We start from the raw sequence: 144,179 nt of genomic DNA on the forward strand, positions 1-144,179 counted from the left end.
ACGCTTAACGTTGAATATTGGGATACCTGTATATGTATAGAATGTTATGGAGGAGTGGGTAACAGGTCAGCTTTTTATATATATAACATACTAGTTTTCGCTCGCGGTTTCGCTCGCGTCCTAAGAGGGGCTGTTTAAAAAACTTTGAAATTCAAGCTTACTTCATATCAAATTTCATCAAATTGGTTCGATGGCTTAGACGTGAAAGTGTAATACACAGACAAAGTTTCGCATTTATAACATTATATGTTATAATAAACATCTAAATATCAAATTTAATTCTAAACGTTATAGCATAAATTAATTATGCGTCGGATGAAATTAATTTAAAGGTTATAGCGATTTTTCTTTTCAAGATATACCAAGAAAGTAACACAACAAACATACAAGCAAGCACGTACATTCAAACATACATGTCGATACAAGCAATTAAAGCGGCTTTGCAATGTACAGTAGCCACTAGCTTAGCTAAATTAAAACAAAAAATAATAATATCACAAATATTTCATTATTGAGCAAAATTTTTAATAAAGTTAAAATAAGTTCGAAAGTTTTCATGTGAAATATATTCAGTTAAAAATATAATCCAAAATATATATGATGTGTGTCAGGTTCTAGATTAGGGTGCCGTATCCATAACCGGTACGGAAAGGTCCGGCGCCGTAGCCGAGACCATAAGTTCCGTGTGCTCCGTAAGGGCCAGCGAGACCAAATGGTTCACCGATACCATAAGGTCCAGCGAATCCGAAAGGTTCAGCGAGACCCAACGGTCCTGCGAGACCAAAAGGTTCAGCGAGACCAATGGGACCAACGCCGAAGGGAGCGCCAGCCAATCCAGCTCCAATGCATGCTCCAGCAATGGACTGAAACGAAAACAATAAAATTACTATAATTTATCATTAATGTCAAAAGTTATCAATGATTGCAATAAAATTAAAAGTTATTTTGTAATTAAATTAAGCTTGATTAATGTTTCTCTTTACCTGGATCATGAGCGCCAGAGCGCATACCAAAAGCACAGCCTTGTACATGTTTATTGTTTGTGTACACACTTGACAATGTTTGTAACATAAGAACGCACGTTATTTATACGTAAACTGTAAACACTGAGACGTTATCAGCGTCATGACGTGTTCTGTTAAGTTATCTCTATCTAAAGAAGACGTGACAGTTTTGCAGGCAGTAACTAGGTCATCAAATAAACCAGTTACATACTCTTCATATTAACTATAAAAAAATTGTTCATTGTTTCCGATAGAAATAATATACTGTTTATTAGAAAATATTTTAATCAGAAATTATTATCAAGTGTACAATTCGGTCTAACGAATAAAACAATAATGAATATTTAAATATCTCAAGCTAGTCGGCAGACGAGATGGACTAGAAAGGAATATAACTAAAAAAATATATATAATTCTTAAATTTTGTTCTTAATTTAAGTAAAGAAACTGGAAATATTCAACTGTTAGTCTTAGCTGAGCTTAGTGCACCGAGCTGGTCGAATGCGGCAATTGTTTTACCGGCAAACACATGTGGTAGATTTTTTCGAGACATGCATGTGATTTATAATTACTGGCGGTAGGGCTTTGTGCAAGCTCGTCGGGGTAGGTACCACCCACTCTTCAGATATTCTACCTCAGATTAGCAGTACTTGGTATTGTTGTGTTCCGGTTTGAAGAGTGAGTGAGCCAGTGTAATTATAGGCACAATGAATACAACATCTTAGTTCCCAAAGTTGGTGGCGCATTGGCAATGTAAGCGATAGTTCACATTTCTTACATGGCCAATATCTATGGGCGTTGGTGACCAATTACCATCACGTGGCTCATATGCTCGTCCGCCTACCTATAATATATAAAAAGTAAAAATGACTGATAATAAGCCTGATGTTAAAGTTACTACTCCAACTCCATTACACACAATATTATAGCCCAAGCCCACATTGGCTATAATGTTAAAACATAGGTTATACATATATATTATTCTTACAATGATGATGACATTCAGACCGATATCCGTCACGGCGAATATTCTCAAACCCAGCATTTTACAATCGATGGCAGCAAAGTAGATACGGACATCTGCATTTTTGTGAAAATGCTTTTTTTACAAAAATAAGCTTATTAACCTTATCTATAAGTCTGTATTAATTTTTTTTAATATTTCTAAGTAATTAAAATTATCTGGTACGTAAATGAATACATCTACATTTGAATTTTAAAAAACACCAAAGTAGAAACGGACATTTGAATTTGTCCGCCTTTACATCGGAGAATCCACAGATGATTGAAATGTAAACAAAGACATCAGTCACTTGTCACACACTTGCGCGTACGCGGTTGTAGGTACGCGGTTAAGTTATCGCACTTTTTGTTAAAATTATAGCAATCTACATTTATGTATCTTTAAAATATTAGTTTTTATCAATTTACCTACTATAATTTTTACAACAAAATCAAACACAGTAGCGTAGGCATATCAACAGCTGTTGTTGTAGTTTATTCGTACCTCATCGTTAACGTTCCTATCTCTTTTTTTCCTATTAGAAGTAATTTGAAAGTGATTATAATTATTGAGTAATGAAATAGGCTCATACTATGGTGCAAACACAATGGAATGCACTTAAACTCTAAAAAGTGCCATCATATTGAATTCTCGAGGAAACAAAATTTGAATGCTTTTGATTACTACATTAATAATGATAAATTAAAGGAAGCAGATAAAATTCGCGACCTCAGTGTCATATACAATAAAAAAATATAGTTTTTATACCTCATATGGACACTAATAAAAAAAGTTTTTGCATATTAGGGTTTCTCCTAAGAAATTATAAGGTATTCACGACAAAAACTAAAATAATAATTTATAACGGCTTGATTCGTAGTTTCTTGGAATATTGTAGTGTGGTGGAGGCCTCGTTATGCTACACACTCTCTGCGACTTGATTATATTCAAAAACGATTTGTATGGCACTTTGCGTTTCATAATGGCATAGCTAAAAAAATACGCTCATACAAATGTCGCCTTAAACACTTTAACCTGAAGTCCCTAGACAATAACAGGCATATACTGGATGTTATGTTTGCGGGTACAGTTTTTTGCTACAAAATAACATAGTAAAAAAAATACATCTAAATTATTTCAGAAAAACAACGACATAGCGATGAAACCCGTTATACAATAAATAAAATATGTTATTTTAAAACATCATGGAAAATTTCAAGTTAATTGATACATAAATCTCGAATTAGTTACTATTTTTTACTTAATGTGCTCTCCTGAAAAATTGCTATTATGTAGATGTCTGTATCTACTTTGCTGCCATCGCAATGTACATGTGCGCGCAAACATAGATGCATTATTGACGAGCCGGTTGGCATGGTTGGTAGATATGTGCCTTTCACGCCGAAGGTTGTGGGTTCGATTCCCACCCAGGACAGACATTTGTGTGCATGAACATGTCTGTTTGTCCTGAGTCTGGGTGTAATTATTTATATAAGTATGTATTTATAAAAGAAAAGTAGTATATGTAGTATATCAATTGTCTGGTTTCCATAGCACAAGCTTTGTACAAGCTTAATTTGGGATCAGATGGCCGTGTGTAAAAAAAAATATCCCAGGATATTATTATTATTATTATTATTCTTGATTCCTCCACTCTCATACATTGACAAATTGCAATTAAATTCTTAAAATTAAACGTGCTCGATGGTTCTTTAAACTGGAACACAGTGTTTATGCTTACGTTGAAATAGTTCATGAATGACATGATGACTCAGATACGGTAAAATAGCAAATTTTGCAATAAAATCTAGACTTTATGTCGTGTAAACAAGTTTAAAATAATCAGTAGGTAAAAAACAAATACGAAACACACCGCAGAAAAAATAATTTCAATTTTATTATATTGTTAGGAATGTCTTCCGACGGGGCGTGGCCTAGCGGCGCGACTTGATCACGTGATGATCATCATAGTGGGGACTGGCCTTGCCGAGCTCATCTGTCGGCCAGGCTGGCTTTAAGACACTTCTGCTTGGACTCTCGGTTGTGGTGGATATCTCATAAATAATATTTCGGTTGCTCAGTTTTGATTCCCTTGTTCTATTTGTGTGTGTAAATTGTACGTGTCGATCTACGTTTACTTTATTGTTGTATAGCTATTTTGATTTATCTCTTTTAAAAAACCGATTTCTATCTTGATTTCTAATAATATATTATTCTTTAAATGTACCTCCAGTTATAGGAGAACACAACATGCACTTGTTGGTACTCACAACATAGGAATTAATTTACACATAAAATTAATGATTATTAATTATTAACTGAAGCCGAGATGGCCTCAAACCCGGGCAAGTGCCACTGAATTTTCATGTGCTAAATTTTGTTTATAATTCATCTTGTGTTTGATGGTGAAGGAATACATCGTGAGGAAACCTGCATGAGTCTAATTTCACTAAAATTCTGCCACATGTGTATTTCACAATACTGTCACATGTGTGCAATCATTTAAAAAGTCATTGGTTGTGTAAAATCCTTTAGCACACAAGCGTTCCTTACCGATTCTTTTAAATTTCACAATTGAATATTTTTGAACGCTTTCTGGGATCCTGTTGTAAAAGCGTATACATTGTCCCATAAAAGACTTACTAACCCTGTGTAATAATGTTTGTAAGTTTATATTTTACGCAAACACGGATACCCTACATTTATCTTTAAAATATTGTTTCATAATAACTAATAATTAACATTGAAGTATATTTTTATAATGTTATAATAATATTCAAAGAACCATATATTACACAGGATTTTGGTCAGTGAAATAAAGTTCAAGAAAATTATATCGTTCATATTTTATTATTAAAGATATATATATGTTTGACGATATTACTATATCATATTGCGATATTGACACCATTTTCTTAATGTGTATATGTTTTGTCGAAATATAATCCAAAACATATATTTAATTTAAATTATAAGAAAAAAAGAGTGTCCGTTTTTAGATGAAGGCTCCGTAACCATAACCAGCACGGAAAGGTCCAGCGTAGGGGCCGTCGCCATAGCCGAAACCGTAAGCACCGTATGGTCCGTAAGGAGCGCCAAAACCAAACGGTTCAGCGAGACCCAGTGGTCCGGCAAAACCAAAGGGTTCAGTGAGACCAAGAGGACCAGCCACACCAAAGGGAGCGCCGGCCAATCCAGCTCCAATGCATGCTCCAGTAATAGACTGAAAAGAAAATAGTTATTATTATAATTTATGTGAAAAATCTTAACTTAAATAAAATTAAAAACAATATTTTTATAATTCACTTAAGTTGCTTAATAATTATATTTACCTGGATCATGAGCGCCAGAGCGCAAAGGAGAAGCAAAGCCTTGTACATGTTTAGTGTTTGTGTACACACTTGACAATGTTTGTAACGTAAGAGCACGCGTTATTTATACGTAAACTGTAAACACTGAGAAACGTTATCAGCGTTATGACGTGTTCTGTAAAGTGATCTATCTAAAGACGTGACAGTTTTAAAATATTATGTAGGTTAGTAAGTTTTATCAATAACTAGTATCGTTCATTGTTACGGGAGAGTTATTCATGTTTATTAGATAGTTACATAGGTTGTGCTTAGGTCAGTAATTATTGACCTTAAAACTGTCACGTCTTCTTCAGATAGAGATAACGTTACAGAACACGTCATGATGCTGATAACGTCTGTGTTAACAGCTTACGTATAAATAACGCGCGTTCTTACGTTACAAACATTGTCAAGTGTGTACACAAACAGTAAACATGTACAAGGCTGTGCTTTTGGTCTGCGCTCTGGCGCTCATGATACAGGTAAATAAAAGTTTGTAAAAAAATTAACAAACTTATTAACGTTAAAAATGTTTTAAAATGTAATAAGACCACTGTTTACATTTTTTATAATAATAAGATCCTGAGACATTATTCACACACGACCATTTGATCCCAAACTAAGCAGAACTTGTATTATGAAAACCAGACAACTGATATACTACATATACTACTTTTCTTTTGTTAATACATACTTATATAGATAATTACACCCAGACTCAGGACAAACAGACCTGTTCATGCACACAAATATCTGTCCTGGGTGGGAATCGAACCCACAACCTTCGGCGTGAAAGGCAAGTATGTACCAACCATGCCAGCCGACCCGTCATTATAATATCAACAATTGTTTTCAGTCCATTGCTGGAGCTTGCATTGGAGCTGGATTGGCTGGCGCTCCCTTCGGTGTTGCTGGTCCTCTGGGTCTCGCTGAACCCTTTGGTGTCGCAGGACCGTTGGGTATTGCTGAGCCGTTTGGTCTGGCCGAACCTTTCGGTCCAGGTCCACTAGGCGCCCCTTACGGAGCATACGGTGCTTACGGTCTCGGCTACGGCATCGGCCCCTACGCTGGACCTTTCCGTGCTGGCTATGGATACGGAGCCCTCATCTAATCTTAAATCTGATATTTCTGTATTTTTTTTGTTTTTTCTATATTTATTTTAGATTATATTTTCAACTACATATTTATGGTAATTTATTTAATAAAATGATTATTATATGATAATTTGCTTAAATATTATTTTACTAAACAAAAACCGTTATGGTTGTTTACGTCAATGACGTTTTGTAATTGTTAGTGCGCTTTAAGTAAAAATATTATAATTGATTATCAGTTTGAAGAAACAGATGTGGTGGTCATTGATATTATTGGACAGTGTTAAGCGATTTGTAGGGGGTGCTTATTATGCTTAAGAATGCGCCTTAAGCCAATAAAAGTTCAGATTCACCGCGCGTCCATTTACACGCCCCTCCCGGTATGCGATCTCGTTGCTATCTACAACGACCGGTACAAATTCTCGTACAAATTCATTACCAATATTGATTTGTCTCCCCTCTTAAGCATCTGTAAGGCTTCTCTGTAAAAACAAACTCAAAACTCAAACGATTGTGAAATGTCAGAAAGTGACATGCGACATTGACCATAATAATTATGACATGTCAAGAATACACGCATCAAAATAGTATATCACTAAAAGTCGGTTGTTAACATTTCAAGGGTGAGTTATGAAGTGAGTTCTTGCGGAATCACAATACTAGTGCTAGAGCATACTAGATCAGTTAAAACCCTTTTAAATCTCGATTATTTCTTATTTATTTATTATATAAACTATAATATTCCGTAGTATAATAGACTTATAGCCAAGCTCATTGCAACAATGAGACTTGCTAGCAAGAAAAGTGTTCAGTTTAATTTAAAAGATGGCAAAATTTGAGTAATTTACTAGTTACCCTTTTATAAAAAACTTTTATAAAAGTAAAGTAACAGCCTGTGAATGTCCCCCTGCTAGACTAAGGCCTCCTCTCCCTTTAAGAAGATGCACATTCCATTTAAACGGTTATATTGAAGGACAAACATACATACGTTCATTTTTATTAATGTTGAAGTATATTGTATAAATATAAGACAACCATTTTACAATATCAAAAAAAAAATGTACTTCATTTCGGCCATTGCGGCCAATCTCAAGTGAGATTAGCCAATTGCGCAGGACATATTATAGTGCACAAGTGTGCAAGATGCACTCTCTATTTCCTATGTCTCAAAATCCGATGGGATGGCAATCCGACACAACCGGAAAGAGTTCAGACACAAGACGGGAGTGTATACATTTCCAACTTCCAGACTATTGAGAACTTTCAGGCTGCTATTGAGAATTTTCGACAGAAAAACTTAATAACTTTTTATTGACAATATATATCCCGACTTTGGATTTGAACCCAGGAACTCTAGGTCTCTGTCTCACATGTATTTTTTTTTTTTTTATATTCGCCGGGAGGGCAAATGACTACTCCATCTGATGGTAAGTAGTAGTAGAGTCCAAACGCGACGACGGCCAGTACAGACGGGAAAAACGTTCTGCACTAGCCGCCTTCGCCTTGCCGGCCCGCAAGATGCCTCTTCACGCCTCGTTTGAAGGAACCCGGGTTGTAAGAGGAGGGGAACACGTGAGCTGGTAAGGAATTCCATTTTTTGGAAGTGCGACAAAGAAAGGAGTTGCCAAATTTCTTTGTTCGCGATGGAATTGATGTAGCCACTAGACCAACGAGGCAGTTTATATAAATTGCTTTATATTTACACAAAGTTAAGCAAGTACACTTTTTTATCGAAATCAGTTTCTTAGTTATTAGTTATATTGACAAAAACCCATAAGACTTGAGTCTCTCCATCTAGGAGTGCAGGGGGCCAGATGGCCCCACGAGGAGACATTAATATTTTTTTTTATATAGAATAGAAGGCGGACTAGCATATGGGTCACCTGAGTGTAAGTGGTCACCAGCGCCCATAGACATTGGCATTGTAAGAAATGTTAACCATCGCTTACATCGCCAATGCGCCACCAACTTTGGGAACTAAGATGTTATGTCCCTTGTGCCTGTGATTACGGTACGTATCTTTAATAGATTGTACCGTAACCACTGTAGTTATTCTTAGTGTTAATAGAAAGGGAAAAATACAGCTGCTATTTAGTTTGTCACAAAGTATAAATCCTTATTAAAATAATTACCTTACATATTATGTTTAAACGCTTCGTGTAAATATTGCTGTAGACTATAGAGCGTCAATGTTCCATACATATGGCTTGATGTATCTTGATGATGATTGCGTTAATTTGTACGTAGAAATAAAACTCTTTTGACGTAACAAACTTATATGTATTTAAATACTATTACATTTGAATCGTGATTACCGAACAATATAGAAAATAAAATGCAGTAATAAAAATTAAGAAAAATTGTGTGCGTTGACAGCGGACGGCGATGCAGAAGTGTCAATTTAAGTTTTTTCTTAAACATAATGGCGTGAGCTCCGTGACATTACATACTCCTTTGTAACTGTCATTCTAGTAACTCGTTAATAAACTAACATTCTTAACAATTGCTGATACTTGCAAATCGAACAAATAATCTTACAAATATTACGAGATATTTAAATAAAGGATTAAAAAATACGCATAGCGTGTTGTACTGTAATAATAATAATAATATTTTATTTATTCAAGTAACAAGACTCATATAAAATTACAAAAAAATAAAATAAATTACTATCTACTACTTATATAATTAACTGGTCCAGCTGAAACTTTACAACAGCCGTTTATAAATATGCAGACTAGTATGTTGGCAATCATGTTTAGAATTTTGTTGAAGCTGGCCCGCACCAAAGATGCACATCTTTTCCGCCTTAATGCATAAAAACAGTCTATATTCACTTCAGCAAACATCCCTGAAGCACTACATAAGCGAGGCAACCCCATCAGCAATCTAAAGGCGTTATTGTACTGGACACGAAGAGCATTGTATGATTTTAATGTATAATTAGCCCACAAACTACATGTATAAAAAGCTTATATGTATAAAAAATGCTTTAAGCATATATATTATTACAAGCCCTTCGCACTGTATAGTACAGATTGATCTACGTATGCTTATATTTCATTTGACTGTAACAGCCTGTGAATATCCCACTGTTGGGCTAAAGGCCTCTTCTCATCTTTTTAATTAGAAGGTTTGCAGCTTATTCCAACACGCTGCTCCAATGCGGGATGGTGGAATACACATGTGGCAGAATTTCAGTGAAATTAGACACATGCAGGTTTCCTCACGATTTTTTCCTTCACCGTAAAGCACGAGATGAATTATAATCATAAATTAAGCAAATGAAAATTCAGTAGTGCTTGCCCGGGTTTGAACCCACGATCATCGGTTAAGATTCACACGTTCTTACCACTGGGCCATCTCGGCTCTTATTTCATTTATCATTTTATAAATCACTGGACATGTTCTCGTGATTCTATTTATGTTATGTACACTTATAATTGAGATACATATCAGATATTATTTGTATGTGTGTGCTATGTGTGTTATTGGGTAATATGTTATTGTTATTATATAAATATTAAATAAATAAATTAAAATATGAACGGGATATAATCCTTATTTATTCTATACGAAATCGGGATGGACAGTATAAATGTGAAACTCAATTCTCTCTGTTCGTACTTTCATATCCGTGCGATGGACCGAGCAAATAAAAACAACGGTTGCCGGTCCTTTGCATGAGAGGCGAATAACATCCGCGCCGAACAATGCGTTATACTACAAGGCGTCCACGATCGCTCTGATAAGATTGTCAAGACGAAGAAGAAGAAAAAGAAACTCAATTTGTTTATTCGGTTTTTTTTCTATGTTGCTCTATCCTATCGTCACCTCTATCTTTTCAAGGAGCTTTGGCGCACCTTGGGAGAGGCCTATGTTCAGCAGTGGACAACGATTGGCTGTTGATTGATTGATTGACCAAATGGGCCACCTTATAGTAAGTGGTTACCACTGCTCATAGACATTGATGAGGTAAGAAATACTACTACTTTCACACGAAGGTGAAGTCTGGGGCGGAAACTAGTTAAATAATATTAATTATCAAGTGGCCATACATTTACATAATTTTAATTGAGAATTTGAATTACAATTCGACAGGTTTTTGGGTAAGAAATCATATGAAAGTAATTGATATCATAAATATTTTATTAAAGAAGATATATCTGAGGTATGATGACATATGGTGTTTTTGCACTCGTCTTAATTATTTCAATATTGTACATATATATATATATATATATATATATATATATATATATATATGTTGGTGTATGTTGTTTTGATATTCTTCCAAATATAGTTTGAAAAGTGTATTTCTAATTGAAAATATAATTCAAAAGAAATAAGCCAGAGGTATCTTTAGATGAGTGCGCCGTATCCATAGCCAGCACGGAAAGGACCAGCGTAGGGGCCGATACCGTAGCCGAGACCGTAAGCACCATATGCTCCGTAAGGAGCGCCTAGTGGACCTGGACCGAAAGGTTCGGCGAGACCAAACGGCTCAGCAAGACCAAATGGTCCGGCGAAACCAAAGGGCTCAGCGAGACCGAAGGGAGCGCCAGCCAATCCAGCTCCAATGCATGCTCCAGCAATGGACTGAAACGAAAAAAAATGAAATTATTATTATTATAATTAAGTTCAAAATTTGTTCGGAATATATATTTTTTTAATTAATATACATAGTTTGACTGACTAGCAACTGGGCCACTTGATGGTAAGTGGTCACCATCGCCTATAGACTGTAAACTGTGAAATATAAAACATATTTAATTTAAATTAAATTATTCTATTTATATTTATCTGGATCATCACCGCCAGAGCGCAGACGAGAAGCACAGCCTTGTACATGTTTAGTGTTTGTGTACACACTTGACAATGTTTGTAACGTAAGAACGCGCGTTATTTATACGTAAACTGTAAACACTGAGAAACGTTATCAGCGTCATGACGTGTTCTGTAAAGTTATCTATCTAAAGACGTGACAGTTTTGCGGTTAATAAGTAGGTCATTAAATAAATCTTCAGTATTAGAGAACTATCAATGACTTGTATTATCCATTGTTACTGATTGGAATTTATTTATTTATTTTAGACAAACAACAGTAGATACATTAGATAGGCACTTAAATAGAGGTTTAAAAAAGTTTTTTTTGACAAATTTTCTTATAATTATAGGTTATCACATTATTCATAAAAGCATCACATTATACATAGTTTTTAACTAAAGTTTTTAGTCAAAAATTACATGTCCATAAGAATACAAATACATTAACATCATAAAAATTATTAAAAGTATTTTGAAATTATTATCAAATTTACGATTGAATATTTAATATTTATATAAACTTACATATTAATTTAGAGAAAAAAAACTTAAGAAAAAAAGAAAAACAAAAAACTATTTTAGATATTTTTAAACAAAAAAAAGGCATAATTCTATATAAGTTAGTAAATAATAAGTCAAACTGAGTCGATTGAAAGATAGTTCAACGGGGGCAACTGTTTAGGTAATTCAAAATATTGCGTTTCAACTGAGACAGGCTATTATGGAAAATATCCAAATCAGCTACTAGTTTTGAAACGCTATTGTATTGCTACGAGGTAAATTAAACGTCAATGTGGCCAATAACTCGGGAATATCAATATTATTATTTAACATATTATATAAAAAAGTAAGAAATAAAAGTGACCTCCGGGATTCGAGACTTGTTCTGTCATAATGTTTAAGCCTCTCACTATATGAATGTTGACTAGTTTTAAATCTGAACGATATATGCTTCAGAAGCCGCTTTTGAACTCGCTCAATTCTGTCAACGTGTATCCTATAATAAGGTGCCCAGATTATACAACAGTATTCAAGTCTTCAACGAACATAGCTGTCAAAAAGTTTTATTATAGTCGAAGGTCTTTTAAAATCTTTGGAGCACCTTAGTACAAATCCTAGAGATTTATTGGCCTGTTCCACGGTTTTGTCAATATGTGAGATAAAACTAAGCCTACTGTCAAGCATAACACCCAAGTCACGTAGTTCATTTACTTCAGTCAATTCTATGTCATTTATATAATATTTTGATGAAATTACTTTTTTTACGGGTGAATTTTATGTGGTAGCATTTATCGATATTTAAAGTCATTTTATTGACTCTACACCATTCAACCAGCCTAACTAGGTCATCTTGTAATAATTGTACATCGGAAATCTGTTTAACAGTGCGGGTCAATTTCAGATCATTTGCGAATAAACTAACAGTGGAGTGGACCCAAATTTGACCCCTGGTGGACTCCAGAGTACGCTATGAATTTATTGGACTCATTACCATTTATAACTACTTTTGAGTGTCTGCATTTAAGATATGAACTGCACCATTCCTGCACCGTAATTCCGTATACCGATAATTTCTTTTGGAGCAAAGTATGATTTACTCTGTGAAAAGCTTTGCAATAATCTGTATAAATGGCGTCCACTTGATAACCAGCATCAAAAAAATCTGCAAGCTTTGAGACGTGCAGAGCTAAATTAGTATGTGATGATTTCTTAGTCATAAATCCAAGCTGATAGTCGCTAAGATATTTTTAACGTGATTATATAGAAACGGATAAACTATTGATTCGAAGACATTTGCTATTGTGAATATTATTGACATTAGACGATAATTTTTTATTTCATTTCGTTTGCCAGATTTATAAATAGGTACTTCTTTCCATACATCTGGAAATTGACCCGTTAACAAAGATCTGTTAAAAATCTTCGTAAGCGGTAAAGATAATGGTGCTGCACACTTAGTCAAAAATATTGGTGGTATCCTATCAGGTCCAGGCCTCTTAGATACATCAAGTCTCTTTAATTTTTGGTAAACTGCATCGCGATTAAGTATAAAATGGTCGATTTCATCACAATTGGTTAATTTACAGATATTTAACTCAACCAACATAATATTATTATACTCCTATACCGACGAAAAAAGAATTGCGAAGAGATTACAAATATTATTGACATCAGATGCTTTCACATTATTTAGAAACATAACATGCAGGTATGAACAACTACTTTTTCGAGTATTTTTTAAGTGCGTCCAGAAATATTTTGGATGTTTTCCTATTTCATTTTCTATGGGATTTATATAATTGTTATAGCAATTTAGGATCAATTTATCACAATCTCTACGCAAATATCGAAACTCTAATTTGTCTAATGGTTGCTGTACTTTCCTACTTTTACATGGTATTTGTATTTTAATTTAAGTTTTTTTTTATATGCACCGGGATGGCAAATGATTCTACTCCACCTGATGGTAAGTGGTAGTAGAGTCCAAACGCGACGACGGCCAGTTCAGTCGGGAAGAATGTTCTGTACAAGTCATCCCCGCCTTGCCGGCCCGCAAGATGCCTCTTCACGCCTCGTTTGAAGGAACCCGGGTTGTAAGAGGAGGGGAACACGTGAACTAGTAAGGAATTCCATTTTTCCGAGGTGCGACAAAGAAAGGAATTGCCAAATTTCTTTGTGCGCGATGGAATTGATGTCACAGTTAGGCGGTGTCATCGAGAACCACGTGAGCTAGTAAGGAATTCCATTTTTCCGAGGTGCGACAAAGAAAGGAATTGCCAAATTTCTTTGTGCGCGATGGAATTGATGTCACAGTTAGGCGGTGTCATCGAGAACCAGCTCGCGTGGACTTAAGAAGGAAAGGGGAAGCAGGAATTAGAGAGAATAATTCCTCAGAGCACTCGCCGTGATACAGTCGATAGAAAGCGCTCAGTGCTGCTATCTCACGACGCAATTGTAAAGGTTCAAGGGTGTTTGTGACCTTTACGTCGCCAATAATGCGTACTGCACGTCGCTGCAACCGGTCCAAGGCCTCCAGTAGGTACTTAGCGGAGCCATCCCAAAGGTGCGAGCAATATTCAACGCAAGACCGTACCTGTGTTTTGTATAACAGGCACAGTTGTTGTGGCGTGAAAAAACGCCGCACCTTGTTCAGAACTCCGAGTTTCCGTGAAGCTGTTTTTATAATAGTCTCGATGTAATCCCTTGGACTAAGGTCGCAGGCGATTTGGCGATTTTTCTTTGTATCATCAGCGGTGTGCCACAGAGGAAAGGAAGAGGAGAAAATGGTGACTTTTTCGCTGTGAGAGCGTATTCCTGTGTTTTCTTGGCATTAAACTCAACAAGATTATCAGAACCCCATTTGGCGATGAGCTCTAACGTCCTATCGAGTTCAATGACAAGATTCTCCCGCCTCTCCTCAGTTTCCACTCGCCCAGCCACTGCGCGTCCGTGGTATCCACTATGCACTGTACTATCGTCTGCATAGCAATGTATGTTCCCAAGAGAGAGCATATCATTGATATGCAAAAGAAAGAGTGTGGGAGATAGCACAGATCCCTGTTGGACCCCAGCATTCACTACATAGAATTGTGAAGCGCAACTATCAACTAAAACACGAAGGCTACGCTTGTGTAGGAAGCTGGCAATCCAGGTAGCTGAGCAGGCAGACCATATGCTGGTAGCTTGGAGAGAAGACTTCTGTGCCAGACCCTGAGATATCGAGATTGACAGCCAACGATTCTCCAAGCTTGTAGATAGTACTGACGATCATTAATTAGACAGCGATCTTCTAGGTAATGGATCAGTTGGTTGTTTGGAAAAGAGACGTGAAGCGAGCGACGTATTGCCACGATAGGAATGGGCAAAGTGTGGAGGCGTGTTTCCCCAAGTGGTTGCCAAAAGGAAAAATACACTGACCCGCCGGACGGAAGGGCCCCCGAACTCCACCGGAAGTGGCCACCGGGACGCCACCTTTCGGTCACCAACCGGCACGACGGTCCACCCCGAGATTATGCGTGGCCTGGGGCAGCCTCGCGAGCTGGTTAGGCACACTCGGGCCCCTGTACTATGCCACGGGCGGCCAGCGGAACAGCCGTTTCTTCAGGTCTCCCTGTCCGACAGGTCAATACAGTTTAACCCGGCCTTGGTTAAGCAGCCGTCTCCACTGGACCAACACCCATCGCTGCAATACTCGCTCGGGCACTGGCTGTACGCTGGCTGACCTCGAAACGCGGCTGCAAGCCACTTCACTAGTCTTTCACCATGCGTACGGTGGTAACAAGCCAAGCGGATGTTAGCATCCTACCACCAGATGAGCAGATGGTCGCTCAGATATCCCTTAGTCGCCTCTTACGATACCCATGGGAAAGAGAGGGGCAGTGAAATGTATTCTTTCTCCGTCACTGCAGGGATAAAATGAGTTGACGTGTAAACCAAATTGGGTAAGATCGACGTTTGTGAATATTAATTGGAACGTGCCTACAAATCATTAATCATTCGAACGATTTTATAAAATTTATTTACAAAATCATTAATATTACAACAATCACTAAATTCATTTACCCAAAACATAGTATTAAGATGAGAAATTATTTTTTCATAGTCAGCTTTATAAAAGTTATATTTATTTTGTGATTCATTACTCTTTTTGGCTGACATTAACTGTGGTATGGATATCTCTATAAGGGGATGAAATTAATCAACTTTTCTTAGTGGCTTATGACATTCAGTAACGGTAATTTCACTATTACTCAATATCAAATCAAGTATTTTATTTTTGAAATTGTGTATTAAATTATATTGTTTCAGACTATTCAAAGACATAAAATCAATAAGGGCACTCTTTAGTATACAATTGCTATAGATGGATGGACGAGCTTCAAATGTATCTTTAGAAGGACCATACTATACCGCTTAAGTTAAAATCATCAACAATTAAAGTGCTACTGTTTGTTCTACTCAATGCGTTATTTGCATTTTAAAATAAAATTCCCCAACAGCTCTATATTAATCGGAGGAGGTAAATATACGGCACAAAAATGTATAAAAATACGTTTACGGAAAAGTTTTAGACCTACTTTTTATTAATATTATTAAGATCAGTGTTTAAGATAGTACCACACATGTTTGCTCTATTGATAAATATCATCCTCCACTGGAAATTAATTTTGAGATAGATGGTTCATCGGAAACTCTATTTTTACCTAGGTATATAATAAATTTATGTATATTAAAGCAGATTACGATGTGATAAACAAAAAAATTGAAGAAATAAATTGGAAAGAACTATTTAATGCGTGTACAGATGTTGATAATATGGTTTATTTGTTTTATATAGAAATAGGATCATAGAAAATTATGTAACAAAAAAGTCTATTAAACACCAAATAAAATATCCAGTATGGTATTCGTGCCAGCTCAAAAAAAGGTTAAAAGAAAAAAGCAAGTACAGGATATTATTGAAAAAATATGGTAACCCACTAGATGGATATGAATTCAAAATACTTAGGGATAGGTGTAGAGATCTCATTAACTTAGACTATTTGAAATATATTGAAAACATAGAAAATAATATTAAAAGAAATCCAAAGTTTTTTTACTCTTATATAAAGAATCTTCGTAATGAAAAATGTGATTATCCGGCATTAATGACAATAGATAACCGTAATTTTACTAACGGGTAAGACATATGCGACCAATTTGCTAAATATTTCTCAAGTATATACAATGTTTCTGATTCAACACCTATCAATACTTCACTATCTACTTATAATTATAATAAATACCAATGTAACTCTCAGATAAGTAATGTAATTATAACTGACAAGGAAATACTGTCGCAACTAAAGACATTAAGTATTGATAAAGGTGCAGGTCCTGACAATATACCGCCAATATTCGTTAAGCGGTGTGCTACTTTAGTGAAACCACTTTCAATAATTTATCATGAATTAAATTTAGCTATCGGAAAGTTTCCAAGTCTCTGGAAGAACGCACGAGTAGTTCCTATATTTAAGAGTGGTGACAAAAAGGATATAAGAAACTATAGACCAATTTCCATTTTGTCGATGTTCTCAAAGACTTTCGAAACATTAATATGCCCTTTTCTCACTTGGAAAGTTAAATCACATATATCGAAAAATCAGCATGGTTTCATTAAAAATAGGTCTACAATGTCAAACTTAGCAGTTTTTGTTAATGACATTTCGAATTCATTGGACAATAATACACAAGTGGACTGTATTTATACCGATCTAGCAAAAGCATTTGACCTTGTTGATCATAAGGTTCTAATGAGTAAACTTTTTAACTATGGGTTTAATGGATATTTTCTTAGAGAAAGAAATGTTGTTATGGGGGGATTTGAGTCAGAGACATTTTTGGCAACATCTGAAGTTCCGCAGGGCTCTTGTTTGGGTCCTGTATTGTTTGTTATTTTCATTAACGACGCTGCTAATTGTTTTAAATATAGTAAATTTAGTTTTTATACGGATGACTTGAAAATTTATATGAATATAAATACAATCCAAGATTCTAAATGTTTACAAAGTGATCTAAATGAATTTACGAAATGGTGTCTTGAAAATCGCATGAAACTAATGTTCATGCATATAAATATCTGTCCTGGGTGGGAATCGAACCCACAACCTTCGGCGTGAAAGGCAAGCAACCATCAACCACGCCAATGGGCTCATCAAACGATATATATACGATAATTAGTATTAGGATTCTGTTTATGAGCCGAGGATTATTAGGATTCTGTTTAAAAGCTAGATGGCCTAGTGGTTAGAACGCGTGAATCTTAACCGATGATCGTGGGTTCAAACCCGGTAAAGCACCACTGAATTTTCATGTGCTTAATTTGTGTTTAAAATTCATTTCGGACTTGACGGTGAAGGAAAACATCATGAGGAATCTTGCATGTGTCTTATTTCATTGAAATTCTGCCATTGTGTATTCTACCAAGCCACATTGAAGCAGCATGGTGGAATAAGCTCCAAACCTTCTAAAAAAAGGACAAGGCCCAGCAGTGGGACATTAACAGACTGTTACTGTTATGATTAAACTGCAGCTTTTACAGCGTTTTGAAAATTCATCATCCAAGTGGGTGAAATTTCGGATGAAAGTTTGTTTAAAAGTTTTGTTTAAAATCCGGTGGGATTACCCATCGAGTACAAGGCTTTTAGATGTATAACTTTATTATCATAAAGCCTGTTTCCATTAGTCACAATGAACAATAATAGTCATTGGTAGTTAAGAAGAATTTAAAAGGTCTACTTGATGACCTAGTTTAAAGTTGTCACGTTTTCTTCAGATATCGATAAGTTTTCATAGAAAATGACGCAGATAACGTTTCTCAGTGTTTACAGTTTACATATAAATAACGCGCGTTCTTACGCTACAAACATTGTCAAGTGTGTACACAAACAGCAAACATGTACAAGGCTGTGCTTTTGGTCTGCGCTCTGGCGCTCATGATCCAGGTGAATTAAAAAACCAGTTAAAAAACGTTAGATTTTTCACTTAGTGATAATTTTTGAAATTCAATTATTTTTCGTTTCAGTCCATTGCTGGAGCATGCATTGGAGCTGGATTGGCTGGTGCTCCCTTCGGTGTAGCTGAACCGTTTGGTTTCGCCAGACCATTCGGTCCTGCTGAGCCGTTTGGTCTCGCTGAGCCCTTTGGTCTCGCCGAACCTTGCGGTCCAGGTCCACTAGGCGCTCCTTACGGAGCATACGGTGCTTACGGTCTCGGCTACGGCATCGGCCCATACGCCGGACCTTTCCGTGCCGGTTATGGATACGGCGCACTCATCTAATATTGAATAAGCTTCTAATTCTTTCCATTCAACATCTTATTTGAATGATATTTGGAACAACGCAATATATATTTGAAAAGAAAATTATTCTGTGTTAAACCACGTGAAATAATAATAAAATATTTATGATATTCGTTTGTTTTCTGTTTTCGTTGCCAACAAAGAAAGCCTTAGATTTACTTATAACTAAAATAAAATTAAAAACTACACCCGACACACTTAAAAGTTAAAAAATAACGGTGAATGTTAGTAAGTCCTTTTTATCAAATGTGGAAATGAGCTGCTGATCTTCAAACAACTAATCAGATCTTCATTTTTTATATCTAAGAAGCCATTTCGATCACATTAGGTTTCAAACAAAAAAACCGCAACGAAATCGGTCCATTCGTTTGGGAACTACAATGCTACAGACAGACACATATAGACAAGTTAACCTTTTAACACCCTTATTACACCGGGGGTTAAAAAACTAAAATTCCTGGCCCAGTAACCCATCCATCTTCACTAATCCCGGCGCTAGCTGATGTACTTGCCACGATACAAAGTAAATGATACAATTGCAAAGCTATTGAATATAAGGTATGTGAGCACAAAACATGATTTTGAAAATTTATCTCTTAGGGTATGTACGCACTATGCGGATAGCCGGAATGCGGTCAACTGTCCGGTTAGCCGCATTCCGGCTATCCGCGGTTGCAACTGCGGTTAACCGGGTAGCGGCTAGCCGTAACCGCAACCGGAAAGTGCGGATAGGATAACGTTGCGGTTTCATCGAACCATTTCGAAGATGGACGCTGAAGAAGTCGCAGCTATTTATTATATTTACTTGCGCTATATAAAGAAAAAGAAACAAAGAAAAAGGTACTGGGTTCATCCTTATTTGCAAACTCGAGATGAGACTAAACATTTTGAAATATTTTTCGGAGAGCTCAAAAAGTATGAAGACAAGTTTTTTCGATACACTAGAATGAGTCTAAAATCATTTGAAGAACTTTTAAGCATTCTGAGAACCTGTATAACAAAGCAAGATACACAGTTTCGGAATAGCATTAAGCCGGAATTAAAGTTAACGATAGTGCTAAGGTAAGTGAAATAAAATAATTTATATTTAATTTGTTATTTATTTATTCATCAAAAGAAAGGCTATTGTCAAATATTTAAATCATCCTCAGTATCATTAATAGAATTAAAAAGTTCAATATAAGACGAGTGTTCACTGTTCTGAGACTGGTGACTGAGTTGATAATGGCGATTGTACCTCAAAATTTTGAGAAGGTGGTCGTCCAACGTCCAATGATTGCATAAGCTCAGTGTGAGGATTATTTCTTGAATAATGTGCCGTTTGATATCCACGATAGGTATTATTAGCCCTTGAAAAACTCCATGACGCGTTTGAATAATCACAGAACTGCTGTGCATCCTTTATTACTTTTAAAATATCTAACTTTGTCTGCATTTGCATGTGCTCAGGTATTTTCTTAAATTCCCTTACCAATGACAAGAAAAAAAGGCGATCGTCGTCATCATCCATATTCTTTCTTTCTAAATTTTTACTCAACACTCCAACTAACTGTGCACCGACTTCATTATCATCGTTGTTTTTCTTACGTCTTTTTGGCGGCAATGAAGACATTGACGGAACATTGACTTCTGTCTGTATACTCGTGTTTTCATCGTCATTTCCTGTAGCATTACCATCTGTGCGGTTAACCGTTACTGTATCTTTTATAAATAAAAGATTATCATAGAATACATATGGGACCTTCTTTTTTGCTGCAGACCCACTCTTGCTTTCTTTTGCTTTATGGGCCTTTACAAAAGCGTCGCGAATGTTTCTCCACCTTTTTTGAAGATCCAGACCTGTAATAAAACATTTTTTTTCAGATATTTGGCAACAGGATGCTCATTCGCCGAATTGCATTATGTATTTAGAGTTGCAGTGAGCACTGTCGCCGAAATAGTTCGAGAAGTATGTGCCGCTATATGGATTTGTTTGAAAGAGATGTGCCTACCAAAACCGACAAAAGAAAAGTGGCTTCAAATTGAAAATGATTTTTCGAAGAGAGCTTATTTTCCCCACTGTATCGGTGCTTGCGATGGTAAACATATTAGAGTTGTAGCACCTAACAATAGTGGATCAATGTGTTTCAACTACAAGGGCTTTTCTTCCCTAGTTTTAATGGCAATTTGTGACAGCAGCTTCAAGTTCGTATTGATTGACGTTGGAGCCTACGGTAGATTCGGTGACTCGGCAGTATTTCAAAATTCTAACTTTTATAAAAAGATACAACAGAATCGCATGAACATTCCTGAACCAGCGCCAATTTCAGAATCCAACAGCACTGCTTTTCCCTATGTCTTTGTAGGAGATGAAGCTTTTGCCTTAAGTGCAACTATGATGCGCCCATATCCAAGACGTGATTTAATTGTGACCAGAAAAACGTTTAACTATAGACTTTGTGTGGCTAGACGTTACATTGAATGTACTTTTGGGATACTTGCGAATAAGTGGCGCATTTTCCATAGACCCATTAATGTTAACATCGAATTAATTAATGATATTATTAAGTCGGCGCGCATTTTACACAACTTCGTTAGAGATAGAGATGGGTATTCTTTTGAAGACTCGCTAAATAATCCACTGACTGAAACAATTGCACGAGATAGTGTACACAGAAACAATACAACTGCATTGAGATATCGAGAATTATTTGCTGATTATTTCATGAAGGAAGGGAGGGTAAGCTGGCAGGATAATTACATTTAAACAAGCTCATATGCTTAAAACATGAACATGAAACATCATTGTTAATATAATATATGTTTAAATAAATAAATAAATAGTTCCATAGATTTCCACCAATTCTTCCCAAGCTTTTTGCCGTAAGTTTCTCTCAGAGGTTTCCGTAGATTTTGTATTCCATATTGCCGGCCTATTCTGTATTTCAATTATAAACTTTTCTGTATCGAAATTCATTGCGTCCGTTTTTAGCGCGTCAGTAGGTAGGTACACACGTGCGTCGTCAGTGGCGGGCGGTCGACCGCAAACTACTAACCGCGTAGTGGGTATAGCAACCGTCCGGATGACCGTCAGTCGGGCCGCAGTGCTGCGAGCGACCGCAACGGTTGAGCGGCAGCCGCATGACAGTCCGTATAAATACTAATTTTTCATACATTTTTTTGATTGCGGTTAACCGGACGGTTAACCGCACTCCGGCTATCCGCATAGTGCGTACATACCCTTAGACTGTTATATAAGAACAGGATTTTATCGTTCAAATATGTCGTTGATATATGAGCTAAGTGGTTAAGTTGTAGTTGTATATATATATATTATAGAATAGGCAGGCGGACGAGCACATGGGCCACCTGATTGTAAGTGGTCACCAACGCCCATAGACATTGGAATTGTAAGAAATTCATTCAAAATTTAACCATCGCTTGCATCACCAATGCGCCACCAACCTATGGAACTAAGATGTTTGTCCCTTGTGGTTGTAATTACACTGGCTCACTCACCATTCAAACCGGAACACAACAATACCAAGTACTGCTGTTTTGCGGTAGAATATCTGATGAGTGGGTGGTACCTACCCAGACGAGCTTGCACAAAGCCCTCCCACCAGTGTACATATAGAACTGATAAGTTTTGAGAATGATAGTACAGATTAGTACAGAGGAAACTTAAAGTAAGAACATGGACTACTTTTTTATGCATAACACCGGAATGATATTTTTATATAAATGTATTCAATCTGGTACACATACAATAAAGTCCTCCGAACCGGTTTCGGCCACGGCAACCATTCTCAAAAGAGATTAGCCAACTGTGTGGAACATATTATAGTGCACAAGTATGTGCGCAAACAAAGGTGCGCTCTCTATTTCTTATCTCTCATAAGCCGCCAATTCAACACGACCGGAAAAAGTTCAGGCGTAGAACCTACGGCTTTACGTGATTTGCGAGGCACGGAAGTGTACACACTTCCAACTTCCACACACCGGGAGACTGAGAATTTTCGGTCAAAAATCCCAATAACTTTTTATTGGCTCGAGCTGGGATTTGAATCCGTCCTGGGTTTACATATAATATACTGGTAAACATACGAATTAAAATATGAGGTTTAGTTCAAAGAACAGTATTGGCGATGTAAGCAATGTATTAACATTTGTTACAATGACAATGTTTATGGGCGTTGGTGACCACTCACTATCAGGTTGTCTATACACACGTTCGCCTACCTATTCTATAAAAGAAAAAGAAGGCTTATGGGTGACAGGCATAAAAGTGAATATTTATATGTATATAAAATAAATTATTATTTTATATACATAGATTAAATTTAAAATGTCTGTAATTAAGTAAATTTTAAATAATGTATTGTAACGTACTTTTGGCGTACGTTACATGGTTGCTTTGCTTTAAAATAAATACGACAAATTTATTAAAATTATAACCTAAAAACATTAGTTGTCATGTGTCAATTGACTTTGACAGATGCAATTAAGATTATGTTTATACAATATTTGAAAAATATCTCTAAATTTGACGTCTCATCATAATGCAAATTTTTATGCATTATGCATTTTCGAACTAATTTTAATTTATTATCTTCGAGATGCTCTTTGACATTTGTCTAAGACTTCACTTTCCTTCCGGTCATTGGGTCGTAATGGTGACCTAAATTAGTTTTTGCAGTTTTTGTAACTTTTATTTTTTGTAAACTCATAATATTGTTTTCATGAACAATATTCCACATTTTGGTGAAATTAATTAAAATCCATTTTGGATTGTTTAAATAATCGTGGATTTGCTATTATCCTGGTACACCTCGTGAGAATAAAATTCGAATTGGATTCTTAAGAAACCTACCCTTAGAAGATTTATTTCAAGATGTCTTCATGATATTCTTTAGAAAGACTTCAAGGAGGTTTAAACTTTAATTAACTAACTTAAAGAACTGGACTTAGTATCTTAGTATGTAATTTCTACATTTTATTTTCGCCGCTGTAGTGGAACCGCGTGTGATTTATATAAACTGTAACTTGATATTTTATTTGAAAAAGTTGGTATTATTAAAAAGGATTCAAAAAAAATATATACATATTTAAATTTTGTATTTAGATTAGAAAATTAAACTTTAGTAATATTTATATTTATAACATTAATTTGTATCCATTTTGATAACAACTTATTGTTTTGTTAAACTTATTTTGTAAAATTTAAAAAATAAAATATAATAAAAAAAACAAAAAATAGATGTAACCTAATTTTTATTATTTATAATTAAAATAATTAAAAATTTTATTATATTATTTTTTTAAATTTAAAATAATTTTTATTATATTAATTATATTAACGTTAAACGGATATAATCATCCTGGCGGGAAATCATAATGCTCGGGGCATTTTGCATTTTGGAATTAATAATTTAGAAAATACATCCAATTGGTAAATCTATATTGCAATAATATGGGTAATTTTTCTGACTTCCGGAGCACTATTCTTTTGAGGTTTGTTTAATTAAAATTTTTTACATCTCAACCGATTTTTATTTTTATTTGCCTCTCTAGAATTTTAAATTTCACCTAACAATTTTACAACTACAACCCGTATAAAAATTTAGATTACAGTATTTGCAATCGTGTAAATGCATAATAAAAATTAAAGATTTTGAAAACAGTATATTTATAACTACTATTATTAAGAAAATAAATAGCTACAAATATAATTATAATAAATAAACTTTTATAAACTTAACAATTGTAACATTAACGTAACAGGGCGATATACTTGAGACCAATTTTACTAACAAATTATCACCTTATGACAATCGAATCGAAGTGTAATTGTTTTTGGTTTAGCCGTACCTATTCGTATTTTCGTAAAACACAGCTATGATAAACTTATTCAGTTTATTTAGTATATTGTATCGCAAGCTTTTTATCTTGCAAAGGACGTTTTACTTGAGAAGTTTACTCAAGCAAAGCGCGAACGATTTTTCGGCAGTACTGATTATTTGTTTAGCTACTTCAATACTCTCCACTGGACTATAATAATAGCGTAGGCCGAACTAGGCTTAAGGGTTGAAGGGGAGACCCATTATTCTAAGGCATTTTGTTGTTATGTATTATTGTTATGGACAGGTTCTTAAGTAATGAAATCATATAAAAATTGAATATCATAAATATTTTATTATTGAAGATACATATATTTGTTGGCGTGACGTCATTGTTGTTGGATTATTTGATATTCATATTAATTTTCTGTCAAAAGTATGTTTATATTTGAAAATAGAATCCAAAATTGATATTGAATGTTTTCCTTTAGATAACATGTTAAATATTTAATTATGGATGATATATAATATGTATATGTTCGTGTTATAACAATACTGTTTGTGATATTCATATATTTTTGGGGAAGGGTATTTAAAGTTGAGTAATTAATCCATAATAGATGTTGAATGGAAATAATTGACTGTCAGAAATATCTGCATTTAGATTAGATGAGGGCGCCATATCCATAGCCAGCACGGAAAGGTCCAGCGTAGGGGCCGATGCCGGAGCCGAGACCGTAAGCACCGTATGCTCCGTAAGGAGCGCCTAGTGGACCTGGACCGAAAGGTTCGGCCAGACCAAAGGGTTCAGCAAGACCCAACGGTCCTGCGAGACCAAAGGGTTCAGCGAGACCAAGAGGACCAGCAAAGCCGAAGGGAGCACCAGCCAATCCAGCTCCAATGCATGCTCCAGTAATGGACTGAAACGAAAATAGTTATTATTATAATTGATGTGAAAAATCTTAACTTAAAAAATAAATAACATAATTTTTTTATACACATAAGTTGGTTAATAATTCTATTTACCTGGATCATGAGCGCCAGAGCGCAGACGAGAAGCACAGCCTTGTACATGTTTACTGTTTGTGTACACACTTGACAATGTTTGTAACGTAAGAACGCGCGTTATTTATACGTAAACTGTAAACACTGTGAAATGTTATCAGCGCATGACGTGTTCTGCAAAATTATCTCTATCTGAAGAAGACGTGACAGTTTTGCAGTTAAAACTCAGTAACTAGGTCATCAAATAAACCCGTTAGAAACACTTCATTGTGTTAACTATCAATTACAAAAATATTCATTGTTTTTGTATGAAATATTAAATACTTAATAACATAAGTATTAAGTGGTTTGAGTTTTATTAACATACTAATCTTTAGTGTTATTAATTCAATTTTAGCAATTGTTATATTATACTAGTTTTCTTTTCTCTTATATCAACACGATCCCGCAGCCTCTCCGATCCGTGCTAAGGACGACCATCGCAGTGGTTTTAGTGGGTAAGAATCCCACATAATCCGGTTCCACCCCCATAGGCCCCGGGTACCTTTCTGAAGGTTTCCACTGCGAGAAAAAAAAAACAAAAGTTTTATTTTCTCAAACAACTGACTTTTCCATAAACACGATAAAAAAAATCCTTTGCACTATCTATTATACTATATTAGGTCCTTACATATGAAATTAGCGTTTTGTCGTACTGACCACTTTGATCCGAAATATCTCCTCTTTGGTTAAGAATTCCAAATTCAAATTTATAAATTCATTTAGCTGGTACATTTAAGTTTTGAAAACAGTCATTCATTTGTTTTTTCCTCATTATTTTTTTCTTTGGCGTCGCTTATTACCGCACAATGGAAAACATTAACTATCGGTGTATTTACGAGTACGACGTTCTACCGTGGCACCAGTGCTGCAGAAACAGCTTGAAGGATTAATGATGTGTGTGGTGTCGCAAAAGAAAGCATGGTACGTTTTTGGTTTCAACGTTTTCGTTCTGCAAATTTCAACCTTCAGAACCAACCCCGTGGACTGCCGGAGACCAAAGTGGAAAATGAAAAATTAAAGGTTATCGTGGAAGCGGATCCATCACAAAGCACTTCAGAGATAGCTGCAGGCTTCGGGGTAAGTGATAAAACAGGTTTAATCCACTTGAAGCAAATCATGAATTAAGTGAATCGAACTTGCAAACACGCGTCGACTGCTGTGCTACTTTGTTCAACCGACACAATAATGAAGGGATATTAAATCGAATCATTACTTGTCATGAAAAGTGGATACTGTACGATAATCGGAAGCGCTCGTCGCAATGGCTGAACCCTGGAGAAAATCCTGCCCTAAACGAAAATTGACTCAGAAAAAGTTATTTGTGTGGGTTTGGTGGACTAGCGCCGGCGTCATTCACTACAGCTTTCTAAAATCTGGCCAAACTGTTACGGCAGATATCTATTGTCACCAAATGCAAACCATGAAGGAAGAACTAGAAGCTAAACAACCGAGATTGGTCAATCGCTCTAGGCCACTGCTGCTTCCCGACAACGCAAGACCACACACTGCACAACAAATAACCACTACGTTAGATGAGCTACAATTGGAATGTCTGCGACATCCACCGTACTCCCCGGACTTTGCTCCAAATTTGCGGCAGTTCAAACCGCCTTCAAAGAGCTTATTGATTCTCGCCCCCATGATTTTTTTAGTAAAGCAATGAACTACGTATGAGATGGCAAAAGTGAATAGATAACCATGGCGCATACTTTGATTAATTAAATATATTTTACAAAAAAAAAATTGACTTTATATTCCTCCCGTACAAAACGCCAATTTCATATGTAAGGACCTAGTATTAAATAAATCGCACAATGAAATAAATTAACAACGATGAGGGTAAATAAAATTATTAAGTAATAAAAATAATATAAGCACATATACAAACGTACTACGCATATACGAATACAGCTGATAAAATTGTTATGTCGGGTGCTTTCAAAGAGAACGCTGCACAAACTTATATCCAGACTAGTTTTCGCCCGCGGCTCCACCAAACATTAGAGGGAGGCGATATTAGGTAAAAATACAATAACTTATGTCCTTCCTTTGGATTCAATCTTGCTTTATATCGAATTTCATCGAAATCGGTCTAGTATTTTAGCTGTAAAAGGGCCACATACAGACAGAGTTACTTTCGCATTTATAATATTCGTATAGGTTCGATTAGATATACACACGAAAACTTTGTATAAAAGAGTTGTCCCCTTAAATGTTTATTGAAATCTATATATATTTTAAAGATATGTGTCAGCTACCATTTATATGGTAAAATAACGGGAAAAGACATCTCATAATATTAGTCCTTAGTAAAATAAATAACACATCTTTAAAAGTTTTATCAAGATAAATAATATTGTATTTTAAATTTTAGTTCAAGAAATACTTACATAAACGCATATTGATAGCGCAAGGGCAAATAGAGCGGTTGGTAAATATTGTTTTATCGAGCAATTACATAAATTATATTAACGCGAACGTTTCGAGTTGCGAAAAAAATCGAGAGGTGACATCTGTCAGTGCGATATACTTTTAAGGCTTAAAGATTTTCATTTCCCATAAGGACGTCACTTATACCGAAATAATAAATTAAAGTAAAGCTAATTGATCATAAAAAGCTGGGAGGCACAGTGGTAAGTGGTTTTAGTGGGAAAGACTGGTAAAAAAAAGTGGTAAGAACGCGTAAACCTTAACAGATGATCGTGGGTTTTCATGTGCTTAATTTGTAATTATAATTCAACTCGTGCGTTAATGTGAAGGAAAACATCTTGAAGAAACCTGCATGTGTCTAATTTCACTGAAATTCTACCACATGTTTATTCCACCAACCCGCATTGGAGCAGCATTGTGAAATTCGCTCCAAAACTTCCCCTCAAAAAGGATTTAGCCTTAGCCCAGCAGTGGGACATTCACAGGCTGTTACAGTTACAAGTGATCACAAGCTATAAGTATTTACCCATTTAATTTACTTTTAAAGTGGGTAGTTTTGAATAATACGTTCCGTTAGTTTAGTTTTAAATACATTAAATGAGCTCACACGTTTTAGAGAAACTTATTGTAAAGCTGTGCACCTTCATAAGGTTATAAAAAAAAACCCGCTGAGTTTCTTTGGCGATTCTCCTCAGGTCTGAGGTGTTTATTTTCGAACGGTTGGTAGATTTATGACTAACAATAAGTAAGTGTAACGCTTCTATATTGAATAAATCTTTTCGATTTTGACTTAAATAAACATTTTTCTCGATGTAGGAGAGATGCGAGACCAAAGGGTTCAGCTAGACCAAGAGGACCAACGCCGAAGGGAGCGCCAGCCAATCCAGCTCCAATGCATGCTCCAGCAATTGACTGAAACGAAAACAAGTGCTATTAAATATTATATCATTTTGTGAAAAACTTAAATAAAATTTCGATATTTTTTTAAATCTTAGTAATTTGGATTAATTATTATATTAATATTTACCTGGATCATGAGCGCCAGAGCGCACACGAGAAGCACAGCCTTGTACATGTTTAGTGTTTGTGTACACACTTGACAATGTTTGTAACGTAAGAACGCGCGTTACTTATACGTAAACTGTAAACACTGAGAAACGTTATCAGCGTCATGTTTTATGACGGAGGATGAGCCTCAGCTTCATCAGTACGGTCCATAGTTTCTAAATTCTAATTTGCGGGCGTCGATGGGTAATGTTGGAGCAACGAAACACAGTAGATAAATGAATTCGTTTTTAATGTTCAATCACTCAGCACTATATCTAGGAACGCGCGTCGGTTCCAATATTCGACCGCACTGGCCGGCTGCTGCACAAGAAGTGTCGTATGCGCCGCTCAGCCGGTGAATCATTGACTCCGTCGAGCACCGACAGATGGCTCTAGCGTTCCAGAGATGATACGATTGCGACATATATATATTTTCGTCTTACAAAAAAACGTGACAATTTTAAGTTTACAGTTATAATAAACTATGATTATCTAATAAAAAGCCGAGATGGCCCAGTGGTAAGAACGCGGGAATCCTAACCGATGATCGTGGGTTCAAACCCGGGCAAGCACCACTGAATTTTCATGTGCTTAATTTGCGATTATAATTCATCTCGTGCTTTACGGTGAAGGAAAACATCGTGAGGAAACCTGCATGTGTCTAATTTCACTGAAATTCTGCCACATGTGTATTCCACCAACCCGCATTGGAGCAGCGTGGTGGAATAAGCTCCAAACCTTCTCCTCAAAAAGAGGAGAGGAGGCCTTTAGCCCAGCAGTGGGACATTCACAGGCTGTTACGGATCTAATAAAATTATTAAACTCTCACGGCATTACTTATAAACGTTGTTCAGCGGGTGATTAGTTAAATAATGCTGTCTTCTTTTTTTGCATGTCAAATCAATAATTATAGAAAGAGATATATTATGTATAACTTTACCGTTTGAATTTCAATGTGTATATATAAAAACTCTTTTAATTACTATTAAGAAAATGTATTAGCTTTTATAATAGAATCCCAAAAAATTTACAAAATATTCCAATTATAAAGCATTTAAAACTTAGTATTTATTGTTCATTTTGTAATCCGTAACCCTCGGTTGAGAATCATTCAGGCATTCTAAATAACGGGGTATATAATATAATAGTTTACCGAATAATACAAAAGCGTGCGCAAGTATGACTGTGTATGTATCTTTTTGTAAGAGAAAACGTATATGAGTAAAGTTCTATATTTAAATTCTAATGTTACTAAGTTAATTGAGCACATTTTTTGTTTTGGTCACTGTAGCCATGTAATTGTACTGCGGTACGGTAGCATGCGAAAACGATCCCACGTTAAGACGGAAAGGGTTTTTTAGTGGGTATGCCGATGTTCGGGACGCACTCGGCGCCTTGGACACCGGCGAGCCCCACATACCCCCCCACTGTTCCCGTGGGGGAAACGCGTAACCCGTTTTTCCAGCGTAAATAAAGGCATGTACTGCTCATTGTATAAGTAAACTGTAAAGTTTTTTATATGAGTAATAAAGTTCCTTAACCTGACGTAACATTTAACAAAAAACAGATAGCAAGAGATCTTAGGAAATAACATAATCGGTGAATGATTCTAATTCAACTTTTAAAATTTGAGGTAAACAAACACTATGTTCAAAGTTCTATGTAATACCGTTCTATGTAATAGCTGATTGGCTTATAAAAAAATTTTTAGTTACTGGTGGCAGGGCAAGCTCATCTGGGTAGGTACCACCCACTCATCAGATATTCTACAGCTAAAAAGCAGTACTTGGTATTGTTGTGTTCCGGTTTGAAGGGTGAGTGAGCCAGTTAATTACAGGCACAAGGGACAAACATCTTAGTTCCCAAGGTTGGTGGCGCATTGGTGATGTATACGATAATTAACATTTCTTTCAATGCCAATCTCTATGGGCATTGGTGACCACTTACCATCAGGTGGCCCATTTGCTCGTTGCTCGGCTACTTATTATACTAATGAAAAACAAAGCTTATGGGTAAGCATAAAAATGGATATTAATTTTTTTTTGTTATAAATAAATTATTATTTTATATACATAGATTAATATAATTTAAAGAATTTGAAAACAGTATATTTATAACTGTACTATTATTAAGGAAATAAATAGCTACAAATATAATTATAATAAATAACCTTTTATAAACTTACCAATTGTAACATTAACGCAACAAGGCGATATACTTGAGACCAATTTTACTAACAAATTATCACCTTATGGCAATCTATATAAAATAGATATAAATTAAATTATAGTAAACATACTTTTAAGAAGCCAAGATGGCCTAGTGGTTAGAACGCGTGAATCTTAACCAATGATCGTGGGTTCAAGCCCGGGCAAGCACCTCTGAATTTTCATGTGCTTAATTTGTGTTTATAATTCATCTCGTGCTTAACGGTAAAGGAAAAAATCGTGAGGAAATCTGTATGTGTCTAATTTCATTGAAATTATGCAACATGTGTTGCACTGTTTGTTACATAGCGACAAGACGTATTGACTATTGGTGCTTTAATATTGTTGTAAAAATCAGTGATTTTGCTAACAGTTTTCTCGAAAATTAAGATCTAAATACGTAGTATATCTTCGTTTAAAAGAATAAGTAAACTTATAACAATTTCAGTGCCAAAATATAATAGTTTTCAACAATAACTTTGCAAATATAAAAGTGATTTACATATGTTTAACGTTGGACAAGTGCATCGTGATCTACTTCGTGCGTCAAGTCGTTAATGAGCTTCATATTGAAAAAACATACCGCAACCGATAGGTCATTGACCACACATAAACAACGTACAAAACTGATAACTATTTTTGCCCGGTCAACTTAAACAGTTGTTGGAACAGAGGTTTCGAACGCACCGCATACGCAGTCGATACGGGTTCAAATCTCACTTGTGCGCATCGTTACTTTTTTTTTTTTTTTTGGTTACGAAGTAATAATATGGAGTTCGCCTGCTGTAGCAAATCAATAAAAGATGCTGAAGATCCTATTGTATGTACATCTTGCGATAGGGAATTCCATGTAGCTTGTATGCTACAGCTAAAAGATCAAGAACTAAAACCGGACGATGATCTTAGACTCTCCTGGCGGTGTTCATCGTGTACCTCAAATAATTCTCGGGACAACAAATCTGATACCCCAATTCGCAATGTCACAAAGCGGTCCAAGCAAAAAACTGATAAGAGTACGTCTTCTGAAAAAAATACACATAAGGTAAATCTCACTGCGCTACAAATATCAAGAGATGAAATTCGAAATATTATTAAATCTGAGTTTAAAGAGGCTTTTTCTGGATTTCAAAATGTCCTTGAGGATGTTAAAAAGGAAATTTTGTCACTCCAAAACTCTGTGAAATTTTTAAGTGATTCTTAAGAGACTAGAAACAGCCGAGAATGGGATAAAAAAGTGTGATGCATTATATTCCGATGTAAAAAACTGCCAATTATCTATGATAAACCTCCAAAATGAAATTAATAATAAGGAACAATGGTCCAGGCGTTCTAATGTTGAGATTATTGGCCTTCCCGAATCCAAAAACGAAAATTTAATGACAACAATGATTAAGTTATCGGAACCGGTGGATCACTCAGCTTACAGTCATTCGGACATCGATTTTATAACCCGCGTGGCCCCTAAAAACAATGATTCTAAAAAACCAAGACCCGTAATTATTCGATTTTTGTCTAGATGGAAGAAGGATGATTTCCTTGCTAGATTACGAGCAAAGAAGAATATCAGGGCTTGCGACCTTGGCTACGTGGGAAATACTAATCGTGTTTACTTTAACGATCATCTAACAAGTGCTAATAAGGCGCTTCTTCGTAAAACAAAAGAAATAGCTCGCGATAAAAAATATACGTATATTTGGGTAAAAAACTGTTCTATTATGGCTAGAAAAACTGACACTAGCCCAGTTATTCATATACTTAACGAATGTGATTTAAAAAAATTGTAATACGCGCAATTAATTTATCCAACATATTATATATAAGTACGTTTGGTGGCTTCTTTATAAATTTACTAAAATTATGTTGGCTTTTCTATTTGATTGTAATTTTATTAGGCTTTGAGAGAGAGATGAAACTGCTAAATCTGTTTAAGGTTTATTCTATTTGTATAATTTTAGAAAGGAGAATTATTATAATTAATTTAGATGAAATGGTCAGTTTAAATGTATTTAGTATAATTCTTAAGTCTTATATGATTTATAAATTACTTATTTCGCAATGGTATCCAAAATAGCGATTTTGTACCAAAACGTGCGAGGTCTTAGAACAAAAACTTCTGAGTTTTTTTCGAATATATTAAATTGTGAACATGACATAATTTGTCTAACTGAAACGTGGTTATTACCTGGAATTTTTGATTCAGAAATTTTTGATAGTCGCTACTCGGTCTATAGATGTGATCGTAACTACAATGAACGTAACGATAAAATGGGAGGCGGTGTCCTGATTGCGGTGCGTAACGGACTCGTTGTTAAAGACCCTGTCTTTTTGCCGTCAAACGATATTGTTTCCTGTGACGTTTTTTCATTATGCGTAGCTTTAAGGACAAAAGGTAAGCCCGTTAATTGTAGATTTTTTTGTTGCTATTTTCCTCAGTCGGGTTCACAATTTCAAGATCAGTTGAACTTTTATGAACGTATCTCTGAATTAGTGATATTGAATCCGAAAGATATATTTTTAATAGTTGGTGATTTTAATGTTCCCAGTGCTATTTGGTCTCCTTCGTCCACATCCGCTGAGCTCTGTGAGAATATTGGAAACTCAATGGTCAATGCAATGTCTTCCTTCATGTCCTTAAATAACTTTTCCCAATATAACTTAGTCTCAAACATCAATAATCGCCAATTAGACCTTGTCTTCAGTAACTCAAATTGTAGGGTTATGCGCTGTGAAACACCTTTAGTAAAGGAAGATTTACACCATCCCACGTTGGATATTATGTTAATAGATATTAACATTAGTAGCTTTCTTAGCCCTCCTCGTATTGTTAAACTTTTTCATAAAGCTGACTATAAAATAATTAATGAATTATTGGCTAACATTGATTGGTCGGTTATTTCTGATTACTATGATATTGACACATCCGTTGAGAAATTCTATTACATAATCAATGATATAATTACAAAGAATATTCCTTCTAAAGTGGTTGTTGATCTTAGTAAGTATCCAGCGTGGTATTCTCCTGCACTTATTAAAATTATTAAAGAAAAACTAAAATATCACAAAAAATGGAAAATGTATGATAATTACAGTGATTACAGTACTTTTAAATTACTTCGTGATAGACAAAAAAGGGTTGAAAAGACATGCTACGATAACTATCTTGATTTTGCGGAAAATAATATTTTGAGAAACTCTAAGTGTTTTTGGACATTTGTCAAGACCAAACAGAATACAAATGACATATCTGAGCGGCTATATTATAACGATATCTCAACAAGTGACGGTCAGCAAATAAGCAATCTATTTAATGAATATTTCTATACATCCTTTGAACATAGTACACATCTTAACAATTTTTCCTGTAACAGTCAAAATAATAGTGGATATGCTAATACAATTAATTTGTCATCTGTTGATATTTCACTTGCTGATGTTCGTAAGTATTTGAAAACCTTAAATATTAAAAAAGGTAGCGGACCCGACGGTATACCACCTCTTTTTCTAAGTAAATGCTATATGACTATATCTATTCCTTTACATTTATTGTTTTGTATTTCCCTTCATACATGTACTATGCCTTCAATTTGGAAACAGTCTTATGTTGTGCCTATTTTTAAAAATGGAGATAGACATGATATCAAAAATTATCGTCCTATTTCGAAATTAAGTTCAATTCCAAAACTTTTTGAACGTATAATTTATGACAAAAACTTTCCAAGCATACGTCCCATAATTATTGACCAGCAGCATGGATTTATTAACAAGAAATCAACTGAAACTAATTTGTGTGAATTCACTGACTATGTTTTGACTGCAATGGACAAAGGATATCAGGTGGACGTTGTGTACACCGATTACTCCAAAGCGTTTGACAAAATCTCTCATTCTATCTTAATAGCAAAAATGGAGTTCATCGGTGTACATGGTGACCTCCTTAGATGGATCAAGTCATATTTATTGAATAGAAGTCAAGCCGTTACTGTGAAAGGATATTGCTCATCTTTTCTACCCGTTCCATCTGGAGTCCCTCAAGGCTCACATCTTGGACCACTGTTTTTTAATATATATATAAATGATGTTGTTTCGGTATTTGCATCTTCTAAATTTCTATTATATGCTGATGATACAAAAACTTATAAAATTATTAAGAGTATCGATGATTGTATTAGTCTGCAAAAAGATTTGAACTTACTTAGCGATTATTGTACTACCAATTCGCTGTTTTTGAATATAAAGAAATGTAATTGTATAACATATACCAGAAAAAGAAAAGTGATCATTTACAACTACCGATTTAAGGAAGATGATATAAAAAGTGTATCAGTGGTCAAAGATCTTGGAATAACACTCGATTCTAAACTTCTTTTCGATGAACACATAAATTCCATAACTTCTAAAGCGTTTCGTATGCTAGGATTTGTGCTGAGGATTTCCAGAGAGTTTAAGCGTGTTTCAACTTTTGCTCTTTTATATAAATCATTTGTGAGACCTATTCTAGAATACGCTTGCACTGTCTGGAATCCACGGTATAGTAAATATATAGAATTCATCGAAAATATTCAGGAAAAGTTTTTAAAATATTTAAAATTTTCGTCTATAAATAATTTGAATCAAATAGAAAAGCTACCGACAACTGAACAGAGACGACTTGAACGTGATATGGTGTTTTTATATAAATTGATCCACAACATATTTGATTCCCCTTATCTCCTTTCTAAAATAAATATCAAGTGTCCTCGCCCTGGTAGTCGCAATAAATCTATTTTTGATTTTCCATTGACATAGACTAAATATGCAGCAAATGCATTTATTAATAGATCATCTAAACAGTACAATAAAACATTTATTGAATGTGATATATTTCATCACTCCCTTAAAAAATTCAAACTGCAAGTAAAAGAAATATTATACTCTCAAGAGCCTTAATTTACTCATGCATTTTTAATTAATTAATTATAAATTGATTATTTATTATTAAATTATGTTTTCTTGGTTTAAAAATTAAATTTATATTAAATTAAATTATATAAATGAATTATATAATTTCATGCACCTATTAAATATAAAAAATGTCTTGTTTTGTAATTACTTATGATTAATTTATAAATGGAAACTGTTTTGGTTTATGAATTGTTTTATATTTTTTATTTTATTGTAATTATTTCACTGTTTGTTTCCTGTACACTAAATAAATAAATAAATAAATAAATGTGTATTCTATCAACCCGCATTGGAACAGCGTGTTGGAATAAGCTCCAAACTTTCACCTCAAAAGGGAGAGAAGGCCTTAGCCTAGCAGTGATACATTAACAATGATACTGTAACTGTTATATATACTTTTATAAATCCTTTATAAGCTTAACAATTGTAATATTAAAGTAGCAGGTAACTATTCTACAATTTTTTTTATAACAGCTTAAATCATCCAAATTCGCTTACGATAATCATACATAAGAACATCCTGTTCAGCTACTGAGTCACCATCTCGCATCATGAAATCATTAGGAAGACATTGCTGCAAATCTTCACAAATCCGTCTTCCGTTTCTTTATATTGATGCTGCCAAATTTTGCCGCCCTCAAATCTGCTTCAAAGTCTGCTAGTAAATCAATTTTATACAGCGTGTATCAATTAGTAACGATTTACATGATTACTCATTGATAGTTAACAAGAATGAATGGTTTATTTGATAACCTAGTTAGTAAGTTTAAAATTGTCACGTTTCTTTTAAGATAAAATTATCTTTCCATAGAACCTGACGCTGATAACGTTTCTCAGTGTTTACATTTTACGTATAAATAACGTGCGTTCTTACGTTACAAACATTGTCCTGTGTGTACACAAACAGTAAACATGTACACGGCTGTGCATTTGGTCTGCGCTCTGGCGCTCATGATCCAGGTGAATTAAAAAACCAGTTAAAAAACGTTAGATTTTTTCACTTAGTGATAATTTTTGAAATTCAATTATTTTTCGTTTCAGTCCATTGCTGGAGCATGCATTGGAGCTGGTTTGGCTGGTACTCCCTTCGGTGTAGCTGAACCGTTTGGTTTCGCCAGACCATTCGGTCTTGCTGAGCCGTTTGGTGTCGCTGAGCCCTTTGGTCTCGCCGAACCTTGCGGTCCAGGTCCACTAGGCGCTCCTTACGGAGCATACGGTGCTTACGGTCTCGGCTACGGCATCGGCCCCTACGCTGGACCTTTCCATGCTGGCTATGGATACGGCGCACTCATATAATCTAAGTGCAGATATTTCTGTCAATTCTTTCCATTCGATATCTATTTTGGAGTATATACTCAACTATAAATACACTTTCCAAAAAAATGTGAATATCACAATATCAAATAGTAATGGATATAACACGAACACATACTCATTATGTATAATCCATAATTAAATATTTAATATGTTAATTTCTTTTTGTGATTTAGTTACCAAAATCATTTTACTTTTTTATATATTATCGTTATTACATTTTGTTTAGATAAGCTATATATATGGAATAAGCTCCAAGCCTTCTCCTCAAAATGAGGAGAGGTGGCTGTTTCGGAAGCTATATATATGGGGTTATATAATAGCAAGGATATCTGTGCCACGAGTGAGGATAAAGAACTGATTACCGACCACAAAGACGAAATAATATAAATTAGTAAACATAAAAACAAGCCATCTCAACGCTTTCCTTTACTTGAATGTAGTTTTGTGCAAATCACATGTTCCTTCGCTAAGCAACAATAAATTATGTTGTGCTCCGGCTTGAAGTGTAAATTCAAAACAAAAAAAAAACACAAAGCTGTGGAATACTTTGCCTGAGTCTGTATTTCCTGATAGGTACAACGTTGGTGTTTTCAAATCCAGAGTAAACAGGTTTCTTATAGACAAGCGTGCTGCATACTAGACCGTGTCGATGCTTTACATCAGACAAGTCAACGGTCAAACGCTGGCCTATATGTGTTGAAAAAAAAAGACTGTGCCAGTGTAACTACAGGGAAAAAGACATAACATCTTAGTTCCCAAAGTTGGTGGGGCATTGCAGATACAAGGGATAGTTAATATTTCTTACAATACTAATGTCTATATACAGTGGTAATCACTTACCATCAGGTGGACTTGTCAATCTGCCTACCTAATAAAAAATGAAAAAAACTGTATACTACAATATTATCGACTCTATTCTAGTGGATAGTTCATGACCTTGAATATCACGTTGCCATTGTGTCAAATCGGATCACGTAAGTGATGTTTTGTGATAGAGAAATTCTCAACACTGGAGGAGTCCATTCCCCCTGACTCCAACTTTCCAAAATGTATCTGTACCCATCACCGACAGTATTGACCTTCTAGGAGTTACCTTAACATCCAAACTCAAATTTGGGAAATGCATTGATTCCAAAGCAAAAACTGCTGTCAAAAAACTTGGTATCCTCAATAAGGTCAAACAGTACTTCACACCGGAACAGCTTCTGACCATATATCAAGCGCAAGTCAGATCGTGCGTGGAGTACTGCAGCTATTTATGGGACGGCTCTACTAAATATCAGCTTGAAGCTTTGGATTCAGTGGATCGTCGTGCTAGAAGGCTCATTGGCGACCAGACACTGGTCGCAAAAATCCAGACCTTGGAACACCGTCGTAAGGTTGCCTGTCTGTCGGTTTTCTACAGAATATATTTCGGAGTGTGCCCAGGAACTATTTAATTTGGTTCCTCTGTCACCTTTTTACCATAGAACTGCGAGGCATCGTAAAGATCTGCACCCGTACGTAGTTGATGTATCTAAGACACGTACGAAACGATTTGCTTCCTCGTTTCTGATCCGCACCGCTAAGATCTGGAATACCCTCCCGACCTCCGTTTTTCCCACCACCTACAATATGTTTATCTTCAAGTCTAGAGTGAATAGGCATCTTCTAGGCAAGCGCGCTCCATCTTAGACTGTATCATCACTTTCCATCAGGTGTGATAACAGTCAAGTGTTAGCTTATATACTTAAAAAAAAAACTGTTATAGGATCGAGGGATTATAATCCCTAATACCTATTCGATTGCCTAATTATTAGTGAGAAAAAAGTGAGCTTGTGAGCAAAAATTCCATATGATTTGCTGGTGGCACATTTATTAATATCGATAACCATACTATAAGGAACACAACTTTAAAATGTTCGTATTTTTAAGCCCACGCGTTTGCTCGTTTCTCTAATTATCGCGCTCAGCCTGTCAATCGATGACGTTATCAACCCAAATACTCGAAAAGCTGTGAGCGGGTTCTGCTCTGTCTTTGCAAGAAAAATTACGTCCGCCACTTGCTTATCCGCGACCACTTTACAACCGAATTCATTAGTATTCTTTATTTTAGTTTAGTACATAATATATTAATTAATAAGATCGATTGATTGATCTTGGCACATAATTAGTAAATTGATTACACTAATTGATAAGAAAATCATAAACGCATGGCATAAACGCATTTTATACACGAAATCTGACCCACCCTACAAGCACATCAGCTCTCTATTTAATCGTATTTTCTTCAGCTTCTCATATTGTGCAATAAATAGGAATCTTTATAAAGTATATTATATATAACATGTATATGGGTGGTGCAACTGTTTGGGGTGAATAGACCTAGACATAATTTGTCCGATTATCATTAAAATTGGTACATTTTACCGATTTACGTATCAGAAACATTGAACTAAAACACTTCGTTCGGGCAGATTGGGCTTCCACAATATAATGCCAGTATACGATATTTTGCTGTTCTGTAGTAGAAGGGTGAATAAGGAAAAAGGTTCTGAGCACGCACAAAATATATCCGATGGATAAGCGACACTTCGCCTTCTGCTAAATATATACGAAATTGGAACACGACGCACATACGATTTACGCTTTTTGCGGCTCACACCAGGACCTATGTCATATGCCAAAATGTAATAATAGCGAAAGAAAACATATTCCTATGTATGAACAGTTCTTTATAATTAAAATATAATTTCACAAAAATTCCTGAGATACATATCAAATGTAACGCATATAATGAAAGTTTTGTAAGTATTTTAAATCGTTGGTAATTTTAATCAATGAACTGTAGCTGGAGCGGTTATCGTATCTTATTTTGGCGATGAAAGCGACGAAATGTTTGATCGTTGAAAATAAATTAACAGTGTATATTGACATTTTCAAATGCTATAATTGGAAGTAGTTGCAGAAATCGGTAGGTTTTTAGAGGTAGGCACCGCATCCACAACCGTTGCCGTAGCCGTAACCACCATAGCCAAGACCAGCGTAGCCGTAACTCACAGCAGCCAAGGGACCAATGCCGTTGCCAAACGGACCAGAGAGTCCAAGAGGTTTTTTTTTAAAATGCATAGGCTAGCGCTTGACTGTTATCACACCTGATGGAAAGTGAGATACAGTCTAAGATGGAGCGCGCTTGCCTAGAGGTTGCCTAGGAGCAAGGTCCTCAGCTAGTATAGCCACCTCACCGTTGCCACAGCCGTATGAGACTGCGCCAGCACCAGTGGTTGGGAGAACACCTTCAAGACCAACGGTACCCAAGAATGGCAGAGCACCAGCTGCAGCGAGAGGTCCTCTGATGACGTTTTCTGAGAGAACGGATACTCCAGTTGGGTAAGCGGTTACTCCGAGACCTCTTCCATAGGAAGCGGCGACGGCACCGGGGCCATATGCGCCGAAAGCACCGTAAGCACCGTATGATCCGCAAGGAACACCGAGAATGCCGGCGTAGCCTAAAGTGCAATACAATGTCAATAATACATTGTCCAGCAATGGACTGAAACGAAATTAATATTATTAAAATTTAGCATCATATCGTAGAAGATATATTTCTTGAGCTTATAATAGTTATCTGTTTACTGGAATAGTGAGCGCCAGAGCGCATACCAGAAGCACAGCCTTGTACATGTTTACTGTTTGTGTACACAGTTGACAATGCTTGTAAAGTAAGAACACGCGTTATTTATACGTAAACTGTAAACACTGAGACGTTATCAGCGTTTGTTATGTGATGAAAATTAATTTCCATTGGGAATAATTTTGAAAGAAAACGTGACAGCTTAGGGTTAATTACTAAACTACCTAAACATGCTAAATTTTAGTGCAATTTAATATGTAATAATGTTCAATAGTACAATTAATTAATATTTTATTCATACTATAATTATGCCAAAAAAATCAACGCTAACGCATTTGAAACTTTTGCATCATGTTTGCTAAGTTTCATGATGAAGTTTAAAGTATAATTAAACGAAGAAAATTTGTCTTTGATAATCCTTAGTTATGCGCAAATTTAAAGAGAAATAATACATACTTAATATAACAGAACATATAAAATTAATTAAATATATTTATGATTAAAGAAGCCTTAAAATAAACACGTACTTAAATTGCGTCATATAGGCCTAAATAGGAACTGTTAACAATATAAAAGCGTCAATTTTCAATATTGTAAGCATTCTCCGAGTCCTCTCATAACAAAAACAAACCAACATGTCCACCTACGCTGTCTTCCTCCTCTGCGTCCAAGCTTGCTTGGTTCAGGTAAAATATTAAAATCTTTTCTACTTTTTAATTATTTATTTTCAATAATATAAGTGTTTTGCTTTTCTAGAATGCATACAGCACTTGCCTTGGCGCATATGGGCCAGGTCTCGGCTGGGAAGGTTACGGACTAGGTCTCGGTTATACTGGGCCTGCTGCTGGTGGCTGCGGTGCTGGTCTCGCTACCGGTTGTCCTGGTTATGCTGCTTATGGTGGTGCAGGCGTTGGTGATGTCGCTGTCGCCGGTGAGATGGGCGTTGCTGGTACCACCTTAGTTGCTGGTCAGGTGCCAATCCTAGGTGCTGTTGAATTTGGAGGCATCGTGCCAGCCGGTGGTGCTGTCTCTATTACTGGCAGCTGCGGTTGCGGTTGCAACGGTGCTTATATTTACTGAGAAAATTTTAACATCTGGAAAATTTTGAAATAGAACAAATAAACATACTTAATACAGTAATTTGTTTTTTATATACATATATATGAATAAGATATATATTTATTTTAAAATATATATATTGTGAGATTAGTAGAATTAAGTAAGTGTGTCTTATGACTTTTGTTTATTCAGCTTTTGTCAAGAGATTACGATAAAATACATTTCTTACAGTGCCTCTATGCTTAACTATTTCATTTAAAAAATATATTTCTTGCCAGTCGAGATATATTCATAAGCGATGATAGTACAGTAACAGCCTGTAAATGTCCCACTGCTGGGATAAGGAGAAGGTATGAAGCTTATTCCACCAATGCGGGTTGGTAAAATACACATGTGGCAGAATTTCAGTGAAATTAGACACATGCAGGTTTCGTCATGACGTTTTCCTTCACCGTATAGCACGAGATGAATTATAATTACAAATTAAGTACATGAAAATTCAGTGGTGCTTGTCCGGGGTCGAACCCACGATCATCGATTAAAATTCACGCGATCACCATTGGTAACGAAACATTTCATTTCATTATGTAATTTTTTTTAAATACATACGTTAGTAAATATTACTTGATTTAGATTAACGTTTCAATTAGAAAACACATTTCTATTATCTCAGTCAGTGGTTATTGTAATCGGTTCGAAGTTCGTTCTGTTTATTTCTCTTTCTTTTACAAGCCATTTCAAATTCCCCTTCCAAACCCCTCACGACTTCGCACATGTTGAATAAGTCTTCATAAAACGTTTATATACTAATATTATACATAATCATTCTATTGATTTCTTTTTGCAACATCTTTAACAATCATCTTCATATTTCAGCCAATTGTTGTTCATCATATGTTCGACATGCATTTTGACGAAAACGTGATGAAAATCATAGACTTACCTCGACAAATAGAGTATATTTTTTTAAACTTTTACTGGTGGTAGAGCTTTGTGCAAGCTCGTCTTGGTAGGTACCACCCACTCATCAGATATTCTACCGCAAAACAGTGGTACTTGGTATTGTTATGTTCCGGTTTGAAGGGTGAGTGAGCCAGTGTAATTACAGGCATAAGGGACATAACATCTTAGTTCCCAAGGTAGGTGGCGCATTGGTGATGTAAGCGATGGTTAACATTTCTTACAATGCCAATGTCTAAGAGCGTTGGCGACCACTTACCATCAGGTGGCCTATATGGTCGTCCGCCTTCCTAGTCTATAAAAAAAACTATCTCACGTTCGACGGATGAGATTTACATATATAAGTTTAAATAAATATATGCCTAATAAATACGTAATCCATACTTATATTCATAATACACCCAGAATCGGGGCGGTAATCGAACCTGGAAGCCCGAATCCTAATGGGACATTACCAACTACACAAACAGGCAAGTCAAATGCAAACAAATTCAATGAAATTTGAAGTTTTTAAAAGAGAAATAAAAAACTTTTATCGGCGCCACGTTTGTTGTTAAAATGTAGACTGGTTATGTAAAAAAACGTGACTTGAGAAGCCTTAATTAATAAATTTACCGTTTCTACTTATTTTAATAAAATTACGTGTTGAAATTTCGGATTATACCTACGTTATTTATTCATATAACAACGAAAAATTCATGAGTAATTGCTAATAATTTCCTTTTGACTGATTTCGCTCTCAGCCAATCTCAAGAGATATTAGCCAACTACGCTGAACAAATTATAGTGCACAAGTGCGTGCGCAAACACAGATGCACTTTCCATTTCCTCACTCTCAGAAAATGTGACGGCAATCCGCCACGCCCGGACAAAGTTCGGGCGCAGGGCCAACGGCATGGGTGTACACATGTCCAACTTCCAGACTCTGGGTTACTACTGTAAATCCTAGGCCAAAAAACACCAAATACTTTTTTTAACCCGGACTCAATCAGGATCTGCGTCCTTATAAAATAAACGTCTTGAAAGCACTGACTTGTCAATATATAACAAAGAATTTATTTTTAAAAATATCATCAGTATAATTGCGGTTGATAAGCTTGGCTCAACTTCTAGATACTTTTTATAAAAATAATTTTGGACTAAACCAACGTATGGTATTATTACTATAATGTTAGTCATGAGATTCAAATATAGGTAACAATAACAAAACCTACCGTCTGAATATTCTTATCGTTCAATATTTTTATGTATATATTCTTTATATAATAGGAAGGCGGACGAGCATATGGGCCACTTGAAGGTAAATGTCACCAACGCCCATAGACATGGGCATTGTAAGAAAGCATTTCTTATAATGCCAAAGTCTGGGCGCTGCATCAACCATCCAACCATCGCTTACATCACCAATACGCCACCAACCTTGGAACCAAGATGTTATGTCCCTTGTGCCTGTAATTACACTTAAAATAATAATAATAACATTGAAAATTCCTTAAATACCATTTATTAAAGATATAACAAAAAATAGTAGTAGCGTTTCAACTGCAAAGGGAATAATAAAATAATTTAGAATAAGAGACGAATATTCTCAACTTTTGTTCGCTTCAGCTATTACCACGGCGGCTCCGCCCTTGAACATTGTTATATATTAATAACTAGCTAATCGTCCCGGCTTCGCTCGTGTAGATAAGAGGATTTGTTCGAAAACCGATCTTAGTGAGCGTCTACAACAGGGAAGGAGTAACTGTGACAAATTTCAAATCAATAAAGTAACTTGGTAGCAAATATTTGTAAATTTATAAACAAACGAAATTAAATGATAGATTATGCGATCTCATAGAGCTCCTTGCAGAATTTAACGAAGACAAAGAATGTCGATATCACATATAAATAATTAACCAATAAAGTTACTAAAGATACTGTACAGTAGTTTTACCTATATTTCTATAAGATTGATAACACAAACGATATTTATAACAGATATCATTGGTGCAATAGGTATTTTCAATTTTTATTTGTATACACTTAAGGCTTCAATGTATTAATAGAGAGTTAATAAATGTATTATATACATATATAATTACACACATTAATTTAATTCATCTATTAATAGTCTTACTTTAATAATTCAATATATTATGTTTAAGCTAATTTTGTAAGATCATATTTTGGTTCCAGTTATATGTCATACAATATTTAATATAATAAGTTATGTATGTTACCTGTTGCTTTACCAAATAAATAAAAAATATTAAGTCCAATTTGTGAAGGGTTAAAATTTTTATTTCAAGTGTTAAGTCGATTGTACCCTTAATAAATTAAAATTAATAATTTATTAATGAAGAGGAAATATTTCATATAAAATAAGTATGTGATTTTATATTTGAAATTCTGCGATTTCGTTGGGATCTACAAATCAAATCAAACCAAAACAAATAATTATTTTTTCAAGCTTATAAGGCCATTTTATACCATCATGTTACAGTATTCAATAATAATAATAATGTCCTCCAGATCGATTTCGGCCACGGCGGCCAATCTCAAGAGAGATTAACCAACTACACAGGAGATATTATAGTGCACAAGTGTGTGCGCAAACACAGGTGCACTCTCTATTCCCTAACTCTCATAATCCGATGGGACGGCAATCCGACACAACCGGAAAGTGTTCAGGCGCAGGACCAACGGCTTTACGTGCTTTCCGAGGCACGGGAGTGTACACACTTCCACACTCCGGGCTGCTACTGAGAATTTTCTGCGGCCTTATATCAAGCCACTAGACCAACGAGGCAGTATTTATGTTATATTTAGGCGGCAAATGGGCTACTTGATGTTAAGTCACCACCGCTCATAGATATTGGCGATGTAAGATGTGTTAACCATTTCTTACGTCGCCAATGCGCCACCAATGCGCCACCAATATTGGGAACGAAGATGTTGGACTTGGGCTTGTAGAGGCTGGCTTACGCATTCTTCAAAACGGAATGCAACAATACTAAGTATTTCTGTTTAGCGGTAAATCATCTGATAAGTGGGTGGTAACCTACCCAGACGAGCTTGCACAAAGCCATACCACGAAGTAAATATTGATGTCCTGCAGCAGTTATTGAAGGCGTATTTTTAGAGCGGTAATAAATAAATATCGTATTTATTATATAATATCGTATGTATTGATAATATAATTTATTTATTTATGCATGTGCTTTTTATAATATTAGTCTGTTTTTGTTATACATTTATTTCACAAAGTCCGCAAAGTATATAAATTATTCAAATCAAACGCTATAATATTATTATACTATATATTCCTTGTAATTATTCCATATTATTAATTCCGTATAATTTGAATCTGAATGTAATTAGTTCAATGAAATGTTTTGCTATAAAATATTGCAAATGATTTTTAAACTGAAAATACAAAATCATTTCATAGTAATCCTATATTTCTATCAGACAAATGATACTTTAAAACTTTTTTAATGTAGATTATGGCCAGGGTTACAATTCTACTAACAAATTGTCACTTTATCGTAATCGAATCGAAGCGCAATCGTTGCCGTTTATCCGCTTTTTCTATTCTTTAATTTAATTATCGACTATTCGTATAAAAGTTAACATTTAAATTTGGTCTTGGCGTAACGATATATGATAACTTAATATAGGTTCGTTTCCCAATCAAATAAATATAGAATAATCAAAGGTGTTTTGGAATTGAATCGGGAGCGTATTGTCATCGTTATAGATAAGTAGAATTGGACCCCAGACTACATTTTTAAATTGATATTTAACAATAAGGGTTTGAATAAGCGTTTAAATGAGATGTAAATAATTTTTAATCAAGCAATTATATATGTTCAATAATATCATAATGCGAAAATAAGTCTGTCCGTCTTTTATGCTTGCAAGTCTAATCTACTGAACTTGAACCTCAAGAATAGAAAAAGGACACTTTTTTTAACTTTTTTTTAACGCTTGAAAAACGCGTTACGCGTTTCCCCCGCGGGAACAGTGAGGGGGTATGTAGGGCTCGCTGGTGTCCAAGGCACCGAGTGTGCCCCGAACATCGGAATACCCACTAAAAAACCAGCGGTACCCTTTCCGTCTTAACGAGGAGCGCCAAAGGATCGCTTTCGCATGCTACCGTGACGATCCTTTTTTTGCCTAATACAATTAGTATAATTCTATAAAAATATCTTAAAGCTATATTAATGTGAAAAAAAAATTGTACCTTAAAACTGTTTATTAAAAATATAGCCTATTCATGATAATACAAATTGTATAAACGAATTCCAGAGAAAAGGATTGATAATATTGACTAAAAATTTAATACATACAAACACGTATGTGTATTTCAACATTAAGTCTAAGAAGCGCCGTTAATTCATACTCCTTGTAATATAAAAGCGACCTGCACTTCCTAACGATATTGTTTCCGTTGCGTACAAGCCGACCAACATGTCTACCTTCGCCTTCCTGTTCTTCTGCTTCCAAGCTTGTTTGATTCAGGTAAATAAATTAATACATATATTTTAATTAAAATTGAAAATTGTAGAAATCTAAGGAAGTTAGATCGCATCTAACATTTTAAAGAATATTTTTTAAAGTATTTCGTAATGTAATTTGGCAATAATTATTGTGGCGCGTGCGCAAATCAATATTATACTTTCTTATAAGTACGTGAGTTTTAGACAATTGTATTTTATATTAATAATTGCAATTTTGCTTAGAATGTCTGCAGCCAGTATCTACGTGGCGCTTATGGCCCAGGGATTGCTGGTCGCGCATGTGGCTGTGGAGCTGGTCCCGCTGCAATTTCCGCTTACCCAAGTTACGCTGCCTATGGCGGTGCCGGTGTTGGAAATGTAGCGGTAGCTGGTGAGATGGGCGTTGCTGGTACAACCATGGTAGCTGGTCAAGTGCCCATCCTCGGTGCTGTTGATTTTGGTGGTATCGTGCCGGCTGCTGGAACTGTATCCATCACTGGTAGCTGCGGCTGTGGTTGCAACGGTGCTTATATTTACTAAATTGTATATTTTTTTTAATAGATAGAAAACGTATATTTCAAGCGATGTTCGTTTAAATCCGAGCAAACACTACTTAGGTTTTCACGACGAATATATCAGTGTCGTTTTTTAAGCCACCGAGTCAGTTAAATGGCATTTAATTCATTATACAAGCAAGTCGTTGCGCCGCAAACGATATTAAGAAAAGTAGATCCTAACGAATCATTATTCGAAATAAAGAAGGCCGTGTTTTATTAATAAAAAAGGTTATATTTTTAACGGACAAATATTTTATTCATTTATTAATAAAAATCTACATTCAATTTCTAAGGTTCTAAGAGGATTTAAAGAGGATCTGTTTTGATTTTAATAATATAATATATCACCAAGCAATTCAATTTTAAACTCTATCCACAGGTGAATACGGTCCATATTCTGCTGCACCATTCGCTGCGGCTGCCCCATTCGCTGCCGCTGCTCCATTCGCTGCTGCTCCAATCGTTGCTGCTACTCCATGTGCAAATCCCTTCGCTTTTGAAGTTGCCGCCGTCTCGGCTTCAAACGGCGGCGGTCTGGAAGTAGCCAGTGGTTCCGCTATTCCCCCACGCGGAGTTTCCGTTTTATCAGAGAACGCCATAGAAGGTGCGCTCTCAGTCGCCGGCGCTCTGCCGTTCTTAGGAACCGTGGGCCTTGAAGGTGCTCTACCGACTGCTGGTGTCGGTGCCGTCAACTACGGTTGTGGCAACGGCGCTGTCGCCATTCTGGCTGAGGACATCGCTCCCGTCAGTATCGCAAGTCCTTTCGGATACGGTGTTAGTCCTCTGGCTGCTGACAGATTCGGCTACGGTTCTTGCGGCTGCGGAGCCTTCGGCTACGGCACAGGAGCTTACGGCCGCGCTGGTTACGGTTACGGTGCTTTCATGTAATAAGTAACTGATGAATGATCCTTTAATGTAGTATTAAGTGAATAAAAAATTTGTACATAACGTTGCCTATTTGATTTACAACATTACCTAAAAACATTACATTATTTTTCCTATCATTATTAATAATTATTTCAATACTGCTCTGACGCTTTATAAACTTGCTCATCTACTAACTGTTGCTTTGACTTTACTTGTGACGTATATAGTTCGTCTATATAACAAACTTAGGTTCTTGCAGAAGTTTTACTACATTTAAGGCTGCAAGTTGGCTTTTATGGCGAGAATATTTTGACCGACGGTCAAAAGATAAGGGTTTTTTTTTTATATGCCCCGGGATGGCAAATGACTCTACTCCACCTGATGGTAAGTGGTAGTAGAGTCCAAACGCGGCGACGGCCAATACAGTTGGGAAGAATGTTCTGTACTAGCCATCCCCGCCTTGCCGGCCCGCAAGATGCCTCTTCACGCCTCGTTTGAAGGAACCCGGGTTGTAAGAGGAGGGAACACGTGAGCTGGTAAGGAATTCCATTTTTTGGTAGTGCGACAAAGAAAGGAGTTGCCAAATTTCTTTGTTTGCGATGGAATTGATGTCACAGTTAGGCGGTGACATCGAGAACTAGCTCGCGTTGACTTAAGAAGGAAGGGGGAAGCAGGAATTAGAGAGAATAATTCCTCAGAGCACTAGCCGTGATACAGTGGATAGAAAGCATTCAGTGCTGCTATCTCGCGACGCAATTGTAAAAGTTCAAGGGTGTTTGTGACCTTTACGTCGCCAATAATGCGTACTGCATGTCGCTGCAACCGGTCCAAGGCCTCCAGTAGGTACTTAGCCGAGCCATCCCAAAGGTGCGAGCAATATTCAACGCAAGACCGTACCTGTGTTTTGTATAACAGGAACAGTTGTTGTGGCGTGAAAAAACGCCGCACCTTGTTTAGAACTCCGAGTTTCCGTGAAGCTGTTTTTATAATAGCCTCGATGTAATCCCTTGGACTAAGGTCGCAGCGAACGTCCATCCCCAGCATGGCAATTTTGCTTTGTATCATCAGCGGTGTGCCACAGAGGGAGGGAAGAGGGGAAAATGGTGACTTTTTCACTGTGAGAGCGCATACCTGTGTTGTCTTGGCATTAAACTCAACAAGATTATCAGAACCCCATTTGGCGATGAGCTCTAACGTGCTATCGATTTCAATGACAAGATTCTCCCGCCTCTCCTCAGTTTCCGCCCGCCCAGCCACTGCGCGTCCGTGGTATCCACCATGCACTGTACTATCATCTGCATAGCAATATATGTTCCCAAGAGAGAGCATATCATTAATATGCAAAAGAAAGAGTGTGGGAGATAGCACAGATCCCTGGGGGACCCCAGCATTCACTACATAAAATTGTGAAGCGCAACCATCTACTAAAACACGAAGGCTACGCTTGTGTAGGAAGCTGGCAATCCAGGTGCATAGCTGAGCAGGCAGACCATATGCCGGTAGCTTGGAGAGAAGACTTCTGTGCCAGACCCTGTCGAAAGCCTTGGAGATATCGAGGCTGACAGCCAAAGATTCTCTATGTTTGTCGATAGCTTCACCCCAGAGGTGTGTTACGTACGCTAGAAGATCACCTGTGGACCGTTTTGGTCGAAACCCGTACTGACGATCATTAATTAGACAGTGATCTTCTAGGTAATGGATCAGTTGGTTGTTTAAAAACCGTTCCATCAACTTACAAAAAAAGGGTATATGGTATAAAACGATTGTAATTCAGCCTCCTCAAATTCCATGATTCGAAAATGTTAAAATGAGTCACGTAACACCCAGCAGCTGTGAGCCAATTAATAAATATGGAGGAATAAGGAAAAAATATTATATATATAATATATTGATGATAACAACAAAGCTTATATTATACGAGCCTCACACACACAAGGGAGTAGAGACAGGCGGTGGAGAGGGATATGACATCATAATGGTGCGTCATGCTACCACGACATACCAAGTTCTGAAGGTAAATAGCTGTTTCATATCAATAGAGAAGCAATCGCCACATATTTTTTTGTTTAATCGTCAAGCCAAGACAAGGGGGCTGTACAGGCCCCTCTAGCTTAGTACCATCTACTCTCTCACGAAACATTAATAGTCTGTATTATTCTGTAACTTAAAGAATGGATTATGGTATAATTAAGCAAGAAGCAGAAGTGCAATTACAGTTCTAATAGCATTGTGCTGCGCGTCTTGCTGTGCCAGTATTTGGGAGGGATGATGAGCACTTATTATATATATACTGTAAGGCTTTACTGATTTTTAATAATTATTTTGAGATTTTTGGAAAATAATGGTAAAATTTTTAATTAAATTAATACTGGTTGGAAATTATTGCGCGAAAAAAAAACTACGCGATATAAAAAAACAAAACACGGAAAAATTTATTCGCTTGATGGTTGTCAGAGTGATTGCAGGAATTCCAATGAAAATTGTAAAATATTAATTGGTATTAAATCATATTACAAGTTACGTGTGAAAGAGAATATAATGTTAAAAGTAGTTTGATTGTTTTACTGGGATATTTTTACAATACATATCTAATTGCTCAATGCATTCCTGAAATATTGCAAAAATAAATAGAGAATTATTTAATGACAACGAAGATTTAGTACATATTAAAAACTTATATATCGTTTTTTGTTACCTACGGTCATCTATAATAAGCGATGTAGGACTCGTTCTAAGTGCTAATTGGCACCAAAACTGAAATGAGCATTTCAAGCATATCAAATCAATTAAAAATATAATTTATTCGAGTGGCCTCTTGCGAGCATTTTCGATTGAATCGAAATAAAATTAAATAAGCTACCGGTTCAGAATGTACGTTTTACCAAGAAGAACCGAAAGTACTAGACCTGGTAACCAGGAAACTCAGTAGTTACTCTTTTTTTATAGAATAGGAAGGCGGACGAGCATATGGGCCACCTGACGGTAAGTGGTCACCAACGTCCATAGACATTGGCATTGTAAGAAATGTTAACCATCGCTTACATCACCAATGCACCACCAACCTTGGGAACTAAGATGTTATGTCCCTTGTGCCTGTAATTATTTGTTTATGCTTATTGCATGAATTAAATGTCTTCGGCATTTTAAAAGTAAACTGCGCGTCAGGTATTCCAATTGGTCCAATAACTTAGAGGTTTATTTCTAGGTAAGGTAATGAAGACTTTGTTCTCAAAGTTTGTTCTCAAAATAACATCCTTAGTCGTATCGCTTTGACATACACGACTAAGATTGTTATTTTTAACAAATTTATTCGTAAAAAAAAATACCTAAGAAACTCGTTTTGTTTTATTTCATTTTTAAATTAAAATGCGGAAACAGAGATAATGAGTAAATCTCATATGAGTCGATAATTGCTATTTACGAATTGCATATATAAAAAAATCTTTTATTTATACTCTATACAAATAATTAAAATTGATGTGTATGTCTGTGGTTTCACAATAACTGCATCTTTAAAAGTTGATATGGCTATTTCGAGTTACCAAAACAAAAACAATCATTTATTTTTGTCCATCTGTGTATCCCGGCTGATCTTCGAAAAAGCGTCTCGGGCACCAGCTCGTTATACTATTACACTCTCACGAAAGACGGTTTTATTGAGATTTATTAAACAACGCATTTACGTGTTCTGTTACTCTTATTTTATCACTCACACTCATTTTTTTATTTTATTCAATGTACGAACACACGGTTTCTACTGCATCATTCATATAGAAGACGAAATTATCTTTAAAAGCAGTGCTTGCTGTGCACTCCTTTAATTGAAGGAGCTCACATAATTTAAAATATTATTGCACGATGTAATGTACTCGTAAGTGTGTATCCTTTGTTGGAGATCCTCAATAAATAAATAAATAAATGACGATAACTCTTTTCAAAGTCATCCGAATATATTGAAACCAAGCTCAAATGTTGCTCCAAGCTGTGCTTAATATATTTGTTAAACCCGCAAGAAAATTCGTTTCGTAGTTTAAAGAGATTAGCGTATATATACATATAGAAAGACAAAAATGCATCTTCTTATTCTGTTGCTCTTTTTTATTCGACCACAAACGATTCTATTAATACAAACCTTGACTTATAAAGTTAATTTAAGTTGTAAAACAAAAATGCAAGACTATTTACAACATTTTTATTCACTTAATACTACATTAAAGGATCATTCAACAGTTACTTATTACATGAATGCACCGTAACCGTAACCAGCGCGGCCGTAAGCTCCTGTGCCGTAGCCGAAGGCTCCGCAGCCGCAAGAACCGTAGCCGAATCTGTCAGCAGCCAGAGGACCAACACCGTATCCGAAAGGACTTGCGATACTGACGGGAGCGATGTCCTCAGCCAGAATGGCGACAGCGCCGTTGCCACAACCGTAGTTGACGGCACCGACACCAGCAGTCGGTAGAGCACCTTCAAGGCCCACGGTTCCTAAGAACGGCAGAGCGCCGGCGACTGAGAGCGCACCTTCTATGGCGTTCTCTGATAAAACGGAAACACCGCGTGGGGGAATAGCGGAACCACTGGCTACTTCCAGACCGCCGCCGTTTGAAGCCGAGACGGCGGCAACTTCAAAAGCGAAGGGATTTGCACATGGAGCAGCAGCAACGATTGGAGCAGCAGCGAATGGAGCAGCGGCAGCGAATGGTGCAGCCGCAGCGAATGGTGCAGCAGAATATGGACCGTATTCACCTGTGGATAGAGTTTAAAATTGAATTGCTTGGTGATATATTATATTATTAAAATCAAAACAGATCCTCTTTAAATCCTCTTAGAACCTTAGAAATTGAATGTAGATTTTTATTAATAAATGAATAAAATATTTATCCGTTAAAAATATAACTTTTTTATTAATAAAACAGTTACGGCCTTCTCCAAATAATAATTCGTGAGGATCTACTTTTCTTAATATCGTTTGCGGCGCAACGACTTACTTGTATAATGAATTAAATGCCATTTAACTGACTCGGTGGCTTAAAAAACGACACTGATATATTCGTCGTGAAAACCTAAGTAGTGTTTGCTCGGATTTAAACGAACATCGCTTGAAATATACGTTTTCTATCTATTAAAAAAAATATACAATTTAGTAAATATAAGCACCGTTGCAACCACAGCCGCAGCTACCAGTGATGGATACAGTTCCAGCAGCCGGCACGATACCACCAAAATCAACAGCACCGAGGATGGGCACTTGACCAGCTACCATGGTTGTACCAGCAACGCCCATCTCACCAGCTACCGCTACATTTCCAACACCGGCACCGCCATAGGCAGCGTAACTTGGGTAAGCGGAAATTGCAGCGGGACCAGCTCCACAGCCACATGCGGGACCAGCGATCCCTCGGCCATAAGCGCCACGTAGATACTGGCTGCAGACATTCTAAAAACACAAAACTCTTTAAATCTCACGTACTTATAAAGAGAAACAATGTACATGCGCACGCGCCGAAACAAAAATAAACATATAACAAGATATGTTATGAAATGCATACAAAGAATACCAACTACAGTTTAAAATTCGAAAAGAAAACTTTGTATTCAAATTAACACGATAATTAAATGATAATTACTTTCAATAAGCAGTCTAGACAAATCTATTTGATGTTTTAATCATCACATCTTCGAGATCTGCCAAACGTTCCAAATTTCCTATATTTTTAATCGTAAAACTTATAAAACTGTAAATAATCCTTTTTGTGTTTAAAAGCTTCAAAATCAATCCTTATCTCGCTTTGATAACGGGATCAAAATGAGAACTCTATATACTTAATTATATGCGAATAAATCCACGGAAATAAACTAATAAGTTTTAATAAAAAAAAATTATAATACATTAAAGTTGATATTCAATTAATTGTTTTTTTATTAATTAAATTCATATTTACCTGAACCAAACAAGCTTGGAAGCAGAAGAACAGGAAAGCGAAGGTAGACATGTTGGTCGGTTGGTACGCAACGGAAACAATATCGTTAGGAAGTGCAGGTCGCTTTTATATTACGAGGAGTATTAATTAACGGCGCTATTCTTAGACTTAGAGTGTCGAAATACACATACGTGTTTGTATGTATTAAATTTTTAGTCTATATTATCAATCCTTTTCTTTGGAATTCATTTATACAATTCGTATTATCATGAATAGGCTATATTTTGAATAAATAGTTTTAAGGTATTTTCATAGAATTATTAGTTCTACCGTAGAAAATTTTCTCTGATTTTATATAATATTGAATATATTATAATATGTATATAAAAGCTCAACTTACAATTATTTTATACATCTGATTTTAAAATGCTTACGGTCAGAATATTAATTTAAAAGGTTAGTCTGGTCATACTCTACATTAATTTTTTTTTAAGTAAGTGGTAAGTGGTGTAAATTATTGTGTGTTTTTAGTTTGAAAATCATTCTCATACATCATTCCTTTTATAGCAAGACTTTTCATTCATTGCTTTAGATGCGGTTCGGTCGTTTTAAGCTTAATTGTAAACAAATTAATAGTTTTAAGATGTTATTAAAGACTTATTAACGATACATATAAATTCCATAGATTCTACTGTATTTAACATTCTAAAATATAGTATCGTGATTATAAAATAACACAGACAAAAAAAAAACACAAAAATTATTTCCTCTCTCACTGATAAACAAAGCTCAGCCTAAAATTTACGTAAAAACGTACGAAACGGTTATTTTTAATTCATCACCTAAAAGGCTTACGTAGAGGCTGATAGTTTGTATCGAGTTTTATCATATTTAAAGTTACAAATACCAAACAAAATTTGTATGCTATTTAAGCTTCTGTTTATGAATAAAAATCTAGTTAATTTACTCTATAATTTAAACATTTTAATATTGTGACTAAATAAGTAAACTTTTTTAAAATGAATAACCTAAATCTATTTAAATAAACTCATAAAATAATATATACTAGCTATAGTTTAATCAAATATAATCAAATATATACACAAAGATATTTTTTTTTATTTGTATTTTTAAATGAAAAGTGGACCCGTAACGGTAAAATTTATTGTATAAAAGTGAAGTTACAGCCAATGTATGTTCTATTGTCGGACTCGCCTCTTCTCGCTTTGAGGATAAGATTTTGAATCATATTTCACATACAGGCTTCTTTGTGAGGATTTTTCTTCACTGCCGCAAAGGATTTTAATGAAAATTCTTTCACGCTTGTCCCGGTTTGAACCGGTAATATACGGTCAAGATTAACGTGTTGTAACCACTGTTTTTTTATAAAGAATAGGCAAGCGGACGAGCAAATGATGGTAAGTGGTCACCAACGGCCATAGATATTGACATTGAAAGAAATGTTAACCATCGCTTACATCGCCAATGCGCCACCAACCTTGGGAACTAAGATGTACATAACATCCCTTGTGCCTATGATTACACTGGCTCACACACCCTTCAAACCGGAACACAACAATACCAAGAACTGCTGTTTTGCGGTAGAATATCTGATGAATGGGTGGTACCTACCCAGACGAGCTTGTACCAAGCCTTACCACCAGTAAAAATTGTACGTTGTCAGTCCTTTAATATTCGATTAAAATATATTTGTTAACTTGCAATATCGTGTTTTGCTTAGAAACATTATTTAGCTCACCTTGTTATTTTTGATGACTGGCCATTATTATAATTATTCAATAACATGACATTTACATTTTTTGCTTAATTATATTTCAAAGTAGTATTACCAATCAGGTGGCGCGTTTGCCAGCCTACCTACCGTTTTTAATTTTAAAAAAAAAAACTGATTTATTTCTAATAACATGAAATTCACACTTTTCACGTCATTTGTCTAAAAAAGAAGCTCTACTTATATATAAATGTTATATATTAAACCTTCTCCGAAACGCGCTGCAACTGCTATAAGCTTCATGTATATTGTTTTAATAGTTTTTCAGTTAAGCAATCCAAAAAAAAAGTATCCTCATTTATATATACATAGATAAATAGACTCCTACAAGTCACTCAGCTACCATCGATTCGGAATGTGGATTCCACTGAGAACCAAGAAACTCAGTACCAATTAAAAATACGCAAAATTTGTACTTCAAAACAAAAAAATCGCTATGAAATAAAACACATTATTTAGAAATGATTCATTACATCCTTTATTTATACCATCATAGTTTCCTTGCCATGTATTTTTATGTGAACTTTTAAGGCTGACGCTTTCCTGAACGCTTGGCCGCAGCTGGTACAAATATATGGTCTTTCCCCAGTGTGGCAACGGATATGAGAGACCAAGTCAGTTCTTTGTATGAAAGCCTTTTCACAATGCGAACACTGGTACGGCTTTTCCCCTGTGTGTGTGCGCCTGTGATTCTTCAGTGTTCCAAGCACAGCGAACCTCATTGAACAGAGGTCGCATGCGTATGGTCTTTCCCCGCTGTGGATTCTACGATGCTTCGTTAAAGAGCTGGACGTGGTGAAACTATTCCCACAGTCATCACAGACGAATGGGTGAGCTCCACTGTGCTTACGATTGTGAGCGTGCAGTTCACCCTTCGACACAAATCTAAAAATGATAATTAAAAAGAATAAAATTGTTATTGCGCAAACATTTCATCTAGTATTTTAAAAATGGCCATTAAAAATGTGTATGAATCAAGGAATTGTTTGCCCACTTATGATAAAAAAAAAATATACCATAGATAAGAAATTCTAGTTAACAATTATGTATATTAACTAAATCGAAAATGTACTTTTTAAACAAGCGTCAATAGCGTAACGGTTTATGAGTCATCTAGCTATATAAAAGTCAGTTTCGTTTAATCGTTTTAATCAAAGCCTTCCAAACTCATAATGCAATATTGATAATTCCTCAAAAATGGGATTTGCTAGTATTCATTAAAATAATAATAATAATTTATTGTGAATAACATAGAAATACATAAATAAAAGTACAATTTTATATTACTAAGTTGAATAAATAGGAAAAATAATACAATTATTATATAAAACTAGGTACATACATTAGCTTTGAGTTAGGCTAATTATAAATAATAAGTTAATAAATATCATTAAAGGTATATGATAGATATGTGATATATATATTCTACCCCTAAACAGCTATTAGTTTTTATATGATCCAGTTTGAAGGGTGCAGAAGACAGTACAGGCATATGGGACTTAACATCTTAGTTCCCAAGTCAAGTGGATTGATAATGAGGTGGCTGGTAAATGGTTGATATTTCTTAAAGTACTAATATCTATGGGTGGTGACTGCTAACAAAATAAGACCACCAAAAAAGAATTTACTATATTACTTTTAATAAAAGTAAGTAAGTCACCTTCTCTCGCAGTGTTCACACTTGAAAGGCTTCAAACCCTCATGCCGCCTCATATGTTGAACTAAATTATTCTTCTGACTAAATCCTCGTCCGCAAATCGAACAGAGAAACGGCTTTTCCCCTGTATGAGTCCTAATATGATCAGTCAAAGCCGACATAATTGTAAATGTCTTCCCGCACACCGTACAATGGTGTTTCTTATCAACCTTGTGACCTTCTATGTGGTGGTCTAGACAGTCTTGTGTGATGAAACTTTTACCGCATTTATTACAAGTCAGGCCTTTCTCCTTTGAATGTACTAAGATAATATGGTTATCCAAATGAGCCTGGTGTTGAAATTCACGTTTGCAAGCTTTGCACGTGAATTTCATTTGGGCTTTATCTTCATGACGTTTTATGTGAGCAATCAGTGACATCTTACGGACAAATTTTCTCATGCACATAGAACATTGATAGTTTCGTTCTTGGTCTTCTGTTTCGTTGTGCATGTGTTTTTTCAAGTGTACCGCTAATTCGTCTAAGTTAGGTAATCGTTCTTCACATTTAACACACTTAAGAGGTATTGTAATATTATCTTTATCTTTGGGTTCGGTTTTTGATTTCTTATGTTTAACTCTAATTCTATTTTTATGTGTTTTTAAATGAGCTATCAATAAAGTTTGACAAATAAACTTATTCTTACACTTGGGGCACTCAAGACTACTACCATTTGAAGTTTCCTTATGAGTATAAATGTGGGCCTGCAGTTGTTTTAAATTAGGGAAATTATCATTACATAACGGACATAAAAGAACATCTCCGTCATATTTATTTACAAAAATCTTACATTCTTTAGTGTGGGTTTCAAACTTGGTGTTATCAATACATATAAAACCACAAATGCATATATTTGTAGTTAAGTCTTTCTGTGTGTAGTCGAGACTGTTACTATTTCCGATAACAATGTCATCTGATATATCCATATCATGTCGTAGTATATCTTCATCCCTTTCTTCTTTAACATTTTCATATTTATAATTATCTGAACTTAATGTATCAAAATTTTCTATAATTGGCAATTCGACTTCTACTGTTCGAGAGTTTTTTTTCAAATAAATATTATCAATGAGAAGTTGGTTATCAATCGGTAATTGTGATTTTGTTATATCGAAATCGGTGCTATTTATAATTTCGTTCTTTATAAGATCGTCGAATGACAAAAAAATACCACTTTTTAATATGCTTTCGGATTGTATACATCTCTTTTTGAAATCGTCAGCTTTACATATCATAATATGGCAATCATTACACACTTGTTTAGGATATTCTTCGCTAATAGATATATCGACGCTTGTAACAAAAGATAGAACTTCATAAAGCGTACGATCTTCACCTTCCATTTTGCTCAATAAAGACTTACAATTAGACGCCTCGCTCAAACATGTTCTGCAAATGTTATTCTTTTTTAATACTGTATTATCCATTACGCTAGAGGTGGTATTTAAAAATATTTAAATATCAACACAAACATATTTCTTTTGACGTTATAACGGACTGATTGAAGGCATTTAGCAACTGACAATTGACATTATGGCAACGGTATTGATACTTGACAGTATAGTTCTCGATAGTTGACGTCTATAAACATCGATATTGAATCGATTATATTATTGTGCACTTTGATTCTATATAACGAAAAATATGATTTATATTAGATGCCATGAAAATTGCATAATGATATACTTATCAAGGACAGTTCATTGTATATTCATTGATTGTACCCGATGTTGAAAATTATCAGCGTCATTCATCGCGTCTCATTATGACTTTTTTTAAATGCAATGTCGAATTGAGATGATTTTACTTAAAATATCATTAGAGATTAATCTCTAATACTTTAGAAAGTATTAGAGGAATGTATGAGGAATAAAATGACAAAAATTATGAATTAGTGATATTAATTATATAATAAACTCTTTAAGTATTGATTTTATTGGTAAAATATATTCAATAAACTGACACAATTTGACTTAATAAAATTACAAAGCTGAATTTACAAGTAATTTATATTTAAAATTTATTAATATTAACATGATTTACTGTTTTCGCTTTATCAAGTGTAAAAATGATTTATTATATTTTATTATTTGTTTTGTTTATGTAGAAATTTAGCCATATTTAGGTTAATTCCAGGGATATCGGTGAATATGCCTTCCGAGTACTACATAACATAGATAGTAGATTGTAGATTATAGATGTAAAAAATATTTTTTAAACTTATTTTTATTTTAGCACTTAGGTGTTCTTTACTTGGTGATAGTTATAATGGATGGTCATTCCTAAGATCAGTTTTAAAGGTATTGGTTATTTCCTGTAGTTTTATTGTGATCAATTATATTAATTTCATCAATTTACTAACACAATATTTTTTATGTAAGTGGAGGCAAACGGGCAGGAGGTTCACCAACCACACGATGGATAGTGACTACCAACACCGGCTGCAGGTTTCTGGGCTTGCAGCCTTGGCTCTTTTCTTGAAGGTGTCCGTAGACAGAGAAACTTAGTTTAGCGAAGGTTAGTCAAGGTGTCGTATCGGTTTGATAAAATCGCCGGCGACAGCTGGTTCCACAGTGGTTGTGCCAGATATAAAAAAATCAATTCAAATATTATTATAAAACATTTTATATATGCTATTATATTACGTTACATTCAAGAATTATTTAAAAGTTATTTTTTGTAGATTTTTTTTAACCGCAAAAATAAATCAAAATATATCAAGATAATATTATGAAAAACTGATTACGATTCCGTAGAAATCACTACCTGTACCTCAAATCAAATCAAATCAACAGCCAATCGTTGTCCACTGCTGAACATTGGCCTCTCCCAAGGTGCGCCAAAGCTCCCTGTCCTCCGCCTTCCGCATCCAGTTGGTGCCCGCCACCTTCTTAAGGTCGTCGGTCCACCTGGCTGGAGGGCGCCCTACGCTGCGCTTGCCGATTCGCGGTCTCCACTCTAGGACTCGTCTGCTCCAACGGCCATCGGTCCTACGACATACGTGACCAGCCCACTGCCACTTCAGCCACTGCTAATTTTGCAAACTATGTCGGTGACTCCGGTTCTCTTCCGGATAATCTCATTTCTGATCTTATCCTTAGCACGCTGAGCGACTTTGAATTTGTGGACTAGTCCCGCAGTTAGTGTCCACGTTTCGGCACCGTATGTCATGGCAAGTAAGACGCATTGGTTGAAGACTTTCGTCTTCAAACATTGTGGTATAGACGACTTGAGGACTTGACGAAGGTTGCCAAATGCTGCCCATCCCAAGCAAATTCTTCGATCGGCTTCCTTCTCGAAGTTGTTTCTACCGACTTGTATTATCTGTCCTAGGTAGGTATATTCACTAACAACTTCGAGAGGTTTCCCCTCGACGTATATCGATCCTGGCACGACATGCCTATTGAACATGACCTTAGTCTTGTCCAAGTTTATACCGAGACCGACACACCGGGAAGACTCGCCTAGGTTACACAGCATTTCGGTGAGTTGTTCCAGCGACTCTGCTATGATGACGATATCGTGGACAAATCGAAGGTGTGAGATGTATTCGCCGTTTACATTGACTCTATACCCAGTCCAATCCAGCGTCTTGAAAACGTCTGCCAAGAACAACTGCCCATAAAACCTTTCTACTTCTCCGACAATCTCAGGCCCCACCATTTTCAGTTTTAAGTTTTGTCAGACGCGGCCTCCTAAACTTGCGAGCGAACACTTTCGATCCCCGATTTTGCTCAATCGCAGCCTTGATGGCACGGGTATTGGAGCGTTGGAGATCGCGTTGCGTCAGCGTTTTTATTGTTCGATTTAAGGCCTTATCTAACAAAAACGATGGTAGTTTTCGTCGTTTTCTCATGAGCTCGAGTGTCTCAGCAGAGAGTACCTGTACCTGTGTGCGTTGAATGACTGTAGTTGCGAGAGGCTGCCCCGCCAATTTTATGTATGTTTTCATATGGAAAAATTATTTTTGTTGTTACTGTTCAATATGTATTTGATCATTTTTAATGTGTCGTTCTTGTATTTTAGCAGGAAAAGAGTGACCATACTTGGGCTAACTAATACGCAATGATGACATGTCTCTCCGATATCTATGGTTGATTCTATACGCCCTGCGCATAAAAATTAAAAGCTAAATCCTAATGTCGAAATGAATTTGAAAAAAAAACCAGCAAAAATCAAATTTAATAGCGTTGCCAGGATTGTTTCCTGTCGATATTTTTATTTAAATGTTTTTGTTCTGAATATGATCCTATATTAGAAAGAGCGCAATACTATTTTGATGCGTGTATTCTTGAAATGTTATAAGTATTATGGTCAATATCGAATACCACTTTCTGATATTTCACTACCGTTATCTCAACTGAATCTCGAGATTGATCTTACAGATATTGAGAAATGTACACGAAACACGTTTAAGTACACGTGATCGTTATGCGCATGCTTAGTAAATATAATAAGTGTTCGATTAGTTTCTATATGTCCAAAGCCTTTGTCACGGGGGAGAGGTTAGGTATAAAAATTATGCCTATGATTCTTTGATTAATAATTATCAAGTCTTACTTGCATGCTTTTCATCAAAAGCTGACCATACAATATATTAAAATGTTTTTTTTTTTAAACCACCCAGACTTTTGTCTCAAATGACTCCACTCCGCATAAACATTTTAACTTTTTTTATAAAACAAAAAAAAAAACATCGGAACAGAAAATAAATTCTTTATTCAATATCAATAATATCCAATTTAATCAGATTAACTTAATAGTGAATCAAATAAAAATTAATACGAAACACAATCGTACAATTGTTATTATATGTTGCTTTATTATACCTGATAAAATATTTTTATGTCTGTGTTGAGATCTTATTAAATACATCACATTGTAAAATTGTTTGTTAAAAACGCCAGTGTTGCCATTACAGATTTCTTTTTTATATCTGGCAACATTTTATACCGTGAACAACAAAAGAGGGTGTAAGTCCCATATAAAAGTTTTCTAAATCTTTACACAACTATATCTATTTATGTACAATACACTGTCAGTATGAGGTAATATATTATTTAATTATTTTTTTCTAACAACATTTTTGTACTGATTTTTATTTCAATTCCTACAATATAAATTACTTACAATGTTATTAATATCATACTGCTTCGAATTTCATATTTCCGTAGGGATTGTCTACTTTACGTATCATATTTTTTTTTTTTTTTTAATATTTCATCTATATCTTATAAATGTAATAACTATATATAATAATTACATAACAATGGTTCTCGTTATTGGCACGTCGCTGACTTGAAAATGAAATTTTATGAAGTAGTTAAAAACTAATGTCGTATAAAGAAAATACACTGAATCGCATCAAAATCGATCTATTCGTGCGTTAAGAATATTTATATCTATAGATATATAAATCAAACGCGAAAAATATAGATCTATCGCTGTTCAGAATATTCATAGTGTGCGTTTTTTTTTTTTTAATTTAATAATATCTTAGATAACTACTTCATAAAATTAAAACGAAAATTACTAGACTAGGATTTTCACTTATACCACTTTGCCAAAGGACTCGACACTAAATGTCCAAGTTGGTCCCCAAAAGCGGGGACTCTAGCCTAAGATGAAAAAAAAATACGCTCCGTCTAGAGCACTAAGTACCTATAACGTTAAAAATATAACAATTATGCAAAATTCTATATATTTGGCAGTTATTTCGTTTGTTGCATGATATTTTAGCTGCCATCTTGAAAATATAATACTATAAAAAATAAATCCGCATACAAACGCGGCTAATAAAACTTTAAGCACATTATATGCACTAAAAAAAAAACTAAAAAAAAAAATAATGTACAAAATAAACTATACGAAATGAAGATTACAAAAATAATGTATCCCTAACTTTAAACATCACATATCGAAGCCCAAATTTGGTACGAATCGTTTTAAAGAAAATGATCTATCAAAAATATTTAAAAAAATTAAATCGCACCAAAAACCTGCTTTAATTCGAAACCTTTCCTTAGCAAGCAATAACGCCCAATTTCTAAGTTTTCATAATATTTCATATTAAAAAAATACTGTCAAATTGGGCTGAATAGAACGACACCTTAGCACAAAAAATATGGTAGCTTTAATATTACTTTACGATGGCACTGTATGGACTATGGCATCTGAATAAACCTTAATCAATAGTTGTCTCTTTCGCGCAACAATTCCCAATAGGGAATACATCCCTTGCATAACCAGCGCAAGAGAGACGGAAAACGTATAGGACCGACATTGTTTCACTTCGCGCTGGCCTTTTCTAAGAAATCCATTTTTAATCTTAACTCGATGAGAAAGAGTTGCTTTTGCAATGAAAATATTTCCTCCTTCTGTCTGAGTTCCATGTTCAGGATTTTCATTTTCGCTTCGTGCTCCCATATCGCGTGCTGCCTCTTCGCTGTGAAGTATAACCTCTCCTCTTCAGTGGCGGAGCCGTAGTCATGTTTAATCTCTTCTGACTTATCTTGTCTATCGTGACCATTCTTCCTGTTATCGTCGTCCAAATGGCTCAAATTTAAAGGTGTGTTCGATAATTCGTTTAATTTCTGTAGAAAATTCTGCTGAATTCTAGCTTGTTCGATCGCTTGTAAGGGATTCGTTATGATGGGAAGGTGGGAGGTAAGCGTGAGCGGATTGATCTGTGGGTTAGGGAGGGACTTTGTTGGGGGTGGCGTGGGGGAGGATTGGGGGATAATTTGGACCTGGGGCTCGAGTACGTTTGGCATCGTATCGTCGCTGTCGTTCGTTGATAGGCGGCCGTTTGACATCTGTTTTAATTGAAATTATTTTTATCAAAAAATATACAGCAAATTATATTATTAACTTTTAATTATAGGCAACACGTATTGTAGACAAGTAGTGGGCGTCAAAACTCATAGTATCATAAATATTATGATATAATAAAGCTTGTAAATAAATAAATCATGTATATAATTTTATTAATATACTATGTCTTATTATTATTTTTATCATGAGTAGGCGAACGTGAAATTGAACAAACTGATGAATGTCTATGAAATACTAACATGACCAATGCGCCACCAACCTTGGGAGCAAAGATGTCCCTTGTGAAACTTATCCTTCTAAATGGAACACCAAAATTCTAAGTATCGATGTTTGGTAGAATATGCGATGAGTGTCCACCAAGCCCCACCAAGTCCAAGTTTATGAGTTACTTACGTTGACAGGTATACAATCGTCATCCTTCACGCTGTGAGCGCCCTCCGCGCTTGTTGTCGCTTCGCCTTCTTCGTCTGAAATTTTTTATCTTTATATAATCTATATACTAATATTATAAATGCGAAAATAATCCTGTATGTGTGTTACGCTTTCAAGGCGAAAGAACCACTGAACCGATTTTGATAAAACTTGGTATGAAGCAAGCTTGAAGCCCAAGGACAGACACAGCCAATACCCGCCACTCTACTAGGCATGCGTCCGATATATCAAAACGAATTCAAAATCCGATTTCAAACACAAATCGATTCGTATCGATCTCACAAACTAAAAATCCGATTTCAAAAATCGACCTAGCCGAAGCAAATCACTAAAAGATACCACTAAAAGATTTCGAATCGACAAATGAAGTCACTGGATATCACCAAACGAATTGTGTATGGTATCCAAACGCAAACTGATTGTTTCGTACTATGAAATTCGCTTTCTCTTTCTAACCAATTGGAATAAAGCGGAATAAAAAGGATAGTGCGAATTTTGCGATTCGGATTTCGATTTGTTGGTTCTGCTACGGAAATCTATTACACAATCATCGACCTTAATATTTCGTACTTAAAGACTATATTCGCCTGAGCGCAAGCGATTTGGTGAGGCTAGGCGTTACCGAAATCGGATATCTAAAATCGGATTTTGAATTTGATATGAGATAAATATCAGTTTGCGTTAAAAACCAAAAACGCCCATGTCTACCCTCTACCTCTAACACGCGGGCGAAGCCGCGGGCGAGTACTGGTATAATACAATTGCGAGAAAGATAGATTAGCCAACTGCGTAGGCCATATTATAGTGCACTATTCCCTAACTCTCATAATCCGATGGGACGGCAATCTCAAACGAAATATACATACCTTTGACATCTAGAGGGTGAATGCTTTGCCAGAGCATGCCATCGAGAAGGCCGGGCGCTTCCGCTGGTGGTGGCTGGAACAATAATGAACAAACTTTGATTAATACTAACAAGTAAAAATTAACAAAATATTATATCGTTAGTTTTTACCAAATCGAGATCTAATATAGTTTGTGGTATTCATTGCAAATTGGTGAGTGAGCCAGTGTAATTACGAGCACAAGGGATATAACATCTTAGTTCCATCTATATATGCATATGGGCCATCTGATAGTAAGTGGTCACCAAACGCCCTTAGACATTGGCATTGTAAGAAATATCAACCATCGCTTACATAGCCAATGCGCCACCAACCTTGGGAACTAAGATTTTATGTCCCTTGTGCCTGTAATCACACTGGCTCACTCACCCTTCAAACTGGAACACAACAATATCAAGTATTGCTGTTTAGCGGTAGAATATCTGATGAGTGAGTGGTACCTACCCAGACGAGGTTGCACAAAGCCCTACAAAAATTAAATTATCTGAACTTTTCCGCTATATTAGATAAGATAAACACCCTGGCTCATATATACCTGTGTATCGTGTGCGCGCATCTTACACTTTTTCTTATAATTTTCATACCACATCTTGACCTGCGCAGGAGTGCGCGGCCTGTCGCCGCCGCAACGTTTATTGACCTCCTCGCAGATTGTAGACCACACCAGCTGGAATTGTCAATTTTTTTTTAATTAAGAATCTTGGATAGATTAATTGACTTATTATCCTACTAATATAATTTTAGAGTTTATGTTTCGTTGTGTGTTATGTCTCAGTTGGAGAGTGAGTGAGCCAGTGTAACTACAAGTTCTTAATTCCCAAGATAGATATCGTATTAAAGGTAAGGAATGGTTAACATTTCTTAAGGCGCGAATGTCTTTTTCTATCATTTATAGGCCAGCGTTTGACCGTTTTTTTTCTATGACTTGTGGTGAGGGTGACCATTTACCATCAAGTAGACCATCAGCTACATCATCTACCTATGCTTGTTATTTATTGTTTATTGTTGTTGCTAGAAAAAGTCGAGATGGCCTAGTGGTTAGAACGCGTGAATCTTAACCGACGATCGTGGATTCAAACCCGGGCAAGCACCACTGAATTTTCATGTGCTTAATTTGTGTTTATAATTCATCTAATGCTTGACGGTGAAGAAAAACATCGTGAGGAAACCTGCATGTGTCTAATTTCATTGAAATTCTGTCACATGTGTATTCTACCGACCCGCATTGAAGCAGCGTGGTGGATAAGCTCCAAACCTTCTCCTCAAAAGGGAAAGGAGGCCTTAGCCTAGCAGTGGGACATTAACAGGCTGTTACTGTATTTACGTTCATGCTCACATTAAAATGGATAAACGGATTTGGTCTAAATTTGGAATGGACATAATACTTATATAGCTGACCTAACACAGGCTACCTAACACTTGCCCCGCATGCGAGCGAAACAGCGAGCGGAGTTAGTTAATTACAAGCCCTCTATTAATTATCGTGAGATTCTCAATAGCTGCTATTAAGCATTTAAGCATCATCATCATCATCTGAGGTGTTACAGCCGAGGGTGGGCCTTAGCCTGGTCCAGTAAATCTCTCCAGTCCGATCTATTTGTGGCTTTCGTTCTCCAACTTGTCACCCCACAAGCACTGAGTGAGTTAATCTTAATTCAAGCTCCTTTGAAGGCTCTCGCTTACATGTCATTATGTAAATCTTATGTTAAATAAAGAAGGTATCCGAAAAGACCGAGAGAACTGCAGTGATTTTCTTTAAGAACTCACTTCATCACTCATCCGCAAAATGTTGACAACCGACTTATTGCGATATACTATTTTGAAGCGTGTATTCTTGAAATGTTCATTTAAAATAAAATTCATTATAAAATTCAATTTAAGTATTTATTACCAAAATGTGAGAGGCTTAAGAACGAAGGTAGAAAATTTTCATTTATCCGTATTGGCTAATGATTATGATATGATAATTTTGACCGAAACGTGGCTAAACGATACTCTATATGATTACGAAGTAATTGATCAGAGATATAACATTTAGGCGTGACAGATATTCCTCCTCGTTTTCTTCTCACAAAAAAGATGGGGGCGGCGTAATGATCGCTGTCTCTAAGAAATTTGAAGTTACTCGAAAGTATGATTGGGAGTCGGCGTGTGAGGACTTATGGATTAGTTTGAAAATAGGAGGGAGCAGCAGTGTTCATATGTGTGTTGCCTACCTACCACCACCTTTAGATGGGAATTATGTTGACACGTTTTTATATAACTTATCGCGTGTAGTAACGAAAGTAAACGAAAAGTCATCTATTATGTTGCTGGGGGATTTTAACTTAAATGACGTATTGTGGGAGTACAATGCTGAATCTATTTTTCTATTACCATCGATTTCAGATGGTTACGTAGTAAATAGATTTGTAGACACCATTACATTCAATAATCTGTACCAATGTAACAGTGTTTTGAATGAAAATAGCAAAAAGGTTAGGCCTAGTTTTTTCTACTGACCCAGCTTGCATAGCTATTTCCAAAGTATCAGCACCTCTCGTACAGTCTGACATTCATCATCCCCCTCTCAAAGTATTAATTCAAAAGTCCTCATATGCCACTGTCAAGTATAATAAAATCCTAAAATACAATTATACAAAATGTGACTATGAAGCGCTGAATTCTGCCTTAGAAACTATAGATTGGACAGTTATATGGTTAGGATGCTGGGAAATTAATGAAATAGTTGAAGTATTTTACTCGAAATTAATGTCAATTATTCATGAATTTACTCCAGTTAAATTGCCGACGAATGAGAGATTCCCTGTCTGGTATTCCTTATCCCTTATTAAAGCTCTTAGAGAAAAAGCGAAATACCATAAACGATACAAAACTTACGGAAATGAAATGGATAAACTTAGTTACTCTTTGTTACAAGAACGATGTGAAGCTTTGGTAAAAGAATGTTATACTAACTATATAAATAATACACCTAATAATTTACGTCGAAATCCAAGGTATTTTTGGTATTTTATTAAAAGTAAAATGAATAACTGTACTTCAATTCCCAATGAAATGACCCTAGGAATCGATAAAGCAGTGGGTGGGCAGGACATAGCTAACCTTTTCGCCAAGCATTTCCAGAATACATATAATTTAAGCCGTGAATACTCGATACTGCCAACACCAGATGTTACTAATCCATATGGCAACGTTATGTCACTCATTATTCGTAGAAGAAGTCGACGTTTTGAGATGTCTTCAGTCTTTAAATACGAACAAATCACCCGGTCCTGATGGATTACCTCCATTATTTTTGAAAAAATGTGCAAAAAAATTGTATAAGCCCTTAACCACAATTTATAATAAGTCGTTAGAGACGGGCATATTCCCGTCAATGTGGAAAGAAGCTCATTTAATACCAACCTACAAAGGGGGTGATGTAGGTGATGTAACTGCTTATCGTCCTATATCATTACTATCTAATTGTGGTAAGATACTTGAGTCAATTGTGCATAGGGAAATACTAGGCCATACACGTAAACATATAAATTGTAATCAGCACGGCTTTTTGCAGGTAGATCAACAGCATCAAATTTAGTGTCTTATGTATCGGTAATTGCAAATGCCTTAGACAAGAAAAAAGAGGTTCATTCAATATACACTGACTTCAGAAAAGCGTTTGATGTTGTGAACCACCAGTTATTATTGAAAAAAATTGAACACATGGGCATTCATGGTTCGTTATTGAGATGGGTTGAGTCTTATCTACAAAAACGTTCACAATTCGTTAATATTTGTGGTTTTAAGTCCGCAGAAATTGAGTTAGCTTCAGGAGTCCCTCAAGGATCACATTTAGGCCCTTTACTGTTTTTAATCTTCGTAAATGATTTATGTATTAATATAAAATCGAACTTCAAATTTTATGCTGATGACTTGAAAATTTATCGCGTAATAAATGATGATTTAGATAAGCTAATATTGCAAACGGATATAAACTACATTTGTGACTGGTGCCACATAAATCAAATGTACCTCAACCCCACGAAATGTTTTTATATAAAATTTTCTCGCAAGATTATTTCTGTTAAGATGACATATTATATCAATAATAATTCAACTATCCAAGAAGTAACGAGCATACGTGATCTTGGCGTTATACTTGATAGTTCACTAAGCTTTAGGCTACATCTAGATCATATAATAAAAAAAAGCGTCAAAACTATCTGGATTTATTAATAGACAGTTATAGATATTTAAGCAACCGAGTGTTTCTATTCTTTTATTTAATACCTTTGTTCGAAATATCCTGGAGTATTGCAGTGTAGTGTGGAGTCCTTGCTATCAGGTGCACATAAATAGACTTGAATGTGTTCAAAAGAGATTTTTATATCACCTTTCTTACAACGATAATAAATGTCTCGAACTGAAATCGTATGAACTGAGTCGAGACTGAATTTTTACAGAGCAAGCTCACTTTACACTCGAAGGAAAATAAATGATATCATCTTTCTATACAAGCTAATTCATGGACTTATTGACTCGTCCGATATCCTGCAATGGATACAGTTTTCCATTCCTCGCCCAAATAGTCGCATGCGATATTGTATGACCTTTTGTCTTCCTACCTCTAAAACAAATGTACTTAGCCACTCGCCTTTATACGGCATGTGTTTCTCTTATTAGTATTCGTTTTAATTATGATATTTTTACCGACAGTTCTATAGCCTCATTGAAAAAAAGTTTAAAAAAACTGTTTCGATAAATTAAATTATTTAGCTATTAAAAAAAAATTATAAGCTTAGGTCTTTGTTGCTGTCAGTTTTCAAGTCGTATGTATGTGACGTGAAAATAGAAACGATTTTGACGTTACTCGTAACTCATAAACGATTGTTTCTGGTGTATAATAACGATTCGTTATTATATAGAAACCAATAAGTTATTTATCAGTTATAAGAATTACTCATTTATATACAGACTATTGACGTGGCAAGCGTGAATTTAATGTCAAGAACATTAAATTCAGTCTAACAAAGGTGGTATAACTGATTTAGCTGCTTAGGTATAATAATAACGTCCTCCGTACCGATTATGGCCACGGCGGCCAATCTCAAGAGAGATTAGCCAACTGCGCAGGAGATATTATAGTGCACAAGCGTGTGCGCAAACACAGGTGTCTTGAGTGTGTCAAAATCCGATGGGACGGCAATCTGACAAGATCGGAAAGAATTCAGGCGTAGGAACAACGGCTTTACGTGCTTTCCGAGGCACGGGAGTGTACACACTTCCAACTTCCAGGCTCCGGGACGCTACTGAGAATTTTATAAAAGAAAAATCCAATAACTGTTTATTGGCCCGACCTGGGTATTGAACCCAGGACCTCCGGGTCTTCGACCTTACATCAAGTCACTATACCAACGAGGCAGTCGCTACTTAGGTATATAATAATGTTATATACTAAAACCCCAAAACTTTCTGATAAAAGTATATATATATATATATATATATATACTTTTATCAGATATATATATATATATATATATATATATTTAGTTTAGTAGTTTTTTCAGTTAGGCAATACAAAAAGCCACATGTGTATTCTACCAACCCGCATTGGAGCAGCGTGGTGGATAAGCTCCAAACCTACTCCTCAAAAGGGATAAGAGGCCTTAGCCCAGCAGTGGGACATTAACAGGCTGTTACTATTTCTTACTAATACAAAAAAAAAAAACATTTCCATATTTATTATAATAGAATTTTTGGTAACAAACGTTATTCTTTAAGTTCTAATACGTGTAAAGCGAATATTAGACAGAAATAAATTGGAAATAATTACTAATAAACTAAACCAAATTACATAAATAAAAAAATATATATTATATAACACGTGTAAAGCCAGCAGCTTATACTAGTATTTAACAAATGCATTTCGTCATAAGCCACGTGGCGTGTTAGTGCAACCGTTGCAGTATCAAATTACTTAAGTTGCACATAGACAATTAAAGTACAGGCTCGGCTTAGTTACGAGCTGGCGATTTCAATATATTCAATACTAGTTACGGGTCTCTGCTTCGCTCGTGAGACAACCATATGGGGAAAACGTGTATGCAAAATTTCGTGATAATCGATTGATTAGTTAAAACAGGACAGTGTAACAAACAAACAAATTTTCGCGACGAACATATAGGCCACCTGATGGTAAGTGGTCACCAACGCCCATAGATATTGGCATTGTAAGAAATGTTAAACATCGCTTACATCGCCAATGCGCCACCAACCTTGGAAGCCAAGATGTTATATCCCTTGTGCGTGTAATTACACTGGCTCACTCACCCTACAAACCGGAATACAACAATAACAAGTACTGCTGTTTTGCAGTAGAATATCTGATGAGTGGGTGATACCTACCCAGACGGGCTTGCAAAAAGCCCTACCACCAGTAAATAATTGATAATACATTTATAATACACTGGTGTCAGAAAAGGGAGGTGGTGCTGGGAAGGAGTTAAAAAAAGCGAAGTAATGCGAAGTTTTGTCAAAAACGGTTCAGTACTTCAACCGTGTCACAGACACACAGACACACAGAGTCAATTTCTCATTTATGATATTAGTTTAGGTGTAAATATTGTTTCTAAGTATGGTGTATCCATTTGTCTTTTATAAAGCCGAGATGAGTCGGCATGAGATGCATCGTAAGCGATGATTTGAGCGCGTCTCATTCCAACACGCTCTCTCTAATACTAACTAATTTTGGATACAAATGGCAAAACTATCCGACACGTGAAGGTTTCCTTACCAAATTTATTATCATTGAGCACAAAATAAATAAAATTGCATATTTTTTTGCGCAAACACCGCTGTAATCTCTAACCCTTACACGCCTATTCTGATTGTACTACAATCCGACACGACCTTAAAGATTTCAGGAACAGGACCAGCGACGTTACAAACTTACAGACATGGAAACGTTAAAAAAAAGTAAAGTAACTGTAAATGTCCCACAGCCGGACGAAACCCCTCCTCTCCTATTTGAGTTGAAGTAGCTCAGTCCACTACGTTGCTGCAATGAGCATTTTCACTGCAAGTATCCTTACAATGTTTTCATAACACGAAATTTATTATTAACACAAATTATTATATACCCACATAAAAAATTTGCGGTGCTTGCCTGGAATTGAACTTTGAACCCGTAACAACTATTTAATTTAATACTTAGTATAATGGGATATTTAAATTAACAAAACTATTATTCTATATATAAGTTTTGATGTGTTTAAATACTTAATGCTTATTGGTTGGATATTACGTCATCATCGCCGTCGACCAATCTCGTTTTAGCTCAAACTAAACTAGTTAAAACTGGCTGTAATCAGTTTCCAAAATTGGTAGGGAGTCAAATATCTAGTGATATGTGAGGTGATAAGAATAATGATATTAAAACGGATTAAACGATGCTCAAATCTATTATATGATTCGATTAAATTATGTGTATATAATAAAATTACATTACATAATGAAAGATGTATATTATATTTAATTAATATACTATGTTATGTTATTTAATTGTCGGAATAGAGGAACGTTTTTTGTGAACATTTCTTGATACTATCAGCATTGCAAACTGGTAACTATAATATACTATAACTTCGAATTTAATCTTGTAATTGTATGATAATTATTCGATACATAATAAGAGCGTACTTGAGTAAAGTATATAATCATTATTTATAGTTTTGATTACGTTAGTTGAGCCCTGTCAACTGGACATTTATTTATCACCTGCTTGCTGCGGTTGGTCGCGTTGTTGGAGCGTCCCTGCCGCAGCACGTCACGATGGCGCGCTATCAGCTCGAGTACCGTCCTCTTCTCCAATTCTGTGAAGTTCTTAGAACGCTCCTTGTGTCCGCGCCGCGCACGAATCGCGGTCGCGCTACTGCGCGTCGTCATATCACTCTGTCGACAATCGTCTTCATTATTAATGGTTTATAAAACGACATTTTGGACTTGAAATTATGATGATGGTGATAACTAAGAGCTGATTCACAATTGGTTGTGTTTATAGTTCATCTCGTGGTCGGTGGTGAAGAAAAACACCATAAACAGATATCCCACATGTGTTTTCTCATTATGTGGTGGTATAAGCTTCAAGCCTTTTCCTCCAATGGAGAGGAGGCCTTAGTCCGACACCGAAACATTCACATGCTGTTAATTCCACTTCCATTATATATATTGGCGATGAAATGGGATATGATAAAACAATTTTACAGGTGGTAGAGCTTTGTGCAAGCTCGTCTGGGTAGGTACCACCTACTCATCAGATATTCTACCGCAAAACAGCAGTACTTCGTATTGTTGTGTTCCGGTTTGAAGGGTAAGTGAGTGAAGGTTAATATTTCTTACAATGCTAATGTCTATGGGCGTTGGTGACCACTTACCATCAGGTGGCCCATATGCTCGTCCCACTTCCTATTCTATAATAGGCCACGACACATCGTTCAGCCATCTTTTTTATATTTTAAAAAGGCAAAAGCTCAAATTCCTACCAACCTACTGTTAGTTCACCACCTCACATTGACACTAAAGGAAACATAAACACCCATACACTGCCAACGCACCAGCAATAATGGGATCTTAAGTACTATTTCCCTTGGGCCTTTAATTATACTGGTTCACCCACCCTTCAAATGGGAACACGGCAATACAATGTTTGCCAGTAGAATAATTAATGAGTGGGTGTTACAGACGGGCAATGAACCGTGGGGTCGGATATTATTAGTAGCTATACAATTTTACGCTGTCATTTATCATTGGCATAAATATGAAGACGATAATGAGCAGCCAAATGCTACAACCAGCTAGCGATATTTCTGTCAAGTTGATGTGCTGAAAATCAATAAACCCACCACCTTCCATGGACACCTGCAACACCGGAGCGATTGCAGATGCGTTGGCGGCCTGCTTACATTTACCCTTTGATCCGTAATAGGTAGTTCCCAAAACACGAACTATCGTATATGTACAAATTCATTGGCGTTAAATGATCAAACGAGAATCATGCATGTCATAGGGTTAGTCATATTCATCACCATTTGTGATCCGTTCCCAAGGGAATGGACAATCCCATCTCCGCGATGAGAACTGATCAATTCTGTCTCATATTCCTGAGATTATGCTGCATCAACACGAGGCCAATATCCGAGCCAATCCACTAAGTCAACCCAGTATTCATTTAAATAAAGACAATTGACTACATCAGTTTGTCTTCAAGCCATTGGCCAATCTATTTAAATAGACCGATTTCTAGTACAACAAAGAAGACAGACTCGTGTATTTAACATTGCATTTTTCAATGGAATAGCTTAATGTCTTGGCTGTTCGGTTCGGAGAATGTTCGGAGGTACAAAATCTAAATGTATTTATCATTTATTTAAGTGGCTCGTATAGTTTTGAATCGACATTTTATAAAATTCGTTTATGTTTACACCTTCGTACGAGTACATAATGGTCCACATAAAACGTTTATGATTGAAGGACAATCATATATACATGTTTTTTTTGGGCAAGGAACCTTTTTTAAACGTATGCAGAACAACTCACCAAAAGTTTCATCACAATCGGACGAATAATTTTCGACCGCATAAAGGGCAAACATACAAACATTCATTTTCATTTATATAGATAAAAGATAGAATATAAATAATATTTTAAAGTTGTTTTTTTTTTTAAATTTTAATGTTAGACGGTCAAAATGAATGTAGAGGACGTTAATTATGCAAAACTTTCAGAACTCGAATTATGTATAATTTATTTACACTGCTTATCTAAAGAACAACTTGTTACTAATTAAACAATTCACGAAACACCAGCTTGCCCGGGTTTGATCCCGTGACCTTGAATCTATGCATTCCATACACTCGTCACTTTTTACCTTCTTTCAGCTTTTCACCGTAGCGGAGTTGCAATCAATAATCACGAATAAAAAAGCGGTACAAACCAGTTTCAACCATGACAACATGTATCAACGCTTCACTTCACACTATGCACTTTTGCGCACGCACACACACAAAACACACTTGTCAACTCGAAGACTAAGCAAAACAGATTAAAATTTAACTAAACACTCAAAAATAAACAACCGTTACTAAACATCGTATGACAGTAATTTTTTGCACGCCTTATCTGATCCTGTATTGATAGCCATCCGACTTTCGACCAATTTCTAGGCCAAACATTGAATATTTACTAGAAATAAGTTCTTAATAACAACGTCCGTCGTTCGTTTGCTTAATACATCGATGTGAATAAATAAATCTAGGAGTTCGCACGTCATCACCGTCTTCATTTAACATGGAATCACTCACTCACTTTAAATTGATTGTCAAATTATATAACCGACAAAAAAAATATCACTTCCAAGAAACATCGACGTGGGACCAAAGAAACTTAGCATCTATCTCGTCAAAATGTATTTTTTAATAGATAACAACTATATATATATATAGCTATGAATAGATTGAACTTTCGCGTAAAATGCATAAAAAAAAACAACATATCATCGACGGTGAGAAATTAGCTTATTCGACTTTCTCACAAGCAGTTTATTTAAAACTTCTTAGGAAATTATTTTAGTATATAAATCCTATATTTCTAGCTTCCTGCTAAGTGATTATTTCACCCGACGAATTTCGGCTTCGGCAGCCAATTCTCAAGAGAACAGCACAAAGACAAATACACCATATTTTGCTTCCCATAATAAAAAATCAACGGCGCGTCAAACACGACCAGAGGGATTCTGGCGTTGGACCAGCGGCTTTAAGAGCTTTCCGAGCCACAGGAGTGGATGATTCTCGTGTTCTAACCACTAAGTCATCTCTGCTCTAGCCTTGGTACCAAATTCCATAGTAATAAAGTTTATAATTATATAATTTTGGGCAGAAGTTAAATGGTCACCACTGTCTATAGACATTGGCGCGCTAAGATATATTAATCTTTCCTTATAACACCAATGCGCCATCAACCTTGGGAACTAAGATGTTATGTCCCTTTTTCTTACTGTTACACTGGCTTTCAAAACAAAACAATACAATACAAAGTATTGCTGTTTGGAAGTAGAATATGTGATAAGTGGGTGGTACCTACCCAGACGGGCACAAACCAACAATGTATCATCGGTTCGTATCAAGTCGGTTTTCAACATTCCACGTGTGAGTGTGTACAGAATAGCAATGCTGAATTAACGTTCTTCATATTTTATATATTTTTTTTATTTTAACTAACTAGATTTTAACAACAAGACACTATTGCAGGAATCCTACATAAACCCGCTTTTATTATGATCGGGTGCGTAAACAAGATTTTCTATAAAAGAGGGGGTATATGTTTATATGTTCATGCTTACCATATGGTTGCTGAATCGCTTATATACAAATGGTTGATATCTAAACGAGCACATAATCGAATCACAGAGCAAACGCTGAACATATACGAAACACTGAGCCACGTAAATACATGTGACATTCAACTATTAAAACAGCAGATAACGCGCCAAACGATCGAATTCCTACCCAACTATGAGTTAAGCAACAAAAAAGCTATGTTAATTTTTATCCTGCATCCAACCTGTCGCGGCCACATAATTAGATATCGCGTTAACAAGCGAGCTCGATGCGACAATTTTTTTTCCCTTCTATCAATTAAAACAGAATTAAGACCACCTGAATATAGATAAAATCAATTTTTAGTGATACCGATGCGTTCCTAGATCGAAAACTGAGCCATTAAAAATGGAACTGGTTTTTTTTCTCAAGGATTATTTTGAGATGTTACAAGTTAAGAACGATGTCAAGCTTTCGTGGCCTTTATGTATTTAGTAAGTTTAAAATTGTCGACGAATTCTCCGTGACTGACTAATGATCACATCCTTTTAACGAAACGTATTTTTATTTTCGAATTGAGATTGTTTTATTTAATGTTGACGCATTAAACATTCTTGTTGTAAGCCAAGGTGTAAACTACCATCGTTTCGGTTGAAATACCTGTTTTTATTTATTTATTTCAAATTGGCAGGTTACTGGCAAATGAGCCACCATCGAACTTAGACATTGGCGCTGTAAGAAATATTAACTATCCCTTAGATTATCAATGCGCCATCAACCTTGGGAACTAAGATACGTCCCTTTTAAAGGTAGTTTGACACTGGTTCACTCACGCTTCAAACCGGAACACAGCAATACTAACGACAAGTATTTCTGTTCGGCAGTTGAATATGTGATTAGGGGATGGTACCTATCCAGACGGGCTTGTACAAAACCCTACCTGAAAAAAAAACCGGCGAAAAAACTAAGTAATTATTTAACTTTGAGGTATCCTCAATTACTTTATTATGTACTTAGAAAACTCAACCGACGTCGTCCTGACTTTGTTTATATACCATTTGTTATGGTGACCACATGAACGGTACAGTAACGCCGGTGAATGTTCCACTGCTGGGCTAAGGCCTCCTCTCCCTTTTGAGGTTTGGTAAGGTTTGGAGCTTATTCCACCACGCTACTCCAATGCGGGTTGGTAGAATACGCATTTGACGTAATTTCAATGAAATTAGACACATGCAGGTTTCCTCACGATGTTTTCCTTTACCGTCAAGCACGAGATGAATTATAATCACAAATTAAGCACATGAAAATTCAGTGGTGCTTGCCCGGGTTTGAACCCACGATCGTCGGTTAAGATTCACACGGATGAACAGTAGTAGTTGTATAAAAAAAAATTGTATAAAAAGTTACATAAAAACATACATATATGTACGAAATTTCATGATCGGTCGGTTGTATTTAGGTGTAATGTTAACAGATATACTATCATTATTTTTATATATAACTAGCTTATCGTCCTGGCTTCGCACGGGTATATAAGAAAAAGAATTTATGACAAATTTCAAGTTAATCGGGCGGATAATTATTGAGATCTCGCGATGAGTGGTATTTCGCTTATATATATATACATATAACGAAGGGTATACGAGCCAGTGAAACATCAGGCACAAGAGACATAACATCTTAGTTCCCAAGTTTGGTTGGCGTTGAATTAATATATCTAACGACGACATTTGCATGTGGTGGTCAATTCACCGCCTACCGATATTATATATATATAAAAAAGAGACAGTATGGGCTATCTCTGTCTTACACTCAAATATTTAGTAACATAATACGAACAAATGTTGTATTTATAAAATTATATATAATTTTCCTTAACCATCATAATTTGAAATAGAACTAAAATAGACTGGTTTTTTCTATCGAATCATTCATTACACACATATATATATAAACACATATATATAAACACATATATAAACATATATATAAATATCTTTAAACAGTAAAAATTCAAATTTATTTAAGTATTCTAGTGTATCGAATTTTAATATGTTATTTAGCAGTTCTGTATGAATATAAAAATGTTTTATGGTCGTTTAAAAACAGCTATTCCTGTGTTTGTTACACTAACTAACTTAATTAACCAATTAAATAGGATTTTTCTTAAAAATATTAATAAACAAACTATTTAAAATCAAAATAAGGAATGTTATTCGATCAAGTCGGCTGTAATTGACGCTTTATAAGCTTCAACGTTAAGCACGATATTAATAAAAAAAACACACGAAAATTCAGTGGAGCTTGCCAAAGTTTGAACTCAGAATCATCGATTACGGTTCTGAACCACTGAACCATCACGGCAAAACATTATAAGCATGCGATTTCGAGCTTAGATTATTGCGTTCCACGTGATGATTCTTTACATACTTTTTTTTGTGGTAGTGTTTAGATGTTAGGTCTAGTGGTTTTGAGGACGCCGCTGCAAACCTGCTCCGCCGAAGAAGACTGGGGAGAAGAATGAGGCGCTATGCGCACCTTCTCCCTCCGCCGCAATAGGCGTCGCTGGGACTAGGGGGTTCTCAGTACCCTGGTAATCCCCATAGAGAATAGAGGCCTGCATACGCAGGCCACCCGTCAGAGCGTCGCGGTAGCATGCGCAAGCGATCCCGTGGCGCTCCTCGTTATGACGGAAAGGGGGTCTAGTGGTTTTACCGTAAAAGCGTAACAGGCAGACAGATAGAGTTACTTGTATAGATATTAACTCCTTCGCGTTAAAAACATAACGTTTAAGTCACTACATTTTTTAATAATAATAATATCCTGGGACATTATTCACACACGGCCATCTGATCCCAAACTAAGCAGAGCTTTTACTATGGAAACCAGACAACTGATATACTACATATACTACTTTTCTTTGTCAAATGTCGGTTCTGGGTAGGAATCCGAACCCACAACCTTCGGCGTAAAGGCAATATACTATATACCACGTCAACCGGCTCGTCATTACATATATATATATATATATATATATTCATAGTCAAAGTTGTAAGCTACTTTTATTTAGATTGTATTCATGTTGTATTTTGTTTTCTTTGTGGTGTACAATTAAGAATAAAGCAAAGTATATATTGCTCATAAAACTTATGGAAATATATACATTTTCGTAAGCTATATAAAAATACTATAAATGAACTAACTATTAACATTATAAGTGTGAAAGTATTAGTTTGTTTTTTTTTGTTCGCTTTCACGACTTAACTACTCAACCGACCACAGAAGGACTCAGGATACCTCGCCCCTCCCGCACACGCGGTGAGCTCAGCCTAATGTTTATATTAAAGCTACCTACCTAGATATCTATCTAAAGTAATCCGATTACGAATTAAATACTCTTTACTTTTTTAAATCTCTTGCTCTGAGATAAAAAAAAACGTAAGCAGGTTTTATTTCTTTATAAAATCTAAGAGGAATGCACATAAATCACTCAACAGATTTTTTTTCTAAAAACAAATGTAGAATTTTGAAATATAGAATTCACACAAATCCACTAACGAAATGTCCAAAAGAATATGACATCTAAAATCAAATAGATCATCTTGCATAATATTTAAAGATAAAACAAATGTCTACGTTCGATATTATTACAACTTTTCACTAACTCGATTTGACTCATGGCATTTAGACAGCATTCCGATAATAAATGACTAAAAAGATATCGAAGAACTCCTAACTCCCACAGCCTTTTTTATACGTATTCGAATTGACAAATTCGAAGTTTAGATAATCTGAATTTTAATAAGATGCCTGCTCTATATTATAATAGTACGTGTTTTTTTATTAACAACGACAAATATTAAGCCCGTATTTGCTTGAGCATGATAATATTTTACTATGATTATATATTACTGACTGCCTCGTTGGTCTAGTGGCTAGATGTAAGGCCGCACAGAGGTCCTGGGTTCAATTCCTAGGTCGGGCCAGTAAAAAGTTATTGAGTTTTCCTCTCAGAAAATTCTCAGTAGCAGAGAGTAGAGCAGCGGAGTCTGGAAGTTGGAAATTTGTGCACTCCCGTGCCTCGAAAAGCACGTGCAGCCGTTGGTCCTACGCCTGAACTCTTTCCGGTCGTGTCGGATTTCCGCACGACCGGAAAGAGTTAAGACCGGTAAGAGCCTGCGCAGTTGGCTAATCTTTCTCGAAAGCTTCTGGAGGACATTATTTATTATATTTATTACTAAGAGTAACAATAAAAGTGGGAGATATATGGATAAAATATAATTGAGTTTCTTTTTATGTTATATATATAACCTACCAAGGCGGACGGGCATATGAGCCACCTGATGTTAAGTGGTCACCACCGCCCATAGACATTGGCGATGTAACAAGTATCAACAATTTACAACACCAATGCGCCACCAACCTTGCGAACGAAGATGTTATGTCTCTTGTGTCTGTAGTTACACTTTGCTTTTCTACCCATTTATAACGGTCACGATACGTTTTCGATACTATTCCTATTCTTCCACCAACCCGCATTGGAGCAGCGTGGTGGATTAGCTCCAAACCTTCTGCTCAAAAAGAGGAGAGGAGGCATTTAGCCCAGCAGTGGGATATTCACAGGCTGTTACGGTACTATTCTGATACGACTTCGACCGAACAGCAACTGAATCTTTGTCATATGAATAAGAAAACAATTAAATGGCAACGACTACGTTTTGATTCGATTGGACAGAATTGGCACCCAGTTAAAGTCAACGCGCTAGGCATCCTGTTGATCTTTATGAACATCGCGACTGTAAACAAGCCATGACACTTATGTTTTAACTTAAGCTAAGTAATCCCACTTTAGATTCTTATCATCATTTAATTAATTGTTTTTTTTTTTTATAGAATAGGAAGGCGGACGAGCATATGGGCCACCTGATGGTAAGTGGTCACCAACGCCCTCAGATATTGGCATTGTAAGAAATGTCAACCATCGCTTACATAGCCAATGCGCCACCAACCTTGGGACCTAAGATTTTATGTCCCTTGTGCCTGTAATATCACTGGCTCACTCACCCTTCAAACCGAAACACAACAATACCAAGTAATGCTGTTTTGCGGTAGAATATCTAAGTCAGTGGGCGGTACCTACCCAGACGAGCTTGCACAAAGCCCTACCACCAGTAATTTTCAAGCTGGACTTCTTCAGGCTGTATAGACAATTATATTTATATTAAAACAAACATACATTATATATATATATATATATATATATATATATATATATATATATATATATATATTTATGTTGTAAAATTAATGTATAGTAATATATAGTAATAGTTAAATATTTAGTCCGAAAAAAATCGTATCATGACTAACGCAGATAAAATAGTTTTAAAAAGTTAACGGTGGCTAATAGATTATTTTAAACCAGTGTAATTAAACATTCCACGCCTTTAATTTTTATTAAACACTAGCTTGGCCCGCGGCTTCACCCACGCTATAATCGAAAAACCAGTTAAACGGGATTAAAAATACCAAAATATCTTAGTTATGTCATATTTTAGCTGTGATAAAGCGTGATTTTTTTTAATAATAATATGCTATCGTTATCCCCCATATACTACACCAAATATAGTATATAAGGAGGCATTACAATAATTCAGTATATCCATTTATCTTTAATTACTAAAATAATAATAATCGCTCTGTCATAAATAAGAAAAGTTGTGTGTGTTGAGATTAGCCACCTGCGCAGGAGATTATAGTGCACAATTGTTTGCGAAAACACAGGTGCACCCTCTATTCCCTTACTCTCAAAATCCGATGTGACGGCAATCCGACACGATCGGAAATATTTCAGGCGCAGGACTAACGGCTTTACGTGCTTTCCGAGGCATGGGAGTGGACACACTCTCAACTTCCAGACTCTGGGCTGCCACTGAGAATTTTCGACAGAAAATCTCAATAATTTTTTTTATTGGCCCGACCAGGGATTTGAACCCAGGACCTGCGGCCTTATATGTAGCCACTTATCATATTTTCTGCCTTGCCCTACTGAAAGTGTAAAATTTGAAACCAACTGAGCGTTTCGAATTGTCGTTTTGCATATTTTAATATTTTTCAAATTTCAAATATTTTACTAATTGCATTTTTTAAAAGTTCTTGAATATATATTTTAGTAATATAACACTATTCACCTCATCGTAATAATTAGCTAATTATTATAACAAAACAGATAAAACATATTATATACAAAAATACGCAAGATCGTGCCTCGGAACATTTCACAGGCAATTGTTTTACTTCCATATGTCAAATTGTACATACTTTTTATAAGCACAGGCACGCAACGTTTGCCGGTTTTTTCTAGAACACATATAATAATATGGTCATTAATACGGGACGTCAATTGACTCGCAGTTGATTTCGAGTTAGCTAGCATCGACTTTTGTTCGTACAAAACGATAACGGCGTATCAATTCATACTTGATGAATAGTTCAACACAAAATGTTGGAAACTTTCGTACTGTCAACACGCATTGAAAAAATATTCTGTTAACAATAGCCTATCTAAACAAAGGAGTATAGATGAACAAACCTTAGATTTATAAATTAGTTCTGCTATATTATATGTACATATGTTTATGTACTACAAACGATTATTGATTAATAAAAAACTATTGCACTTAATTACTGATATCCACTTTGATTCCACTTCCAAAGTTTCAATATCAACATCGCCGTAATTCAAAGCGCCATTTGTTCACGAGTCCATTATGAATACCGTAGATTATTCAAGAACAATGATATGTCAATATAATAATAAAATAGCCGAGATGGTCCTGTGGTAAGAACGCGTGAATCTTAACCGGTGATCGTGGGTTCAAACCCGGGCAAGCACCACTGAATTTTCATGTGCTTAATTTGTGATTATAATTCATCTCGTGCTTTACGGTGAAGGAAAACATCGTGAGGAAACCTGCATGTGTCTAATTTCACTGAAATTCTGCCACATGTGAATTCTACCAACCCGCATTGGAGCAGCGTGGTGGAATAAGCTCCAAACCTTCTCCTCAAAAAGAGGAGAGGAGGCCTTTAGCCCAGCAGTGGGACATTCACAGGCTGTTACGGAATGATATGTCAGGTCAATATTCAAGTTATTTATTTATTAACTCCTGTAATTGGAATAGACTTTAAATTGTAAACGATGAAATCTTGTGCAATTGGTGTTTTTTTTTTGGAGAATTCCGGAAGTTGCACCGACAATGCACCGTCAACAATATTATGTCTGGTTTTTTGTAATTATTTATTTATTTTGGGAAACATAAAGCATGATATCAATACATAAACATTTGATAACAAAATAAGTTTCACATAAGCCAACAAAGTTTTCACTTTTACATTGAAACATGGAGTGAACCTATCGTGAACAGGTTATTTAGCAAGTATTAAAGTATATAAAGTAAAGTATTAACAAGTAATTTAACAAGTAGAACAAAAAAAAAAGAACGACAAGAATATTAATGACAAATACAGCTTTAAGGCGTCTAAGAACTTAAATAAATTTACGTTAAAGATGATATAAGTGTTACAATTAACGTTTATTACAATTTTCACATGCTCTTACCAGAAATTAATTTGGGGCTGTATTGGCTCTCCCCTCAAACTGGCACGCAACAATACATTTCTGATTTGTTGTAATTGATGAGCGGTTTGTACATTAGGGAATTGCTCAAAGCACTCGACAAACAATTGTGTGCGACTGCTTTAAAACCGTTGTATTTATTTATAAAATAATACACTACAAGTTGCTGCATCGCTGATCTAGTGGTAAAACATAGGGCCAATCGAAAATCCTCAATAGCAGCTCGGAGTATGTAAGTTGGAAGTGTGTATAATCCCGTGCCTCGGAACGTACATAAAGCCGTTGGTCCTGCGCCTCAGCTCTCTCCGTTCTTGATGGGTTGCCGTCTCATCGGATTATGGGAGTAATTTCTCTTGAGATGATTAACGATGATGATTTCCTTATAGTACCTATTTCTTTAACCGAACAATGTGGTTCATAAAGAACAACGCAAGTAACTCCTTCTATTGACAAATTTAGTAACCCAAAAATTGTCACAAATTTATACACTAAAATATCTAGTTCAATCCACGAAAACGCGAACAAAAAAAGTGAAAAAAAAGTGAGGCGCGTGAATCGTAGACTTAACAACTATAATATTCTTACAAAAAAAGCTTTGTAACAGCCTGTGAATGTTCCACTGCTGGGCTAAGGCCTCCTCTCCCTTTTTGAGGAGAAGGTTTGGAGCTTATTCCACCACGCTGCTCCAATGCGGGTTGATGAAATACACATGTGGCAGAATTTCAGTGAAATTAAGACACATGCAGGTTTCCTCATGATATTTTCCTTCACCGTAAAGCATGAGATGAATTACAATCACAAATTAAGCACATGAAAATTCAGTGGTGCTTGCCCGAGTTGAACCAACGATCATTGGTTAAGATTCAAGCGTTCTTATCACTGGGCCATCTCGGCATTTAAAAAGCTTACAAAATAAATATATTATATTATTGAAATCCCAATAATATAGTACATACATGGTCACACATATGTAATTAATCATTTTAAATCTAAAAAAAAAAAAAAAAATACAATAAACGACGAGAGAGTTAGTATTTGTCGATTTCGAAGAAGCATATTTTTTTATTTATTTAGTACAGTAGTTTTGGACAGTCATTAATGGCAATTTGAACTGTCCAAAACTACTGTCACTTATTTGTATTTTCGCGCCCACAAAATGCTAACGCTTGAACAGGCGTAAATTGCTTGAAATTAAAGCTTCAAAATCGAACCTAGGACATAGTTTACCTATAAATAGAATCATAAGGACCTATAATTGCGTAGATATGGGGAAGGATGTAGACATCTTTACCAATAATATACTTAAACTTAGAAGGTCCATAATGCCATTAATAAGTGAAACTTAATTATCCATATTAGTTTTCATTATTATTTTTATTTTACTTTATTAAATTTTTGTTCATTGCTTTTTTTTGTAACTTGAAATTTTGAGTTGTCTTTTGTTTTTTTTTTTTGTGCTAGAACGTGTACGTTGGTTCTTATAGTTCATGCAGTTATCGCCTGTAATTGAGGTACCATTACTTTTTTTTTTTGTGAACTGTGTACTATCATGTATTTGTGTGTACTTTGATGGTGATCTAATAAATAAATGAAATAAAAGTATAGGAAACAAAAGTAAAATAGAATAATACAATTAATGCACACAACACGTACTTGTCCCAATAAAGTTTCAAACAATAACAAAAACATTAAGAGAGCAAAACAATAGCATACATTAATAAAAATGAATAAAAAAAAAAGTATAAACATACAGTAACAGCCTGTTAATGTCCCACTGCTGGGCTAAGGCCTCCTCTCCCTTTTGAGGAGAAGGTTTGGAGCTTATTCCACCACGCTGCTCTAATGCGGGTTAGTGGAATACACATGTGGCATAATTTTAATGAAATTAGACACATGCAGGTTTACTCACGATGTTTTCCTTCATCGTCAAGCACGAGATGAATTATAAACACAAATTAAGCACATGTAAATTCAGCGGTGCTTGCCCGGGTATGAATCCATAATCATCGGTTAAAATTCACGCGTTCTAACCACTGTGCCATTTCGGGTACATAACATATATATAAATTTAATTGTATTTTATTGACTTTTTGATTAAAATGGTGAAAAGAACAACTACTGAGTTTGTTGCCGGTTCTCGATATAATCTGACCATCTAACCGGTGGTGGGGTACATTTAATCCAATACTGTCACGTGGCGATTCAAAAGTGCTTTATATACTCAAATAAATATTTGTTCAAATTCCTCATACGTTTTTGGATTTTGGAAACCATTGTGGTAATCGACCATACTAAGTAATGCTCATTGTGATTGGAATGGTTTCCAATTGACGGCTTCACATGTTCTTAAAGGGTTTATTAGTAAAACGATGCTGTCTTGCTCTTTCGAATTTCAAATCAATGATAACAGAAAGAGATAATAAAAACCGCGCGAATCACCGAACACTTATATTTAGTATTGTTATGTTTCAGTTCGAATGTGAGTGAGCCAGTGTAACTACAGGCTCAAGGGACATTTCAGACGGCCCTGCGGTCGACGTACGCACTAACGAGGAGTGCTTGCATCGCAGTGGTTTTAGTCGGTAACAATAAGAAAAGAAAATAGAGAAAGAAATGAGAGAAAAAAAAACCTCAAGAGACATGACATTTTAGTTTGTAAGGTTAGTTCGTAAGAATTTTATTTTAACCATAATAGTATTTTGACAACTTACCATCACGTGGCCGATTTGAAATTCCACTTACTTATTAAAAAAAAACACAAGTCAATAGTTATTTAGTGCCAAAAATACATTAACGAATAGGAAGCTTTATATGCAAAAAAATCTCAAGTTTTCTCTCATAATAACCAACCTGGTCATCATGAATATGCATATGACATATAAAGGTTATTTCAACTTGGTCGATTTGCAAGAAAATGTGCTTAGAATATTTTGTCTCCTAACATTCAATGGCAGAATAGATACGTGTCACAGCCTATGCATATAAAAAAAAAGTTTATCTAAGGAATGACCAGTTGTATAACCTTGCTCTTTTTATGAAGAAATAGAGCAATATTTAATAATTTGTAAATAGAACGTGTTCTAAATGCGTTTGGTTTTTTTAATAAATACAACTTTATAATCTATTAGTAAAACCTGGTAGACGTTATTCTGCCTGAATAAGTTCTAATTCGGTAACGATCGGTTGAACGGAATTGAACGTGAAGCGCTGCAGCACTATTTGGCGGCAAGTTACAACACATACATAAAAAATACACACATATGTATCGAAGTCTATTAATCTCAAACGGACTTACCAATATAATTTTTACATATATCATAATCGTCTCTCGTTTCTCGTTTCAAACCTATCCATTGGACCATTGTATAAATGTAGGCGCAATCGGCGTCTTTCGTATGCTAATAGGCGGTTAATTTCTTATTAGTTTCGTGTAAATATGTATAATTTAACAGAATGAAATAAAATTAGTCACCTAATTAAGTCATGATGAGCCAAAATGGTCCATTAACAAGAACAATAAAATATTAACAAAGATTACGGGTTAAAAAGCCCGTCTGGGTAGATATTCTACCGCTATAGTTAGTATTGTTGTGTTCCGTTGGAAGGATCAGTGAGCCAGTGTAACTACAGACACAAGGGACATTATATCTTAAATACCAAGCTGTACTCTCTATTATCAAACATAATTTTAGAATATCCCAAAAAAAAAACAAGAAAATATAAGTCCTTACTTATGAAATTAGCGTTTTGTCGTACTGACCACTTTGATCTGAAATATCTCCTTTGGTTAAGAATTCCAAATTCAAATTTATAAATTCATTTAGCTGGTACATTTGAGTTTTGAAAACAGTCATTCATTTGTTTTTTCCTCATTATTTTTTTCTTTGGCGTCGCTTTTTACCGCACAATGGATAACATGAAATATCGGTATATTTACGAGTACGAGTTCTACCGTGGCACCAGTGCTGCAGAAACAGCTCGAAGGATTAATGATGTGTACGGCGCCGGTGTCGCAAAAGAAAGCACGGGACATTTTTGGTTACAACGTTTTCGTTCTGGAAATTTCGACCTTTAGAACCAACCCCGTGGACGGCCGGACACCAAAGTGGAAAATGAAGCACTTCATTCATCCATCACAAAGCACTTCAGGGATAGCTGCAGGCTTTGGTGTAAGTAATAAAACTGTATTAATCCACTTGAAGCAAATCGTTAAAGTAAAAAAAATTGAACGATGGATACCTACTGAATTGAGTGAATCGAACTTTTTTTTTTATAGAATAGGAAGGTGGACGAGCATATGGGCCACCTGATGGTAAGTGGTCACCAAACGCCCTTAGACATTTTCATTGTAAGAAATGTCAACCATCGCTTATAGCCAATGCGCCACCAACCTTGGGAACTAAGATTTTACGTCCCTTGTGCCTGTAATTACACTGGCTCACTCACCCTTCAAACCGGAACACAACAATATCAAGTATTGCTGTTTTGCGGTAGAAAATCTGATGAGTGGGTGGTACCTACCCAGACGGGCTTGCACAAACTCTACCACCAGTACCACGCATCGACTGCTGTGTTACTTTGCTTAACCGACACAATAATGAAGGGATTTTAAATCGAATCATTACTTGTGATGAAAAGTGGATACTGTACGATAATCGGAAGCGTTCGTCGCAATAGTTGAGACACAGCCAAATCCTGCCGTAAACGAAAATTGACTCAGAAAAAGTTACTTGTGAGTTTTTGGTGGACTAGCGCCGGTGTCGTTCACTACAGCTTTCTAAAATCTGGCAAAACGATTACGGCAGATATCTATTGTCAGCAACTGCAAACCATGAAGGAAGAACTAGCTGCTAAACAACCGAAATTGGTCAATCGCTCTAGGCCAGTGCTGCTTCACGACAACGCAAGACCACACACTGCACAACGAACAACCACTAAGTTAGATGAGCTACAATTGGAATGTCTACGACATCCAATGTACTCCCAGGACCTTGCTCCAACAAATTACCATTTTTTCCGGAAATTGGACACCCTCTTACAAGGAAAAAAATTCAACTTGGATGCGGCAGTCCAAACCGCCTTCAAAGAATTTATTGATTCTCGCCCCCATGGTTTTTTTAGTAAAGGGATCAATGAACTACCTATGAAATTGCAAAAGTGCATAGATAACACGGTGCATACTTTGATTAATTAAATATATTTTACAAAAAAAAAATTGTACCTCCCGTAAAAAACGCCAATTTCGTATGTAAGGACCTAATATCTGCAGCACTAAAGGCCTTATCGCTTACAAGCGATTTCTTGGATTACAAAATCGTACATTTGAAAATTGAAATCAGGGGGTGCTATATTTATTAATTTGTGTATACTAATACTACATACGTAATAATACGTAAACACTTCACATCTTAAATAATATTATAAATGCAAGTGTGAGTTTGTTTATTTGTTAAGCTTTTACGCCTAAACCATTTTTAAAAAATCTTTCACCACTGCAAAGCTACATTACCAACGAATAACATAGGCTACATTTTATCCCCGTATTCGCACGGGAACATCAACAACGCGAGTGAAACCGCGGGCAAAACGTATTATAATAAATCAGAAAATAAATATGTTATAATATACTAATAAATTTATACATAATGACGAGCCGGTTCTACCAACCACGCCAACCGGCTCGTACTTTCCTTTCACGCCGAAGGTTGTGGGTTCGATTCCCACCCAGGACAGACATTTGTGTGCATGAACATGTCTGTTAGTCCTGAGTCTGGGTGTAATTATCTATATAAAGTATTTACAAAAGAAAAGTAATATATGTAGTATATCAGTTGTCTGGTTTCCATAGCACAAGCTTTGTACAAACTTAATTTGGGATGAGATGGCCGTGTGTGAAAAATGTTCCAGGATATTATTATTATTACACATATAAATATAAATACTGATTGACGGAATGCCATGGCAACGCGCTGCCAAACTACTGACGATAGCATCGTGAAAAAATGCATACGATTTCCTTTTACACAGAAGGTTAGCACTGAGGTAGGATTTTTGAAAATTCAACCCCTAGAATAAGTGATAAAGGGGATGAAAGTTTGTATGAAAATTCTTTAAAAGAGCTATGGAAATCGATACTTAGTAATTCTGCAAACCAAGCCGCGGTTAAAACGCAAATACTAATGTCGTCTCAGATTAAATAATTGATATATATATATATATACTGTACTAAAATTATGTTTATATTGTATTGACCACGTAGAAAGTTTCCACAAAATTTCAGCTCAATCGTTTGTTAAGAACTTATTTAAAATACAGTCGCAAGATTTGACGCACACGTTCTATAATAGTAAATTAACGGGTTGGCTGTCCCAATGCTGAGCCTTCTTTCCTATCGAGGCTTCTCCTTTGGAGTTTATTTCACCACGCCGCTCAATGCGCGTTGGTAGAAACGGTTTTAACATGCAGGTGTCCTTACGCGCATAAAAATTCAATCAATTAAATCTTCGTTTTCGATTCGGATATTTTAACCACTGAGCTATTTCGATTCACTAATGTGTACATTAAATAATAGGTTGTACTAAAAATAATTGACCTGAATTTTAACATAAAATTTTCAGTTCAAAATCTGGCTGATATTTCTGTTTATAAGCCAGACTCGGCCTTAAAAGATGGTATCGTTATTTTAATTTAAAAAGGCATGCACTCTGGCAAACGTATCACATGATAGTAAGTCGACAATACCATAGACATTGGCAACGTTGGAAACCAAGATGTTATATTCCTCGTGCCTGCCGTTACACTGACTCACTTACCCTTCAAACCGGAACACAACAATACTGTATTAATGTGTATGGCGGTAGAATATGTAAGGAAACGCTTGTCCCAGCAGTGGGACAGACAAGTTACTTTGTAAGCTCGTACTAAACAATTTCTTACCAATAAACCACCGCCATTTTTGTAATGAAGGACACAGAAAGCGCTACTTGGACCAAACATCTACATTATTTGGAGATAAGATTTTTTGCTGCTACGAAAACAGGATGGCCTTAGATTTAACATTTAAAAAGCAGGTTTAGATCACCTATTCGTAAAATTTGCATTTGAACGTGTTTTTATAATATATATATATATATATGTATAACGCTCCATTTAAAGATTAAAGCCAGTTCGAGTTAAGTGCAAAATGTTTGACCGAACACGTACACGTGTTTGAACTTCATTAGTTTTATGATGAACGAATGATTTATTGAAACCGTTTTAGGTACAGATTATTAATAAATGAATAAATGAATGTATTTATACAAAATAATGTAATTTTTTTTTAAAGTTATTTTTTGTCATAATTTATTTTCGTAGGTAGTGATATAATCTCATTATTGTAGAAATTTTGGGACTTCTTTTAACCTATCTATATACATATATATAATATATAATGCGAAATAACTTGTTTCACATTTAGCATATTGATAAATACAGAAATATTTAATTTTAAATATTTTATTTATTTAATATATAAAAATATTGTATTCAGATATGCTTTAACAAAGACTTATCAGTCATTTTACAGAATTATATTACCGATTCATTATGTTATTGACTGCCTCGTCGGTCTACTGGTCTACGTAAAGCCATTGTTTCTGCACCTGAACTCTTCCCGGTCGTGTCGGATTGCCGTCCCATCGGATTATGAGAGTGAGGGAACAGAGAGTGCACCTGTGTTTGCGCACACACTTGTGCACTATAATATCTCCTGCGCAGTTGGCTAATCTCTCTTGAGATTGGTCGCCGTGGCCGAAATCGATCTGGAGGACCTTTCATTATGTATATAACCGAGAAGAACCGGCAATATACTACATAGTTACTCTTTTCCAACATTTCAAATACATTTGTTAATTATATTATATTAAGCATTATATAAAGTATGATATTTTTTATAGCAACAATCTTCGTATCATATTTCTAACGACTTCGCACATTTGTTTTGATATTTCTACAAACATACATGCATATATCTAAATATAGCTAAATTGTTTGTTTGTTCGAATGCGCTTATATTCGGAACCTGGATTGGCATTTGATAGACCAGACCAGTTCTATCATCGTTAAATATCAATAGGCTAATGGGCCACCTGATGGTTAGTGGTCACAATCGCCCGTACACATTATAACGGGACATATTTCACTGGTGTTAGAGCTTTGAGCAAAATCGTCTGGGTAGATACTCATCAGATATTCTACCGCAAAACAGCAGTGCTTGGTATTGTTATGTTCCAGTTTGAAGGGTTGAATGAGCCAATGTAATTACAGGCACAAGGGACATAACATCTTAGTTTTCAAGGTTGGTAGCGGATTGGCGATGTAAACGATGGTTAACATTTCTTACAATGCCAATGTCTATGGGCGTTGGTGAACACTTACCATCAGGTGGCCCATATGCTCGTCCGCCTACCTATCTATAAAAATATATATATATTATCATACCTTACATTGTAAATACGTTATTAGCCTTGGGAACTAAGATGTTATCTCTTGCGCTTGTTAAACTCGCACTACTCAAGCACAATAATAAAAAAATTGCATTGCTTGTCCGCGTTTGAACCCACAGTCTTAGTTCAAGACGCACCTTTTTCTATCTGGATCATTTCGGTTCATCAAAGCTAACATAATTAAAAATAAAATGTATATTTTAATTTATACGTTGTAATATTATAACTTAACGAATTAATTAATATACATTTTATTGCGACTTTTTAACATTTTAATGATGGCGATTTTGTTTTATATCGACTCGAAACTAAACTAATTTCCAAGAACTAAAAAAATATTGCCATTTCTTTCTAATGTTGGGTGCCAAAAAGGTAAACAGTGTTGTCAGAGCTGAATATATATTTTGAATTGTATTTAATTCTTAATATACCGTAATTAGGGTTTTTTTTTATAAAATAGGAAGGCGGGCGAGCATATGGGCCATCTGATGGTAAGTGGTCACCAACGCCCATAGACATTGTAAGAAATGTTAACCATCGCTTACATCACCAATGCGCCACTAACCTTGGGAACTAAGATGTTATGTCCCTTGTGCCTATAATTACACTGGCTCACTCACCCTTCAAACCGGACCACGACAATACCAAGTACTGCTGTTTTGCGGTAGAATATCTAGGGTGCCCGAACAGAGGTCATAGACCTTTTAGGAGCGCAGCAACACCCAACCCAGGATCATAATCCGTATGTACAAACTCTCAAAATTCTAACAATCATCTGTACTTAAACCAAAAAATCTATTTTAATAATAGACCGATTCGTATGCCGTGACGTTATACGGCATGACGCTCTTTTATCGACATGACCTTCTCCGCTAATCAACTCCCTTGTATTCTAAGCGCGTATATTATATACATTGTTGTACTATAAATATTATCACTACATATTACAAAACAAAGTAAACGGCGGGGGCTGTGTCCGTGCGCGATAAGTTCAGATTTTCACCAATAGATGGAGTGATTCACGTGGAAGATATATAAATGATAATTGGTGAAAATGTCCGACTGGGAGCTTTACTGGCGTGCGCCGCATATACCAATAGAGTTATGCGAATTACGATATAAACATTCAATGAAGATTTTTATTCTGTTCATGCGAAGTTATAATATTCAGTAGACAAATATATATATTTCATTATTATATTATTAAGGAACTCTAAGAACTTTATTTTTGCTTCATATTTATTTATTGTTATTGACTGCCTATCGATCTAGTGGCTGGATGTAAGGCCGCAGACCCGAAGGGCCTGGGTTCAATTCCCAGGTCGGGCCAATGAAAGTTATTGGGTTATTTTGTCAGAAAATTCTCAGTAGCACCCCGGAGTCTGGAAGTGTGTTCACTCCCGTGTCTCGGAAATCACGTAAAGCCGTTGGTCTTGCGCCTGAACTCTTTCTGGTCGTGTCGGATTGCCGTCTCATCAGATTATGAAAGTTAGGAAATAGGGAGTGCACCTGTGTTTGCGCACACACTTGTGCACTATAATATCTCCTGCGTAGTTCGCTAATCTCTCTTGAGATTGGCCGCCGTGGCCGAAAACGGTCTGGCGGACATTTTTATTATTATTTATTGTTATTTTTTTTATTATATATTATTTCAATCACATCAATTTCCATGTTTTAAATCTGCTGAGCGTCTGCGATTATCAGAGCTATACTATTAAATTGTTCTAAAAACTCATAACTGAATCACTTGCCGGTGCTATTCGGCAGATTCTAGAACCGGTGTTGGCTTAATTAAATTTAATTTTAATGTTCTTAATTTAAAATTACTAAAGTTAAAGTTGTTTTGCTCAGAAATACGCAAATCTTCATAGCGGACTAAGATATATCAAAAAGAATTGCATTGCAAGATCTTTAACAGGCAATATATATAGGATAAATTTTCTATAAGAATTAAAATAAAGCCCGCAGTCGGACATATTCAGCATACTATTGACATATATATAATAAATACTGCAATTGAATAATACACTTGACATAAATATATAAAATAAATAAATACTATTTTCCGCCCGTGGTTTCAGCCGCGTGGGAGGGAGGGCTATTAAGTATCCTTTACCCATTTACTACCTGACAACGTGTATTATATACAAAATTTCACGAAGATTGATTGAGAAATTAAGATGTGATTTGAAATTTGACTATAAAGTCAAATTAATTAGTATTACTGTTGTAGAAGCGAATACTTCTAGGAGCGCGAATGTAAAACATCAAGGTCGAATTTCATTTTAGCGTTTCTATGTGGTTTGTTTATGAAAATAGAACTTTTAGAAGCGAATCTTCTGGCGTGATTGGAGTAAAACTTCTAAGACGCATTGAGTGCAACGTTAACGTCGGTTCATGTGTAACATTTTACGAAACGTTATAAGCGATGTTTTTTTTAGATACATCTTATATTTTTACGAAGTGTCAATGGCGATATGACTGATGTAACTTAAGACGCCATATTGGAAACTATATCAAATAAGTCGTTTATCGACATTGGAATACATTCCACGTTCAAATATAAAATTTATAATTGCATAAAAAAAATATTATGCAAATAAAGTAATAATTATTATACAGTACACTTAGTTTAAAATATACATGTATGTTTATTAACTATGAAAAACCATTATAAAACGGGTCCTATAAAACTCAGGATATGTTAAATCACTTCTAACCAAACATTTATTGACAAAAATATATCATTAATGAGTATGTCATTGATTACCTGTTAAGTATTAGGATAGAAAAAAAAAATCTCGTTTCTGCGAACGGTTCAATGGAAACTTTCACATTTTTTTTTTATCTATTGACATTTTATTCTAAATTTAAAAAAGGAAATGGAGCTCATTAGTCTGAGGTATCAGTATAATGTTTTATAAATTCTTCGACATTAATTTTTTCAATTTATGGCTGTAAATAAATAATACTTTTAATCTTTATTTATTTGTACCTTTTATTATAAGTAATTATATGGAGATAAAAAAATATGTTTTTTAAATTCACACTTTATTTAGGCTTTATGCTATACAAATTACTATTTTAAAGCTAAATTCCATGCTTCTATTTTGAATTTTGAAAAAAAAAAAAGACTATAAAATTCCTAGCTTACAAAATTATCAACTGTATTTATAAATTTCATCTCAGCATTTTTAAATTTGCTTATTATAAATAAACGAATCTTGTAACACAGATAACTTTATATCAATAAAAAATCTTATTTTAACAGATAATTAAATTTTTATCTTTAGTTAAATAATTAAGAGACGACTATTATCAAAATTATATAATTTTGTAATTAAATGCCATTATATTGGTTTATAGATAAAAATTAATATATTATATAAAAAAAAAACAATTTTAATTGGTAATAAAACAAAAAAAAGTAATTCATGTGTAATATTTTATGTAAATAAGAAAAAGTATTGTAATGCAAAATAAGATTAAAATTGACGAAAGTCATTGCATTTCTAACACTATCAGATAAAGATTTCTGATTAAATGGAATGCCTTTTGTTTATAGATAAAGATGAAAAAAATGACAACATTAAAAATAAAACTAACCTGATTATTTTTAATCCATCCGATTTATGGCCAAGGAACTTCTTTAGTGAACCGTAACCCAAGAACTTAGCACCAAAATAAAAATCGCGGTAATCTATTTTTTTATAAGATAATTACAATGTCAGTTAAGGTATTTTATCATACAGTTTACAGCCAATCAAAGGTTTAAATATAAATTTTGTACTAATTGAGATAACGAAACAATTACGAACGATAAGTAAACGATTAAAGTTTGGTTTATATCTATGAAAAGCCGAAAATATTCAAACCCGGTTAGTATTAGACAAATGTAATCGGCGACAAGACGATTCGTAATAAAATTATACACGGCATAGCGTCAAATTACGCGTCTCTCGCCTTTAGTTAAAAGGTTAACAGCCAATTGAGTACATTTTTTTTTAATCAGTTAAAAATAAGGACATTCAACGATTAATACGACGGTGGAACAACTCACCGTTGCTAGCGCGCCGCATTCCACCGTTCTCGAAGTGCGTGGGATCGTATTTTCATCTTGTTCACGTAATACCACTTTACGAATTACTAATATTTTGTATCAAAATGCAAGGAGATATAAAAAAATAAGATGACCACTGTTACATTGGAACTGTCAAAGTTGAACTTCACTCAAGTGGCCGTGCCAAGTACCAGAGACAAGATTGAATTTTATTTTTAGATATAATGTCTACTCGATACTAGATGGCGTCACTAGTTTTGAAAATCAATGGATTATTTATAATTAAATTTTATATGTCCACTTTAAGCATTATAATATTTAATATGTTGATAAAATAGTTATTATTTATTAACCTATGTAATATGCATATTATGCAATGTATGTATATATGCACACATTATGTATAATGTAATAAATATGAGTAGTTCATACTATATAAACTAGCAGATCGGCCCGGCTTCGTACGGATAGATACGAAGAAAAATAAATTATGGATATGGAAAAATAAATCTGTTCTTAGTGAGCGAATACGTCGCGTAAGGAGTGACTGTAACAAATTTCAAGTCAATCACGTGCATAGTTTAAATGATGTGTTGATTAGTGGTATTTCACTTATATACATATATAGATTACATATGCGATTACAATATTACTATGTATGCTAATATTATATTGTATTACATCACTATAAAATATATATTATGAGTAATACTTATGTTATATTTACGTCAATTTTAGGTGTACATTATTCCCGTTTTTGTCCTTTCTTAGTTCTATTAATAGAGGTTGTTTGGAAGAGATCACTAAATTATCTTTATATATGGCCGCACGTGGTAGCCTGCACGTTCTTTTCATAAAATATACAAGCATATGAAAAATTTAATAATGATTGCCATTTGAAATTTGAACTCGCCTATTTATTAAAGTTCACTAATTCTAACCATGGCAGATTCTTTGGTTTTTTATGCAGAGTATATTTATTTATTTATGAAAACTAAAAGTACAAAACAGTTTACAATCAAATTAATACGTTAAAGTGTTATTAGATAAATATAGCCCGTTAAAAAAAAACTTAAATATTAAAAAAAACAGTGTCTGCAACATTATTATTCAGTAGTTATCACGTATAATTAAAAATATTGAAATAGTACAAGAATTATACAATTATTACAGTGTAATTATGTTATATGAAGTTACAAATTATTTTAAATAATTATTTCTTAATTACAGTAACGCAAAAAATGATTCTCACGTGTCAAACAGACAACAAATCACTAATAACTTTCACATCCTCTCAGTATAAATAACAAAGCAATTAACCAATTTGTTACCAAAGGCTGACAACACTACGCTCGACTTGCCGTATTTTATTGCTCTTGCAACATTTTAGTGTTCCTTTGAAAATTGAATCGAATATTGCGTCGTGAAATTGTAATGAGGCGCGAAATGTTAAGACGGTTTCGCGCCTTCGCAGCTAAATATGGCCGACCACTGTCACACATCGCTACTGTAAGTACAAACGGTCGTATGTGCAAATTAATTCTCAATTCAAAAGTGTGAACATACAAATGTTATAAATGTTTTATATATTTATTTAAGAGTTACAATATGTATATGTATGCATTAATTATAAGATAGGAAAAGTTAAAAATAATATTATGCTAAAGAAGTATACTTCTATACACATTCCTTATCTTTATAAGGAATATCCTTATAAGAAAATAATCAGTTTTTATGTTATTAACATAAGATATATTACACGAACTTTACATACGATGTTTCGTAGTACAGTTTATGTAAAGAGTACAATTTATGTAACTGCTCATTATACATACCTAATTATATATACTTTTATTATTATATAGTGCGTTGGTGATCGAGCTTAGCTCGCCTATGATAATAATTAGTTTAACGTACCGTACCCAGCGTACCCGTTAGCCCCATGGTTTAGTACGTGTCCATAGGATTGGTGGTAACTTTTCATGTGAGCCTCCTGCTCGTTTGTCCCCTGTAAAAAAAGTTTGTTTATTGTCGTAACGTTCAAGAAATAGCCAACGCATAACTTTTATCTCGAACGCAGTCATCTGTTAAGAGGGGAGAGCGATCGATAAATCATAATTCATCTCACAATAAACGACTAATGCACACTTAAGTGGTTATTTCATAACATCCGGTTAACTATTAAGTAATGTTATTTACTTAATATTGTTGGTTAATAATGTGTACTTAAATAGGTAAGTATACTGACAAATGGACCCCCGGATGATAAGTGGTCACCACTGCCCATAGACATTGGTACTGTAAGAAATATTCATATCGCCAATGCCCCATCATGCTTGGAAACTAAAACGTCCATTGTGTTTGTAGTTACACTGGCTTACTTACTCTTCGAATCAGACATAATACTCAGTATTGCTGTTTGGCGGTAGAATATGTTGTAATGGGTGAGTGAATTACTTACGGAGACAGACTTGAACAAAACCCCAACACTAAGTAAGGTCCGGTAACTTCAAACGACTTGACAAATTGAAGTGAGGAAGACTACAATATAGAAGCTTTAACTGGACAGCATTACTCGTCCAAGTTCAGTTAATATTGTTCATTAAATGCAAGAAATAACTACTATACTTACACTTTACTTGAGTAAATATATTTGAAAACATATAAAATAAAAACGACCACTCTTAATAAATTAACATTCAATATCCTTTGTGTTCATCGCTCAGTTACATTTAAAAAAAACAAACGCATTAACGCGTTCCCGCGCAAAACAACGTCATAAAGCCCGCCCATTCCAATCTGTCAAGCTGACAGCTCGAGTCATCGTAACAAAACGTCAAGCATTAGTGACTTCGTTAATTGTTATTTGTCTCAATTTAAACAGCCAATGTTATGTGTAGTGGTATTTTAATTTGGATTCTTTTGTTACAGAGTATGTGTTCATTGGAACGTTTATAATTAATTGATGATTTTGTTTTATCTATATTTGAAGTTTTAAAATTAACTGCTTCGAAATAATTAAACGTTTGTCTTAATATTTTTTTTTCCTTTTATTAAATATTAATATATAAAATGCATATCAACAATGTTCTCAATTTCATACAATATTTTTGCTTATTTCTTGGCTCAAGTAACAGGAATCAGTAATTACAATGGAAAGGCATTTTTTTTGTCAAGAATTTATTGCCAACTTCTTAACTTTGTATTTTAAGTGAGAATTTCATAACATAAAGAACGCAAACTTTTTTATTAAATTAATATCATATACATACCTTTGACTTCAATGACTGCAGCCTCAACTAATATAGTTAACATAGTTACATGGTGACTCAGTTTAAATCAGAATTAAGTAAAAGTTTGTTGTACGCGAGGGTATACTAATTCGGGGGTGAGTATCGCCCCAAATGTAATGCTTAAGCACACAACGACGCGCATTAACAAATTATACGTCTGTGGACTCACCATAGAGTACGTACCTATTAATTTAAATTTCGAAAATGTAATTAAAACAAAAAAAATCTTTATTATTTATACATACGTAAAAAAGTCATTGATTTTTTTTTAATATATGGCGTTTTATTGTAAATATTAGCATGTTTTTGACGTAAGTATTTTTGTTTCATTTTTTTTCTTCAAATAGTAAGTACCATCCACTATCATATATTCTACAGCCCAACAGCAATAGTTAAAATTAAAAGTTAAGTAAAGGTTTAAAGGGAAAGTGAGAGATAAGAGACATAACATCTTCGTTCTCAAGGTTAGTGGCGTATTGGCCTGTCATCAGATTAAAGATAAAAAAGTCTAGAGTTAACTTTTGTCTATTCATAATTGATATTTCAATTATATTTACTTACCTATAAAACATGTTTGACGGAAAAGATTGTATAAACTACAGAGTTTCTTGTCGGTTCTTCAAGGCAGAATCTACATTTCGAACTTCACATTTAAATTAAATAGTAAAATGACGAATAAAGCTTTTTCGATTTTGACTAAGCATAAGGATACAAAGTGCCTATCTATGCCTGTAATATAATTTAAAAAAAACTCTTTGTGGGTTTATCCATTCACGTACGAATGGAAGTAATGTCCTTAAAGGCTGGAGTGCTACATTATATCATATACACATTTAAGGTAGTAAAGCAGTTGGTATAAAATGGTTGTACCATAAACTTGTGGTTACAATAACTAGCAATGGAAGCTAGTAATTTGTGATACACGCAACCCAACGTCCAAATTAAGTGGCCAATAATTTCCATCCATTATCGAATAAATATTGATTTGTAATTACAGTCACCAACTGTGGGGCAAATGTTTGCTTAAAAAGTGACGTACGACAATATTATGCGCGTAACGTGTAATGAAAAACCGTTTTGATAAATTTGTTTGTTTTTTTTTATCGATTTGTTGAGTTTCAAGGTCATTTGAGGTCAACATTTTCTGTGTAACATTCTGTCACTCGTGTTTGTGTATATAAATAAGAAAATAAACCCATCCTTTTTTTAATAACAATATTATAGTCGTACTACTGCCTATCAGTGGTGGATTTGAACTTAGGCTGAATAGAGAGATTTGCGCCTTGATAAGATTTTTTTTAACTGTCATTTAAAGAGTTTATAAAGATTTTTTATACAAAGACTTGAGGAATACAATATCCTTTAAGTAAGAATTTATATAATTATTACACCTCTTATGCATGATATATTCGGTCGTAATATAAAATTAGCGCTGATTATTTTTGGGAATGCCAAATCGATTCACCAGTCACATAATGGCAGCACAACAAAAAGTTAGGGCGAGTTCATAAAATACTTAAATACAAATCCCTGCATTATATTCTTGAGAGAGCGTGGACATCAATTTATTGTATCCTAGGTGTCGTGTTGCCTTCTGTTGCTATTTATAATCTTGATTTTGGAGTTGTGACAATTCTTGACGACACAATTGTGTGGACGTCTTTATTAAATACTAGCTACCCGACCCGGCTTCAACGGTTTACATGAAATGTTTATATTGATCGACGAACTTATATTTTTTTTGGATTTTTGGTTACAAATCTTCGCAATACGCAGTACACCTCACTAAAGTTTTATCACTATGGGATGAATGTTTTAGGAACACATAAAGGACATACATTTTTGTGTATATAGATATGACTCCAGGCTTCTGCACCACTGATGCATTTATTTATTTAATTATTTATTTATAGAATAGGAAGGCGGACGAGCATATGGGCCTCCTGATGGTAAGTGATCACTAACACCCATAGACATTGGCATTGTAAGAAACGTTAACCATCGCCTACATCGCCAATGCGCCACCAACCTTGGGAACTAAGATGTTATGTCCCTTGAGCCTTTATGGCTGTCTCACTCACCCTTCAAACCGGAACACAACAATATCAAGTACTGCTGTTTTGCGGTAGAATATCTGATGAGCGGGTGGTACCTACCCAGACGAGCTTGCACAAAGCTCTACCACCAGCATAAAGACACATAAGTTCAGTGTGAACGTGCCATTATCTTGTACAAAATGTCTGTCTCGAAATGTCATTAAGCTGAGATCACACGCGACCGCGTCGTTTCGTTCCGCACAATAAATAACATTATTAATGTAGCCATTAAGATAACCAAGTTAGTGTGGACTTGTGCCAGGTCCAGAGAGACAAATTTCGGGACGATTTAAGAAAAAAGCGGGACTTTTACACCGGGACAGTTGAAAGTTTTAAAATTTTTGTAACTCAATTTTTAGATGTCCAATGTAATTTCTTCGAATTAAAGGGGGCTATATCGGTAGAAGCTGACTGAGACCTCAAGCCTCGGATGACGTCAACGAGATGACCTCAGCGTAAGACTTATTATTTACACATCAATTGTGAGTAAGGTACTCATTGCATTGACACCATTTAAATAATAACTTTTAAGAATTTGTATGAAATAAAATAAGATCACGTGGTGGTATGGGTTTTGTGAGACCTTGTTGGTTTTTTGGGTAACCCACTCATCACTTATTCTATCACTAAACCGGAACATGTAGAATTGTTGCGTTCCGGTGAGTGACGTCACATCTTAGTTCCCAAACGGTTATTTATCCTAGCCACTAAAAGCATCGCTTTCTGAATCGTGGTTGCGAATGAATTGCCTCCGATGGTTACCAAAGATCAGTTACAGTAAACAGTAACAGCCTGTTAATGCCCCACTGCTGGGCTAAGGCCTCCTCTCCCTTTTTGAGGAGAAGGTTTGGAGCTTATTCCACAACGCTGCTCCAATGCGGGTTGGTAGAATACACATTTGGCATAATTTCAATGAAATTAGACACATGCAGGTTTCCTCACGATGTTTTCCTTCACCGTCAAGCAAGAGATGATCTATAAACACAAATTAAGCACATGAAAATTCAGTGGTGCTTGCCCGGGTTTGAACCCACGATCATCGGTTAAGATTCACGCGTTCTAACCACTAGGCTATCTTGGCTTATATATATATATATATATATATATATATATATATATATATATATATATAAGAGCAGTTATCTTTAAAGATTAAATCATTACCCGATAACTACGGTGGTGGCAAGACCGAGATACTTCTGCTTGTTATTTTCGTCTCATCTCTTACAACGTCCAGAAATACCATCGACTGTACCTCATCTACCAGTCCTGTCCGTGATACCAACTGGTCCCAATAAAATCGGACACTCAGATTATTATTGTTAAATCAAAATGTACTTTATTCAATAAGGTTTAAAGATAAAATTAAATGAAAAGCTTCACCAAAACCGTTGTGAAGTATACTGCTTACTCGGCCTTTGTTCATAATAAGTTACTAGTTCCCGCCCGTTTGAGGATGAGGTGTTAGGTATCCAATGTCCTTTTATGTACCATAGACAACGCGTATATAGAATTTCATGAAGGTTCGTAAATTTGTTAATACGTGCAAGTGCAACAAACAAACATACTTACTTTCGCATTTATAATATTATGAGTAAGCTATACATTATATACATGTAATACATTATATACATATGTGGACAGATAATGACAGGACAGACTTTAAAGTTTTTTTTACATTACATTTATAATTTTAGAGTGACAGTATATATATTAAAAGTAGAATATATTTGAGTTAATAATATTTTAGGGTAGTTCAAGCAAACTGGACGAAGTAATGGATCTCATTTCGCGGCTAAAACGGAACGCGGCCGGAAGCCACGCCCCTTCCGGCGGTGACAGCGCGCCAAATTATCTCGCCACAGATTATGTGTACAATTTGTATAAAGCGGTTTTCACATATATTTTTTATGATGATAAGGTTATAATATTTGTATTATTTATGATTAAAATTTACTTTGCTTACAACATTTAAACAGTGTTTTTATAAAATTGCAAAAATTATGGCAGACCTTTTTGGATCCATGGCTGATGTTATTTCTATTATTAATTTATTCACATTACGAAAGGTAGACAAATAAAATTGTCATGTTTAAACAGTCTTTGTAAAATAAATTATAATGATTTTTTATGTATAATCTGTGAAAATTAAACAAACGTCAACACTTGCTTTTAATTATCTGTGCGCGATGATAGAAGAGCAGTAATTAGTAGGCCAATTATAAAGATACTTCATTAGTCTAATTAATGAACTACGCAAGTTTATTTATAATTGTGAAAAGCTTTTTAAAGTTCATTTAATTTTTCAAACTATATTTCGCTTTTGTTAGCAATAATTATAATGTGAGTTTAACATATATTTAATTATATACAATAAATTATATATAATAACAATAATATATTACAATGTATTTAAATAAAAGCGTGGAATGGTGATAAGGCTTTGTGCAAGCTCGTCTGGGTAGGAGCCACCCGCTCATCAGATATTCTTCCGCAAAACAGCAGTAGTATTGTTGTGTTCCGGTTTTAAGGGTGTGCGAGCCAATGTAATTACAGGCACAAGGGACATAAAATCTTAGTTCCCAAGGTTGGTGACGCATTGATGTAAGCGATGGTTAACATTTCTTACAATGCCAATGTTTATGGGCGTTAGTGACCACTTACCATCAGGTGGCTCATATGTTCGTCCGCCTATATTTTTGTAAAAAAAGGCTAAAATTAGATGTTCCACGAGGATCAATTTTAAGCTAATAAAATAAAATGTGTAGTGCTTACCTTACCTAAATGTTATTATGTAATATTTCTGACAAAAACAATCGAATCAAAATGTTAATATAAAGCTACCGCCCCGTTAAATGTAAATTCTACTCAGAAAATACAGCAAGAAACTCAGTAGATAATCTGTTAAATGATAAAAGACTACGGTCCTTGAGACCGCACTTGACTGCATTGTTGCTGGTGTCTAGTTATAAGGTTGAGACCCGGAAGTCCTGAGTTCAAATACCAAGCCTGGCCACTAAGAGGTTGTTAAGTTTTTTCAGTCGAATATGCTCCCGTGCCTCGGAAAGCACGTAAAACAGTTGGTCCTGCGCATGAACATTTCCGGTCGTATCGGATTGCCGTCCCATCGGATTAGGAGAGTCAGGAAATAGAGAGTGCACCTGTGTTTGCGCACACACTTGTGCACTATAATATCTCCTGCGCAGTTGGCTAATCTCTCTTGAGGAGGAGGAAATCACCATCATCTTGAGACCGCTATATAACTCATTCCAATTAACGTTGACAAAAAAATTGACGTGATTTAATTGGTTTAGGAAATCTATGGTACCTATTCACTATGGATTCGTAACAAAATTGATTGTTCAACAATGTCATGTCGCCAATTTGTTATCAGAACTTTGGAAGTCAAATTAAGTGTATATAAGTACCTAATTATTTACTTACTTTACTTCATACTTTTATTGTACGCAACAAATATTAAAAAAAAATTCAAAACATGGATACAACCTAATTATGAGCAGCATACAACTTTGGCGGCCTGTATCTACATAGCGATCTCTTCCAGGCAACCAGCGACGTAAGGAACTACTCATAGTATGAGGTCCGTGGTGTTGTAATAAAAATAAATAAATAATTTAAATATATAACAAAACAATATATAAATACATTATATTATCAATACTAAAATGACTGGCTTGTATACAATACAGTGCAACCTCGATATAACAAATCGGAAGGTAACAATTAAATATTCTTTATATCAAGTAATTAATCTGAGTCCGTATTTCCCGATAGGTACAATGTTGGTGTCTTCAAATCCAGAGTAAACAGGTTTCTTATAGGCAAGCGTGCTACATCTTAGACCGTGTCGATGCTTAACATCAGGCAAGTCAACGGTCAAACGCTGGCCTAGTAATAGTAAAAAAAAAAAAAGTAATTCGTTGAAATGAGGTTTGATATCTTGAGGTTAGGTTGGTCTAAAATTCGTATATATAAAGAGGTAAAAAATATAGTTTTATTCACCTCAACATCACGTAATTATTAGATTAAGGATCATACATTGGTGGGAACTTTAAATAAACGTTTTGGGTTGTCAGAATTCGTTAATAAGAGGTATGTATACTTTTTCTTGATAGTTGGAAATTCGTTATGAAGAGGTTCGCAAAAATGTTCGTAATGTATAAAATATTACATTGACTCTTATGGACAATTCAAGGGGATTGCGAAGAATTTGTTAAATCGAGGAAGTCGTTATATGTTATTTGTTAATGTACATCAACATTATATTAAATAAAATATACAATAAATACTTAAGTGATTGAATTGAATTTTACTGGTGATAGGGCTTTGTGTACCAGCCACTCTGGTACCAGCCAGTTATCAGATATTCTACCGAGTGAGCCAGTGTTATCACAGGCACAAGGGACATAACGTCTTAGTTCCCAAAGGCGCATTGGTGATGTAAGCGATGGTTAACATTTCTTACATTGCTAATGTCTATGGGCGTTAGTGACCACTTAGGTACCATTAGGTGGCCCATATGCTGGCCACCTACCTATTCAATAACAAAAAAAAAAAAGAAAAAAAGTGATACTTATTGATTTGTATTATAAATAAACATATATTAAATAATTCAATCTAAGATTTGTTTATATTGACAAAACACTTCTTTGTACGTCTTTGCTTGGAAAAGCATATAAAACGTGCAAAATGAAGTTGTATTATTTAATTTTCTTTTATTAATTTAATTCTAAAATAATTTAAGTTACATTCTATTTTCCGCATTGTTAATATCCCTGAAGACTAAATGTCAAAAATGTCAAAGGACATTCCATTTTCAAAAACTGCACGCGATTTTGATGTCCGTATAAAATTAAATAAAACCATCATGACCATGATTCTAATATATTAAAATTGAACTTTATTTGCGTTACAATAAAATCTATATTTATTTTGAACGACAGCAAAATGAAGTTTGTAGAAAATCCTTACAAATTTATTAGAACACTCATATAATAATGGTCATTCTAAATTGATTCTTAACACGTTACATTAAGACTCAATCATTGTTTTGGTGTTTACAATTTTATTTTATTCGAGAATTAGCGACGCGTTAAGTGCGTTGGAGTAGTGATGTGACATGACGGCCGATTCGATACGTTAGGGTGAATTTGAATTAAGCATTTTGGTTTCGCTTTCTAATGTCATCTAGTGATGTGATTTTGATGTTGTTTATGCAAATTTAATAGAGAGGGAAAATAAATTAATAGTTGAATGAAATCCATTTTTTTAGTAGCAATCGTTATTTATACTATATTTGTCTATGGTAATATTATAAAGAGGTAAGATTTGATTTTTGGTACTTATGTTTATTTGTAAAATTAAACTCAAATACTTCTAATACGATTCAAAAAAAAATGTTTCACCTACAGAAAGCTACATTATAATTGAGTAACATAGGTTGTACTTTATTCAAAATATATATATATATATCCCTGCAAAAATTGCACTACGTATTAAGCTACGTAACTGTGTATTAAGATATATAACTGTTCAAACCGAACAAAGTCAAGGCGGACCGCTAGTATTTTATATGATATGTCTTATCATCTTATATTTCTGATACTAAGTCACATTGGTAACCAAGAAACTGATTTAGAATACTTCATATTCTGATATTACGAATAGGAAACTTACCATCATGCAATTTGCATCTCTATCGATCTAAAATAAATATATATATAGTAATAGTAATGACATCAAGATTAATCATTAGAATGATTTAAAACCACCGTGGGTCAGCATTATCTGCAAATCGTTGATTGCTCAGGAAGGTAAAAATCTTGTAATTTGTGTAACGTAAACGTAACAGCCTGTGAATGTCCCACTGCTGGGCTAAGGGCCTCCTCTCCTCTTTTTGAGGAGAAGGTTTGGAGCTTTCTATCACGCTGCTCCAATGTGGCAGAATTTCAGTGAAATTAGACACATGCAGGTTTCCTCACGATGTTTTCCATCACCGTAAAGCACGAGATGAATTAAAATCACAAATTAAGCACATGAAAATTCAGTGGTGCTTGCCCGGGTTTGAACCCACGATCATCGGTTAAGATTCACGCGTCCTTACCACTGGGCCATTTCGGATTTTTTGTAATTTATGTAGGATATTGTAGTTAAAAAAAACGTCAGGTATATACAAGCGATCTCATCTCAAGAAAATTGAGAACCGATACATAATATGTAATAATAAACTATTTAACTTATATTAGTTAAACAATAACCATGAGTGAAACGTGATTCACGGGATAAAGAAAATTGTTGACTTAGATTTGTGTTGTTGCACTGTTGATTCGCATGTTGTGTTTACTTTTAAGTACACTAAGTTAATAAGCTTGTGTTAAATAAATCTGTATATGTGTTAGTCTAAGTGATTGTAAGTAAACCTAATAAATAAATAAAAAATAATGGTTCTTAACGATACAATATTATTTTTATTATGATGATGAAATTCAATGCTCATTCAAATTAACATTTTAGTTAAATGAAACACTTGTTTGTATCCAATATATTATGTAAAATATAATGATAATATAACTTATATATTTAGTTAGATTTTCACGCTAGAGGTTTCCGAAACGGCGGTGGATTTAAAATATTGACAATTCAAAACGCTTCATTGAGAAGCTTACCTGAATAAATAAATTTGATTTGATTTTTAAAGTTATTTATATCATAACTATGATAAATGTTTATTTAACTTTAATAGAGTTTTCGAGAATCAGTTTAAAATTTTGATATTGTACTAACAATATTAAACTTTGAAATTAATGCAAGCTACAACAAATCGCAATAATAAGTTAAAACATATTATTCCTAACTACATTAGAATTTAACGCGTAGCAAAATTAATCCACTAGGGGACAAATCTCAAGAGAATTATCGTCAAACGAGCCGCATTCTCATCACTACGACACGCTAATGAAAGGAAATTACTCGATAAAAAAAACTGCCATCCCTATTAAAATCAACCAATGATATTACAGAACAGTGATTGCGGGGCGTGACCGCGCTCATTACTTACGGCGCAACGGATTTTATTGCAACAATTTTTGTATACTCGTCTCTTTCTATCGCATGCGAAATTTACTTTTAGACAAGGATGGGTAGCAAACTCATTACCGGAGTTGGCATGTCGAGTGTTCACAGGATGTTTTAATATTTAATTTTATGGCGATATTAACATTGTTATAAATAAGTTTATTCTATTATTGTGGATTTATGTGGGGGCGCTGTAATGGTTCGGAATATGGATTAATGGCTGTGAACGCGATTTATCAAGTGAATCGTTTCGATAGTTAGGGTGTGTTATGTATTTTTTTTGTGTTTAACGAGTTTGCATATCATTTGGTGCGTAAACTTTATTGTTAATTTTTTCTTAACAGCCTAGCGTTTAGAGCAATCGTAGAGTCCAAACCCTGGACCCTGAGCAGCTTTTCTTATAACTTCCTTAACTGATAGAGCATGGTATGGTAATTTTGAAGGGCTCAGTGGTTATAACATGTGAATATTAATCAAAGTTTGCGGGGTGGATTCATCATCATCAATACATCCCGACGGTGAATGAAAACATCACGAGGAAACCTATAATACGTCACGTATGCATCAACTCGTATTGGAGTCGTGTGCGATAAACTCGAACCGTCTCCAGGCATTTGTCCAACAGTGGGATAATTAGGATAAAACATAGCAGGGGATTGAACCGACAAATAAAAAAAATGTAATGGCATCCACTTCGTTTCGAATTCCCGATTCATATGCGATAAATAAATCCAGCGTTTCGGTGCAAGCCGACTGACAGGCGTCCTTGCCCAGTCTAGTCTCGTTTCGTTTTCTCACACTAGCCAATACAGAATTAGCCTCTCAAATTAAGTCAACACAGCGCATTGTTATTTGGTCATAAAACACGAACAATAGATCATTATACATAACGCTAACTTTTATATGATAAATTAGATACCAAACCGTATGTTGATTAAAAGCTGAACGTGTATGGTCTAGAATAATGTATTACCTGGAACTTATCTTTTGGATGTACGTAGGTATGGCATAAGAAAAAATAATTTCCGTCCGTGTAGTGGCGCTGTGTTCAATCCAATCGTCCGTTTTAAGTTATTTTTTATCTATATTTAATTTAGGGACTTTTGTCCTACACAGGCACGTCAGTCCCACTGTCCCTTCTATATTTTGTAAAAGTGTAACTACAGGCACAAGGGACATAACATCTTATTTCCCAAGGTTGGTGGCGCATTGGTGATGTAAGCGATGGTTAACATTTCTTACAATGTCAATGTCTAGGGGCGTTTGGTGACCACTTAGCATCAGGTGGCCCATATGCTCGTCCGCCTTCCTATTCTATAAAAAAAAATAAAAAAATTATATATATATATATATATATATATATATCAGATAAAATTCCAGGAGCATCCTAGCAGATTCTGATAAAGGATCTGATAGAATGCTCTGAACTATCATACTTTTAAATTATTTAAGAGTAGCTTCCTCTGATTCTGTGCCTTGAATTCCATCAACAACTGACGTAGAACTTCAATACGTCCACATCTATCACAATTAGGAGAATCTATTTTTTTTTTCATAAGGAAACCAAAGCTTTTTATTTATTTATTTATTTATTTATAATAGCACTTACAACATACATATACAGCATTGTAAATATTAATTTATAAAACAATAATAGTATATCTAATATGCATGTCAATTACAAGTGTACTTATTATATTTTATTATAGCACTTCCGGATTCATCTAATCAAATTCAAATTAAAAGTAACAGAAAATATGCAGTAATTTTTAAAAAATGTCAAAATTAAATAATAAATGATCTCATTGTTATAATAAAAAATCGGCGAAATCATTTTGATGGGGTATGCCCAGATCTCAGACGATGAGCTGTAATAATATATACAATAACAGTAACAGCCTGTTAATGTCCCACTGCTGGGCTAAGGCCTCCTCTCCCTTTTGAGGAGAAGGTTTGGAGCTTATTCCACCACGCTGCTCCAATGCGGGTTGGTAGAATACACATGCGGCAGAATTTCAATGAAATCAGACACCATCAATAATATATAACCTCATTATTTTATACGACCTTTTTGGTTATTGAATATGTGATGTGATTATATCGTATGCGATCTTTTGAGATGATTCAATTTTCATAATAAAACTGTATAATTGTATTACATTAGGTTCATATTGTCTCCATGTGTGTACTATTTATTTGGTATATTGAGACAAAAGTGAATAAGTAAACTGTAAAAGTTAAAAGTAGTAACTTAAGTACATAGAGGAACGCGAATGTACCTTCTGATATAATCCTTGAAACTTAGAATTTTAACGACTAAAATATAGGTATTTTTTTTTCTACAATTCTCAGCTAAATACTATTTTTTCCTAGTGTATAGTACGATGCCCTATAAAATTAGGTCAGTTTCACTGATAGGGGCCTACGAAATTACGTTGGTAGTGCTTGTATTGATAGCACTGCGAGCTGTTGATTCTGCAACTGAAATGTCTCCGGTTATGTCTAAGACACCAGTGTACTCTCTATTCTCTCACTCTCATAATCCGTTGTCGGAACGTCAATCCTACGCGACGTGAATGAGTTCAGGTGTAAAACTAACGCGCTCTCCGTGGCACGGGAGTGTACACTTTCAATTTCCAGGCTGCTAATGGAAATCTTGGATAAAAAAACCCAATAACTTTTTAAATGGCTCTCGGAACTAGAACTCATAATCTCGACCCACGCAATAAATAACAAAACATTAAAATATAATATAAAACAATATTTGTCTACAACTTTGAAAATAGCGTTTTAAATTAAATGAAATTATCATTATTAAAGCCTTAAGGTTTAAGACAGAGGCACGTCGGTTCGCCTCGCAAAGATTTATTCGCTAATAAAATACATTACATTGACGCAAATGCGTTTTGTCTAGTTTCACTTAGGGCATACCAAGTTTATATAATAAGTTTCCTCAAGTTATAAGTACGTAAGTTGTTTTTATTTAAGTACAAATTTGTTTTAAAATTAAATAACTACCCGCCCATCCACCGCTTTTCACGGGTAGAATAAGGGTAGAATAATGTATATAATACATATAACTTTATTGGTTTGACGAGCCGGTTGGCGTGGTTGGTGGATGCTTGCCTTTCACGCCGAAGTTTATGGGTTCGATTCCCACCCAGGACAGATTTTTGTGTGCATGAACATGTCTGTTTGTCCTGAGTCTGGGTGTAATTATCTATATAAGTATGTATTTACAAAAGAAAAATAGTATATGTAGTATATCAGTTGTCTGGTTTCCATAGTACAAGCTCTGCTTAGTTTGGGATCAGATGGCCGTGTGTGAAAATGTCCCAGGATATTATACTATATATATATATATATATATATATATATATATATATATACTATATTGGTTTACGCGACGCACGTCAGTAAAGCTCCTAGTTGGCATGATTTTTTCTGGCATCTTAAAAATGTATCGTCATATTTCAAGTTCCTCATGAATCACTCTATTTATTGTGAAAACCGTATGAAAATCCGTTCAGTATTTTCTTAATTTATCTCGTCCAGATTGACAGGCAGCCAGATGCAGCGAGGACTTTGTTTTATGTTAATGATATATTTATACGTAATATGAAATTACTTCAATCCGTAACATAAAAGAAGTACTTAAATAAAAAATTTCTCACAAACCGAATTCAAGGCAAATCTGATGGTTCAGCTAGATCATTAAAGATGTGAAGATTTGAGGATTGGTTCCAGTATAGATGCCGTAGAATATGTGATAGAATGTGATAAGTGGGTGGTACCAAAGGCTTGTACAACACCCTAGCACCAAGTATGACATAAATATGATAAAACCTTTTCTAAAAATTACCTATCATCATATCATTCATATCATTTACTTGATGATAATTATCAACGACAATTTATCAGTGGTGAAGAATGACCACAATCAATTTGCAGCGAGGGTGTTTCGAGGGTGAATTGGTCACTAATGACCATAAGGTATGTTTAGATCGAATATCTTATTCAAAAGCAATTTAAATGTTAATATATTTTTTCTTCGTGAAAATTGGAAGATTTTTGATTTAAAATTTGGCATTGTGCCATAAAATGTGTTTGGTTTTATGATGATTTAGTGGATGATGGGAAATCACAACACCATAAAAAACAAGATAACCGAATGTTCTAGACGATGAAGTCGAAAAATTTTAAAATTAACCGATTACATATTGTTTGAAGAAAATGGCGGCTTTTTGAATTAGTGGCCTTATTAACATTTATTTTATTCATTAGATCACCAAAAACATACAAATACATGAAAATACAGAGTGGATTAAATAAAGACCAAAAGTGGTACTTCAATTACTAATTATAGCTCTCAAAGGTTAATTCAATGTACTCACGTATTCGTATTTTTTTAATTCATTAAAAAACATTTAAAAATATAATAACGAAGTGGTTACAAAAGAGGTTTACTATAAAGTTGATTAAACCATTAAACTAAGTTATTTTTTTTTATAGTAAAGGAAGGCGAACGAGCATATGGGCCACCTGATGGTAAGTGGTCACCAACGCCCTTAGACATTGGCATTGTAAGAAATGTTAACCATCGCTTACATCACCAATGCGCCACCAACCTTGGGAACTAAGATGTTATGTCCCTTGTGCCTGTAATTACACTGGCTCACTCATATTTCAAACCGGAACACAACAATACCAAGTACTGCTGTTTTGCGGTAGAATGTCTGATGAGTGGGTGGCACCTACCCAGACGAGCTTGCACAAAGCTCTACCACCAGTTAAAAAATATCAATATTTTATTTTTCAAGATATATAAATATAAATGCGAAACTAACTCCATCTATCTGTTTCGCTCTTGCAGCTAAACCACTGAAATGATTTTGATGCAATATGATATGAAGCAAGCTTGAATCGCAACACTTTCCTTTCCTATAACGCACAAGCGAAGCTGCGGGCTTAAACTAGTTAACATACAATTGTAGGGCTTGAAATATTCTTATCTTGCTATTAAAATAGGTTAAAAATGCATTTTTTACTAAGAAATTGTAGTACGAACGTCACGAACTTAATACCTTTATTAAATACAATGAAAAAAAAACTTATCTAACACCAGCTAAGGTACTTGTGGTATAATTTCGCTTTGTGTTTACAGTTTAATTACCCTTTCCAGAAATAAATATCAATTGACATTCATATATAATCTATTTAAATCTTTTCCGTCTAAACTATTTCTAAATTACCATTCCAGTACAAAAGGAAAACGCAATAATCTAAACGGAGCACAAGACGATAAACTTATACAAAGTGCTGACTCGCAAAACACTCTGATCACCACCAATTACCCGTGTACTAAGCGGTCACAAATATCCATATCTACATCTCCTTCTGACAAACACGAAACATATATATCTCTCCCGCTTTAAGAATACAGTAAACTGTTCTTAATCATCCTGCACTGATATTCGGAACGTAACATAAGTGTGGTAATATTAAATGAATTTGTACCCTATTGCTGTTCATTTAAATTTCAATAATAATTGCGACAAATTTTCTTAAAGGCAATTTTATTTACACGGTTAAGTAAATGTTATTTTATGTTAATAAAATTTAAAATTAAAACACGAATGGAAGTGCTTAAGACGTTGTGGCTGTGAACTGTTCCATAATAACAGTGGTATTACGACTTTAGTAATAAAGCTTATGTTCGCTCAGCCGACGTTGGCATTAATAAAATAAAATTACACTCAGTATACACCCCGTATGTGGGCGTGGCGGGAGCGAACATCGTAGTACACGAGTACATCACTACGATGCCGCGGCGAACGCACGTACTGCGCGTTCGATATTCGAATTTTTAATTTTTTTTTTATCGTGTGTGTTGTGGCCAGTGCTTTGTTATAACAATTATTGTATGTGCAATGGAGTCCAAATTAGAGTCACAGACAAAGAAAAAGACGCCAAAACCGTTTTCAATAGAATCATTAATAGGTGACAGAAAATCACCAGAAATAGATATAGAGAATAATATATCGGAATGTTCTAGAAATTCAGAAGACGAAGAAGTCGAAAGATCAGAGGGATTAGATAGGATGAGATATTATTTGAACGCGCCATTTTTGCAACAGAATGTGAATTTTCCGTTTCTTCTCGGTTATCCCCAACCATGGCTGTCGAGAATGTTCAGTTCCGTTCCCCCGCAAGTCCAAGAAAATAGAGAGGAGAAGAGAGAGAGTCCAGTTAGTGTTGGAAGTGAAATTGATAGTGACGGCGCTGAAGACAATATACAAGGTATAGAAAAATACATATAAAAACTTTTTGCAACGTACATATTGTAATATGGTCCAGCTATATATAATTAATCAAATATGAATCAAAAGAATGCTCCTCAATTAGGTTTAAAGATTATTTATTCCCATAAAGACAATTACATCACTCACATGACAACACAATTGAAGAAAAAATACAAACAATTAACAGGCATTCGTTGTCGTACTTACATTTTTCAATGGAGAAAATAACACACAAATCATCAAACACAATTTGATATAACACACAAAACATCACCACGATTCGAAAACCACTCTTATTCCATTCTACATACTCAGACATATATTTTTGTAATAATATAATGTGACGGTCGCTTTTTGAATATATCGAACGAGTCAATATTTTTAATGTCTGAGGGTATCTTGTTATAAAGACGCGCACCGTCATACGTTATTGCGGTTTGACCGAACTTGGTACGAGTTTTAGGCAAAACAATGAGACTCGCGCGTCGAGTTATAACATTACATTACACACACATTACAACAAACACAATTACTATGATATGCCTTTTTTTCTTGTTTATTTAACACAATACATATCACTACATACTAAAACAAAGTCGCCGCGTCTGTCTGAACGCAATAAACCCAAAATCTTAATATTCAGACGGTTTTAACCAATGGCTGGAGTGATTGAACGTTTAGGTGTATAATTCATTAATGTTTTGTGTGAATTGTAATATGACGATGATTGTTGAAGACGGTGCAAGATCATGCCGATTAATCGTAAACCAATAATAATATCCCGGGACATTATTCACACACGGCCATCTGATCCCGAATTAAGCAGAGCTCGTACTATGGAACCCAAAAAATTGATATACTACATATACTACTTTTCTTTTGTAAATACATACTTATATAGATAATTACATTCAGACTCGGGACAAACAGATATATTTATACACACAAATTTCTGTCCTGGGTGGGAATCGAATATAACCTTCGGCGTGAAAGGTAAGTATCTACCAACCACGCCAACCGGCCCGGTCAAATATCATAGTTATATGTATTATATAGACCCTTATCTATCCGTGCGAAGCTTGAAGGGTAGCTAGAATTATTACAATAGACAACCGCAAATATTCTTTACATATGACGGGCATGAGTCTGGGTGTAATTTTTTTTTTATAGAATAGTAAGGCGGACGAGCATATGGGCCACCTGATGGTTAGTGGTCACCAACGCCCTTAGACATTGGCATTGTAAGAAATGTCAACCATCGCTTACATAGCCAATGCGCCACCAACCTTGGGAACTAAGATTTTATGTCCCTTGTGCCTATTATGTCCCTATGTATTTACAAAAGAAAAGTAGTATATGTAGTATATATTGTCTGGTTTCCATAGTACAAGCTCTGCTTAGTTTGGGATCAGATGGCCGTGTCTGAATAATGTCCCAGGATATTATTATGTTATTATTATATATCCTGTCTAAATCTACCCCTTTGTTAATTTCGTTTCGTTCTTAAAAAAAAAGTTTAACTGAATAATTCCGTAAATCTTAATTCAAATTCATTGTAGGAAATAAAGCAAATACATATATAATAAAAAGAATACTTGAAAACACACACGCAACACATTCGTATTATGATTTTCTAACATTATTATTGTACATATTAATACTTACACTACATCTCTAATAATTTATAATTTTCTTTTTTTTTCACAATCAAACTTGTAATCCTTTGTGGCATTAGTTTAGTACTTACAACCATTTATGTAACGCTGTTGATTACTAGAAAATAAATAAGGTATGCTCTGGAATATCCTCCCGACCTCCGTTTTCCCCATACAATATGGGTACATTCAAGTCAAGAGTGACTATTCACTCTTCTAGGCATTTTCTTGGCAAGTGCGTTCCACCTTAGACTGTACTTTCCATTAGGTGTCAAGTCACACAGTCAAGCGCTAGCTAATATATTTCTTTATTGCCGGTTCTTAGTAAAATCTACTTCGACCCGATGCGGTGCTAACTTTAAATTAGATTTGAGCCAATTTTATGTACATTTTGTTTTTTAATACATATGTATATGATAGCTATTTGAAATAATCATTATTTGTTATTATACTAAAATAGGTTTTAAGTCAAAATTGTACCAAAGTTTAATCAGGGGCAGAATTTAATTTATAACGATTACGACAAGTTTCCAATTCAATTCCGATCCAACTTTGAATCATCTGTATTTATTCGAGTCGGAACCGAACCCATATGATGTTAACATATACCGTTGTGTCAAAACCAAAGTTAATTGTTAACTTTTGTGGCAATAGTCGACAATTAAATTAAAGAATAGATGATAATACTGGTTGTATTATATTATCTCTGCCGTTTTAAATCAAATTGTCAGTAATATATTTTGTGGTAGGGCTTTTGCCGTCTGGGTAGGACACCTACTCATCAGACATTCTACAAATACCGATAATTAGTATGGTTGTATTCTGGTTTGAAGTGTAATTGAGCCAGTAACTAGAGGCACAAGACATATCATCTTAGTACCCAAGGTTGGTGGCGCATTGGAGATATATAATGATTAATATTTCTTACATCGCCAATGTAAATGGACGGTGGTGATCACTTATCAGCAGGCGGCCTTTAAGCTCGTTCGTTTAAGAAAAAAAAAGTCTTTAGTGGATATTTCGACGTCTTCAGCGCCGGTGAGCCCCATATACCCCTCACTTCTTGTGGTGGAAACGCGTAAATGGGTTTTTCCAGCGAAAAAAAAAGGGTCTCCAAGTCTTCTCCTTTAAAGAAAATAAAACCTCTAGCTAGTGAAACATTTGTAGATTTTTACTCTACCAGCCTATTTAAAATTTCATCAAAATCGGTTCAATGGTTTAACCGTGAAAGCGTAACAGACAGAGATTCTTTCAAATTCACAATATTAGTATAAATATAACTTCAATTAAACAGGATAACCATCATTTTACAGTCACAACTATCTACTATATTAGAATTATTATTATAATAGCATTAACGAGATAATATCATAAATACATACTGTTATATTTTGTCGAAGAAAATACTCTAAAAATAAACACAGAAGCGAAAGTTGGTTAAGGTAATAATCCGCAAACGTCGCGGTAGCATGCGCAAGCGATCCCGTGGCGCTCCTCGTTAAGACGGAAAGGGTACAGGGTACCGCTGGTTTTTTAGTGGGTATTCCGATGTACGTGACGCACTCGGCGCCTTGGATACGCCTATGCTTATGCTTGGTTGTCATAAAGCGCTGCCAAATTTACATAACATAACGGTGCAATTTTATCTTCAATACACTTAATTAGGAAAGAAATTATCCTTTTTCTATATATTATAGGTAGGCGGAATATATAGGCCACTTGATGCTAAGTGGCCACCAACCCCCATAGACATTGGCATTGTTATATTAATCCCCTACATCGCCCATGCGCCACCAACCTTGGGATCTAAGATGTTATGTCCCTTGTGCCTGTAATCACACTGGCTCACTCACCCCCCAAACCGGAACACAACAGTACCAAGTACTGCTGTTTTGTGATAGAACACCTGTTAGAACTATGTAAATATATCAGTGGTATTCTGTATGTACTCACTTCATTACTCACCCGTGAAATGTTGACAAATGACTTATGGTGATGTATTTTGATACGTGTATATTAATGTTATTATTATTACTGTCAATCTCGCATATCAATGTATGACATATCTTTCATAGCCCTACAGGCTCTGTAAATTGTCAAACTCACTATTTGGCTATTATTAATAATATTGGTTATAATAAAATAGTAATATTAAACTATATATATATATATATATAGTACATGTATCTTAATCAGTAAAGTAGTAATCGTAGTTCGTTTCTGATACGCACCGCTAAGGTCTGGAATACCCCCCGACCTCCCATTTCCCCACCACCTACAATATGGCAATGGAATATTGCAATATACCTTCAAGTCAAGAGTGAATAGGCATCTTCTAGGCAAGCGTGCTCCAACTTAGACTGTATCTTCACTTTCCATCAGGTGTGATGACAGTCAAGCGCTAGCCTATATATTTAAAAAAAAAGCACCCGACGAGCCATACTGAGCATATGTTTTGACTAAGCAAATGAATATAGACGAATCAGATCTCAGAGCTCGAGGCAAATATCTTTAGACATAAACCTGTCTAAAGATATTTATTCTCAATAAGATATTATAGTTATTTACTTGAGAGGTTACACTGTGAAAAAATATAACTCGCCATTCCATCTTATGTACTATATTTTAGGTAAATAGGAAGCGTTAATAATTCTCATTGGTATTTTTAAGTTATTTTTAAACAGGGCCTTACGATTTTTTCACAGTTATAAAGTTGATTACAAGCAATAATAAAACAAATTCGGTATAAATGCTTATGTTGGCACACATTTTCAATACAAATATGTATATAATAATAATTGATTAATTCTGTAGAAAAAGTGATTAACTATAAAGACGAGAAAGCACGAAAAGTAAAGCTGTAAGGTTTCCTTAACCGCAGTCAGTTCTTCCTAGGGGAAGTTGTTTGCTTTTATAATAAAATTCCTCAAATACTTTACCAATTAATAAATTAAAATCACTTTTTTATTTATTAGGAAGGCGGACGAGCATATCGGCCACCTGATTTTAAGTGGTCATATAGACATTTGCGATGTAAAAAGTATTAATCATTACTTACATCGCCAATGCGCCACCAACCTTGGGAATGAAGATGTTATATCCCTTTTGCATGTAGTTACACTGGCTCACTTACCCTTCAAACTGGACCGCAACAATACCAAGTATTTCTGTTCAGCGGTAGAATATCTGAGGAGTGTGTGGTACCTACCCAGATGGGATTGCAAAAAGCCGTACAACCTAGTAACATATTATAACCCCGTTAAAAAAAAAGTAAACATTAAAACTTTTGATGACATCACTGAAGTACTAACGTAAAAATATATTCGCAAACGAATATCAAAGGCAATTTGACAAATGTCAATAAATCGACATTAATTTGTACCGGCACTTTCAAATATGTACACAATACTTACTATTTCACGCTAATTACGTTTCGAAATGATATATAAAGAAATTAGAGACGGCTCTACAGATGAAAAAAAAATTGTCACGCCACTAGAAAGCATCTGTAGCGTGAAATTATGATTTCTGAACGTAAGCTCACAATCGTTTTGGCGCGAAATACCATAACAAGGTGACAGCTGTCATTTGGAATAATTATAAATATTATTTTCGTACCTTAGTCAAAAGCGCCAATGAATAAAAGCGGTAAAGCGAAAAAAAAAACATAATAATTAAATTAATTTTTGAAAAACAAAGTCGGAACAAGCTTAATAATTAGTTCAATATATAATATAAAACCGAGTGATTCCTTTTAACCTTAAGATAGCATAAATGGCGACTTCCAAGGGGATTCTGGATTACAACCCAAAAATAACGATCCATATGAATGAATACCATTCATAGCACAGGAATTCGGAATCCGACGACGACAAATAACACCCCAAGGAACACATTTCGAGTCAATGAAGTGTTCATCTGGACTCTATGGCGGCAACATTTTTAATCTTGAAATTGATTGTGATGCTGCCTGGTAATAAACGCAGACATATATAAATTAAATATAAGATACGCCTAAGCCACGGAAAACACGTCTGTGGAGATACAAATACAAGAAAAAAAAAGTTCAAACTCTATACACCTGAAATCTTTTCCGTCATATTTTATGGCTCTAGTGTTACTAGGAATATTAATTATTACGAATAATATTATTAAAGACGGGCATTGTTTTTTTTTATAAAATATATGATAAACAAACTCAAGCGCTGTATCACTATACTTTTACCTAACCAAGGTGAAAAATTAAAAAAAATCCGCCAAATTTTGTATCAAGGAAAGTCTGCACGTAAAATGTTCGTAAAAAAAAGTATTTTAAAATTTCGATTATTATTCCACTCCAACTTGTTCTTTTTCGAATTTCAAATGTTCCGGATTTCTAAGTATTCGAAAACAAATAACTCAAACATTTTATTTGTACAAATATCTTGCCAACGATTTAAAATTCGACCGCATTTTACTCGACAGTGTGAAAAATTTAAACCGATCCGGAACGTGACTGACATCACTAGTGACGTCCGTTTATCGAAATTTACCGATAAATATCCGATTCAAGCGAAACTGCATATTAAAGTTTACGAACGATTTAACTTCGCCGCTGACTTTCGAACACACTATTTACGAATTCGAATTTTAAATTCTGATCGCGCCACAGCGGCGGGAACTCTGCTTTATTCGTTTACAAATTTATTTTTTCTTTTCTGTTACAGTTTGTAGATCTTATATCATTGTACGAGAGTTCATTTTCGATTGTGATTATTTTAGAGTAAATTGTTATGTTTTTACAATTCATTTGACGCGTTCGATAACTGTCAATGGTGGTTGTCGCGTAAGAAAAAAAATAACATATTTATTCGTAAAAGGGATCTTTTTATTGAATTGTTTTCATGGAAATTGCAGACGAATGCGCAGTTTTTTTAACGATTCACGATTGACACTTCGACATTACAATTCTAAGTAATTTGTCTCATTTCTTTATAGCGTGTCTGGTATCATTGTTTAGTAAAAATTTATTTCGTTAAATTTTTATATATTTTTATTTAAAGTATTTTACGCATATTATGTATGAACATACGTGTTTGTCTTTTTAAGTATATAATATATTGATAAGATGTTCAGGCTACAGGTTTATTTTATTAAATACAATTTTATAGATAAATTATATTTAAAAATACTCCTAGAAAAATGCCTGTCAAATTTTACTTAATTTTTTTTTACAGTCAATAGGCAAGCGCTTGACCGTTGACTAGCCTGATCTTAAGCATAGTCACGGTCTAGGATGTAGCGCGCCTGCCCAGAAGGAGCTAAAATAAGTATATTTTGATTAGGAGTAATGTAAAACTATTAAAAAGTAGGCTAAGACAATTTAACACGATTAAACATTCCGTCATCTGTTTCTTGTAAGCTGAACAATTGAACATAGACTACATTTTAATCAGGTATTTGATTGAACAGTGATAACGCTATATATAAGCCCGTCTAGATAGATGACTATCATATTATATAAAATTATTTTAATGTCTTTCAATATTTTTTGTAAATCTAATTAATAATGATTATTAAAAGTTAAACAGAAAATGTATATTCAAAATTTTAATTTATATCCAATGTATCTCAATTTACTGGTAGTATGGCTTTGTGCAAGCTCGTCTGGGTAGGTACCACCCACTCATCAGATATTCTACCGCAAAACAGCAGTACTTGGTATTGTTGTGTTCCTGTTTGAAGGATGAGCGAGCCAGTGTAATTATAAGCACAAGGGACCTATCGTCTTAGTTCCCAAGGTTGGTGGCACATTGGCGATTTAAGCGATGGTTAATATTTCTTACGATGCCAATGTCTATGGGCGTCACCACTTACCATCAGGTGGTCCATATGCTCGCACTAGGCGGGCGATACAATAAAAAAAATATATAGATTTATGTTTAAATAATTTACTAATATAGTAGTGTGGTGTTTTTATCACTTAGTGGTAGGGCGTTTTACGAGCCCGTCTGGGTAGGTACCACTCGTCAGGTATTCTACCGCCAAATAACACTTAATTGTTGTGTTTCGATTGAAAGGGTGAATATAGTGAGCCCGTGTTATTATAGGCACAAAGGACTTGTTAGCTCCTAAGGTTGGTGGCGCATTGGTGATGTAAATAATGGTTAATATTTCTTACATCGCCAATGTCTATGTACGGTTGTGATCACTTACCATCAAGTGAACCACCTATATCAAACTATTTATATTACAAAAATCGGAATACATTTCTTATAAGTAATTTTTTTATGCTTTCTTATTTTTTTTTGTCCGTCCGTCCGTAACAGCCTGTGAATGTCCCACTGCTGGGCTAAAGGCCTCCTCTCCTCTTTTTGAGGAGAAGGCTTGGAGCTTATTCCACCACGCTGCTCCAATGCGGGTTGGTAGAATTCACATGTGACAGAATTTCAGTGAAATTAGACACATGTAGGTTTCCTCACGATGTTTTCCTTCACCGTAAAGCACGAGATGAATTATAATCACAAATTAAGCACATGAAAATTCAGTGGTGCTTGCCCGGGTTTGAACCCACGATCATCGGTTAAGATTCACGCGTTCTTACCACAGGGCCATCTTGGCTTCAATTTTTTTTGTAATACTGTTATTTGTTTAACCTGCTCAATACACCTTAAAGTTATTCGCATTGCAGTTAGGTCTTGAATGCAAGTTATATGGAACTAGCAACCGAGCAGTTGCTTTGTTGGTGTTAAGTTATGGCGGTCTGGGGGTGTAGATGTTGATGTGATGCAGATCTTGTAGAGAGTTACAACTAGGTGGGTTGTATAAAAACCTATTTGTATAAAAATCTATTTGAAAGCATTATTTATGTCAAACAGTGCCGAAGTAATCTATCTAACTATCTTAACCATCCTGTGACATGATCTACTCAAACATACACAAATATAATTACAAAATTTGGTCCAGTCCTTTGATATATAAAAGATTTAATTTAAGATTTCATATAGTTTAAATAATTAAAACTAATAAACTTGGTAATCGATTAATCTTCTGATTCCATTCTACGGAAATATTTTTATACGTCAGCATCATAAAATCCACATAAAATGAAATGTCCGAAGTCCAATATTCTGAACACTGACAGGGCGGGGCGCTGACTGAGCGTGTCCGTTGTTTTTTATCACCCTCAAGATTACATGGGGATGTCCAATCAACTAGAATTCAACATCAAAACTCTATTCTAGAATTCTACATTCCATCTTCGCTATGAGATTTCTGTAAATTTTCTTATTCTATTTATCTACTTTGAAAGTACAAACATGAAACTCACTCAAAAATTGCGTCGTATTACCCTATAGCCATGGGAGCACGTAGAGGTAGATCTTGGAGCCTTTACTTTCTTTATTGAGGTTCACCAACAACTGCTTATACTAATTCATATATACAAGATACATATTTATTATTTTAGTAACACTGTGGCTGTTAAATATCGTGTATTACTACTTGATAGCGATAGATGGCGTCAATAAAATCTGGCGGTTTCTTGAATCGCGCTGTCTAGATTCGCTACTGAATATAATGTGAAAGTGATTTTGTTAAAATGATCAGCTCGCCAACTAAACACCATGGACAACGATCCTAGTGACCCGTCTGTAGTTTTAGACGGCGTTGCTACCACTGCAGGGGGTCATCGCCCCGAACAGCTACCCCAAGACTCATACGGGCCTGAGTGGACATCTCCGAGCTAAAATTAAAATGATCAGACAAAATAAATTCCACCACTGTGAACTGTGGAAAGTTCTTCCTTAGATTCATTTACGTTGGATCTCTCGATATTAGTTCGGCGTAAACACAGTACTATATAAAAGCCGAGATGGCCTAGTGGTTAGAACGCGTGAATCTTAACCGACGATCGTGGGTTCAAAACCCGGGCAAGCACCACTGAATTATCATGTGCTTAATTTGTGATTATAATTCATCTCGTGCTTGACGGTGAAGGAAAACATCGTGAGGAAACCTGCATGTGTCTAATTTAATTGAAATTAGATATGTGTATTCCACCAACCCGCATTGGAGCAGCGTGGTGGAATAAGCTCCAAACCCTCTCCTCAAAAGGGAGAGGAGGCCTTAGCTCAGCAGTGGGACATTCACAGGCTGTTACTGTTACTGTTACAGTACTAACTCCTTAAAGGTTCAACTATAATTCCTCATGCGCAAAAAAATTAGAAGAGAAAAAAAAATACATATAATGCGTCTTTTGTGCTTCACATTGACATAATAATAAAAATATATACATTTCATAATCAATAATTCGATGTCTTTCTTGGTACTTTTGAATTTGACTTCTTCTAAAGTAACTCAAAGATTTTACCTAGTCATCATCTCCCTCTATAACTTATTATTAATTGCGTATCTAGTCACAATTAACTATAAATAATTGACAACATAAAACATGTACCTTAAATAAGTGATGGAATTTTCTTGTGAATCTCTACTGACCGGAAAACATTAAATACCAGAATGTGATATGCGACTTTGATTATAATAATTATAACATTTAAGGGATGTATGGGTCAAAGTGGCGTTTCACTGTAAATCCGTTGTTAACAATTCATGATTAAGATACGAAGTGAATACTCAATAAATAGCACTGCAGTATTTTATTTAGATTTCGTTGGTATACAAAAAATTACACATGTTTTTTTGTTTAATATTATCTTGTAACAAGTACATAATCTAGAAATAATCGTTCCGGGATGTTAATGTTTATTTATTTATTATTTTTAAGCACACTAACAATAAAAATGTAAAAAAATATATTACAGTCAAAAACAAACAGACATACATATCAACTACAAGTGTACATAGCATACAATATAATAATATTTATTATAGATTATCATACATCATCATCAAATTCTCGTCCACTGCTGGACATGGCCTCTCGAGTGGCACGCCATTGAGCTCGATCATAAGGTCTCAATTTTAATCCGCTGTCAGCCACTATGCATATTTTATTAGTGTACAGCTGATGAAAAATACAAAATTAGCAAGATATAAACATGGTAATATTTGCTTAGAAACAATCTGTCAGTCTTGCAAAACAAACTCCGATTGAGAAAATAAGGAGCTTATTCCAAAAGGTTGTTACAAAGCGCGATGGGGATACACATTTTCAGAAGAATGTCCCGCATAATATAAAAACCCGTTGGGTGATATCAAACAATTGTAACTATTTCAGCTAACAATAAATACGTACAGCGTACCAGCCCTTACATGATTCCTCGCTTAATAGATAGCTTAGATAATAGAACAAGAGGAGAAATAACTAAAAAGAAAATTAACTTGTGACACAAGATCGTGGGTTCAAACTTGCCCGGATTTTAACCCACGATCATCGATTAAGATTACTTACCTCTAGGTCATCTCGGCTTTAATGAAAATCTATAAATATTAATAAGTCTAATTTATCACCAGGTAACGAATCAGAGCCTGACCAAGAAGACGCAGACACGCCTAGAGAGAATAAGGCAAGAAGACGTCGAACTGCTTTCACATCGGAACAACTCCTCGAGCTAGAGAGGGAGTTCCATGCGAAGAAATACCTAAGCCTCACAGAGAGATCTCAGATTGCATCGGCATTGAGGTTGAGTGAAGTTCAGGTATGTATTAATCAAGCAATACCCAGTAATGCTGTATCCCGTTTCAGTGGCAGTGTACCTCCAAGCACTAAGGATATAACACTTTAGTTTCCAATGTTGGTGGTGCATTGACAATCTAAGGTATGGCTTATATATATAGTACCAATGCGGTGGTGACTTACCATCAGGTGTACCATTTTTCAGTCGCCCTATTTTACTAGATCAGAGATATAATTGACTTTAAAAATAACGTGACGTAATCTTAAATTGTCAAATTATCTCTAAAGCTTATTACGAGAATAAACTCGTTAGTCAAAGATGTAAATATCGCTCATAATGTATTGAATAAGTTTGTTTCTTTGATCCGTATATTATCATCACTTGAATAATCCTATTTAATGTAAAGCTTAGTTTATATTTTCTTTTTATTTAACTAAACCTTTTTTTTAATTAAATTTAACCCTAGCTTAGTATTGAATGTAATTTCTTCTAACAAAGTGTATTAGAATATTATTCTGTCTCGTCGTAATGTCTTATTTTAGAAGTGATTTTAACTTTATTTATATTTTATTATTATATGTTTCTTATATATAATATAACTATTGTTACTACTGTTGGATGTTCTGAATAAATAATTTACTGGTGGTAGGGCTTACTGCAAGCTCGTCTGGGTAGGTACCACCCACTCATCAGATATTTTACCGCAAGACAGCAATACTTGGTATCGTTGTGTTCTGGTATGAAGGGTGAGTAAGCTAGTGTAATTACAGGCACAAGAGACATAACATCTCAGTTACTAAGGTTGGTGGCGCATTGGCGATGTAAGCGCTGGTTAACATTTCTTACAATGCCAATGTCTATGGGTACTTTTCATAAAATAAAAACTCAATTCATGATTCGATAAAGAATTACATTATTATAGTAATTGTAGGCAACATTAAATAACTACGCAGGGCTGTCATTTAAATCTTGGCGCAATATACTATGTATATTTATTAGTGAATTTACACAAGATTATAAAATTAAATTGATCAATCATTGTTTCAGGTTAAAATATGGTTTCAAAATCGTCGAGCGAAATGGAAACGCGTGAAAGCCGGCTTAGCGTCCGGCAGTCACGCCGGCGGTAAAAACAGTTCCGGCACGAAAATTGTAGTACCTATACCCGTCCACGTCAACCGATTCGCGGTTCGAACGCAACACCACCAAATGGAGAAACAGAATCTGCAATACAAATTAGACAGAAACCAACCTTTACCGGGCAGCTTACTGCATTCACAAACATCCGCGTTCCTATCAGCAACAAAAATTAACGATAATCGGCACGAATCGGTGAATTTGAATATTAACCGCAGCACTATTTATGACGCTTCCAGGTTGATGACTCCGGCTGTCAATTTGAGACATTTCACGAATCAAAATGGCCGACTCAGTTAATTTTTTAAATGTATTATATATTTTTTTAGTGATAAGCAATTGCCTAAAGTAATTATTGTATGATAAAATTATTATTAAAGATTGTGTGATTATATTGGATTTTTATTTCTTTCGTATAACTAAACATTGAAATTTTATAAAGACTAGAACCCACGACGGCTTTTTTTAACACAATAAATAGCAAAGGTTTTTATCGCTACAACAAATGGTTATTGCTGAATAACCATTTGTTGAACTTGTTTTCATGATTTAATGTTTGTGTTCTTAATATGAACAATTTTGAAAAGTTACAGTTTCAACAAGATGAAAAAGTGTAATTACTAAACATTTACCAAATTCACGTAATTAATGTAATCGTTTAAATCTCGCTGGAAAAACGCGTTTACGCGTTTCCCCCACATGAAGTGGGACTCGACGGCGCCTGGATCTCCAGAGCATCGGAATACCCACTAAAAATCATGTTTTTGTAATTACCCAAGTTAAGTTATAAGTTAAATTGTTTTAACTTTTGATTGACTCAACTGCTTTTTATGGAATAAAAACTAAATAATTGACATTTCTCAGCCTTTTGCCGTCCATTGATGGACGAAAGCCTCCCATAGAACGCCAACGATCCCGATCTTGAGCAGTCCGCACCCATCCCGTGCCTGCCACCTTTTTTAAATCGTCGGTCCACGGATCGTCCTAATAATTGATATGCTCACTGTAATTAATCTTTATTGCATCAAAATCGGTTGAATCTGTTAAAATTTAAATCAACTTAAAGCTTACGGACATACTTTATAACCTCAAGCTTAAGCAAATAAGTAGTTCATTACAATCACTTAAAACTATTATCATATTAATTCAATACACAAATTCAGTGCGGGGCAAAACCGCAGGGCACAGCTAGCTATTATTTACAATTGCTAGCCTGAGATTGTTTGAATATTACTTTACATCACGGTGCCATTTTATCTTCAACACACTTAATTAAGAAAGAACTATTTATATTTTTTCTATTCTGTACGAACTCACTTTATTTCTCACTCGTGAAATGTTGATAGCCGACTCATTGTGATATACTATTTTGTTCCTTGTTTACATGAAATGTTATTATTACGGTCAATGTCGCATATTATTCTGACATTTCACGGCCGGTTCCCGAGGCCAGTTTCGAGTTTCTTCCTACAGGAATTATTTTTATTAATTGCTCTAATGAATTTTAAATCGTCTGTACAATTCATGACCGCGTGCAACGCTGGCAGGAATACTTCCAGCATTTCCCTGTTGAATCACAATTCTGATACGCAAAGAGACTCTTTTTTTTTATTATTATAACATATATTGAGAAACAGGCAAATGGGCCACCTAATGGTAAGTGATCACTAACGCCCATAGACATTGGCATTGTAAAAAATATTAACCATCACTTACATCGCCAATGCACCACCAACCTTGGGAACTAAAATGTTACGTCCGTCGTGCCTGTAATTACACTAACTTACTCACTCTTCAAACCGGAACTCAACGATTGCTGTTTTGCGGTATATCTATTGTGTGGGTGGTTCCTACCCAGACGAGATTGCTATTTTGAATATATATATATAGGCAAAGCATTTCCGGTCTTGCCATTATTACAAGCTATTAGTCCCCATTACACTAATAAATCGGCTTAAAGAGGAGGAAAGAAAAGTTTTTATTTAAATCAAAAAGAAATAAAAATAAAAAAAAGTTTTACTAATTTGTATTGTTACTAACATAAAAGTTGTAAACTTATATAGTCAAGGTAAAAAAAAACACGAAGAAACATAAAAATATCCAAATAATAGAAGAGATACACAACTATTATTACTATTACAATAACAAAAAACAAAAGTGTGTACTAAATATCAACCGGTAGTGTGGAACTGGCTTAAAAGACAGTTGCAAGATTCGACCCACACTTACTAACAGGTGAAGTAAAATTAAAACTTGTTACCAACTTGTAAAATGAAGATTTCCTCCAGGCCTAATCCTGACATGACATTCTCAAGGGATACAGTCCAACTGCGCAGGACATGAGTGCACAAGTGTGTGCGCAAACACAAGAACAATATAATCCGGTGGGACGAAAAATTCCCCGTGACCGAAGGTTCAAATAGGTGTTTAAAAATCCTTTTTAATGTATATAATTTTTGACAATCATTATTTAACAATATTTATTAAAATTAAATTGAATATATAAGGTGTTCAATACTACGCAAATGTATTTGTAATGTCGTATAATAGGACACTATATTAGCAATATGTAGGAGTCAATTAATGAGGCTTGATATTTGGTAAAATTATTTTAGGCAGAATACATTAAGCTGTTTGCACGACCGTGGGGTAATTATTAAAAACAAAACAAGTCTCCTCAATATAAACCAAATGTCTATAGTCACCCTACAGCTACCGTCAAGTGGGCGTAACCGAACCAAATCTATTTAAAACTAACAAACTAAAATGTCATATATTTATAAAATATCATTCGATTCTAGTCTTTAATTCTAATACCACAGAGTATAAGGAAGATTCATTGCGAAAATTCGCTAGAATTCCAAATTCGAAATAGATTTCGCAATTGACCGCAACTCACTTACAAATAAATTTGAACTCTATTACAACATTGTAGAGTCTCGTATAACATGTGGTTTGAAATTGTAATAAATATATTTGATAAAATGTGATTTTGTTTTCTATAACATATGAAATAGGGTTGAATTTCAGTTGTGATATTTTCACAAAACCTGTCAATGCACTGTCAGAAGCACAAACGATTATGCGATTGCCCTTTGACATTTGGATCAATGGAAATGAAAGATGGCCGGTTTAGTGTTTGCAGTTAAAAAAATAGGGTGAGTATGATATTTTATTATTTTGTAAACAATTTTAGATTGATTATATTTCTGTTTCTCAACTGTAAAATTACGATTTAAAAGTGTAAATGCCTACTTTGAAAAAGTATTAATTATATTCATGGATACATATTATGTAAGTGAGTATGCTACTATATTTTTTACCCACTTCAAAAAAAGGAGTTTCTTCATTCGACCCGCATATATGTATGTTTGTATATCCGCGATTTTCTCAAAAACTACTGATCCTAGTGATGGTTTAAATGTATCATCTAATCGAAAAATCGTCTTCTTAGTTCTTTGAAAAAAAAGTTTTATTATAATATTACTTGATTAAAGTAAGTTTCTAGTTTGAATATCAATAAGCAATTGTAATACTTCAATTTTGATTAAAGTATTTTGATTTCGATTTTTGAAAGATTTTTTGGTTTGATTCGATTTGCAGGCACAATGTGACAATAATGTATCTGTGTCTAATAAAGGTTAGCAATAAAATTATTAAGAAACATATCATGAAACAAAAACAAAATGAAAGTTCATTAGTGCCTGGATTTGAACCCGTAATAACTGATTAAGATTCACGTGCTCTAACCTCTGAGCCATCTCGGCTCAAATTATATCTTCTCCTTTTTCTTCTTGTGCCTCTCCACTGCTGGAGGTTGACTGTCAGCTCAGCAAATTTTTCGCGGTCTCGCACCAAGCGAAATAGTTTTTCCACGCTGGCGATCTTCGTCCATTCACGGATGTTGCGCAGCCAGGACTTTTTTCTTCTTTCAGCGCATCGTTTGCCCTCTACTTTGCCCATCATTATAGTTTGGAGCAGTTGGTATCGCTCGTGTCTCAAGACGTGGCCCAAATACTCGGTTTTTCCCTTCTTGACGGTTTGCAGTAATTTCCGGCTACTGGCGACGCGCTGGAGTAGTCTCACGTTCGAAACTTTGTGTCCAGCTAATACGGAGCATACTGCGGTAACACCACATTTCAAAAGATTCTAGACGTTTCTGGGTGTCAGCTTGCAAAGTCCATGCCTCACTACCGTATAATACTACAGACCAGACATAGCAGTGGAGTATTCTTAGTCTGAGCTTTATGGATAGTTTACGGCTGCACAAAACCTTCTCCAACCTTTTAAGGCTTGCTCGGGCAATTTCAATCCGGGTGTGAATTTCTTGCCTACAGTCCCATTCTTCATTTACCCAAGCACCGAGGTATTTGTACATACGCACCCGCTCTAGGTATTTACCTGGTGGTAGGGCTTTGTGCAAGCTCGTCTGGGTAGGTACCACCCACTCATCAGATATTCTACCGCAAAACAGCAATACTTGATATTGTTGTGTTCCGGTTTGAAGGGTGAGTGAGCCAGTGTAATTACAGGCACAAGGGACATAAAATCTTAGTTCCCAAGGTTGGTGGCGCATTGGATATGTAAGCGATGGTTGACATTTCTTACAATGCCAATGTCTAAGAGCGTTGGTGACCACTTACCATCAGGTGGCCCATATGCTCGTCCGCCTTCCTTTACTATAAAAAAAAAAAAAAACCTTCCATCTGAATTTCGGCTTTAGATCCTTATCCCCCGATACTACTAGAAACTTGGTCTTGCCGATATTCATGCTTAACCCTGCCTTCACACTGCACTCGTTAACCCTGTTCACCAATGTCTGTAGGTCGTTTTCTGAAGAGGCTATAAGCACGGTATCATCGGCGTATCGTAGGTTATTCATGACTTGACCGTTAATCTTGACGCCTACCTCCAACCCCTCCAGACCTTCAGATCAGCTTCCGAGTATATGTTAAAAAGCAGGGGAGACAATATACACCCCTGAAGGACACCACGGCGAATTTCAACTTGATCGGTCTCCGAATGCTCAACTCTCACAGCTGCTCTTTGGTTCCAATACAAGTTCCTAATAACCCGTAAGTCCTTGCCGTCAAATTATAGAGCATGTTTTATTTATCTAAGCATAATTAATACTACATATAGATTTTTACGTATAAAACCAAATGTTATCTTTCTTTTTAATTAACGATAATGTAAATAGTAAAGCTCATATACTTTTCTTCCATATTGGATAACAAGCTAGTCGACTGGTCACGCCCACAGATTAACGTAAATATAACGCACACATCTGCCGTTTGCGACAAACTCGCGTTACGCCCCAGCTTATGCTTTGATTAATTGTTCTGTATTAAAAACAGATCAATAATATACTATTTTAAAATTATCAGTTTATTTAAATAGTTTATTTTCAATTTTAGGTCAAATATATGTTTATGAATAGAACTATCATTTTTTAATCTTGCAAAATTACAGAAATGCTTGCTTTTTACTTATGCAGCAGACAACTAACTTACTACATGCAGGTTTCCTCACGATTTCCTTCACCGTCCGAAAAACCGAAAACCGAAACCGAAAATTCAGTGGCGCTTGCCCGGGTTTGAACCCACGATCATCGGCTAAGATTCACGCGTTCTTACCACTGGGCCATCTCGGCTTTTTTTATATAAAACTTATAAACGCTAAATTCAAAATTAGAAACCAGTTAAGACTAAACCTATCACGATTTATAAGCTAACAATACAAAACCATTTCATTTCTATAATTTCATAATAATAATAGAATTAATTTATTTAATAAGAATCACGCGGGTGAGGCCTGCGATTCGACCCTTAGAATTACCGGTATCATGAACATAAAATACAATGGACAAATCCCTAGGGGCGTGGCTGCACATTTTGCGATGCAACTTTTAGGGCGCGACAGTCATATTAATTGTTACACACATTTGACAATAAGCTATTGTGAGTCGATTAACGTTTGACGATATGACGCAGATGGATCCGATTGTAGAAATTGTTATTTTTAATAACCAAGGCCGTGATGGTACAGTGGTACCATCGGCATGGCGGTGTGTGAACCTCGAAGGTCAAATCCGGATTTATTAAGTTGTCCATATTGTGTTTGTAAATTATTTCCTTATTACCATATTTACATTTGAATATAAATATTATATATTTTAATTGGGGTCTTTCCTTGGGGTTGAAGCTTTCTTTAAACCAAGTTTCATCAAAATCGGGATGTACTTTCGCATTTATAATATTAATATAGATACTTAAAAAAAATATTTTTTCAACAACAAAATTGGGAATAAATTTTTATGTTATAGGTAGGCTCATAGGCAAATGTGCCACCTTTTGTTAAGAGGTCACTACCTCCCATAGACATTGGAAATGTAAGTATTAATCATTCCTTACATCGCCAATGCGCCAACAACCTTGGTAACGAAGATGTTACGTCCCTTGTGCCTGTAATCACATTATATTAATACCGTTGATAACATACACATTGTTCTCCAATAGTTTGAGGATTTATTTATTTTTTATAATTTGATCATGGTTAGAACGGTCAGTGCTATTCTGTAAGAATTCCGTCCTTTACTCATCCGTGAAATGTTAACAACCGACTTTTGTTGATATACTATTTTGATGCGTGTTTTCTTAAAATGTTATGATTATTATGAAAAATGTCGCATATCACTTACACAACCGTTCGAGTATCGAGTTTGTTCTTACCCTTATCCCTACTTAGGCTGTCTGGCAATAGATATTAAGTTCACGAGTGAGACGCGCAGTGAATTTCTGAACGGTACTGCATTTCTCGGTCGCGATATTTGCGCGTGCCGTTAAATATATTTTCGTGTCATATTTGTGATGCTAATTTCGGTATGCGATGCGCTGTAGCGCTACGCCACTCAAATTTAGGGATGTACGAGTATATTCTATGTTAAATTAATTGTATCGATTCACATATATATTAATCCAGACCGATTTCAGATTCAGACAGAGCCAATCTAAATGGAGATTAGCCAACTGCACAGAAGATATTGTAGTGCACAAGTGTGTGCGCAAACACAGGTGCATTCTCTCTTCCCTAACTCTCATAATCCGATGGGACGGCAATTCGACACGACCGGAAAGAGCTCTTTTCGTGCTTTCCCAGGCACGGGAATGAACACACTTCCAACTTTCAGACTCCGGGCTGCTTCTGAGTTACTAATTTTCTGACAGAAAAACACAATAACTTTTTATTGGCCCGACCTGGGAATTTAACCCAGGACCTCCGAGTCTGCGGCCTTACATCAAGCCACTAGACCAACGACGCAGTCATATATATAAATATATATGACTTTTCGCCTGCAGCTTCGCCCGTATTTTGGGGGACAGATATTTGGTATCAAAAAAGTAGTATATATTTCAAGGTTGCTATTAATCAAATTTCATCAAAATTGGTTCAATTGTTTTAGTATTATATATTTGTTGTATATATTTGTTATTTTTAGTATTGTATTTTGCTAAAGGTATCATTGCGATTATGATAATCCTGTGATTTTAAAGTAAGAAGCATATATCATTCGGATTGCCCCATGACAATCAAAATTCCCAAGGCCTGTCGTTGAACATGGCCGGCATTGATTTCAGTGAGAAATGTAATCACATGAACAGTTTTTATGTTGCATGCTCCAGAGTGAGCTCTGTGAGTAACTGAGTAATTGTAGCCGCAAAAATATAACTTTAATAAGATTTTAATTCAATTTAATTCAAAACACAGACATTATAAAACGATAAACATATTTCTTTTATATCAAAATTTATATAAAATATATATTTATGAAACTGGGTTGATTGCTGAAACATTATTAATTATTTTTCCACGATGGCATCCACGCTAAGCTTGTGTGGTATATCATATCGACATGTATGACTGAATGAATGAATGGATTTAAAATAAATTTGAAATGTTTCTATAATTAGATTATCGATACCGCTCATCACTATATCTTGTATCAAACGGTGCATAAAATTCATACCGCTTTCGTCTACCCTATGAAATCTGACAACTTTCCCCACTGGAGGGGTGTTCCACCCTTTTGAGAAGTCATTTTTATTTATACATATAATAATTTTGTTATATTTTTCGAATACTTAATCATTTAAACATTTTTTGACTATGACTATGAGCTATGGCTGTTAACTTATATAGGAAGGGGGGGGGGGGGGTCGGGTTCGAGGTAAAAAAGTCCTTCCTTGGGATTCCAGCTTTACATCAAATTTCATCAAAATCGGTTCGGTTCGCCTAATATTACTAGAGATGCATCCGTGGATGTAGTACAATTAATTTCTACGCGAGGTAGAAATATTGCCATTTTCTCAATTGCCAAGATCAGTGGCATTGGCGATATAAGGAATGGTTAATTCCTTTTATTTCAATTCCTTTATAAAACTTCTAGTGCTAATGTCTATGGGCAGTGGTGACAACTTATCATCAGATGACACATTTGCTAGTCGGCTAACTTATTTTAAATAAAAAAAAACTCATTAGTACCAACGTCTATGGTTAGAGTGCCGATTTACATTAGTTTACGAAGATGCCTTCACCCGATTCGAATAAAAAAAAACTTAATTTGAATACTAGTCTCACTGCCAATATTATAATTTATTTTTTTATAAAATGGCGCCAAAGGGTTAGTTTTTTACATTAACACAAACTTATGCGTTATTGTTTCGCTTTTTTTTGTTAAATCCGGCGGATTTATATTGTTTTTTTTTCTGTGACATTTTTGTAAACTGTGGCGCCAATCGTTACGTGACGAATTTTATAATATCTAATCGGATGTGTATATTTTAACTTCCTATTTTAAGGTTGTCATTCTTTACCTTACTACGTGGTAGGGATTTGTACAAGCCCGTTTGTTACAGCATGTCTATTGGCGGTGGTGACCACTTACCAATATTAATCTACTGTGTTTCGTTGCTCCAACATTACCCATCAACGCCCGCAACTAAGAAGTTAGAAACTATGGACCATACTGATGAAGCTGAGGTTCATCCTCCGTCATATATTTGAATCATTAACAAGTGACAACCTGAAAAACGTTGTTCCTTATTGCCTCTTCTGGTTATAGAACTGGTCTATTTTTCGCCAGAGAATCTGAACTGAAATTCATTGGAAAAATGCCGGTTCACCATTTCATGCGGTACGATATATATATATATACCCGGCAAACGTTGTTTTGCCATATAAATGATATCTACTGAATATTTTGGTTTTAAAATAAAAAGTAACGAATTTATTGTAAGTGGGTGGGGATGGGATCTACGACAGAAAAAGGAAAGGAGCGCTGACCGCCGATAAAAACAAAGAAACCCCAACCATTCATTTTCTCAATTCAGTGTATTTCATTAATGTAATGGACACATTCATTGTATGATTAAAAGTTAAATGTAAAGTGAAAAAGTAACATATTTTTATCCTAAGGTAGTTAATTAATTTCGAAGAGCAATTGAGTGTACGATATTTTTTGTCAGTCCGTATTTTGCCAACACAAATAAGCTCGATGGTTTGCCCACCCGAGAATATGCCACGTCTATTTGTCCGTGTGATAAACATGGTGTGCTCAAATTTAAGCCACAAACGAAAATCGTTTGGCCTTGCGACTTATTGATTGTCATTATACATATTAGTGGTATTATATAGTATATTTACTGGTGGTAGGGCTTTGTGCAAGCTCGTCTGGGTAGGTACCACCCACTCATCAGATATTCTACTGCAAAACAGTAGTACTTGTTATTGTTGCGTTCCGGTTTGAAGGGTGAGTGAGCCAGTGTAATTACAGGCACAAGGGATATAACATCTTAGTTCCCAAGGCTGGTGGCGCATTGGCTATGTAAGCGATGGTTGACATTTCTTATAATGCCATTGTCTAAGGGCGTTGGTGACCACTTACCATCAGGTGGTCCATATGCTCGTCTGCCTTCCTGTTCTATATAAAAAAACACGGTTATATTTCTTATCGATTAAAAAAAACGTTAAATGTTTTGCAAATTTTTAAATGTCAAAATGACGTGACGCTTCTCGTAAATGACGTAGACGAAAGTTCGATGGGATTCACTATAAGTAATGATTTTAAAATTGTTCAAATAAAGATACTTAAATCTTGATTACGAAGTGAGATTATGGGTTAGGAGAGTGAAAATTTGGGGTTATATGTATTTTTTGATGCTAAATCAAAAAAAAAATGTCTAAAAAATAGAAAAAAAAATCTGGAACACCCTTATCAGCTAGCGGTATAAAATATACTTTACAACGTATTCTCCTACCTCCCAAATATACATAACAAATTTCATAAAAAATGGTCGAGCCGTTTCGGAGGAGTTCGATCACAAACACCGTGACACAAGATTTTTAAATATTAGAATATATGTATTCATCATCATCATCACCAGCCGAAAGACGTCCACTGCTGGACAAAGGCCTCCCCCAAGGATTTCCACGTTGGCCGATCTTGCGCTGCCCGCATCCAACGGCTATATATATTATATTTTGATTATTGCATAGATTTTTATTGCTGCAGCTGCATAGAATATTAAGATTATTAAAGTCGCTTCCTATTGATCAGTTGATCATCTAAAATCGACTTATACGCAAACTTACTTGATAAATATTTTACAACATACACAGAAAAATCTGATACCAACATTAAAAGCCATCTCTACAATCCGTAAAAGCACAATTTGTGATTCCTATCAATTATAATATACAACAAAGTAATTTTTCGTATGCATAACGAGAAGCACCAAACAATAACAATTTAAATAACTCTGACAGGGCTAATAAAGCAATCAATATAATATTTATTATTCCATATGTAACCTCCTTTGTGGGGCCGCTCTATGCGTTCTCTATGCCCCTATTTCTTTTTAATTTCTTTACGATGCCGACGATCACGCATTCGTGGAACGATCATGTCGTGAATTACTTTGATATTGATTTATTTCAATATCTCTAACATGCTCCAGCGGTGGCTTTACTCGCAGTTTAACAAGTACTTAAATTTGTAATCATCAATATAAATAATAAAGTTCCGAGATGGCCTAGTGGTTAGAACGTGTGAATTTTAACCGATGATCGTAGGTTCAAGCCCGGGCAAGCACCACTGAATTTTCATGTGCTTTATTTGTGTTTATAATTCATATCATGCATGACGGTGAAGTAAAACATCGTGAGAAAACCTTCATGTATCTAATTTCAATGAACTTCTGCCACATGTGTATTTCACCTAACCGCATTAGAGCAGCTTGGTGGAATAAGCTCCAAACCTTCTCCTCAAAAGGGAGAGGAGGTCTTAGCCCAGCACATTAACAGGCTGTTACTGTACTGTACATAAATACTAAAATTATAGATGTGAACATAACTGACTTATAACTACCAACACAAATGATAACGGCTTAGTTCCCAGGGTTGGTGGGATGGTTACTATTTTTTACAAAGCCGAACATTTACCATAAGGTGACCCGTTTGCCAGTCCTACCCATTTTTTTTTTATTGGTACTCAATGGCTTACTTCCACTAATTATCCACCAAGCATTGGAGCAACATGGGTTACTTAAAACACTATAATCTTACTTCAATAATACTTCAAACTGGTCACGAATCTCTAATGAATATTCTAGCTTATTTAGATCAACCATTGATGTAATGTCAGTTCATGGTCGAACGTTTTTTTTAATCATTTATAGGCCAGCGTTTGACCGTTGTCTTGCCCGATGTTAAGCACCGACACGGTCTAGGATTTAGCACGCTTGCCTAGAAGAAATTACTCTGGATTTGAAGACACCGACGTTGTACCTATCAGGAAATACAGACTGACTCTGATCAGAAAATTTTATCCACTCTTTGCTAAATATACTTTATTCAAGGAGGTTTTTAAAAGCACTTTTAAATCGTCGTATTAGTATTGAACTAATAAAAAGCTAACGATTTGGAATGTTGGTTTAAGAACTCACTTCGTATTTCACTCGTGAAATGTTGACGTATTGTGGTACGCAATCTTCATGTGTGTATCCTTTAAATGATATAATGACAATCTTTTGATAGTTTCGGTTTATTGCGTGTGATGTTTTTAATTTTTTTTTTTTATTTATAGATATTTTAGTTCATCGTTCACCGTTTACAGTAATTGGAAATTCGCAGTGTTTTAATTAAAATATTATAAATTTAAAAACTTTTAACTATAAGGTTTTATTTAAGTCATGTACAAAAATAAAAAAAAATAGTCTAAATACAAGAAAGGTATGTCGAGTAGATTATGTATCTATGGCTACGTCTTCATCCAGAGACTCTGAACATCTTGGTCTACACTACTTCACCAGATAGTCCAAAAAAGGTTGGTACTGCTATTAAATTCAATTCTAACAACTGACAAAAGTGAACAAATTGAAAAAAAAAAACTAATAAAATGTAATGTGTGGTTGTAACCTTAAATACAGATAATTAATAAATCCATAGACATAAAATTATTATAAATGTCGTTATTATAATAAAAATTCCGATACCGAGAAGCAATATCGCTATATCAATGCAACGGAATCATTTATTACGTGTGCGCTTTGCGACAGACCGACGAGCGATTCCAATTATTGCATTAGCATATAACATGGACGAAACAACACAGTAGCCATTTTAAATAGATCATTATTTGTCAGAAACTGTGTGTCACAAGTCGGTTGAATTAGTTAAACATTTGCGATGCAATAAATTAAAAAAAAAACATTTGTAATCTAAAACAGCAACAGCGTAATATTGTCCAACATTTTAACAAAGGTGGTAAAAGGAAGGCAGACTAGAATGTAGGTAAGTGTTCACCAGCGCCTATAGACATTGGCACTGTAAAAAATTTTGAGGGCTAAGATGTTATGCCTGGTTATCTCATCTTATTATAACCCATTTTATATAAATGTAGAAAAGTATTATACTGACAGTGATGATTACTTACCATCGGTGGTCTATTTGCCATTATGTTACCATTCTTCCGCTATTGTCATTTGGTTACACAAAACACATATAACAGTTCCTAAATATCATAATATGGTCTTCCTATAAAAAAGCCGAGATGGCCCTGTGGTAAGAACGCGTGAATCTTAACCGATGATCGTGGGTTCAAACCCGGGCAAGCACCACTGAATTTTCATGTGCTTAATTTGTTATTATAATTCATCTCGTGCTTTACGGTGAAGGAAAACATCGTGAGGAAACCTGCATGTGTCTAATTTCACTGAAGTTCTGCCACATGTGAATTCTACCAACCCGCATTGGAGCAGCGTGGTGGAATAAGCTCCAAACCTTCTCCTCAAAAAGAGTAGAGGAGGCCTTTAGCCCAGCAGTGGGACATTCACAGGCTGTTACGGTGTACGGTGTGTACGGTCTTCCTATGAGTTTTCAAGATCAACGACTTATGCAGATTTGTTCAAGACATTTTCAAACAAAATTAATTATAAAAACAAATTAATGACATGACAAAAGTCATCAATTGCTACTTGTTGGATTCGAACTTGTGATCACCGTTTAAGCCCTACTTTTATTAACCATTCAACCATCTCATGATTAAACAGCATGTTTTGGATGAAAGAAGAATGCAATGTAGTGAAGCTTAAAACGTTTCGTTTTACAGGTGATAAAGCCTTTGCCCAGCATTGGGATATTTTTGAGCTTTTTCTGTTATTATTATCAATAGCATAAGCTAATAACATTTATTTAAAAAAAACAGTATTATTTATTACAAAAGATATAATAGTTTCTTGCGTAAAAAAACGGCTGTCAATATGACATTTTAATTTTGTTTTTTTTTTTAATTGCGGCTGCATCAATGTCAACGGCGTATGCGGCGCGCGTCCGTCGGCGGTATAAAGAAGCCTCCACACGTGCATTGTATGCGTAATGCTATGCGTGCTTAATTGTCATCTTTCGTCATTGCACAAACATGACACTTCATGTGATCCAAAATAGTCTTTGTGACCGTTTTATGACACACTGAATTTATATAAGGCTGCATTAGTTTATTTTATTACAAACTTATTTAATTTTAATTGATACAATAAATTATTTTCATAATAATGTTACTATATAGTGGTTATTCATAGACTAAAATCGATGATAAGAAATGATTATTTGAAATTAATTTTGTTTTGTTTATATAAACCTAGATTAAGCTCTGTCTACAATATGTATCCGCAGCGTTATTTTAGTTTATTACGGAGCCTTTATTTTATATTCATCGGGTTCTTTTCATAAATGGTTTTATTGTTACAACGTTGCCGGCTACCGTGTTAGCTAGATAAAATACTTAGATTACTCATCTATTATTAAGGCTTTCAAACTCTCACGATCACCAAGGTTCA

The 144,179-nt window shown here is 35.1% G+C and overlaps 9 protein-coding genes across 11 annotated transcripts; 4 read left to right on the plus strand and 5 right to left on the minus strand.

Moving 5' to 3' along the window:
- Nucleotides 1–520: 520 nt before the first annotated feature.
- Nucleotides 521–1,038, minus strand: LOC126779262 (chorion class B protein Ld10-like). The gene is made up of 2 exons (XM_050503194.1): nt 984–1,038; nt 521–863 (listed from the first exon to the last, which is right to left on the minus strand). The coding sequence occupies exons 1-2, from the start codon at nt 1,029–1,031 to the stop codon at nt 615–617; spliced, it is 297 nt and encodes a 98-aa protein (XP_050359151.1). The 5' UTR covers nt 1,032–1,038; the 3' UTR covers nt 521–614.
- Nucleotides 1,039–4,999: 3,961 nt separating this feature from the next.
- LOC126779260 (uncharacterized protein YmaG-like) lies at nt 5,000–26,088 on the minus strand. Of its 3 annotated transcripts, none has more exons than XM_050503192.1 (2): nt 25,964–26,019; nt 5,000–5,230 (listed from the first exon to the last, which is right to left on the minus strand). In XM_050503192.1, exons 1-2 carry the CDS (start codon nt 26,009–26,011, stop codon nt 5,003–5,005), a joined length of 276 nt encoding a protein of 91 aa, XP_050359149.1. In that variant the 5' UTR covers nt 26,012–26,019; the 3' UTR covers nt 5,000–5,002. The 3 variants fall into 3 exon arrangements, with proteins under 3 accessions (XP_050359149.1, XP_050359148.1, XP_050359146.1); XM_050503191.1 differs by lacking the exon at nt 5,000–5,230 and adding an exon at nt 10,737–11,050 and having other exon boundaries at nt 25,964–26,046; XM_050503189.1 differs by lacking the exon at nt 5,000–5,230 and adding an exon at nt 25,412–25,857 and having other exon boundaries at nt 25,964–26,088.
- LOC126779261 (glycine-rich protein-like) lies at nt 5,784–37,973 on the plus strand. Its single transcript, XM_050503193.1, has 3 exons — nt 5,784–5,839; nt 6,214–6,358; nt 37,796–37,973. Exons 1-3 carry the CDS (start codon nt 5,792–5,794, stop codon nt 37,903–37,905), a joined length of 303 nt encoding a protein of 100 aa, XP_050359150.1. The 5' UTR covers nt 5,784–5,791; the 3' UTR covers nt 37,906–37,973.
- A 4,179-nt stretch (nt 37,974–42,152) lies between these two features.
- Nucleotides 42,153–42,668, plus strand: LOC126779254 (chorion class CA protein ERA.1-like). The gene is made up of 2 exons (XM_050503184.1): nt 42,153–42,225; nt 42,296–42,668. The coding sequence occupies exons 1-2, from the start codon at nt 42,175–42,177 to the stop codon at nt 42,617–42,619; spliced, it is 375 nt and encodes a 124-aa protein (XP_050359141.1). The 5' UTR covers nt 42,153–42,174; the 3' UTR covers nt 42,620–42,668.
- A 5,330-nt stretch (nt 42,669–47,998) lies between these two features.
- Nucleotides 47,999–49,523, plus strand: LOC126779035 (chorion class CB protein PC404-like). The gene is made up of 3 exons (XM_050502783.1): nt 47,999–48,064; nt 48,286–48,565; nt 48,979–49,523. The coding sequence occupies exons 1-3, from the start codon at nt 48,014–48,016 to the stop codon at nt 49,485–49,487; spliced, it is 840 nt and encodes a 279-aa protein (XP_050358740.1). The 5' UTR covers nt 47,999–48,013; the 3' UTR covers nt 49,488–49,523.
- Nucleotides 49,524–53,667: 4,144 nt separating this feature from the next.
- Nucleotides 53,668–55,472, minus strand: LOC126779036 (chorion class B protein Ld34-like). Its single transcript, XM_050502784.1, has 3 exons — nt 55,409–55,472; nt 54,624–54,903; nt 53,668–54,212 (listed from the first exon to the last, which is right to left on the minus strand). Exons 1-3 carry the CDS (start codon nt 55,457–55,459, stop codon nt 53,704–53,706), a joined length of 840 nt encoding a protein of 279 aa, XP_050358741.1. The 5' UTR covers nt 55,460–55,472; the 3' UTR covers nt 53,668–53,703.
- A 2,177-nt stretch (nt 55,473–57,649) lies between these two features.
- LOC126779183 (gastrula zinc finger protein XlCGF57.1-like) lies at nt 57,650–60,375 on the minus strand. Its single transcript, XM_050503083.1, has 2 exons — nt 58,840–60,375; nt 57,650–58,064 (listed from the first exon to the last, which is right to left on the minus strand). The coding sequence occupies exons 1-2, from the start codon at nt 60,300–60,302 to the stop codon at nt 57,662–57,664; spliced, it is 1,866 nt and encodes a 621-aa protein (XP_050359040.1). The 5' UTR covers nt 60,303–60,375; the 3' UTR covers nt 57,650–57,661.
- Nucleotides 60,376–63,574: 3,199 nt separating this feature from the next.
- Nucleotides 63,575–98,740, minus strand: LOC126779202 (uncharacterized). Its single transcript, XM_050503117.1, has 6 exons — nt 98,589–98,740; nt 74,808–74,981; nt 67,582–67,713; nt 67,008–67,080; nt 66,103–66,176; nt 63,575–65,690 (listed from the first exon to the last, which is right to left on the minus strand). The coding sequence occupies exons 2-6, from the start codon at nt 74,973–74,975 to the stop codon at nt 65,163–65,165; spliced, it is 975 nt and encodes a 324-aa protein (XP_050359074.1). The 5' UTR covers nt 74,976–74,981; nt 98,589–98,740; the 3' UTR covers nt 63,575–65,162.
- Nucleotides 98,741–116,898: 18,158 nt separating this feature from the next.
- On the plus strand, nt 116,899–130,172 carry LOC126779203 (homeobox protein GBX-1-like). Its single transcript, XM_050503118.1, has 3 exons — nt 116,899–117,372; nt 128,486–128,670; nt 129,697–130,172. Exons 1-3 carry the CDS (start codon nt 117,003–117,005, stop codon nt 130,084–130,086), a joined length of 945 nt encoding a protein of 314 aa, XP_050359075.1. The 5' UTR covers nt 116,899–117,002; the 3' UTR covers nt 130,087–130,172.
- Nucleotides 130,173–144,179: the final 14,007 nt, after the last annotated feature.

Source organism: Nymphalis io, chromosome 28 (genome assembly GCF_905147045.1).
Source record: "Nymphalis io chromosome 28, ilAglIoxx1.1, whole genome shotgun sequence".
NCBI lineage: Eukaryota > Metazoa > Arthropoda > Insecta > Lepidoptera > Nymphalidae > Nymphalis > Nymphalis io.

Bases quoted from the DNA above. Each gene is read 5' to 3' on its own strand.
- LOC126779261 (XM_050503193.1), top strand. From the start codon at position 5,792: ATGTACAAGGCTGTGCTTTTGGTCTGCGCTCTGGCGCTCATGATACAG. The intron at 5,840-6,213 runs GTAAATAAAAGT...AATTGTTTTCAG, and splicing joins CTCTGGCGCTCATGATACAG to TCCATTGCTGGAGCTTGCAT. The intron at 6,359-37,795 runs GTCCACTAGGCG...CTTGCGGTCCAG, and splicing joins GGCCGAACCTTTCGGTCCAG to GTCCACTAGGCGCTCCTTAC.
- LOC126779203 (XM_050503118.1), top strand. From the start codon at position 117,003: ATGGAGTCCAAATTAGAGTCACAGACAAAGAAAAAGACGCCAAAACCG. The intron at 117,373-128,485 runs GTATAGAAAAAT...ATTTATCACCAG, and splicing joins CGCTGAAGACAATATACAAG to GTAACGAATCAGAGCCTGAC. The intron at 128,671-129,696 runs GTATGTATTAAT...TCATTGTTTCAG, and splicing joins TGAGGTTGAGTGAAGTTCAG to GTTAAAATATGGTTTCAAAA.
- LOC126779260 (XM_050503189.1), bottom strand. From the start codon at position 26,011: ATGTACAAGGCTGTGCTTCTCGTCTGCGCTCTGGCGCTCATGATCCAG. The intron at 25,858-25,963 runs GTAAATAGAATT...TTTTCGTTTCAG, and splicing joins CTCTGGCGCTCATGATCCAG to TCCATTACTGGAGCATGCAT.
- LOC126779183 (XM_050503083.1), bottom strand. From the start codon at position 60,302: ATGGATAATACAGTATTAAAAAAGAATAACATTTGCAGAACATGTTTG. The intron at 58,065-58,839 runs GTGACTTACTTA...TATCATTTTTAG, and splicing joins TGTGAACACTGCGAGAGAAG to ATTTGTGTCGAAGGGTGAAC.
- LOC126779202 (XM_050503117.1), bottom strand. From the start codon at position 74,975: ATGACGACGCGCAGTAGCGCGACCGCGATTCGTGCGCGGCGCGGACAC. The intron at 67,714-74,807 runs GTGATAAATAAA...TGACAATTCCAG, and splicing joins CGACCAACCGCAGCAAGCAG to CTGGTGTGGTCTACAATCTG. The intron at 65,691-66,102 runs GTAAGTAACTCA...CAATTAAAACAG, and splicing joins ACGATTGTATACCTGTCAAC to ATGTCAAACGGCCGCCTATC.
- LOC126779035 (XM_050502783.1), top strand. From the start codon at position 48,014: ATGTCTACCTTCGCCTTCCTGTTCTTCTGCTTCCAAGCTTGTTTGATT. The intron at 48,065-48,285 runs GTAAATAAATTA...AATTTTGCTTAG, and splicing joins TCCAAGCTTGTTTGATTCAG to AATGTCTGCAGCCAGTATCT. The intron at 48,566-48,978 runs GTGCTTATATTT...CTCTATCCACAG, and splicing joins CTGCGGCTGTGGTTGCAACG to GTGAATACGGTCCATATTCT.
- LOC126779254 (XM_050503184.1), top strand. From the start codon at position 42,175: ATGTCCACCTACGCTGTCTTCCTCCTCTGCGTCCAAGCTTGCTTGGTT. The intron at 42,226-42,295 runs GTAAAATATTAA...TTGCTTTTCTAG, and splicing joins TCCAAGCTTGCTTGGTTCAG to AATGCATACAGCACTTGCCT.
- LOC126779036 (XM_050502784.1), bottom strand. From the start codon at position 55,459: ATGTCTACCTTCGCTTTCCTGTTCTTCTGCTTCCAAGCTTGTTTGGTT. The intron at 54,904-55,408 runs GTAAATATGAAT...TTGTGTTTTTAG, and splicing joins TCCAAGCTTGTTTGGTTCAG to AATGTCTGCAGCCAGTATCT. The intron at 54,213-54,623 runs GTGCTTATATTT...CTCTATCCACAG, and splicing joins CTGCGGCTGTGGTTGCAACG to GTGAATACGGTCCATATTCT.
- LOC126779262 (XM_050503194.1), bottom strand. From the start codon at position 1,031: ATGTACAAGGCTGTGCTTTTGGTATGCGCTCTGGCGCTCATGATCCAG. The intron at 864-983 runs GTAAAGAGAAAC...TTTTCGTTTCAG, and splicing joins CTCTGGCGCTCATGATCCAG to TCCATTGCTGGAGCATGCAT.